The 135,913-nt window shown below is 47.8% G+C and overlaps 12 protein-coding genes and 2 non-coding genes across 15 annotated transcripts in view; 3 read left to right on the plus strand and 11 right to left on the minus strand.

The window, feature by feature from the left end:
- The window catches only part of LOC144103727 (uncharacterized), a 10,541-nt gene extending 2,868 nt beyond the window's left edge, over positions 1-7,673 (plus strand). Inside the window, exons 3-7 of the mRNA XM_077636383.1 lie at positions 1,926-2,113; positions 3,213-3,332; positions 5,082-5,210; positions 6,180-6,305; positions 7,317-7,673. Of these exons, the coding sequence (XP_077492509.1) occupies positions 1,926-2,113; positions 3,213-3,332; positions 5,082-5,210; positions 6,180-6,305; positions 7,317-7,332 (579 nt within the window). The 3' untranslated portion in view covers positions 7,333-7,673. The remainder of the gene's footprint in view (positions 1-1,925; positions 2,114-3,212; positions 3,333-5,081; positions 5,211-6,179; positions 6,306-7,316) is intronic.
- A 4,843-nt stretch (positions 7,674-12,516) lies between these two features.
- LOC144105626 (globin-like) lies at positions 12,517-16,043 on the minus strand. The gene is made up of 3 exons (XM_077638743.1): positions 15,713-16,043; positions 13,595-13,826; positions 12,517-13,101 (listed from the first exon to the last, which is right to left on the minus strand). Exons 1-3 carry the CDS (start codon positions 15,934-15,936, stop codon positions 12,835-12,837), a joined length of 723 nt encoding a protein of 240 aa, XP_077494869.1. The 5' UTR covers positions 15,937-16,043; the 3' UTR covers positions 12,517-12,834.
- Positions 16,044-19,147: 3,104 nt separating this feature from the next.
- LOC144104578 (TNF receptor-associated factor 6-like) lies at positions 19,148-30,088 on the plus strand. Its single transcript, XM_077637677.1, has 5 exons — positions 19,148-19,377; positions 21,872-22,154; positions 25,599-26,053; positions 27,789-28,083; positions 29,269-30,088. The coding sequence occupies exons 1-5, from the start codon at positions 19,325-19,327 to the stop codon at positions 29,539-29,541; spliced, it is 1,359 nt and encodes a 452-aa protein (XP_077493803.1). The 5' UTR covers positions 19,148-19,324; the 3' UTR covers positions 29,542-30,088.
- A 9,005-nt stretch (positions 30,089-39,093) lies between these two features.
- Positions 39,094-87,861, plus strand: LOC144104580 (large ribosomal subunit protein uL1-like). Its single transcript, XM_077637679.1, has 6 exons — positions 39,094-39,211; positions 39,524-39,597; positions 67,892-68,044; positions 69,923-70,071; positions 70,950-71,122; positions 87,371-87,861. The coding sequence occupies exons 2-6, from the start codon at positions 39,563-39,565 to the stop codon at positions 87,686-87,688; spliced, it is 828 nt and encodes a 275-aa protein (XP_077493805.1). The 5' UTR covers positions 39,094-39,211; positions 39,524-39,562; the 3' UTR covers positions 87,689-87,861.
- On the minus strand, positions 40,117-52,754 carry LOC144104579 (uncharacterized). Its single transcript, XM_077637678.1, has 6 exons — positions 52,570-52,754; positions 47,866-48,077; positions 46,474-46,648; positions 45,520-45,639; positions 44,359-44,468; positions 40,117-43,262 (listed from the first exon to the last, which is right to left on the minus strand). Exons 1-6 carry the CDS (start codon positions 52,679-52,681, stop codon positions 43,005-43,007), a joined length of 987 nt encoding a protein of 328 aa, XP_077493804.1. The 5' UTR covers positions 52,682-52,754; the 3' UTR covers positions 40,117-43,004.
- LOC144105627 (large ribosomal subunit protein uL1-like) lies at positions 54,906-64,632 on the minus strand. The gene is made up of 5 exons (XM_077638744.1): positions 64,560-64,632; positions 61,467-61,652; positions 60,206-60,354; positions 57,166-57,338; positions 54,906-55,118 (listed from the first exon to the last, which is right to left on the minus strand). Exons 1-5 carry the CDS (start codon positions 64,628-64,630, stop codon positions 54,936-54,938), a joined length of 762 nt encoding a protein of 253 aa, XP_077494870.1. The 5' UTR covers positions 64,631-64,632; the 3' UTR covers positions 54,906-54,935.
- Positions 78,043-80,904, minus strand: LOC144105125 (neprilysin-2-like). The gene is made up of 3 exons (XM_077638302.1): positions 80,858-80,904; positions 80,305-80,659; positions 78,043-79,289 (listed from the first exon to the last, which is right to left on the minus strand). The coding sequence occupies exons 1-3, from the start codon at positions 80,902-80,904 to the stop codon at positions 78,258-78,260; spliced, it is 1,434 nt and encodes a 477-aa protein (XP_077494428.1). The 3' UTR covers positions 78,043-78,257.
- Positions 82,651-85,630, minus strand: LOC144104125 (uncharacterized). Its single transcript, XM_077636951.1, has 2 exons — positions 85,356-85,630; positions 82,651-82,848 (listed from the first exon to the last, which is right to left on the minus strand). The coding sequence occupies exons 1-2, from the start codon at positions 85,626-85,628 to the stop codon at positions 82,747-82,749; spliced, it is 375 nt and encodes a 124-aa protein (XP_077493077.1). The 5' UTR covers positions 85,629-85,630; the 3' UTR covers positions 82,651-82,746.
- On the minus strand, positions 84,371-84,443 carry TRNAA-AGC (transfer RNA alanine (anticodon AGC)). Its single transcript has one exon. It is a non-coding gene; the product is annotated as a tRNA-Ala (tRNA).
- Positions 87,862-93,748: 5,887 nt separating the features above from the next.
- On the minus strand, positions 93,749-93,821 carry TRNAA-AGC (transfer RNA alanine (anticodon AGC)). Its single transcript has one exon. It is a non-coding gene; the product is annotated as a tRNA-Ala (tRNA).
- Positions 93,822-95,089: 1,268 nt separating this feature from the next.
- LOC144105628 (uncharacterized) lies at positions 95,090-102,757 on the minus strand. Its single transcript, XM_077638745.1, has 3 exons — positions 102,538-102,757; positions 100,823-101,071; positions 95,090-95,525 (listed from the first exon to the last, which is right to left on the minus strand). Exons 1-3 carry the CDS (start codon positions 102,690-102,692, stop codon positions 95,150-95,152), a joined length of 780 nt encoding a protein of 259 aa, XP_077494871.1. The 5' UTR covers positions 102,693-102,757; the 3' UTR covers positions 95,090-95,149.
- A 4,499-nt stretch (positions 102,758-107,256) lies between these two features.
- On the minus strand, positions 107,257-110,827 carry LOC144104582 (large ribosomal subunit protein uL1-like). The gene is made up of 5 exons (XM_077637680.1): positions 110,784-110,827; positions 110,365-110,520; positions 108,762-108,910; positions 108,020-108,192; positions 107,257-107,510 (listed from the first exon to the last, which is right to left on the minus strand). The coding sequence occupies exons 1-5, from the start codon at positions 110,786-110,788 to the stop codon at positions 107,340-107,342; spliced, it is 654 nt and encodes a 217-aa protein (XP_077493806.1). The 5' UTR covers positions 110,789-110,827; the 3' UTR covers positions 107,257-107,339.
- Positions 110,828-112,615: 1,788 nt separating this feature from the next.
- Positions 112,616-116,262, minus strand: LOC144103728 (uncharacterized). The gene is made up of 3 exons (XM_077636384.1): positions 116,108-116,262; positions 114,490-114,738; positions 112,616-112,652 (listed from the first exon to the last, which is right to left on the minus strand). Exons 1-3 carry the CDS (start codon positions 116,260-116,262, stop codon positions 112,616-112,618), a joined length of 441 nt encoding a protein of 146 aa, XP_077492510.1.
- A 7,122-nt stretch (positions 116,263-123,384) lies between these two features.
- LOC144104583 (large ribosomal subunit protein uL1-like) lies at positions 123,385-127,036 on the minus strand. Of its 2 annotated transcripts, XM_077637681.1 has the most exons (5): positions 126,904-127,036; positions 126,479-126,640; positions 124,877-125,025; positions 124,137-124,309; positions 123,385-123,638 (listed from the first exon to the last, which is right to left on the minus strand). In XM_077637681.1, exons 1-5 carry the CDS (start codon positions 126,906-126,908, stop codon positions 123,468-123,470), a joined length of 660 nt encoding a protein of 219 aa, XP_077493807.1. In that variant the 5' UTR covers positions 126,909-127,036; the 3' UTR covers positions 123,385-123,467. The 2 variants fall into 2 exon arrangements, with proteins under 2 accessions (XP_077493807.1, XP_077493808.1); XM_077637682.1 differs by lacking the exons at positions 126,479-126,640; positions 126,904-127,036 and adding an exon at positions 126,124-126,212.
- Between the last annotated feature and the right edge of the window lie 8,877 nt (positions 127,037-135,913).

The following is a 135,913-nucleotide window of genomic DNA, read 5'->3' on the forward strand; positions in this document are numbered from 1 at the left end:
ATAGACGTCTGTCTATAAATTCTACAGACTCTCTATGGACGAACCCTAGACAACAGTCATTAGGCAATACAAATCTTATAGACAGCTCCTATAGACAATTTGTAGATTTATGGCCATACACTTTTAGTAGCCTTTTGTCTATAGACTATGAGTAGATAAAAATAAATATCCATAGGAAGCCAATAGAGTCTATAGGAAGTCTAAAGACAATTTTTATAAGAGTTAATATACGTAACGTTTTCTCGCAAGAGAACAGGCTAAAATAACTGGATACTATGCCAGGTGAATGTTTTGCATGTAACGAAAGATGTTTAACTGATAGATTTTAGAGCATCACTTACCTTTAATGTCAAACCTATATAATTTCACTGTTCCGCAATGCCTGATGATATGCCACAGTCCACTAAGAGCAATGAGCGATGGATCGGTTGCTGCACATGTCTTCACCTTACTGCTGTTATGCAGTGTCACTGTTAAGGCCTTTATGGAACCTAAAACCTCCTATTAAATCTTGGAAGGAAGTATGCACACTGGCTTTGAAACACAGAGCATATGACCGCGCCATTTTTCGAGTCTGAAGCGCTGCGCACAGGCCAATCATAACACTGAAGGTGATCGGTCAACTGCCGAGATTTAATACTGGTGAGAGAGACCACTTTTTAAAGGTTGAATCCATAGGCACTGTACTCTATTTGCACACGCTGTGCAGTGCGTAAGGTCACAGCGCTGTTTATCTGCGCCCGAAGTCGTTGAGGTGCGATTCTCATTTTGTTGGCTATTAATGTCCATATGAGCGGGTTTTCAGTGACCAACTATCTAGGCCTATGTTTACGATATCTGTCTCGCAGCTGGCCTTCAAGTGAACTTTAGTACTTAAGCTTGGCTTTCTGTCAGCCTTTATTTCCTGCCTCGTTTAGCGCAAACGAAAAACCTTTTTCAATTTTAAGCTCGAAGATTATTCCATGTAATCTAAATAAGCAATTGAATTTGATCAAAGTTTCAGATCAATCAAAATATGCTCCATCCTGTATAGCCAAGGAGCGAAATTTGCGGCCAGTGTCGATTGACTGCGATGAAGAAGAGGCTCTCAAACATTTCCTGCGTTTCTGGTTTCGGTCTTTCGGCTTTAAAGGAGTATACGCATCAAATTTTCAGCTGCATGTTTTTTGCTTTGTAATGAAGCGTAAGACATAACTATACATCGATCACCGCGTGGCACTGACCTACCATTGCTAAATAATGTACAACTTAATTCGCCATTGCCATGACGTCAAAAATTAGCATAGCTCACATGAGGCATGAAGAAAACTAATATAATTGCTGCTTCTTCACTCGCTGGGAACCTAGTTCTTGAAGCAGGCTGGCTTTAACGTTGCAGTCAATTAAAACGGCGAAGCACCTCCCATCCCCCACCCCTGGTAACTACCACATTTGCTTGCTTCGCTAGAATGTCCTCCTGTCCCTGAACCATGATAAATCAATAGGAGAATGAGTGGGCGATATCGACTGTGGGGTATACTCGCTGACAACTTTCTGTGGCGTTGTAGCAGATGCTAGGTAGGAAAGGGAAGGAGACGGGCCTTTGTACCCGTGCAGTGGCGAGTGGGTTCGGGCTAGGGATGCAGAGGAGTGAAGGGGAGAAGTTGGAGAGAGGGTGTGGGGTCTCGGGGCGGGACAAAGGCCCGTCTCCTTTTTCCTGCCTGGCAATTCTGCTGCAGTGCCACAGAAAATTGTCCGCAAGTATATTTGTGTTCAGGTGGTCCTTGGAGCGGATGCAGCCTAGAAGACAAAGTAGGTCCAGTACTGTTTATAAGCTGTCTTCTCTCCACTATCTTTCTTCCATCTGCTGTCTATCTTTCATTTCTTTCACGGCGAAGAGCGTATGAGAATTTTCTTCTCTTTCACATCTCGCGGATGGTTCGCAGTTGATGAATGAGAAGAACGTGTCCGTCTTCACTGCGGAACAGGCGAGCACAAATGCATCGGACTCGTACAAGCTGCAGTGCATGTCTACAACGGCTGTAATGGCCCGGGGCAACGCTTCGCCCAAGGCCACCGACCACCAGCGGCGTTATTCGCAAGGGCCGCCGAGGACCAGCGAGAAATCTTCAAGGTCTGTCCCCCTGGAAGAGGGTTGTAGTAACCGTATCTTCAACCCCACAATGGAAGCGTAGGGCTATACTTCATAACGCCTCATTTAATTTGAATTTCATTTGGATGTGACGTCAGTCATGACGGAAGCAGGTGAAGGTGGGGAAGGCAGAGCAGGTCTGGTCTCTGGGCCATCGCTATAGTCACTGCTGTGGCCGCATCCAGCCCGGCATGGCCACAGGGGCCATGCTTCTCCAATTCTTCGCACAACCGCCCCGCAGTCGAGTCGGGATTAGTGCCGATTAAGCTCGCCAGGCGTCTCAAACGCGTCGTCGCGTGCTACCGGGACGCGTTTATGCAAGTGGCATTATGGCGTGCTTCTGCCGTGGCGTTATGTACCACAACCTACGTCACCGGGCACAGCGACCAATCGCAGATGACCAAATGAAACGTTACAGAATACGGCACCCGATTCTTATTTCACTCGTAGTAAAACCTCGTTGATAGGACATTTGCTTTCTAATCGAATGTCGGCAAAGATACAAATTTGCAGTCGCCACAAACATTTACAAAGCCGATGTTTTTGTTCATTAGAAAGGCTGTAGCTCTTACCAGCAAAGTGCCGCCACAAGATGGCAATCTTTTCTTTTTCACCGCACCGTGTAACTTTATAGACCCAGTCAATAAGTACAGAGTACTAGGTTCGACATTGGTTTACTTTACCAGGGCATTTCTCTTGCCTTCTGCTCTCAATTAGGTGTCGTCAGGTGTTCGTTTAACGGTCCGCTATAGGCGCATTGTGTGACGTCGCCTCACGTGACAGGGTCACCTAATATCCTGAAGAATTGGCCACTGTTACGTGATGCTCGTAGCCGGTATTTTATTTGACCCGGTTTGTGGGTTTGTGAGCAGTACGGCTATGCAAAAATCCTGGTGTAAAGGCCGTGAGGTAAGGCTCACGGTACTCTGCGGTCCGTTATGCCGAGGGTCGTGCTGTGCAGCAATGTGTTATTAACTTTTACTTTTTTATCTGCAGGCCTTTGCCCTGCAGTGGGCGTAATCAGGCTGATGATGATGATGCTGATGACGACTACTCCTGACTTGAACGTCTTCTGTCACAGGCCGGTCAAGTCGCCTGAATCGGACGTCCCGGTTGACCGCGGCAGGGAGGCGAGGTCGCCTGTGGAAGGCGAGCTTCACAGGGACAAGGGGCAACACCGAAAGTCTGTGGCGTCGGAGAGGTCCGAAGATTACACTTGGTGTAACCGCTACCGTTAACCGCCCCATCAACAGTAGCGTCGTGGCTGCTTGAGCTTATCCAGGGACGCGTTCACAGCCTTTGGCGGCTGCCCAACCCGCAGGGATTACTCTCGAGCCGTCTATAGTCGGATACAGCTTAATAAAAAAAAAACGCAGCGGATTTTACCCTTTAAAGAACCCCCTTCCAGCCAATGGCGTCGGTCGATTCTCATGACCCCTGCTAGTATGCCAATGCAGGGAGTGGCAGATGAAAGGGGATAGTCCTCTCCCTGCATTGTCACTCTAGCAGGTTCATGAGAATCGGCCGACGCCATTGGCTGGAAGGGGATCCTCTGAAGGGTAAAAACCGCTTAGTTCTTGAATTGTATCTGACTGTAGCGTATTTTAGTAACCACTGAGGCACAAATCGATGTTCGCATTTCTTTTCTTAAAGTGCCCACATAGGCTTGTCGGCAAGTAGCGATAAGTACCTAATGGTGCCTCCGCCATTTTCTTCCCTTCTCGCTCTGTCGCAGAGCCCCAGTTGCATGCAGTCACGCAAACAACTCCATTCCGTCGGCAGCGTTTTCTACATCATACGTTCCAAAGCGCATACAAGCAGTGGTTAACAGGTTTAAAAAGATCATGACAGACATCAACCTTTGTCGGTGACAGATAGATTGTCTCTACTTCGCCTTTTTTCTTCAAAATCTCTATGCACTCTAAGCACGAATACACCCATATGGGAGTAAAAAAAGGAGTGAGCTGCCCCCTAGCGCAGTCCCTTTCTGGAGCAGTGTATGCTGTCCAAGTTCCGGAGTAGATTTCACTCACTTAACCTACGAAATGCTTACTATTAGCAACGGAGGTACACCACTTGTCAAAAATTGGCAGTGGCTTAGCTCGGCTATGCCGGATATACGTAGCGAAAGCTATAAGGCGTAGCTTGGTTAGCTTTGGTTAATCTTGATTGCAAGTCCAGGTCAGTCTGGTTGTCTTACTAGTTATTGTCACGTGTTTGGCCACGTGGTGTGGTGCGACGGTGGGAATGCGAGCACATTCGGAATGCGAGCACGGTGAACCTGCGAGTTCGTGGCGAATGTGGCTTTCGCTACAGAATTATACAGTCCAAGGGGTTTGCTTGTGAGGCCTGCGGCATGCCTCGTTATGCATCCTCAGCGGCCGTTATTTCTGGAAAGAGGAATGGCCTTACGTCCTCAATGCTGGTTTGGACTGCTTGATATGCTAGGGAGCCATGCTAGAGAGCTTGGAAGCAAACCCCTTGGGTTGTATACTTTTGACGGCGGGTGTACATTCCCAATCCAACGCGCTGTACCTTGATGCAGTTAGCAATGGCAGGATGCCTTTAAACGCGATACCGCAAGTCTTGAGGTTAGCAAATGGGGAAGCCTTGTATTTTCATCTCTATCCCGTCTCTTTTTTGCGGGGTTCGTTCTTTATAAACAGGCTGAAACCTCGGTTAAAGTCTTAGTAATTGCTAGAACTTCGCACGTATTTAAGACTGAATTTTTTTCCGCTGGCAACCGTAAGTATTCTGTATTTTAGTGATGGAAATCTACCCCAAGGCTTGGACAGCATACGGCAGCATATCCTACTCCTTACATGGAGTGCTCTGGAGAACAGCTTAATCGCTTTATTAAACTCCCTTGGTGTTTAGGCTGTATGGACTTCAGGCGGAAAACTGCCGTCGCACGCGCTTCTGTAAGCGTTGTTACGTATTTGCTTTGCAGGACGGCACCGAAGCCTGCGGCAGTCCCCAACGGGGTTGGTCCGAGCACAGCCGCCACCGCGCAAGGACAACCTCACGTTATGTCCCCGACGGACAAAGAACAGCGCAGAAAGTCCGCCGCCCCCGGGAAGTGAGAGTCGCTTCACCACTCTCTTGTTCTTTAAAAAATCGCAATCTTGAGCCTTAACCGTTGGCTTCTGAAATTCGCCTAGCTGCCGTTCCGTTGGCAACAACGAAACGCACGTTTCTTGGTGCTCTGTCCAAGAAGTGCTCAGACTGGATTCACCCGCGGGCGCACAGCTATATACAGCGGTCATCACTATTAACGTGAACGCGTGTGTGCGCGTCTTTAGCGCGCACGAAGTGGCTGAGATGCCCACGCTTCGTCTGCTGTAGTATCTGCTACGCGTCTTTTCCTTTTTTGAATATCTCGATAAACGTGCTCGAGTGTTAACGGTAACGGTGATCACTCCTGCACGCCTTGTCACGACGTTAAAGCGGAGCTGTGGGTAAAGCGAAGACCGTCACGATGCTTTACCACGGAGACGAGAAGAACTCAGAGCAGAACTCAGAGCAGAGCTCGGAGCAGAACTAGAATTTATTTTCTCATGGGCGTTCTTTAAGAGTTGTGAGGGTGTACGCAGTGGGGCTAATAATAATAACTGGTTTTGGGGAAAAGGAAATGGCGCAGTATCTGTCTCATATATCGTGGGACACCTGAACCGCGCCGTAAAGGAAGGGATAAAGGAGGGAGTGAAAGAAGAAAGGAAGAGATAGGTGCCGTAGTGGAGGGCTCCGGAATAATTTCGACCACCTGGGGATCTTTAACGTGCACTGACATCGCACAGCACACGGGCGCCTTGGCGTTTTTCCTCCATAAAAACGCAGCCGCCGCGGTCGGGTTCGAACCCGGGAACTCCGGATCAGTAGTCGAGTGCCCTAACCACTGAGCCACCGCGGCGGGTACAGTGGGGCTAAAAAATTGGATTTGAATTCGTACAAGCAGCTGAGGCTCCTAGATAGGGCGGGTGTTTTTTGCAATTTCTTTCTCAAAACCAGGCAGCGGTGACACGTGCGCGCCACTGCTTTTGTCCGCCAGGACGCATCCACGAGCCACGAAGGCAGAAGATAACGCCGTCGCTGAAGGTGCCGAGCACATACATTCGCCTGAGCAGCCGCAGGCAAAAGGCAAAGAAGCGGTACAAAAGCCCAAGGCATCGGACAAGTAAGCACTGAGTCATTGCATGCACTTACTACCGTACACGTGTTCATTACTTAGCCACACGTGAGCATGTCTACCCCATTTGCCCAAAGTAACCGAGCTGCAAGTTCTTCTCAACCGTATAACGGAGCCTCTACGGCACCCCTAAAGACGGAAATGAGTCAAAACGAGAGAAAAAGCGTTCACCTTACGTTACAAAGATTCAGAGCTTAAGGGCTGTCATAACTGCTTCGCTACGCAGCTAAGAAACAAATCACCGCTGCCCTGTTACTTTTGGTAAAGACTGTTCACTGTTTCAAAAGCAGCATTAGTTGAACTGAGAAACAAATCACCGCTGCCCTGTTACTTTGGGCAAAGACTACGCTGTTTCAAAAGGAGCGTTAGTTCATGCTTCCACACGCTCTGGCGCATGTTTGGGAGCCGCAGTTCGAGACAGGGGCAAATTTGTGGTCTACTTTTGGAGAGGACGATGGGGGAGCCAAGTGAAATGCGAAAGCACATCTTCCAAGCATTGGTGCGTCTCTCTAAGACGGGTTAACTACCGCAGCGCCACTTTGACCTTTCGGTAATTTTGAGAAACTCGTGCACACAGCGTATAGAAGGTGCTGAATTGTTTTTTTTCTGCTTCTATTGGTCACCCGTGGGCACGACAAGCTTTAAAGGGATGTGCATAGTCACTGTCTTAGAAAGCAAAGAAGGCGAGCGTTTTATGTCTGACAGTCCTTGAATTTCAGACTTTGCCATAACTCTGGTAGCTGAGAGGTGCGAAAAAAAAAAGGAAAATATACAGGCCATCGGACTCGCTTTATCATTCGTTTTGCATTCCAAGGAACCCAGGTGTCATGGACGTGAAAGGGCCTACTGTCCACCTAGCACTATTGTGCCAGTCTGCGACAAGCCCGATTGCCTAATTTTTTTTCTGAGAAAGGTGTACGTATGAATTATAGGGACATTGTTCTGCGGTGTATATCGGCTACGACAATGTCTCATTTCTGCGTTACCTATTATTCCCAGGTCATCACACCACTAGCAAGACAAGCAATATGGCACGGATAAGCCATCGATTTCTGCCTCACCGGAGCCACACTAATGTGCCATGGTCTGCAAGCAATCTTAGTTTAACCAAGAGGCAGCAACCGGCGACTGGGCCAGCTTATAGGACGTATGGGCGTATAGAAACAGTGCTTGACCAAGGCCTTTTTGGGGCATTTTACTGACCTGAAAATCTTAGGCTTATTAAATTTGTTAGGAGCGTAGTCGTACCAGTTTAAAATCAAGCAATAACGTATACCTACCGATACTGTTTGCAGCTGCTTACAAGTTGAATAAAGGATTTGAGATGGCGCATCAATATCTATCTGGTGGCTTGGTGGCAACGTCGATTTTGTGTGAAACCAAATGTCCATCGTAAAATGTTAGTGCAGCTATTTTGGTTACCAGGAACAGATCTAAGGGTTGGAGATTGGAGACTGCTCTTGTACAATATATAGGTAATCATCACTGACCACGCAACTATTAACTTTCGTATACTTTGAAAGCGCGTCACTTACGGACTGTAGCCTACATTCAGCAGAATAATAATAGAGACTGAACTCCTGCACTTTACTGTCGAGTGATTTTCGGCTGCTGGCTTATCGTTTTTCATTAACTACATACTCATTTGCTTCACTCAAGGCAGCTTTTCTTTTGTGCCAGTTATTTACGGCTGTTAATCGCTTATCATTTGCACATTCATTCCCTTCACTGAAGCTGTAGACAACGTGCGCAACAGATTACTACTGCTTGATAGTGCGTCCGGTCCGCTCAGCTCCCACTGAGCACAAGATAGCAAGATAATTACGTTGGCTTGAAGGAACATACTGAGATGGGCAGAAAGCTTTTGTACTCGAGTACCTGGTAGCGTCGGACCAACTGGACGACCTGCGTGCTCTGTTTCTCCATTCCCAAGATACTTGGGCGCTTACTATGTCGCTCTTTAATAAAATGCAATTCTTTCTATATCTCTGTTTTAATAAGTATGTAATTGCTCACGATTGCGATGCCCCCGCATGCGTATTAACCTCCGGATCCTGGCAAGGATCCTTCAACCTTACTTTTTCTACGTTGCTTTTAGAATATATTACAGCTGAGAGAAAATTGACGCCAACCAATATTTTAACTTTGCCCAACGTTTCGGGAATAACCCGGTTCCTTCTTCAGGGGTGACTAAAGTGTGCTAGCAGCAGCACCGGGTTGCTGCTTTCGCTCGCTCTTTGTTAGCACGTGGCGCAGTCCACTAACGTACGCGGAGGGGAGCGTTCCTGGAACCCAACCAGACGGACATCTGTCGAAGACGTTTTCGTTCAGAATATATTATACGTTTCTTTTTCGCAATAACTGCTTGTCAACAACTGCGCGATTTGTCGCGAAATATTGAGTCCCAGGAAGTAGAAATTGATCTGCACTCTCTGCTACGCCGCCTCATTACCGAGTGCAGTTCCGGGACGTTGAAACGTCATAGCGTACCATACCACACCATGAAATGCCATTCCATGCCACACCATGCCGCCCAACCGCATGCCTAAACGTACCATACCATGAAATGCTGTCCATGCCATGCCACACAACACCATACCTAAACATACCATACCATACCATGAAATGCCATTCCACGCCATGCCACGCAACACCATACCTAAACATACCATACTATACCATACCATGAAATGACATTCCATTCCATGCCATGCCACTCCACACCATACCTAAACATACCATACCATGCCATGACATGAGATTCCATGCCATGCCACGCCACGTACGCAACGTAACACCATACCTAAACATACCCATACCATACCTCTTGGTGCAATAATTAAACAATAAAACTAGGTTGTACTAAATGGAATACGTAAGTCAGAGTGGGCACCAAAAAAGCAAATAAAGACAATAACGTCCAGCCGCACCATCTAGGACAAAACGGGTTTAAATGGAATACAGGTCTTCGAGTGTCCAGTCTAAAACTTCAACGAAGAACAATGAAGAGCAGTGAGAATTTCACGCAGGGTTGCTAACCATGCATTTTTGGGATTATGTGCCAAATAACATTGAGAGAAAATAGAATGTAAATATTTGCCGCGTTGACGTTTCCATTGCGAGCCAAACAGCGCACTGTTTAGTCGTGTCTGAATTCTCATATCTGTTCGCAATGATAGAATGTAGCTTCAGCAACAGAGTTCAATACTAAAACGCCCTCCCGCAACTGAGGAAAGATTTCTTTTTTGTCATCTCGTCAAAAGATGGTTAGTTTAAAGCTGCAGAAAAGAAAAATAGCCCTCTTAGGGTATCGGCTTTAAATGACTTTTAGTGAGCGTTGCCTCTCCATCGACTGGTAGAAATTCCGAGACCGTCTTCCGCCGTCAAAGCGTCGCTACATTCAAAGAATTATGCCACCTATATATCCACGAGCCTCACAGCTCACCTATTTATTTCTCTATGTTCTCTCTCAGACCGTAACGATGAGTTATAACCCAATATAGTTTGTTTTTCTGTAAAGGAAATGGAGCAATATCTGTCTCATATATCGTTGGACTCCTTGACAACGCCGTAAGGGAAGGGATAAAGGAGGGAGTGAAAGAAGAAAGAGGTGCCGTAGTGGAGGGCTCCGGAATAATTTCCGGAGCCGTCCACTACGGTACCTAAAGTTTTCACGCTGGAACTGCGGAGATCTGTATTTGTGCAGTTTTTTGTACAACAGAGTACTGCGATCACGGTCCCGGCACGGGAATTTAGAGAACGTAACGCGCGTAGCCTAATGGCTGCATGACTCGAGATTGCGCGCAATTTTGACTTCGGGAGCTGGCGTGAAGCATCGCGCATGTCGTGGAATTAACACCTGTCACCTCATAACATTGTCAGAAACTAACAGCCCAAAGTCATACGACGGCATTGCGTGCATATTGCACACACGCAAAAAAAATTACAGGGATGCCTATTTCTATTGCGTGTTGGCAACTGATGCCTTAAACAGAAGTGACGTTACCTCCAGTCTGGCGACGTTACTTACATCTAGAGTCACTAAATAAAGACTTAGAGTACCGTCACTGCAGCACGGCGGTAAGCAGGGGCGGCCATTTTGTTGTTTATCATTGTTGCCAGATTGCCGCTTCGGCGACCTCGCCGCTAACTTTGGCCCGGCCATTTTGTAAACAACGCTGTTAGCCACCCTGCGCTGCGGCGGGGATCGTAGCCGTACGGCATGGAGCCGCTCAGATGCAAACGGTACAGCTGTTGCCTTCAGTTTATGCTTTCGTCGTGCGGAGCTGAAATGCTGCGAGGCGCGGAATCCCTGGTCACTGAGTCGGTCACCGGCAGCACTCGTAACGTCGCAGCACTAGGTCTACCACAGTTGCCCGACTGAAAACGCATAAGCCACAAAATGGCAGCCCCCATGAACCGTCGCAGTGTAAACAAATATCACGTGATGCAAACTGACCAATGATCGTGGCGGCGGCACAGAACAATAGGAGAAAAGAGTGCCGGTACTCTAAGTCTTTATTTAGTGACTCTACTTACATCCAGCCAAGCAGCGAATTCAGGCTTGTGGTGACGATGGTATGCATTGTGCTAACAGAGATGAATAGTGGACCCCTGTCAAGGTGGGTCACGAACGCGGTGATGGCCACGACTTAGGTTAACTTGTGCGCGGCGTTTTCGACACCATAGAGGGCGATGGCTGAAAGATGAGAGGAAGAGGACGATAGACCTTTCTTGTAGACATTTCACAAACCAGCTTTACCTCATTTTTCTGGCAGACTTATGCCCACGACCTCAGGCCACCGAAGCAGTCGATATGACTAGAGACAAAATCGGGGGAGCCCGACTCGGAACTCATTACTGGCGCTTCGTGTCTCTACACAAGAATGATGTGGACAAAACAAAAGAATACGGAAAATTTATCTACAAACAGGTGAAATAGGTACACGAGAGATAATGTATAAACTGAAGACCTTAAGGACCTCTGGCCGTCTGACGGCGTCTGCAGCATCTGCATCCTCTGAGCGAGGCATGTCTGTTTCCTTTTTTCGCTGCATTCTACAGGGTTTGTCTGTCAGAAACTCCGCAACTCTAACGTCTCCTCTCTACACTTTAAAACTTGCGGCGTAGCGGAGGTTGTTTTAATTTGATAGGATTAAATACATCATCAGACAAAAAAAAATGTGCCGTTGGTTATAAAATCCGCTCGTTGACTGGAGGGAAGTGGTATCACCAGAGTGGATAATTTTCATTGGCTGGAGTGATGTGAGATCACTCCCGGTAAAGGCTTGAGCAGCTTCTATTGCTATCAGCAGTAATGCAATTAGGTGTACCTCTCAATTTGTTTTTAGTATAGTCATTAAATTAATCTCCCTTGATTTCGGTGCTTAATTCCGCTCGTCCAATTCTTCATTCAGAGTCTCCCTGAAAGGCTTGTTTGCCTTCTGTGCAGGCACTATAACTCAGTTTTACCATCATAACTCTCCCACACTATGGCCCGGTAAATGCGACAGCGCCACCAGTGCATACACTACAACCGTCTTAGTATCAAGCTCTACCACACTCAAGGCCCGGTAAATGGGAGAGCGCCATCAGTGCTGATGATGACGGTTATGGATTTTTATGGCGCAATGGTGTCTATGGCCAAAGAGCGCCATGGCACAAGGTATTTTTCGATTACTCAAGGTGGAGTCAAAGACCCATTTTCCAAGCATTTCACCCCTCTCTAGCCGAACACCAGGTCAGGGGAAAGCTTGTACCCATTGTATCACCGGTGAGTACCCGGCGGCACTGGGGATCGAACCCCGCACCTCCGGCATTCGAGGCGGATGCTCAACCACTCGGCCACCGCTGCAGTTACGCCATCAGTGCGTACTCTCTGTTACTATCATACTCTAGCACACTATGGCCCGGTAAATGGGACAGCACCATCCATCAGTGCGTACACAACTTTCTCTTAGTATAATAGCTCTTTCATATTATGGCCCGGTAAATGGGACAGCGCCATCAGTGCGTGCTCTCTCTTACTATCATAACTCTACGACACTAAGGCCCGCTAAATGGGACAGCGCCATCAGCACGTACACTACAACTCTCTTTTACTATCATAACTCTACGACACTAAGCCCGGTGAATGGGACAGCGCTCTCTTAGTATCATGACTCTTTCACATTATGGCTCGGTAAATGGGACAGCGCCATCAGTGCGTACTCTCTTTTACTATCATAACTGTCCCACACTATGTCCCGGTAAATGGGGCAGCTGGAACACTGGAAGTCAGTAATATGTGTTTGCTGATGACCAAGACTGTCCGCGACGCTCTTCCTGGGTGATTAGTTGTGGTAATAACAGCTTTGTGACGCCAGACACACGGCGTGTTTATGAAAATTTACGTGATCTCACCCCCGCTCGTCAGTGACCTTCGCCGACGTTTACTCTCCCATCGGTTCACACGTATCCCTAAAGTCATGTTTAGGACACAGCTTGGGGCACAGCGAGTCCGGTGCAGCCTCCTCCTTCAAGAACCCTTCGGCGCTCCCGTGACAGTGGACGAGCTGGCCTTGGCGCCATAGTCCTTCTTTCCCTGCTCCTTGTTAACCCCCACCGAGGAGGGTTTGCGCTGGTCCCGCTTGGACTTGCTTCGCGATGGTCCCGCACGAAGAGAGTGAGCTGCCGTAGTCGACTTCGACTTGGAGGCCAGCCTCGAGGGCTCTGAGCTCTTATGTCCTTCGGCCTTGGACTCGGCCTCGGTTTCGAAGACCGCCAAGATTTGCTCGTTGAACAACTGCGCAATGCAAGCGGAGTATGTGCTTCTTTGAGGGCACGGCTTGGCGGAAAGGGGCGGTGCATGCAAGTTCCCCGAAGAGTTTTAACTTGCCCATGGATATCCTGCTTTAGAGAACAACACGCGCACCACCGATCCACCTTTAAGTGTAAACGAATGCATTCTCCGGATACGAAACCTCACCAACTGCCTCCCCCCCCCCCCCCCCCCGTCTTGACTAAATGCTAAATTCGACTGCAATTTTCCTACTGGTGCGATTAGTCGTAAATTTGAGATAATTTGTGATCGTTATTCTGTCATAGAGTCAGTTGTCGTGTGCTAGATAGGTGCTGTAGAGTTCTGGCTTGGCTTCCAAATTCACCTTAGTCAGCTGTCGAATGCCCAGTGGTGGCGAATGCTGACTCAACTCTCGAATGAACTTGAGTCAGCTGTCCAGCATGTAGCACGAGTATGAAGCGAGCAAAGCATGTGGTACCGTACACTTTAGACTTACCTCGAAGAGCTTGCGCCAGGCTACCAAGGCTTGTGGGGTCATGTGCTTGGGTTGGTTGTCCGTCAGAACGCCGATAATTACAATCCCGAACTCCTCGAAGTGCTTGGGCGTAACGTTTTTGATCTTGGCGTGGAACTCGGCGTTCTTCACCGCCAGCTTGAGCAAGTTTTCGGGATGCTGAAGCGACTCTATCATGTTGTTCAGCTGCATGCCTACGGTAAAGGAATGCGACCTGCGATAAGAGGGTAGTATGGCGATTATACAGAGATCCAGACAGGGCCGAGCTGTCAGAACACGGGTAGTAAGTAAAGTAGTGTTAGCTTCTTAGTAATAATTTATCACACAAAGAAATTAGGAGTACACAACGAGATTCAGACTTGTCAAAGCAACAATGAACTGGAATGGTCATGCCTGGCTGCATTATTAGCGTATCAAACACAGACAATGACTGCAGCGCCGCCACCAGTAGCTAGAGTCGGATACAACTCAGGAACGCAGTGGCTTTTGCCCGTCAAAAGACCCCCTTCCAACAAATGGCGTCGGCCGGTTCTCGTGACCCTGCTAGCGTGACAATGCAGGGAGCGACCTGAGAATGCAGAGAGGCGTGGCAGGGTCACGAAAACCGGCCGACGCCATTGGTTGGAAGGGGGTCTTTTGACGGGCAAAAGCCACTTCGTTCCTGAGTTGTATCCGACTCTAGCTACTGGTGGCGGCGCTGCAGTCATTGTCTGTGTTTGATACGCTAATAATGCAGCCAGGCATGACCATGGCTATCCCGGATCATGGAGAGAAATTACTGTCCCCTTTCATCTGCCACTCCCTGCATTGTTACACTAGCAGGGTCATGAGAATCGGCCGACGCCATTGGCTGGAAGGTGGTCCTTTCTCGGGAAAAAGCCGCTTCGTTCTTGAGTTGTATCAGGTTCAGCATGACCAAGCTTTTCGGACTCATCGCAAGCAACTGAACTGTCCCATGCTGTTGCATGGTGGAGCGGTTTCAGCTTCCTGAATCTTTTCCTCCGGTTCTGTTCCCAAGCTGTTCTGGATGAAGTGCTTTTAACTCCCGTTCTCGACAAACTGAGGAATACACGGAGGCGAACCGGAGATAATGCCGGACGCCGATCCTGAAGCGGACTTTTCGAACTTTTCTAAACAATGTACTGAATTTAAAATTCTTTGATTGCTGGTCAATATCCCATAGTTAAAGGTTGTCACTTTAAAAAATAAAAGTTGCCTAAAATTTATTTCGTCTATACAAATGTACTCTAAGAAAAATTAGCATATTCCTAGGCTGGTGAGAGTAATACAATCAAACAATCGATCTCCTAAAATATGGGAAGCTGGTACCGCGATGGAATGTTAAAGACAGTGCGACTTCGTGTACGGTACGAGCAGGATCGAGCCACCACAGGCGCTTGTGTTCTAACTTCCGTTCGTGCTGGTTGGCGTATGGAATTTACAGCGTGAGCTTCTAACCCCCCCCCCCCCCCCCCGCGATATTTGGGGCGTCAATAGTATGAAGTGACGTTACCACATAGCAAGTTCACATGACCAATTGATCACTTAGTCCATTGCCTTGTAACCCATTAATTCTCAATTAATCATGCGGCCCATTAAGTGGTCACTGAACTATTATCGTTACAGTTAAATGAGCTTGCAACTGTACAAATTAACATTCCCTTCCCACACTCATTCTTTCACATGACCCTTAAATATAGAGCTCACGCTGAAACGAGTCGCGTTATGTGAAAACTTCTTCAACATTTAATAAAGGGAGTGGCTATATACTGTACCGGCAGTCGGCAGAATACCTGTCGTGTTAGCTTGTAAGCAGTGGTGGTTGATTGGCTCGCTGTAGTCACGTAACCTGCACAGCCCCAGCCCCCTCAAGAAGGAATTTCTGTTTTTATAAATGGAAAAAGTAAACAGGAGAAATAAATGTTTGTTTCCCCTGGGAGCGTGTCGCCTTTAGGTAGCATACTGAGAGCCTGGCAATGCCGTTTCGTTGGCTATGTGCAGTGATGTGACTGACAAGTTCCCTGCGGACTATTTTGCCGGCTGACGGCACAGTAGTCTCGCCCTTCAATAAACCGCACCTTTGTCTTGCCCAGCGCCTACCTGAACTTAGGATCCTCGGGAAGAGCGGAGATGGCCTTCTCCTTGAACTTGGGGAAAAGGCTGATGTAGTCTGGGTGCTTGTCGAAGAGCGCTCGGAACACTACTGCGCCGTAGTCCTGGTGCTGCTTAGTGAACGCGTGCCACGAGTCGAGCACCATCTTCTTTTCCCTCTCGCTCATGCCTGTGGCCTTGTCCACCTTGTCCTTGCTCTGGCCTTGGCCCATGACCGCGGCGGCCCGACCCGAAACGGGGCGGTCTTCACGCCGAACCCTTCAGGACATGGTCGTGATGACGGTCATGATGCCACTGAGCCTACTGCTCCGAGCTCTCCACGATTTTGTTCTCCTCTTCATCCAACTGGGCGGGATGATAATCAGCTGAACTACAGCTATTTGTTGTTGTTGTTCCCTCTAAAAGAATGGCACATACACACGGTCAGAGCTCTTAAGAGATAAAAGGAGCAAGAAAGAAAAAACATTCCCGAAGAAAATGACGCCACATGGCAACAGCTTCTATTTCCGCTTCCAGATGGCGCAACCATTCGTAAGCACACGGAAAGTGACTACTGAAACTAGCCACTTTTTTGAAGCGGAGCTCCACAACTGGTATCTAATTACCGTCTCTTGGCGGCAGATACAGACGAACACATTTCCAAACCTCCATAGACTACATCTCATAAACCCAACATTATACATCGACACATGCCCCTGGTGCCAGGCCCGCTTTACACTCTTCCACATTTCTTGAGGATGTCGGTCCAAACCAAACACTCTGCAGGCGGAAAACTCGTCTTTTGAGCGGTGGGAGGCGCTGCCGACCAGCAATAACCTGGAGGACCAACGGGACCTCATACAAAAGGTCCGCAGGGCAGCTGAACCCAGTGGAGCCCTGGAATGAAGACCCCGGCCATGAGATAGCACAACTCCCCTTCTTTTTAATAAAGATTTTCCTCCTCCTCCTCCTCCTCCGTAGCTGATATGATCTAAGAACTCTGCCCACGGTGGAGATTGTTCAGGAAGAGAGAGATAAGTAATGAAGAGGAGGGCAAAGATATCTGGCCTGCTACTCTGCACTGGGAAAGGGGCAGCAGAGAAGAAAGAGGGTCGTGATGGGTGACGATGTGGTGAGAAGAGATGAGAATATGTGCAACCACATTGGATGGCATCACAAGCGCGAGTTGAGGCCCGTGTCGCTCAAAAAACGAAAAACGCCCGCATTGCTTGGACTGCTTTCCAATTCTGCTGCCAAGCGCCTAGCAGGAAGTCCTCCGAGAGTGGCCTGCTGTCTAAACGCTTCAAGGAAGCGGCTAACGTCAGTCTTTCGCGTGCATATACTGGACACACTAGTGCATGCTCCACAGTCTCGGTACGGTGCAGTTTGGTACAGACCCATGCAGGAGAAAAATTCACCCAGACTTAACTCAAACGGCATTCAAGCGGGAATGTGAATATCTAATTTTGAACGATTGAATTGTTAAATGTATTTACCGATGTTAACATTTCTTTAGATAGATTTTTTCCTCCTGCCACTTCTATGCGCTTTGAAAGTGCGTTGAACCACGAACAGCAGCATTAATATTGAGATCACTATTCTATTCCAACTATGTAGTCAACACTGATTCTTCTCGCCTTTCATTACCAGTTCAGCGAAGCTAGGGCGACGAGGGAATTGCGGCTGCTTATGTTGTTGACTTTAGCCGCTCCCTATCATCACTGCTTTATTCAGTTTTAAGATTATTGCAGTTTCTATAAGATATGACACAATGAAAGTTTGGAAACTTGATATGGAGGCTGAAGGTGCGGTGGATTTTTGTACAGGACACTAGCTCGCCAATGCCAAAGACTAAAAAAATTGGAGGGGACACTTACGCTCCGCCTTAAAGGTATGACGCATTAGCGCAATGGGTTAATTCTTAGATACGCAGAAATTCATTCTCTACTTTACATTCATTGATCCCTAGGAGTCCTCATACCCCTCCTGGAGCAGTGGTGCAGCGGTTAAGCGTTGCGCCAGTGTACCCTGCGGTGGCAGGTGCTCCCAGCGGGGAGAGCCTTGTGCGGCTCAGGTTCCTCTTCCCGAGCGGCCATTCATTAATCTGACACCTACCACGGTGGGCAGTTTGCTCACTATCCGGTGGGCAGGTTGTGATGACGCCGCAAGATCACATGACGCAGGCTGCCCACTTAAGTTGCTTCTCCGGAGTTGGCTGCCTGGACCACCCTACGCCACCCTATTAATCTCTCACAACGTCGACAATGCCGACGCCGGACTTTGTGGATAACGAGGCCTTTAATGCTATCGCGTTAAAACGTACTAGCAGCATGGAATAGGCTGGTGTAAAAATCATCATCGAATAGAAAAGGAAATAGTGGTCCTTGCATTGTGCATTAGCTGGGGTTTAGTGAATGAAGGAGAAGTCGGGTGTTCAGCGGGTGGCTTGACTCGAGGTCGCTCTTCTGGATATCTTACTTTTGCCAGGACGTCATCCCCATTGCAGAATCGAATAAGGGACTTCCACGAGCTGTTCACATCGCGTTTAGTTCTGGTTTTGCAAAATAGCCAGGCTGTATAAAACTTGGTATAAAGTTCTTAGGAGAGGTGGTGAGTGTCCTGCGGCATTGGTTGATGATGTAAGATATAGTGCAAATGAAACACGAAAGACAGGACGACGCAGCCAAGCGCTTGTCTGCGTCATCCTGTCTGTCTTTCGATGTTTCCTTTACGCTATATCCTACACCATGAGCGTTCCCAAACTCCCCCAACTTTCGGCTTTACTTGACATGGTTTGAGCAGTTCCACATCGGATGTTCATTCGTGGCGTGTACCTGGCGCGTTGTACGCAGTCCGTCGTGAGGGTAGTCCCTTACAAAAATTTCTTTACTCAGTCTATCGACTGTCCGCAGACTTCTGTCTATAAAGTCTATAGAATCACTATAGACAAACCCTAGACAACAGTCTATAGGCAATACAAATCCTATAGACAGTCTATAGACTATGAATAGCCAAAAAGAAATCTTTCGGCAGGCAATAGACTATAAGAAGTCTATAAGACAGTCTATAGACTATGAATAGACAAAAAGAAATATCTTTCGGCAGGCAATAGACTCTATAAGAAGTCTATAGACTGTCTATAGACCATTTTTGTATGGGGTCTCCAACAAGGCTTAGCGTGGAGTCAACACAACAAGAATTAAATGTTTATGTCATCCAGGCTCAGGAATAAGGTACGCGTGGAATGCAGCCCGTCGACGTCAGCTTCGGTTAAGTTTAAAGGCGCTTGGTTCGGAAGGTCACCATCTATCAGCCGATTCAAGGCAACAATGCAAACAACACTTTGCAAGCGACGGCGTTCCGAGAGCACAAGGCGCACACGTACTCGATCTTGCGACAGAGGCTTCGGAACGTGATCTGCACGGGCACAAACACGAACGACGCATTGTCTCGTCGACGGTTCAAGACGCTGCACATCAATCTAGTGCCAGGTCTGGTTTGCAGCGCAGCTGTTCTTGCTACTGCGCTGCTCTGTGCTTCCAGTGCCCTCGTGTCTTTTTCCTGCATTTATTCTTGTGCCTGTAGCGACGACAGTTCAGCTCCTCTTGGGAAAGCGCCGAAATGCCCGCCGAAGAAGATGACAACGGAAGTGTTTCCACGGTGCAGTCCTGTCGGTAAGAACATGAAGAGATCGCAGCAGATGTGTTTATAAGAGATACGTTGTGCATGCAGAGCGGCGACTGCGATATCGTACGACAATACTTCAGGCCTTGTGTCGCCTGTGCCCTTGCTATCTTCCGACGTTTTCTCAGTAGCAGTTTGCTCACCGAGCTTGACGTTGTCCAACGATGGAAGTGGTAATGTGTAAAATATGCGCTGACCTTCTACGCCGAGGCAGTGAAGAAGTAAGTAGTGCTTTGCGACGATCCGGCGTGCAGTCAGAGGCCCCCGAAGCAAGCACGTAGTTCTCGAAGATGCGGAACCATTGCGGCCACGCAACAGCAGGTCGACCAGGCACAGGCAGGAACGGGGGCGGCGGCTCGAGTCCAGAAATGCTCATGGCGCCTGAAAGCAAGCGGCGAAAGTCACGCCCCCCGAAATTATCCCATCCCCGTCGCCAATGTTGTAGCGGCGGGTGCCGCTCAAGTACATGAACTGCTAGCAACCAAAACCATCCCCGTTTATTTCCACATACAGTCATATATATACACATAGCGACACTGGTGCCTCTGGCGGCAGGTGATCCCCAAACCGAAACCGAAACCACATATACAACAGTGCCATTAGACGTTTTTAGCATAACGGATATGTACTAGCAGAGACGTATACTGGTTTACCGGACCCCTCCTGCGCACGCGTAGTGGCTGCCCCCCCCCCCCCCCCCCCCACGACACCAACAGTGCCACTGCGCATGCCCAGACTGGATCCAGTAAACCGGCCACTATTACGTCTCCGGTATGCTAAAAACGTCTCTTATCTCTCAAGACAATCGTACGTAGAAAATCCGTCGTCGGCGTTGCGAAAGATAAATAGGGTGGCTTAGGGTGGCCCAGGCAGCCACCCCAGAGAAGCAACCTTGGTAAGGTGACCATGTGGGGTCATCACAACATCCAATGGATTGTGAGAAAACTAACCACGCTGGCAGGTGGCAGTTAAGTTAATGGCTGTTCTCGAGAGGTTGCTCGGGAACAGCAACTTGAGTCGCACAAGACCAACCGGTGGCAGTACCTGCCATCGCAGCTCAGTGGCGCATCCCTTAACCGCTGCACCATTGAGCAAGGAGTAGTAGGAGGACTCCCAGGGACATATGAATGTAAAGTTGAGAATGACTAACTCCGCATATGTGGGCACTAACTCATTAACGCTATCGCGTTGTGTCCTTAAGGCGGAGCTATAGTGTGTTCTCAAATTTTTTGCCTTGCCAGTATACTCACCTTTGATGTGGAAGGTGGGAGACTGACGAAGAGGCTTCAAAATGGATTGAAGACAGCGCAGCGCGCTACTGCACGAGAAGATTATAGGTATAAATTTAAGAGACCGGAAGAGAGCAAAGATGGTCATGCAGGGAACAAAGGCGAGTTAATGCTATCGTACCTGAAATCAGTTACAATAAATGAACATGGGCAGGACATGTAATGTGCACGACATATAACTGACGGTCGTCAAGGATAAAGGAGTGGATTCCAAGGGAAATTCAACGCAGTAGGGGGTGACAGAAGATCAGGTGGTTGGATGAGACAAAAGCTTGCGGGGATAATGTAACCCCAGTTGGCACAAGTCAGGGACGGATATCGGAGTTGCCTACATCCTGTAATAGACTTAACTGGGATTACCATGAGGATGATGCTGATTAGAACGTTACTGCTGGGAGCAAACTGTAAAGCAACGTTCTTTCTATCCCATCCAGTCTCTCTGATTAGTCTCTTACTGTATACTTGAGTAAAGTGAGTGAGTGTAACGAAAATTTGGACTGATCGGTCGGTACATATTGATCTCAGCAGATCGCAAGAGAGAGCGAGAGAAAAAAGATACACATAAAGAAACAAGCTACACGATACTCCCTATACAAGCCTGTGTGTATGTGTGGCTGCAGGAGTCTCATGTAGCCTCTTTCTTGGAGATTTTGCGATTGAATTATTTAGTCAAGCCGCGGCCTTCCGATTCCTTTCTTCCCGTTATTTTATCTGTTCCACCGCAAATCGTATTCGTACTGCCAATGCTGTATTTGTTCTGAACTTCAAGACCGCACTGCTAAAGACGGCGGCAAAAACCTCTCTCCGAGCTCTAGAGTTCCGGGGTTTTGACCGCGTTTGGAAACCTTTGCATTTGGTTATGACGTAAATGCTTTTGTGTTCTCTCCGCCGGTATAATAAGGTGAATAAAGAGGCTGCTTAAGACAGCTTGCCGAAGACCCCAACAGCCGGTTTACTATCGGTACGCTGTCTTATCGGCTTGGCATTGTCTCTGCAGCTCCGTCGACAATCTCTCCGTCCGCTCTGAAAGAGAGAAAAAAGGCGTCGCCTTATCGGGCGCATAGCAGCCAGGCATGAAAATGCACCCGATAATGCGCACTCCCAACAGCTCGCGCTAGTCGAACGCTGCTCCGAAAGCAGTGTTCAGCCCTGGCAAACGTAGCAACGTTAAAGGCGGCGTCCCGCGGGCTTGCAGAGACATGGCCCCTCGAGACACCTACACCCTGCTCGGCTACTCCAGGGACCTGGACTGGCGGCCCACGCGGTTCGTGGACCCCGTGCCTTCGGTCCGGGTGTGCAGCCTCTGCGGGCTGATCCCGGAGGCCACGGTGCAGCTGCCTTGCGCCCACATCCTGTGCCGGCCCTGCTACGACGGCTGCCTCCGACAGGGGGGCGTGTGCGCCCTCGACGAACAGGGCTTCACGAAGGAGGACGCCGAGTGGATATCACTGTCGCTCGACAACTTCATGCGAAGGAAGGTGAGGAGGAAATGGTGGATGAGTAGGGGCGCCGGTAGCTATGTGCTGATGCAATCATTAGCGGCTTTATCAGTAGCATATGCGATAGACAAGGGCATCGCGGGTTCAATCGCAGCTACGGCAGCCTCATTTTTGATGGAAACAAACTGCTAGAACAGCCCGTGTACTGAGCATGTTAGCATGAGCGTGTTTGTTGCAAGTTAGTGAATCGCAGCTGGTCAAAATTAATTTGTATACCGCCGTTACTACGTGTCTCATAGTCCACCGTGATACCCTGAAAGTAAAGATACGTTATTCCGGAGACCCCCACTACGTCACCTCTTTCTTCCTTTCTTCGTTAACTCCCTCCTTTATTCCTTCCATCACGGCGCGGTTCGGGTGTCCACCGAGATATGTGAGACAGTTACTGCGTCATTTCCTTTCCTCAAAACCAATTTTCATTTTTAAAATTAACCATTAGGGGACTCCCGGATTCGAACCTGACCACGGCGGCTGCGTTTCGATGGAGGCGGAACGCTAAGGCGCCCGTGTGCTGTGCGATGTCAGTGCACGTTAAAGATCCCCAGGTGGTCGAAATTATTCCGGGCCACTCCACTACGGCACCTCTTTCTTCATTTCTTCTTTCACGCCCTCCTTTTTCCCTTCCCTTACGGCGCGCTTCAGGTGCCCGCCGATACATGAGACAGATACTGCGCCATTTCCTTTCCCCAAAAATAATAATAATAATAATAATTGGTTTTTTGGGGAAAGGAAATGGCGCAGTATCTGTCTCATATATCGTTGGACACCTGAACCGCGCCGTAAGGGAAGGGATAAAGGAGGGAGTGAAAGAAGAAAGGAAGAAGAGGTGCCGTAGTGGAGGACTCCGGAATAATTTCGACCACCTGGGGACCTTAAACGTGCACTGACATCGCGCAGCACACGGGCGCCTTAGCGTTTTGCCTTCATAAAAACACAGCCGCCGCGTTCGGGTTGGAACCCGGGAACTCCTAACCACTGAGCCACCGCGGCGGATCATTAAATCGATACAGAAAGTGACTTTGAGTCATATATCAGGCGGATTTGCTAGCTTTTGTTTATGAAGAGTGGCATCACTTAAGCCTAACTTAATCATTACCCGGAAATCCTACTATAAGTTATAAACGGCCTATACCACAGTCGTAGGCACTCGTTGTCAGAGAGCAATCACTATTTACTTCTGTGTTTCACCGATCAGAGTAGTTATTTCGTATGTTTTGTACGTGCTAGAAACTGCATGTTTTCATTCTTTTAATTGTGTGCAGAAAGCATGTATTTCACTCCTGCTTGGATCAAGCATTGGCCTGCAGTATTTTAAAATATTTATTGATGTGTCATTGATCATTAGTTCATTCAAGATACTGCTATAAAACGCGCCATCTCTTCTAAGATATACTTTCGTCCATTGCTTAATAGTTGAAAGCGATTGCCTTCTACTTGCTGCGAGCCTTTCTTTGAGGGAGCTAGCATTGCGGCGTTTGGACGCATGAGCAAGTAGTAAACAGCAAACAGGGCAGTGGCTGCACTGTTTTATTGAGTCATGCTGAACGTGCTTAGAAGTGCGTCAACAAGTGCCGAAATAGTCAGCGTTCTCTGACTATTGTTGCAAGACTCAGATGTGGCAGCACACACTGCTCTAAGAGCGATTGATACAATGACAACGAGAGTGCAGAGGACGTAATAAACAGATATTTTTTTTATTCGCATGATCCACCTGAAAGCTGAGTGGTTACAAGTTTCTATCTACGTATCAGTCACGTATCAGTTGAGTGCTTATATAGAATGACTGCTCCGGGCGTTGTTTAAATGACGTATATCTTTAGAAGGCAGATGTCACGGTCGTTGTTTCGTCAGGATTGACGAAGCCTGCCATTTTTTCTGATTGTTTGTGTATGCTGTTAGTTATGTAGGCGGATGAGATTAAGAAGTTTGCGGGCATACGATGGGCGCAGCTGGCAAAGGAGAGGGTTAATTGGAGAGACATGGGAGAGGCCTTTGCCCTGCAGTGGTCGTAGTCAGGCTGATGATGATGATGATTACTGGGCGCACCTTTATGCTTATAGGTTACTGATTTGACACATGCGTGAAAATAGTGCTCATGTGCATTATAGCTTCCCATAAAGAGGGTAAGCAGTAAATTCTAGGTGCCCAGACAGCAGTTCTGGCTATGAGGAATGCCATAGTGGAGAGCTGCGGATGAAGCCACCTGGGTTTCATTTATACCCACAAAAATCTCAGCACAAGGGCATTCCTGCACTTCGCTTCCATCGAAATACTGCCGCCTAGACCTGGATCGAAGCCGTGAATGCGCGGTTACCACTGGAACACTGTATGGCCATTGACACAGCACCGCTTGTTCTCCTGATAAGGTGTAGTGCACTTATGAAGAAATAGCTGATTGCTTTGTTTGCGTTGAGAAAAGCCGCTATTAATGCGACAGAATTATAGGCTCTGTTTTCGAGGAAAGCCGGCGTCCGTCATTGTCACGAAAGAGCGCTATTGGTTGAGAGGGCGATTAATGCAAAGAGCTCAGCATAAATTGAAGTCGCTGCGGTGGCTAAGGGGTTATCCTTATGAAAATTTTCTATAGATATATTGTATACACTTCCTATAGACTCTCTTGCCTTCCTATAGATTTTTTGCTTTGTCTATGCATAGTCTATAGACTGTCTACAGACAAAGTCTATTAAATGTGCAGGGCCATAAATCCATAGATTGTCTATAGACTGTCTATAGGATTTGTATTGCCTATAGACTATTCGCTAGCATTTGTCTTCAGAGAGTCATAGACTTTATATACAGATGTCTATAGACTGTCTAAAGATATCTTTGTAAGGTTATGGTGCTCGGCTGCTGCCCGACAGACGTGGGTTCGATCCCGGCCGCGGCGGTCACATGTCGATGAAGGCGAAATGCTAGAGACCTGTGTACTGCGCGATGTCACTGCTTGTTAAAGTTCTCCGGGCGGTGAAATTATCCGGAGCCCTCCACTACGGCGTCCCTCATAACCGTAGTCGCTTTGGGACGTGTAACCCCGTAAAACCTTGAACCTAATCTCCATAAATTGAACATGCCCCGCAAAGAAAAGCGATACAACACTGACGCCGCAAACAAAGAGCTAACTGCCCTTATAGAAATGGCCTATAGACAGTCTATAGACTTCTTATAGACTCTACTGCCTTCCTGTAGATAATTATTTTAGTCTATTCGTAGTCTATAGATTGTCTGTAGACAAAAGTCTACTGAAAGTGTATGGCTACGAATCTATATATTGCCTATAGACTGTATATAACATTTGTATTTCCTATAGACCGTTCTCTAGGATTTGTCTATAGAGAGTCTATAGACTTTAAAGAGAGAAACATATGGAGAATCTACAGACTGTCTAAAAATTTTTTTTTGTAAGGACGTACTCTATGCGCGCAGGTCCACTGCTGGAACGACGTGAACGGATGCGACGTGGTCGTCGAGGTCTCCAAAATTGCCGACCACTTCAGCAACGAGTGCGATTTCCACGCTACGTCGTGCTCCAAGTGTGCCTCCACGGTCTTGCACAGGGACGTCGTCGAACACCTTAAGTCCGGATGTCTCACTGCCTTCGTTCCGGGACCGCCTGTACCGCCAGGTGACGAGTCCCCCAGGGAACGCATGAAGCAGAACGCAGAGACTCGGAAAGCGTTGATCGAAGCCGTGGCGGCTCTGGAAGACACGAAAGCACAGAAGACATCACTGGAGGCCAGCCTCAAGGAGCTCAAGGAACTCCTTTCGCAGAGCTTCGCTGCTCTGGCGACCATGGAGAGGAGCTCGTCAGACAGTGGATCCGAAGCTGGAGACACCAGTCGCAAACGGCACAACTCGAAACAGCGCGACCCTAATGGCAGGTATCTCAAAACCTTTCTTATGATTGGGATAATTAAGCGAAAGATTCTTGGGTATCATAACCCGAACGTTCACGGGCTTCTAAAAAGGTCTCAGCCTGAGTTGTCATTGAACAAGGCAGATTTGTATTTGGTGCGACAGACAGTACGGACTGACCAACCTTGAGTATCTGGCGCAATGCGGGTTGGGCGAAAAGGTAGTGAAGTCACACGTGGAGCGGCGGATTTCAAAAGTGATTAAGACATCACATGAATTGTGCATATGAGCTCGCAACAGGACTCAGACGTCGTCATGACATGCAAGAATGTAAATTAATTGCACGGAAAAGAAAATTAGGATGAGATGGAAATCGAGTATGTGCCCCTTTTATTCCGTGTCAGGCACGCGAACACCAGGCCACCGAGGCATGTTCATTCGACTTGGTTAAAAGGATGCTTTGCGTGTGTTGTCCGACACTTTGTCTGCGAAATGATATGCAAAATTTGGTTTGGTTTGGTTTGTGCGGTTTTGCGCCTCAAAGTGGCTTACGCTATGAGGGACGCTGTAGAGGAGTCCTCCTGAATAATTTCGACCAACCAGGGTTTTATAACGTGCACTGGCATCAAACAGTACACGGGCGTCTAGCATTTTGCCTCCACCGAGATGCGGCCGACGGAGGCGAAATGCTAGAGGCCCGTTTACTGTGAAAAATACCCCAGGTCGCTGAAGGAAGCCATTAATGCTATCCAGTCATACCCGTAAGGCGGAGCTTAAGCGTCCTCTGGATATGCGAATCCGTGCCGACTAAGCATCCTGAGATGCACTGTCTTCAGCAGCGCGTGAAAGAGATGGAGAGAGAGAGAGGGTTTAGTGACAGGAAAGGCAGAGAGGTTGGCCTGAAAAATAAATATCTGGCCTGCTACTCTGCACTGGGGGACGGGAAGAGGAGAAGAAAGAAGGTCACGATGGCGGATGATGATGATGATGGGAGGAGGCAGATGAAAAAAAAAGACATAAAAAATATCACTGAGGTGGCTCAGTGCTTAGGGCGCTCGGCCATTGAGCCGGAGGGCCGACGTTCGATCCAGGCCGCAGCGGCTACGTTTCGCTGGAGGCGAAACGCAAAAGGCTCCCGAGTGCTGTGCGATGTCATTACTGTTAAAGAACCCCAGCTGGTCTAATTTAATCCGGTGCCGTCCACTACGGCGTCCCTTCTAGCTCTTGTGCCGCTTTGGAATGTTAAACTCCACAGTTTATAGCCTTTTTGATTGCGTAAACGCGAGAGTAAACATACCCAACAATTCTGGACAAAAGCATTTTTGAACGGGAACAATTTTTTAAGCGCATTTTTTAAAATATATATTGTAAGATTTCACTATAACAATCTATATATCCACAGGTATTGCTTTAGGAGGCTTGAATTTTTTTTCTATTAATGTTTGTGCTATCGTCAAAAGCGCTCCCCATTTGTTTTCTATGGTAGCCTTAATTGCTCGATGCGAGCGATAGAAAACTTGAAAAAGAAAGACTGTAAAAAGAAAGAAAGAAATAAAGCAAGAAGGAAAGAAAGAAGGAAAGAAAGAAAGAAAGAACGAAAGAAAGAACGAAAGAAAGAAAGAATGAAAGAAAGAAAGACTTTGCCACACATTGGTAGAATGGACGATTAGCTTCAATGTTTCCATGCAGTACCTTACAATTTTCTAATATTCAAAATTTTTGTCCGAGAACGTTGGACATGTGTGTGCTTGTATTTCGCAGTTGCGAGGCCAAGCACCTTCGCGAAGGCATCGCTGAGGTCCTCAGGGCGTGGAAGGACTACCAGATCCGGTACATGACCCAGCGTGCCAACGAGGCATCCGAGAAGTCCCAGTCCCCCTCGAAGAACAGGCACGAGTGGTTCGCCATGAGCTACGCGTCGCTCAAGGAAGTCGCTCTCAGAGACGGCAAGGCCGATGCCCCGAGTAGCCCGGGCTACTTCTTCGGCTACCGCATCGAGCCCATTATTCGGTTCAAGACGCATGGAAAAAACGTCAGGATGCACTTCGGACTCCAGGTGAGGGGGGCCAGAATTAAGGAAGCAAACCTAAGAAATATATTTTCTAGCAAGATAATAGGCACTAGAACTCAATTAGATGTCCTGCGGACGTCCTGAACGTCCGCAGGACGTTCATAAGAGTTTTATTGTCCTTTGGAAAGGAACCTATATTCGTTGCAACCTGTGTAGAAAGACATGTTTAATTTTATGTCTTTATTTCTGCCATGTTGCCACTGATTGAGCAGCGGCACATTCTGCTTTGTACTAGTGGGATCATCATCAGTAGCAGCCCACGTATACGTACACTACAGGACAATGGCCTTCCCCACTGACCTCCATTTAACCCTTTCCTTCGGCAGCCGCTGCCACCGAAGCCCCTCAAACTTGCTGATTTCATCTGCACACCAGATTCTCGGCGGTTCCTACCACGTTTACCAGCTATTGGAACACGCTACAGTGTTACCCTAATGGACCATGCTTTGTCTGTTTCTAAGAGTACGTCTATACCGTGCCGATTTCTTTTTTCTGATTTTATTCACGATATCATTAACCTTTGGTATTGCTCTTATCCAAGTTGCTCTCTTTTTAAACGCACCCCATTTTTCTGGGCCGCGCAAGGCCCATCGCGGTCAGTGGGGCTTCGCTTAACCGCTGCACCACTGCGCCAGGAGGGTATGAGGACTCCCAGGGATCTATTAATGCAAAGTAGAGAATCAGCTTCTTCATATATGGGAATTAACCCATTGCGCGGAGCTTAAGTGTCATCTCCAATTTTTATAGTTTCTCTTTGTGAGAGTGCATTGAGTGAGTAAATGAATGTGTTAGTGATGGGTGATGGGGTGAGCGAGTGAATCAACGAATGAGCCGGCCAGTCAGTCAATGAATTAGTAAACTTATAAATAAACCCTCCGGAAACTTGTAAGCAAAATAGGTTGACGAATTCAAAGAACACGACACTGTCAAGCACTAACTTTCATCTTTGTGCCACTGGGATAGAATGTGAGGTATGAAATTTGAAGAGCGCACAAGATTAAAGATGACACAGGAGCAGACGAGACAAGCGCCATCTTTCCCTGCCCGTGCTAAGTCTTTTGCGCTGTTCACTGCAATGCTGAAAAGCTAGCCTTTCAGCTTATGAGTGAATGAAGGAATTAATTTATTCAAACTGCCTGAGAATTACGAGCACTCTGCAATTCATGGCAGGTGCTGCGTGGCGAGCATGACGAGCAGCTCTTGTGGCCCTTCCACCACAACGTGCGGCTGTGGATGATGGTGCCCTCTGGCCAAGCGAGCGGCGGCTGCCCTCTGGAGATTAACGCCGAGGCCGTGGGCGAGCGGTTTTACGCCAGACCCGCAGATGGCGCGCGTGGCAACGGGCCGTGCTTCAGCTCGTCATCCGTGGATCTCAAGGCACTCGAGTCTGGCGGCTTCGTGGAAAACGACCGGCTGCGGCTGCGTTTCGAAGTGCTGCCATAACGCGACACCGTGCGAACAAAAAGAAGCAAAAAATGTTGCTCGAGAGTAGTGCATATTCTTCGTCGACGTAGGGACAAGACAGAGTGTCAGGCATAGAGTGGCAGAGCAGCAGACACAGAGTGGCAGAGTGCCAGGCACAGAGTGGCAACTCAAAGTAACAGAGTGGCACAGTGACAGAGTGCCAGGCATAGAGTGGCAGAGCAGCAGACACAGAGTGGCAGAGTACCAGGCACAGAGTGGAAGACACAGAGTGACAGAGTGCCAGGCATAGAGTGGCAGACACAGTGACAGAGTGGTAGATTGCTAGGCGCGCAGTGCCAGGCACAGAGTGGCAGACACAGAGTGGCAGAGTGCCTGGCACAGATTGACAGAGTGCCAGATACAGAGTTGCAGACACAGAGTGGCAGATTGCCAGGCACAGAGTGGCAGAGTGCCTGGCACAGAGTGGCAGACACATAGTGGCAGAGTGGTAGTTACCTGCAGTGCACCGTCTCCAATTTGTGTTTTCGTATGGAATGAATGTGAGCCAACGGCCTTGTCCAATTTGGACCCGAGATGTACTGGCGATCTTCTAGAGAGTTTGTGATTAACATGTACCAGTGAAATTACTCCCAGGACGTCAGCCGAAGTTCAGTGTGTGTACGAAACTTCTATTAAGAGAGTATCGTAATATCCGGTATACAGTCTCTACCAGGTACGTAGACCCCGGAAGCAATAATTGCCACCAGCGTGTAAAAATGTATGTACGCATAAAGCGCAAATATCAGAAAACCCCATAATAGAAGAAGTGTTGGGAATTTCATGTATTCGGCGATATTGAAAAAAAGGATACTGTATAGTTGGCACTTATAGATAGTCCGCATTCTATGTACAGAGTAATTAGTTATTAGCATCCACATGAGCGCTGCCGTACTGCTACAAAAAAAAAAACTGCGCAGCTTTCCCAGCCTCCGGATCTTCTCTTCGTACTTTACTTTGTATCCGTATAGCTCTTCTCAAAAGTAGTGCTAATGAGTAATTATCACCTTCGTATCCGACTTCAAGAACGTATAATGGCCAATATATGAAAACGGTAATTTTTCAGCTGAGAATATCTTACACTCTAAGCACTTATTTGCGGAAAAACCGCTCGGAATGATAAAAAGTTCCCCATCGGAATGCATGGTGTAGTTGTGTGCGTAACTGTAGGAAGGTGCATAACTTAACAGCTAATAATGCTCTATCAAAAGCGTGTACATTTGCGCGCTTTTCCGCGTGTGAGGGAGAGATAGAATAAAGCGTAGCGCCAAGGTAAAAAAAAAAGAGGGAAATGGAAGCGGGGGAAGGGGGAGCTGCAAGCAGCCGCCTCGACCAGACGCACGTTCGCATCACTCCGAGTGTTTTAAGCTTTTTGGACCGGACCTTTTTGGGCTAGGCTCCCAAAAATGGTTGGGCCACCACCATCTTGTTCCTCGCCTTCTGTGGACAAGTTGCAAAGCTTCCGCGTAGAAGGCTACCCCAGGAAACCATCCCGATACATCGGATACGCCTATGGCCGAATCCGCCAACATGGCTCCCGGGCAGCCTCGACAAGACGCCGCGGTAACATCGCTCTGCAGCGGCACAGATAACGCGGCGCAATCTATCGTGCTTGACGCCGACGCAAGCATGACGGATGAGGATTCCAGCCAAGCGATTGCGGCGATATACCCGTCTACAATCCCTTCTGTTCTTTCCACGGAAAACTTGCCTGGAACTAGCCCTTCTCAGGTAGGACCTTGCACTTTTTCATTTTCGGAATTTGCCAAGCCTAGGATGGGGTTAGGCACTTCTCAGATAGCGCTAGAAAACGCCAGCTTTGCGAACAAACGACACGGCGTAAAACTTGGCCGCTCGAAGGCAGCTATAGATGCTCACTACGCGGATGCGCATTTTCGATCGCGGGGCTCTACCTCGGCGCCTATGGTCACCACACTGGGCAGAATCGATCACTTTGCCGATAATGATAATGAAGAGGATGATTGGCAGCCTGTTACGCGAAAGAGAAAAGCTACAGCTACCGATCCAGTTAGTGTTAAGCACGCTGTGACAAGCTGTCCTCACCTCGACAACAACTATAGGCACACTCCCCGCAGACTGGCTGCGTGGACCCATTATCGATGAGCTTCAAAAAATTCATTTTCACTCAGGGTTTCAAGTACGGCCTGTTGAAAGAAGCAATAAGTTTGGAGTCGAAATATCGCATACGCATGCCAGGGGTCATCCGCTCGGACTACAGTCTCTCAATTTCTGGAAAGGCGACATCTATACAGGCTTTTGAAACCATTTGTCCCGGCCAGATCCGCGGTGTCATGTACCGTGCCAACGGGTTAACCTCGCGGGCTACTCGCGCAAGATAATTAACGCCAGGCCCATGGGCAAGAATGGTGCAGCTCTCATAACGTTTGAGGGCTCCTGCAGAGTTCCCCGCAAAATCCGTCTGTACAGCATACTCCTACTGGGAACACCTTATCACCCGAAGTCTGTCATTTGTGAGACCTGTCACAAAATCGGGCACAGGACAAATCCGTGCCCATTAGTCGACCAACGTCGACGCTCGTTCTGCGGTCGCCCCGCACATGGCAACCTCGAGGTCTGTCCGAGAGAACCACTACGCCGAAATTTCAAAGGCCACCACGTAGCCGCAGACCCGAAGTGTCCTGCTCGGCGACATTCTACCAATATCCTGAGGAAGGACATTGTCCGCCGTGTCCGAATATCGCGACGAAAGGAGCGCAAGTAACAAGCCGAGCTTTTACGTGGGAACCAAACGTTGTCGATGACTCGGCGCAAGAGCCCTACCAGTACACAGCAACCACTCTCGGAGCCATTTGGGATAGTTAATGAGGACTTCCCTCCAATACAAATTCAGCCGTTACCGAAGCGCAGCCATACGGCTACAAAGGAAAGGTATATAGCTTTCTCAGAAACTTCGCAGTTGAAGAAAAATTCGTGCTGGTCCGGGGTTCGAACCCGGGAACACTGCTTCACCGGAGCAGTCGCTCTACCAACTGAGCTAACCGGTGCTAACCCCAAAAGCACATAAAGTTACATGCAACAACATTGCCTCCTGCGTTGCGCCACACTCCCTTGGCTTCTCCAAGTACAGCGCATCCATAGGCTGCGTGCTCCCGGCCCCAGTTGTATTATGGCCAACACCTTCGTTGAGGAACTTTTAGAGGGTACGGGGCCTGCCTAACGCGTCACGCACATCTGCAGCAAATACTGCTTGCAGGCAGACTTAAGATGCGCCAAAGATATTTCGGCTGCCATCTTCACCGACCGACGACGGGCATTTTAAGAGCACCCAAAAAATTACCGGACCGCTAGCATGTCTCGGCCCCACGATTTCCTCGAATAATGGCTGCAAATGTTATCGTCCCGTAAACAGCAACTTGTATGTGCCTATTTGACCCTAATTAAAAATCCCATGCTTGTTTGAGGAGCCGGAACAGCGGTTCTAATCAATCGCATCGGATCGGATTTGTCCTGGCTTGTACCGTAGGTAACACGTAGCGACCATATTATTTTCACAGAGCGCCATGACTTAGCGTGATACAATTGCCGGCAGGTAAATGCGATATTCGTTAACATCAAACACTGCGTGTCGCACACAGTTGACTGTTTATTCAGCCTCGGCGGTATGTGATTCACATATGGAGGGTGGATGAAAAGGAACAAAACGCAGGTTTATTTATTTATTTATTTATTTATTTATCCAAATACCCTAAAGGCCCCAACAGGCATTACATGGGGGGGGGGGGGACAACAGTAAAAACAACGCAACACAAATTAGCAATAAGTACAAAATATTTGGCCGGGAACATGTTGAATAGCATCAAACACTCAAAATATCAAGGCACATCGCAACAAACATTCAAGTTTTCTTAGAAAGCAGTGCTTCAACAGAAATGCAAAAAAAGAGGAAAGGAAGGATGAAGGTTGCAGCTCGAAGTGGCGTTTTAGTGCGGTTACAAACGCTTCGTAATCATTGGCAGCTGCAGTAGTGCCAGGGAGTAGATTCTGTTGACGGATGGCGAGGTGGAGAGGCGAATGAAAGAAGAGATTAGTTCTTGCAAATAATGGTTCGACTTTGAGTTGGTGATCAATGCGTGGGAATATCCGATGAGCTGGCTTGATATGGTACAAAGCAAAGGATGAATGACTGTGATATAATTTGTAGAAAAATGACAGCATGCAAAGCATTCTCCGTTTTTCGAGAAGAGGTAAATTCAGAGCTTTTTTTATTTCAGTTACACTAGATTATCGCCAGTAATTCTTAGATATGAACCGGGCGGCTTTATTTTTCAGAGCCTCCAATTTTGTTACCACGTATGCTTGATGGGGGTTCCAGATCAAAGAGGTGTAATCCAATTTCGAGCGTACTAATGTAGTGTATGATAATAGCTTTGTGTCTGGATTAGCTAAACGTAAGTTACGTCTGAGGATTCCGAGTGTTTTGGAAACTTTATTAACAACCGTATCGATGTGACGGTTCCATGAGAGGTCTGCTGCTAAATGCAACCCTAGATATTTTATTATTGGTGTCGATTCTACGAGCACATTGCTCAAAGTGTATTGAAAAGGTTCGGCGCTAGATGATGTGGTAAATCTAACAACTTTTGTTTTTGAGGTGTTAATTTCCATTTGCCACTGCGTGCACCAATCATTAATCTTGTTAAGGTGTGATTGTCGACGAGTAGAGTCGGAAGGATCAGTAATCTGTCTGTATATCACGCAATCATCTGCAAAAAATCTGACCGTAGAATTTAGAATAGTACTTATGTCATTAATATAAACTAAGAACAAGATAGGCCCGAGTACAGACCCTTGCGGTACTCCAGATTTAACAGGGGAGATGGACGATGAGTGCCCATTAACAAAGACTGTTTGATACCGACTGGCCAAAAAAACTCCTAATCCAAGAAATAACCTTAGAATCTAAGTTCAGATTCTCAAGTTTTTTTATTAGACGTAATGCAAAAAATGTAATGTAAAATGTAATGCAAAATAGAAACAGTATAGTAAACATATATGGGAACTTTTGAATCATTTAACTAACAGGCTAAGTTGAAATACCAAGTCTCTTTCATTAACTTCATTATGGCAAAACAACGATTGGTCAACCAGCCGTGGGCCATTTCGCCGAGGCCATATGTGTAGGACCTTCATTCATCTTTCGCTCTGTTACTCATTAAAAACGATACGCAGTGAGCGAAAGAGCGCTGACTGACAATAGGAAAGCCTATATGAATCGCTCTTTGCCCGTTCATATTGAACATTTGCTTCACACCACGTTAAGAGACCAAAACGAATTCCGTAAAGGATAGGTGGCACTAACGTCAGGCACCATAACTACACCATGCCTGTAAAAGAGTGCCTTTACGAGATCATCAACGCGCGCTAGCGCCATCCACGCATCCCTTGAGAAGCGTTTTGCTTCTAGATAGCGCAAATTAACTAACAACGCCCCTGATGTGATCTGTTAGCACGATGTGTTTTTCCTGGACAGCTCCAGCGAACAGGGCGTAAGGTCCTCAGCGAAATGCAATATATGTTTTCTGAAAGGAAGTCTTAGTCTAGCAGTCGCAACGTATACTCTGCAGCAATGGCGCGAGACTTGTCAGGGGCATCGGAGCGTCTTAATAAAACAGTTCCTCAGTCGCGGCGGAAAACGGCGCCATCTTGGGGCGAAGCGACAACAGTTCGCGGACCCTGTCATTCTCGAGCGCTTCGTACCAGAAACTGTGGTGCCACAGTGCCCTGCGTAGTGTCGTCGCGTCAAAAGTGCCTCGCAGGCGGAAGAATATCTGATAGCCATCCACGAACCAGTAAGCCTCCGAGTCCCACCAGGCCACGCGGTTACCAAGATCCACATGCCGCAGTCCGGACGCTACAGCCAGCTCTCCCGTAACGTAGGATGTCCTCAAACCTAGAGACGAAGGCAAGGCCTTAGATGCCAGCACGATGCTGTGCAAGTTGGGCAGGGTCATGATGATGGCACGTCCAGCACAAGACTTCTGCAGCATTGGTCCTTCTGAGTCTCTTGAACCTTCTTCCCTCGGGACGGCTTCTAGAACATCACCCCGGGTCAGTGACGTCGTACTTCCAGTTCCGGAGGCTTTGACCTTGAGGGTACAATGCAGCGAGCGTCCATGTGGCTCGACGTTGTTCGTCAGGTACTGGAAGAGGACGAACGGCTGGACCATGATGTCGTCGTCAGTCTTGATGACGTAGAGGGCGCCGGAGCAATGTCGTTGAATCCACTGCATCCCCAGGAGCAACTTGTCGGGCGAAGCATCCTGGTTGCCGTTTGGGAGAAGCAACACGTCGCCCAACGCGTCGGCTTCTAGCCTTGTCCAGAAGGCGTGAACTGAGTCCTCCGGCGACTGCTTGACGAGGAACACTCCGGTCCAGTTGAAGAAGGCCTTGTCCCGCTCATCAAACAGAGAGTCCCGGATGGCCGCGCGCCGCTTCCATTCGTGGGGGCTGGAGTAGACGAGGAATATAGCGTACAGCGGGTACGCGCATTCTCGGCGCACGGCCCAGCCGTTCGTTGTCTGGGCAGTGTCGAAGGGAGAACTTTCCTGGAAAGCGGAGTCGCCGCTGACTTTACTTACGAGTGTTTGCATATTTGCTGCTGCGTCTCTGCTGCTCCAGTAAGAGGTGATAGTGGCAAGCAGAAAGAGACACGAGAGATAGCGCATTCGAGTTTGCTTGGACGCCATATTCTTCTTCGTTTTCTTTTCCTATTTGGATTAATTTTCTGTTCCGCTCGTGCACGTTGTCAGGCATGCTGATGATTCTGATCGCGATGCGGCTTTCCCCCTCTGTGTACCTTGCCGTAGGGGGCGGTGACTGTGTCCTACTATAAATACGAAACTCGCAAGCGCCCCTGATACCCGATACCTGATTTAATATCTGCTGCGGATCTTTGGACCCAAGATATTAAACTTATCTTTGGAATATTGCGGAGTGCTCGGCTTGAAGCACTCTGGCATGGGTCGGCCCGGTATTGCACTGCCTCCGGGATCGCCCCGGGGCATATTAGCACGCGCCTTTTCTTTCTCTTTGCTCTCCTATCCTTTAACCCTCCTACCTTTAGCACGCGGCAGCGAGCGTGGTTCGGTTCGAGCCAGTAGGCAGGCCCGTGCACTTTCCTTTTATTTCTTCCTATCAACAACAGCAGTAGCAGCCCCTACTGTTCTCCACTAGAAGGAGATCACCACACGACTCTCTACTGGAGATCAGTGAGTGACACCCGAAGACGACGAAGCCAGGAACTGTGCTCATGGCAGCAGAAAACAGAGGAACTTTGGCGCCATTTGCGATCTGTATTATCACTATTGTCAACTTCAACTTTAGGGCATGGTCTGAAACCAGTGTGCAAGCTTCACTATAGTTATATCATTGCAGCCGAGTTTTCTGTGTTAACTGCCATATTTCTTCAGAATGGTCTTTTTCTTTATGCTCATTCATAACGCTTTATTGCATCTAATAATATTATTTAAACCCTTCCCAGCTTCCTTAACCATCTATTCAATGCCGTTAGCCCTAAATGAGTACCGCCATTCCGTCTCTTTTATGGGTCTGCTCCGAATTCATGGCCAATTCCTTGCTATGGGTAGGTGCCATTTCAGCAGGGGCCTAAAACAACAACAACAACTTTGTGGAAGTTCATATTGAGACCCCAGGTTGACGACAGCAACCACCTTGATACTCTTCCGCCGTGCACAAGAGTTTACGACCAACTTTGGGTTTCGCAACTAAGAGGGCGTCGTAGGCAAATCTATTTTAATAAACTCTCCTCTCGCTGTTTGAGTTTGAGCGATGTGGCAACGTACTGACATTCAGTAGTGCAACAAAGACTCTAGATATACTGCTGTTACGAGCGTGTGACTCACTTTTCAACGTGACACAGACAGCAACATTGCGCTTTCGGGGCTGGGGTATTGCCATTAAGGATACCATGACCTCCTTGCCGAGATTTTAGGTCCAGATGTGGGCAGGTATTTTGACTTTCAGCAAGCAAGGATATATTTACCAGGAAAAGTTTCTCGTCAGTGCTAATGGCATAAAAGAGCGGCCTATAAATGTACAGTCGTGAAGCAAATTTTTGCGACGTGTGTCGATAGCTTTTTGCGCACTGCTGACATTTCGTAAAATGTCTCTTTTGGAATGCCATTTGCGTCATTCCACATAGCTTTCACACTTCGCTTCCATTAACATTCATTCTGTTGGTTACTTAGCGCCTGCTGTTTTATTTTATCTTCAATTTTGTTTTCATGCTTATGCTCAAAGTGCGCTGTGTTCTCGCTGACCACTGCGGGAATGGCACATACCGCGAAGGAAGATTGGTCGCGGTTTGGTGCACTCCCAAACTATGCACCAGGGTGATTAAGGAGAGTGTGAAGGGGCTTAGGATGTTTAATTTTTTCCCTTCTTTCGCCTTATTTTTGATACTTGCCAAAAACAAAAACTCAGTGCAGCGCTCTTTTGTGTTCCTTTGAGCACAAGTGTGGCTTGCTTGGAGGGAACAGTTTTCAACCCCCGGGGCACAATAATTTCATTTCAAATATATAAGTCAGGGCCCTAAACCTTTCCTTGTGGTTGGTGGCGGTGTTCATGTACAGGCGAGATTATACTTGCAGTGGCCTGTCGGCAATTACTCCGCCTCTGTAGCTGTTTTAAATGATAGCATCTCTACAGCTGTTTCACAAGTACAGCGTCCTCTAAAATTTCTAGCGCAAAAAGACGAGGACACAAGAAACTGAGTGGACAGGACACAGCGCTACTAACAACTAAGGCGGGTAAGATTATCAAGACGATTCATAAGCTTCTTGGTGCTTTCTTTCTTTTTGGTTGTTAGGAATGATTACTGCATAAAAGCAATGTTTTTTTTTTCAATGAAAATGGAGTTGTTAGTAGTGCTGGGTCCTGTCCACTTTGTTTTTGGGTCCTCGTCCTTTTTTGCGCTAGAAATTTCGGAAAACCTTTACCAACTAGCCTGCACGAATGTCCTCTAAAAAATGCAACAGCGATTGTCACACTAACCGGCGCTCAGTTCGCCAGCCCTGAGGGTGCACGATGTGAGAGACGTCTTCGCAGGAAAAGCTCAGTCCCCTCAGGCTTTCCCGGACGGAAAGCTGATATTTTAATAATTGAGAACACAAGCTCGCTCAGGCGATGGATGCTGAATGAAACTGACACTCGTCAAGCAGACTCGAGCATGCTGTTCCATCTCCACGGCTGCAATCTAAACTGAGCTCGTATTCCCGACACTGCAACAACGCGACGCCGTGCAAACGGTGTTCTTATCATCGCGACGCGACGCCAGTGACGCAATGAGTGCGGAAGAGTGAAATAAACTGCGGTTTTTCTCATCTCTTGTGCCACTACAGTGCATCATTAAGGCGCAGACAGACAGCTGAAGAGAGATAGAAGCTCGGGACCTCCGTCGTGGTGCTCGAGTTTTCCAGCCGCTGCTGCTGGACACCGTTAGTGTCTCCAACAAGAATCGGCAGAGACGTGAGTTGGCCCTTTGACCTTAGTTGCCCTTGCGCCATACAATTTGCGCGTCGTCATCGTCATCAACAACAACCTGAATCGGACGACCGCACCGCCTGGACTAACAGAAAATGGACGACGAAAGGTACTGAAGGGACATTGAAAGGCGCAGGCCAGAATGCTTGCCTTACTCGAAAAGGTGACACCAACGCAAATTAAAGAGTAACAGTGGAATGAAGACGTTTTATTCTGTTATTTACCCTCTGCAACTCCGTACTAGGTATGCGCATGTGTAAAGTCACGTGATTCTACTTACGTTTCTGCTTTGTGGGATGAGCTGTCGGCCCACTATTCTCGTATTCTTGCTGGATCCGCTTTTACTTTTACTAAGACTAAGCTAAGACTTACTTTGAGCTACGGTTTTACTGAGATGAGCATTTACTTTTACCTTCCACAGCATGCCAATGGATGGAATCAACTCGGTCTCATCACTTGTATGCCGTACACCGAGAAGCAGCATACGATATTCAGGTACGAACAGTATATCAGCGTTTGGTCAAATGTTTTAGGGGAATCCCCCAAGGTGGAGTAGATTTGTAATAATAGAGGTCAGCTAAGCTGGTCGAGCGACTGCTCCGGTGAAGCGGTGGTCCCGGGTTCGAACCCCGGACTAGGATGAATGTTTCTTTAACTACAAAGTTTATGTGGAAGCTGTATATACCTTTCCTTTGTAGCCATATGGCTGCGCTTGGGTAGACGCAATGATTAATTACTATCTTGTTATATATCAGCGCTTCCTCAGCACGAAATCCTAGACTTCCTTTTTCGAACTCAACTGCTTGGTATTTTGCTACGTCATTCGATATTACAAGAGTGCCAAACAAATCTTCGAGTATTTGCAAAGTTTTTTATGCGGGTTTCGACTCATTTCGCTTATGGCATTACTGCCTAAGTTAAAAACGCAGTAATGTTCTCTGCTGTCGTGTTTTGGGGGCCTTCTCTGCTTAATTTCCCAGTTGTCATGTTGTGGGTGCCCTCTCTCCTTAATTGTTAGCGTAATTGTCGTGATTTATTCGCTACCAGCGTGGTTATCAGGGGGTGGAATATTTAATATAATAACAGGAAAGGGAACATCCGAAATCTGTGTAAACAGCAGGCCAGACGTGTATTTTGACCTAAGTATCAAATCTGCAGCATATTGTACTGAAGTTGTGAAAAAGCTTAGCTTGTGTTGTTCTGAGGGTAATTTTCAAAACTACAGCAATTTACCTTTCTTTCGCGCGCTCTAGTCTGCATGCGAAAAACACCTTAAAGCCGACGTGCTGACTTATATGACAGTCCAATTTCTTTTTCCTGCTCGCTGACTTGAGCGCTTGCTTCCCAAGCCACTGGCCTGGATCTTGTGGCCAGCAAGATTCAGTTGTTAATTCATGAAATCCCTTATATGTATACATTTTCACTTATCTGTGACCGGTTACATGTGCCAGATCTATTTTGACCCTCCATCTGTACAGCTGTACACATGCACTGTTCAAAGCACAATCTACGCTTGCTCTGCCCCTGTAATTATGCCGTGTACGGCTGCACCTGCAGAAAGCCCACCTCGCAAATACGCGTCTAAGCCACCCGGATTACAGAGGAGCAACAATGTGTTCAAACACCTACATGTTAGTCTCGTAGAATACATGGGCCTCTTCGGGAGATCCGTTAAGAGAACCAAAACGAAAAAGTGCACAGCTACTGCACTTAATAGGCAGTAGGTTAATCCAGACGTAGCATGGATAACCTTGGAAGCTTTTTCCGTCCTTCTGTACGGATTCCAGCAATCTCCCTCACACTTTTTTTTTTACTCATAAACACCGATATACTTGCGCTGACCTTCAACAAGAGCGCGGGTACAATTCTTCTCTGCCACTTAGTCTGGAACACGGCACGCCATTTGGCCGGCCTTGTTACAACGATGAAAACACTTTTGTTCGGTGCGTGAGTGCCTTTCCTGCTCCCATCAGAACCGTGCATGACAACCACCGACCTTCGTCACGTCGCCAACGTGGCACTTAGGTCTTGTAGTGGACACGTCACGCAATGCGGCCCGTACAACCCTGCCTGCGGCCCTATAGCTCTGGCGTGTCCAACACATTGCATGGGTGAAGTGGAGGTGGCTGTTCATTTATTGAACAAGCAGGAAAACTGAGGGACAAGGAGGTGAACACATGGGGCACAAGAGATCGTGCACCTGTGAGTCCATGCCGTCAGCTGCCCTCGCGCTTAGGAGAACATCTCTCTTTGCCCGTGGCGCAGCCATTTTGTAAGCTCTCAAAGCACAGTTGACTCAGCATACTTCGCGAAACTCACGTCCAACATTCCCGGAGGGAAAATTTTGAAAATTGGAAAATTGTAAAATACTGTTCTGGAAATACTGAAAGTAATGGTCCATTCTTCGGACATGTAGAAAAATCTTCTTTTAAAGTGTTTCTATCGATCGCATCGAAAAGTTAAGACCGCCTTAGAAAATCAAAAAGGGGAATGCTTTTCAGGGTAGCAAAAACGTTAATAGAAAAAAAGCAAGACTACCGTCGGGTGATCCGTGAGTACATAGATTGTTATAGTGAAATCTTACATTATATGAAAAAATTGAGTTCATCAAAGGTTTCCCTCTGAAACTTGCTTTTGTCCAGAATTGTTGGGTATGATATTACATTGGAACGCTATTGGACTTCGAGCGACGGCTTATGCAGCGAATAAGAGAATAGACCCATTGCATTAATATGATGTCTAACATGTAAACTTCCATTAAATTTCATCAAAAACCCTCTTGACATGCTGAACAAGGAGCGGCCGGATGGTAAGTTGATAGCAAAATGTCCAATCCTTATGCAAGTGCCTCTGCCCCCTGGTATGAAAGTATGAATCTATGGCATATCTAGTGGTTACGGTTTATAGGGTGCATATTACGGTCTCTATTAAATTAGGCACAGTTCTGGCAGAAATGCTTCCGAGCAAAATGCAGTCGTTTAATATCGTGCAGCGATGGCGGCGACAGTTCTGTTGAATCGGTGCGTAGGGATGTTAATGAGTGCCACGCTGTCATAGAATTCTCTCTGCCTTTTTTTTTTCACGTTACTCTCAAGTGCGCGTCGCAGGTACATTTTATTACTTCGTGTATGGTATATTCCGCGAACGTTGGTTGCTTTTCTCCTACTCTTCTTTACTTTTCGTCTCTGTCCGGCTCCAGTCAAGATCTACAAGATCTGTCATGTTTGCTACTCGCATTAGTTCATACAAAAATGAACTATAGCAAAAACACTTCGTGGCAGTGGGACAATTTCATTCGAGACCAAGAGATAGCTATTCTGTTTCTCCTGCTCTGAGTTTCTGCTTTTTACGCCAGAATCAGTGGCATGCTTTTTCGCTTTATCAAGCCCTACCATCACTGGTGTACAAGTCAGATTTGCCTCGCTGCATAAAAGAATCAGTTTCGGGCCTTATGTGCAGAGACCAAACGATCGGGACCGAAGAATACTGTTAAGGTCTACAACAAAGAAATATACGTCTGCATTACCAATGTCCACTCCGACAAAGCAGCAACTACAGTCCGTCCATTGTGCGCTTTCCTGAACTCCCTAACATCATGATAGCTAAAACCGCACAAACGCATAATCTGAGCTCGTCCCGGCATTCGGATGCCTATTTCCTGGGCCTGCAATCTTCAGTCAGACGCGTAAGTGTTCACTCAGATTTTCGAGGCAGTCCGCTAAAAAGAAATCAAAATGCTTCTATAAAGCTAACACAAACGTGATACAATTGTCGCTAAACCAAGACACGTTATTCAATGTCGGCAGTCCTGTGCTGCTTCGGCGCCTTGTGAAAGGTTGTAACTATATGCCGTCTCAACAGCACTCTGGTAGCTTGGAGACACAACATGAGTTCCTCGCATTTCACATTGGATCCGACACGGAGCGGTCATAACGTATGCACGGCCTGAGCCGCTTCTCGCCGCCCTGGTCGTCTTGAGGGACGTTATCCTCGGATGTCGTCCTGCTGGGAAACTCGCCGAGCTGCACCATGGGCCTCTCCAAGAGCGGCTCGAGGAACAGGTGCTTTCCCGTCAGGGGCCTGTAGGTGGTGTCGATGGCGGCGGACATTCCAGAACCCACACTGTGCATCGACTGGGTGCTCGTGGTACGGGACAAGTCCTGCGGAAAGTAAGCGGTGAGGAGTCATCCCATTAGCAAGGGTGAACAGTGTTACGGGATGGTAAAATATATACCACCAAGAGCGATGTCAGTGCACGTTAAAGATCCCCAGGTGGTCGAAATTATTCGGGAGCCCTCCACTACGGCACCTCTCTCTTCCTTTCTTCTTTCACTCCCTCCTTTATCCCTTCCCTTACGGCGCGGTTCAGGTGTCCAACGATATATGAGACAGATACTGCGCCATTTCCTTTCCCCAAAAAACCAATAAAAAAAAGAGTAGAAAGCTGGACTAGTTGGTGATTTGTAACAGTACGAGGCATGTTTACAAAGAAAAAAAAACGCAGCCATAGGGAGAGTAAAGACCCGTTGTGTTTGCTGTCCCTCTGACCGATGTTTTTTTGTCGGAAACATGACTCACATGAAATTTGTACTGCACCCAGTCTTGGAGTCTAGCCTGTGGCATGTACTGGACAGACATGAAAAATACTAAAAAAAATGCCAAGTACTAATACGTATCGAACAAAAATAGAGCGAACTCTGGAGTTCGAATTGTGTGAGTTAGATTCAAATAAAGTACTAACTACAGGGAAAGCAAGCCAGAAGGTGTTCTATAGCCCGCTACGTCAACTTTCCTTAAGCTGCACATTTGAACGCTTTACGACAAATCGTTGCGTCACAATTTTGGTACGAATATCGTCGAGAAAATTCGCGTCACATTAAGGTAAGCCAGTGCCGAGAATATGTAGAAAAAACGACAAGTATAGGATTATCTGAAGTGGCGGTTCTCGGCTTTTGTGTGCGTCATACGGCCACTTGATGACGTCAACCTGTTTTTCTTGGCATCGCTGGGATTTTTTGTACCATCCGCGAGTATACACACACATAATCACACACACACACTCCGCAGGCTTTCCTCGTAAGTAGTAATGCCTTCGCATTAATATGCTAACACGGGACACCATGTCAGTGTCACGTACGCTCTTTTCCATTGCTGTATCCTTTGCACAGTGTTGCCTAAGCAGCCTTTTCGCAAGGGAATTTCCTGATTCTAGCTACCTCTAATGAGTGAAAAACGCACTTGGATCTGCGAACTTACTTCAGGTCCGAGCTCAGCACGTTTCCTGATGTATGACACCAGGGCAAATATCAGCACCACCACTGTGACACCGGCTGCGATGGTGACGACAATGGCCAGGGTCTTCGACACTGCGTTCAACGTCGGCAGGCAAACATGTGATGAGAAAGGCCAATAAGATGTAAAACGTGCGAACTCCGTTTACCCCTCTCACAACTTCTGGAAAATTCAAAATGCCTTCATATAGTTCTATCTTGCGCCTTCCGACAGTCACATGTTTTGATGCAATTATGAGACATCAAGAACACAGTAGGAAATAGCACTTTGAGAACGACCGATCACAAGCACTTTATATATGCACCCTGTGGTCAGAGAAGGCTGTAATTAGCGTTAACCTTTTAACAAAAGCATAAAAAGCACTTCGCATGCCTCTTCATGAATGAACGGCGTTTATGAGACACTCCTGCTGTCCCGGTGCTGGACACTGGGACGAACGCCACATATTACACACATCGTGCCTATACAACTCCGTTGACTGTAGGAAAAAGGCGTGTGCAAGCTTTTTACTTTGACAGATGGTCATCAGTCCAATCCATTGCACTCTAATCTAATCCAGTGCAATCTTATTTTCATTATTTATTTTCAGAACATCAACATCTATGGACAGCGATGTTGCGGGCAGTAGATAAAAGGCCTCAAAACAGGGCTTGATAGCGTCCACTGACCGACTACCCGACAGCGACGCAGCAGAGCAAATAAATATGCAAACAAAATACCAAAATGAAGAAAAGAAGTGACATAAAATTGATGAGTAAAGCGTTACACGGGAGAAATCGTAACAGGGAAGCATCGATATTATCACACTGGAAGGCGAATCTATACAAATAGCCAGTAAATAGTGCAAAGCAGTTTATGTAAAGGGGCAAAAGTATAATAAAATGCGGAAAACAAATATATACGTATAATCAATGATTAAGTAAGTTTGGAAGTTGGTAGCGCAGCATCTGACCACCATAACTCGTGCGACTGCGCGGAACCTCACAAATTTCATTAAAGTGAGTGTCACGAACGTTTCTGTTTGGTTTAAGATACTCTTCTTCAACTTGACTTATCGACGCTCAAGCAACTCATCGCCTTAATTTGTCTCACCAAAAACGAATAGATCTATGTAATGTTACTTACTACAGTTCTCGTCGCTAAGGTCTCCGCAGTTGTTCTCGTTGTTGCAGGTCAGCTCGCGCCAGATGCAGAACTTGTTACCGCACTGGTACTCGCCCTGGTAGCAGCCGTCGAAGTGAAGGCCTGCGCACGTTAGAAAGCAAACAGGCCATATATCTATTGCTCATATTGATACCAGGTGTTTCAGAGAAGGTGAACCAGAATTTTAAAAATAGGCTTCTTGAGGTATGAATGTGGTTTCTCCATCACAATAATTGCATGTTGGCGAACTTCAGAAAAGAGGTGAATAATGTTAGCCACTTAACCAATTTTCAGTAATTAGCTTTTAACTATTAGAGGTGGGCGCCTGGTTGCAATTAGGAGTTTGAAGCCGGGCGTTAGTAATAGCTATATCAGTTTTTAGAATTTCGAAAACGCGATTACCCTAGCTGCTGTGGATCGACAAAATTCGCCTATTTTTGCTAGTTACGTGCTCTGGAGGTGTTGCTTTGCCTGCATGCTCCGACGACTTTTGCTTCGAATTAATTACTCTATGTGAATCAAACTTTTTGTTTGATCAATTATCACTCATCAAACACATTTCAATCCATTTCAAACTTTTTTTCCACTCCTTTGTCTATTTTCCCACTATTTTGTCGTCCACGGTTGTTTTCCCGTCCACTCACTATATCGACGTTTACGCTATTTCGACGGTGTTTCGACATTTTTGGCTCTAATTAATTAACTACTTATCCTATCGAAACCAAATTTTGTCGCGCATCACCCTCACATGATCCTCTATCGATTATAATCATTCGTTTGATCCTGACTCTTCTGAGAACGACACAACGGTTGCGGACACGTTTTGCGGACACGCAGTCGCCGACATAGCCAAGTAATGCTTTCGCATTAAAAAACAAAACAAAAACAAAGCTTAAGCAAGCAGGTGATGCGGTGTGGAGAACGGGACGGACTCACTCTGCCTGTACGAGGTGATCACCATCTCGAAGGCCTTGCGCTCGTAGTTCCAGTCGTGACGCGAGGTGACCAGCTGCACCTGCATCTGTGGGCTGCTCACCCAGTGGGCCTCCTTGCCGCGGGGGTCGTCCACGTTTCGACAGAAACGCCGCGCGTCCCGCCGGTCGGCCCACACCTGCGCTGGACGACGCCACCTGGTGTCTTATATAGTGCGCAACCGTACCGTTAGCACGAAGTTAAGATCGACCCAAGAGCTGGCTCTGCCGATAAGAGCACGCTACTGGTGCTTCATCGGCGTGGAGCTTCGTGGTGAAGTCAATAGATGGCGGTGCGACTTAGCGTGCTAATACTGTGCTTCAACCCCAGGGAGGCCACCGGCAGTTGGGAGCATTCTACCATGGCAGTTGATTAAGTAGCGGCGCCATCTGTTGAACGCACCATGAAGCTCCATTCTGACGAAGCACTTCCAGCGCGCTCTTATCGGCGAAGTCGGCTCTGCTATTCTCCACGGCTAAAGCACATAGGCTTAAGGCACATTAGCAAATCAATTGAAAATTGTAGAAAATAAGGGCGCACGTAACCAAGGTGACCAGAATTTTCCTGCTGGCCAATCAAAATGTCGCACAAGCCGGCTTGGGCTATGAAGGACTTGTGGTATGTAGAAAAAGAAAAGTCAAGGGGTCGATGCGAATGTGTGGTGAGCAATGACTATCGCTTTCACTTACCCATATATAAAAAGAACACTTAGCTTCATTTTACTGCGCACTCAAGTGCGTTCTTCAAAATCAATGGCACCTATATAGACGTGCAATGTCATTGGCTGTCGTGACTGCCGCTAAAGCTAGGATCATCTCGGAGCAGTGATACTGTATTTGAGTAGCGCTGATGACACCCTTTGAGCTGCAGTGATTAGGAAGGGAGGCACAAGACGCGTGTGCAAGTCTGTGTCAAAAATGTGCATACCAACGAGTCTGCTTCGGGGCCATCCATCACTGGTCGTTTTGCGTCGCTATAGGGCTTCGAAGCTTTCGATGTTGAGAGGAACTATAGTCCTGACTCCTCCTAGGCCTGGAGCCTAATTTTCAGGAAGAGGAGGGGGGGGGTTGAGGGCTACAAGGGCACAACAGTGTAGTCCAGCAACAAATCTGGTGGCTGATACATTTCCGGCAAAAGTGTGTACGCCACAGGTTTGGCAAAGAGCAGTAACGTGTCATAAAGTATCTCTAAGCTCCCTGCTGCTGTCTGGTATCAGTTTTCTGATAGGTGCAAGCTTTCCCCTGGTTAGTTGCTTTGACCCCCCCACCCCCCTCGTTCGGACCCAGATGCGAGTCAGTCATGGCGTGCTTTCATCAGACCGCCATTGAGAAATTAAAATGATATCGTCACCAGTACCTCCAGGTAGGATAGGCAGGTCATGGGCAGGTCCAGGAAGGAGATGCTGTACAGGAGGTTCCTGTCCACGCGGGTCGTGACGTTCACCGTGCAGTTGAAGTCGTGGTCAATGTTGTGCTTGGTGGCCCTGAGCACTACCGCAGACTCCAGTCCGGCCACGCCCACCGTGATGGCGGCGGTGTGCGAGGACCCGCACAGGTCGTCCATGTAGTCTGCGAGGAAGCGTCATTTCAATAGCTGCATTAATTTTTCAGCCCAGCGAGCCAAAAAGACGTTTTCAGGGATAAGGTGGCCGTAGTTGGCACAGGACAGGGCAAATAGGAAACATATGGGAGAGGCATTTGTCCTCCAGTAGGCGTAGTCAGGCTGATGATGATACGCTGAATTGCATAATCATATGAATGATTTGAATATAAATTTTATCCCTAGCTACTACACCTTGGGCACTGAAAATCTGATATCAGTACTGCCACAAGGGGCGTTATTCGTAACCATAGACGCCTTTTTTGTCTTTTGTATGACCCATGCATAGAGACGCCAGTCGTTAGATTTGCTGGTTCGTGGTGCACCGGAGGCGACAAGGCACAGTTTTTGGTATCCTTTTTCTCTGCTAACTCTATAGGCACGGCAGTAATGTGCATTTATCTTACCAACAGTTGCGGAGATTTGGTGTACTCCAAATAAACTTAACCCTACTTGTAAAAAAAGAAATCATATACACGGTTCCATGACTTAAGAAAACGGTCTTTAATAGCCCTTAGCGAGCTTGGTGAATTAAAAAAAGAACACGATAACATGTTAAGCCAAGAAAATGTGAACACCCCTTTTTTAACATGGTCATGATGGTTTTTAATCTTAATACGGCCACTAAGAAATTGAACCGCTGTATTTTAATATAAAAGGACCTAGGTAGTGACATTTCGTCGCGACACGCAGGCAGTGGGCGTGGAGGCTAGCCCTCCAGTAGACAAGCCCGTGTCTTCCCACTTTCCATTCTTCCTACATCCACAGAAGAAGGAGAAGATTTCGTCGTGGCTAAATCCTAAAGGATCCAAAGAAAACGTGATGATCCAAACAAGTGCAAAAGCATATCCTAAACAGCAGTGTGCCTTGTGCCAGCCCCGTTGCGGAACGCACGTCAGTGGGGCGCATAGTGAGAGATCCCAAGGACACGATGCGGCCTATGTATTGTTGCTTATCACGCTTCGTGTTAAACGTGAATCTTTATAGCGCGCTCCGTCGCCACATATCTGCGCCGGCGCTATCGTTAGTGAGTAACGTGACATAATAAGTCAAGGCGCTGGAAAGGTCGCCTCCTATCAACTGCCCTGTCGAGATGTTCCTTAGCCGTTCTCAGTACTTAGCTTTTATTGGGACCCGGAAGACACACCTACAAGGAAAACTATGGGATGACAATTAACGCACAAACTATGAGCATTCTGAGCAGGCAAGAATGTATATGGGCGCCAATACCGGACCTCTCGTGGGAGCACTTGTATTTGTTGTTGTTGTTGTCCTCAAGAGGATAATGGCGCATACCCACTGCGGGGGATGGGCCAAGACACAGGCGGCGACTGACAGCTGCTCAAAAAAGTATGAATTAAAACATTGATAGCCTAAAATTTAAAATAAAAATGCAGACTTGTTGTTTAAAATTAAAAAAACAAACAAATACTTTGAGATTGGTAACTGAAAAAGAGAACGAGGCTAACCGTGCCGCGTGTTTAGGAAGCTTTGGAGAATTTCGAGATGAATCTTGTACACGAGTGGCCCTCTTATTTTTATTCTTATTCTTCCAGAGCCGCCTATATTACCCCATTGTGGTGTGTCGGAGCGTTACCAGACATTGGGACAGTGCTAAGGGGTAGCCTTATAAATAGGTTGAATTGAAAATAGAAATGCTTCTAACGTTGCCGGACCAGCCGCGATGATGGCGATTCAAGGATGCCTGCAGCTACGGAAGCATGCGAAAACAAAACCATAAAGATGTTTGTAGTTTTTTTCAGCTTTAGGACACACAAAGCGCATGCGTAGAAGTGTCCACCCATTCGCCTTTTCTTTTCTGCTGTTCTGTCCCGTTTAGTAGCCGAGTGGAGTTGAGTTGGGTTGAGTTGAGGTGTTGAATGCTACAGGTGGGATTAGCCTTGCTTATTCTTCCGGCAATTGCTCCACCGTAGCGTCCCTTCTATGTTAATAATGTCGTAAAACCTGTCGCATCTACCCCGCTATGCGCACAGTCTCTTATAATTGCTCACATTCCTCACCCGCAGTCACCATCTATGCACACATTCACTCCACACAGTCCACTCCAGAAGTCGCCATCTATGCACATATTCAGTAACAGTAGAACATAGCCCATTGTAGTGCCACAATCCATACACACATTCACTCACAGTATAAAGTAGCCCACTCCAGAAGACACCATTTATGCACATATTCAGTAACAGTAGAACATTGCCCATTGTAGTGCCACAATCCATACACACATTCACTCACAGTATAAAGTAGCCCACTCCAGAAGACACCATCTATGCACATATTCAGTCACAGTAGAACATAGTCAATTGTAGTGCCACAATCCATACACACATTCACTCACAGTATAAAGTAGTCCACTCCAGAAGACACCATCTACGCACACATTCAATCACAGTAGGCCATAGCCGAGTGGAGTCTGTACCTTCTACTAAAGAGTTGTATACGTGACTCTGTTGACGGAGCTAGCTTCTTGTCAGCCGTCAGCAAATCCACGCGGCTTCCACGCAAGCCTTGACCGCAGTCGAACGAACAGGTATACATACACTCGGCAGTTGAATCAGTTTTAAACCAAACAACCAAGAACTCTTTGATCGTTTTTTTTTCTTGCCAACGCAAGTGTGCGCGCACACCGATTGTACGAGCGTTAAGTTTACCGTAGTATAGCGTAGCGGTGCGGGTCAGCAGCCAGTACCCGCCGGTTTACCCTGCTGATTCGCACATCCTGCTCGTACTATCGGCTGCTTTTTTACGCTGATTCGTCGTCTTGCGCGGGGCACGTCCCCTTGCGCAGCGCCGACTTATCAAAGTTTTTTTCGAGGCATCTAGCGTTGCTTTGGGGAACTTAGTGAAGCCAACTACATTTGAAATACCTGCTGGATATAATAGCAGAGTCATTTAGTTTCTATAATTAAGAATCGCTTTTCCAAACCAAGAGATAGAGATGCACGTCGTCAAGTTTCAAGGCACCACCAGGAATGGCTGTCTGGAGTTCTCACTTCTTTTTTCTCTCACTCGATGGCATATGTATTATTAAAGGACACTGCAGATTATTTTTGGGAAACAGCTTCGCATGACAAAGATATTAATTATGTGGGCATAGATGTGTTTTTCTGTTTTAAATAAGGTTGCAATTCGGCGAGTGTGGAAGTGTGCGGTGTGCGTGAATTCGTAAAGCGTTTGAGCCATTGCTTTTATGTTTGTGAACTATGGGTTTTAAGTATACGCACAAATTTTCAGATTTTTCTCGATAGAATAACCATAATTCGCGTCTGAAGGCGATAAGCATAGTATATTGTTCGGCTCTCGTTTAGCACTAAACTCTTGCTTCACGTTCTTCTTTTTGTTTCTTTTATTTCTTTTGGTAATTCATGCTTCCTTGATTTTCTCGTTTGTTAACAGGAAACAACGGAAGTTTAATATAAGTTTCTCGCCATCAACGTCTTGCCATTACGTATTCTTCTCTTTTTTTATGGCATGTGCAGCTTTTTTTACGAACATGATTAAACGAAAGATCTCGCTGTAAGCCGGCGATGAGCTTATGCACACTCTGTACGCCTTTCTTTTTTCAGTAAAACCATACTATTGATACTATTCTCATTTCTGCTCCCCGAACAACTTTTATAGCAGTCGGGTTAAGCACTAATTCAAACCCCAAGAGTGCCATTACGAAATGGATCTTGCCACTGTAAGCCCTTCGCTTCTTTCAACGTCCAAGTCCCATGTCTACCAATATTTAGGCTCCCCAAATAACACTATATTTCTATTTGCCGAAGTTAAGAATACATGCAATTCCACAACAGAGCAGCCTATTGAAGCTTTACGTGAAGTAGAACGTAAACGCCGACTGACACAGGCACAAATGATATAAAGGCAGATGATACAAAGCGTTTTGTGTATGTTGTGTCGTTTTGTATATTTCTGCGTCTATGTCTCGTAGCGCATGACGTTTTACATGATGCTGAGCCGACGCGCTCCACTGTCGATTCAGTCTGATTATAGTCTTATTGATCTGGAATTTATCGACCCATAGCTCAAAGTAGGCGCGCTCAGAAGAGAAGAGGTAGTTCAATGACGCTAACGGTAAAGGAAAAGAAGCTGGTTAAGCGGACAGCTTTTGGGCTGATCTAATGTTTACTGTATTTAATTTCACTGTCTTTCAGTGACACAGGTGCGCATATAACGAGGTGTGGACCTCGAGAAAGGGTTCACAGCCGCCAGGTTAGATAGACGACACAAAGATGTCACGGCCGCAACACCGTTGAGAAGAAAACACTCATCTGCACCGGAAACCGACCTCACAGAGCTGTCAACCACTCGCGATTACGCCTTCACACTGAAAGCTTGGAAGACGCGACTGTCGAAGAAAAGGAACTGGGTCATCCATTCAGGCAAGGGTTGTACGAAAGTTTAAAAAAAGAGGCGCCTCAAGTCGTCGTGGTTACTCACAGACGGCTGACTTGGTCGGTCGGTCGCCGTTCACTCCGACAAATCCACAGGTAACTACCAAACCCGCCAACAACAAGCAGACGGCCGGGAAACGGGAGAACGGCGTCGCCATGTTTTTCCTATTATCGTGTGCCGTAAGTGGACGTCGTCGCCTCCTGGACAGCGTCAGAGCAACGACGCGCACTATCTCTCCTCGAACTCGGTGAAGGCCCCGGAGCTGCCGCCTACCGATAAGGACGGTACCCCCCCCCCCCCCCACCCACACACACACACACACACACACGTTTGTACACTCCTCCGCTTTTGCGATGCGCTGCTGTTCCTCCTTTGAAGTCGCTTACCTCTTGCCTTGCTGTGACGTAACATTATCGGCAGCGAAGAGGTTGAACGGAGACATGCTGGCGGAGAGGTTCTCTTGCGGTCTTTTATTTTGCCTCTTTTTTTTCGTCTTTTTGTCGACCGCGGTCGTGGCAGAGGACGGCGAGAAAAGGTTACGTGACTGAAACTCTACTTGAAGACCTATTGCCGATTTCCAGTGGCAATAGCGCTGATGGACACAAGACTATTGCTGACGGCAATAGCACCTGGCTTTTTTGCTCCTGAGCTACTAATGTAGTAGTATAAAATAGTATGGGCTTGCTAAGGGAAGCACGGTTATAAGCACTGGCTGTTTCTCGATGGCAGGGCGCCTCAACCGCGCCGTTGAGGGAAAGGGAAGGCTGGATAGAGAAACAGTCTTCAGCGCACAAAGTGGGGGGGGGGGGGGGGGGAAGGTAGTTGTATGGTTTCTTGAAGACGACAGTGATGTCAGTGATGATGAAGGCCGTCAACATTGAAGGCAAGCCCAGTTTTCGCAGCTTCCTAATCGGTAATGTTGTCCGAAAATATCGCATGCAAAAAAATGCGCTTTTGAAAGCTTGCTAAGTTGACTTTTCTGCATTGCGTATATCTAAAACTGCGTCTCGGATTTTTTTATGCGTCAAATGCAGACGCCGTTTGTGTATTTGGCGGTGTAGAAGACATTAACTTGATTTAAGCAATGATACCACTCACAGGGGTGCCATTTTGTTAATATTGCAGTGTGGAAAAGCCAACTCAATGAGCTTTTAAATGCATATTCCTGACGTCCGATATTTCGAACCACATTGCCGATCAAGAAATGAAAAACTGAGCTCACCTAAAAATGTTTAATAATAATAATTGGTATTAGGGGGAAAGTAAATGGCGCAGTATCTGTCTCATATATCGTTGGACACCTGAACCGCGTCGTAAGGAAAGGGTAAAGGAGGGAGTGAAAGAAGAAAGGAAGAGAGAGGTGCCGTAGTGGAGGACTCCGGAATAATTTCGACCATCTGGGGATCTTTAACGTGCACTGACATCGCACAGCGCACGGGCGCCTTAGCGTTTTTCCTCCATAAAAACGCAGCCGCCGCGGTCGGGTTCGAACCCGGGAACTCCGGATCAGTAATCGAGCGCCCTAACCATTGAGCCACCGCGGCGGGTTAAAAATGTTGACGGCCTTCAGTTTCGGTGCGTAATATTACCCTTTGAAATCAAAAATAAAGAAGTTTGTCAGTTTTTAGTCAACTACCTATTTATTAAGCTCTATAACCCGTGTGGTGTTCGCCTGGGTGTAAAAATTCACGTGCACAAACCGCACAGACGTCCCTATCGCAGATCTTAAAGCAAACCTGTAAACGTTAAAAAAAATCACCCTGTATACAGTTCAAGAACAGAAGCAAGCAGATTCAAGGGCTGCAGTAGAGTTCACTCTACTAACGCCATCCGAGGCAGTGAAGTTTGTAATTTTTCTAGACCATGAGAGCGCGCCCACTTTAAGCCACACCACTTCGGATGCGTCTCTTTATTGTGGTCATTTCCTCAAGACAAGCCTAAGAGATTAGCAGGATCAATCGCATGAGACCCAACCACCGCTCCACTCTGATTACTCGCGACCTCTAAGGTGCGAATTAACTGTCTTAGCCAATAGTAACCAGACTTCCCGGTTTGCTTCTCAGTTGTATAGCGGAAAACTTGTCGCACCCATTAAGCTATAAATCACTGTGAGGTAAGGAGAACCCTCACCCTCCAGTACCTTTTGGTTTTAAGGGAAGCCGTAGGGGCTCCATCTATGAGGGAGAAGCAAACAATGCAGCCTGGTTACTTTTAGCAAAGACTGTACGCACCTCATACCAGGGGCGTTCTCAAAGAATACCCCTTGGTACGGGGCACGAGAGTATGGGTCACATATATGACCTATGGGTCACATGCATGACCTATGGGTCACATGGTCATATGACCCTGCAGACGGCGGCCTTCGAGGAGACTGCGAACAGTGGAGGGATAATACGGATGACCAGCGCCATTTAATGGCGAGGTTTGTAAAGCTTCTGAGGGGGCCCCATCGTGGACTTCAGGATAATGAACTGAACGTTGTCCCAGTCATTCTTCAGACAGCGCATCAGGTGGTCGATGGCTGCGATCGCGTTGTCGACCACCTGGTCGGGCTCCATCTTCACGTGGCCGATGCACATCCCGAAAGTCAGTACCTGCAGGTGGTGTTTGCAACAACAGATTGGAAAGTGCAAAGGTGTGCCGTTGCTTGCAACAACACAACTACAGTTCTCCCTCTGCGTACCTCCTCAGTGATAGTGCAGGCTTCTTCGAAGAACTTATTTCCCTCTGAAAAGTGCCGAAAAATAGCTTCCAGGTGCAAATGCTTGCGCTGTTGATTTTCTTTATATGCATCGCGCCTGAAACCCTTGGCCAAGTGCCATAAAACACAACTAAATGCATTGCGAAATTTCTCAAAATGTCGTCGAACCCTCTTGCTTTCAATTTCGTATTCAACGGATACACTATACGAATCTATGAGCCGCTACACGGTCCTAAAAGGCACGCATCACCCATGCATGAACTGTAACGCAAAGTAAGACCGGTTTTCTTCCTTGCGGCATTTATATCGCGTGAACATGACTAGGTATACCATATGATGTTGGGGAGGGGACCAAGAATAATTTTAACTAAGTGGGACGGACAATGCCTATGTGGCCACGGGATCTACGACCATGTGGCCCCCATGACCACATCGTCTTTAGACCTGCGCGACCCGGTGGTACTGCTTATCGCCGATTCGACCGTTACATGTCTGCCTGCACCAATTCGATGCAGGCGGGTTATCTCAATTCGACACGCTAGCGCAGAGAATGATCCCCAAGGGCAAACTGCATTCAGGACAAACAGACTCGATGCGCCTTTCTCTGGTTACTTTAAACGACCTGTGTGGCCGGCTCCTTATCAACTACGTTCGCGAATCAGTGTCCTGCGTTGGTTTACCCCAAAGTCCTCATTTTAGTCAAATTTCTTAAATAGCTCAAAAATGAAGAACCACGCATCAATGCAAGCCGCTTAATTTTAAACGCCATCAATTGTTTCTCCGCGAGGCTCTCGCCAAACTGGATGATTTTAAGAGCCTCTGCGTGTTAACAGAACGCAGTAACGCATACTGGGACTACCGGTACTTCCATCCAGCATCGCCAAAACTCCCTGGCTCAGCCTAAGTCACTTGTCGTTGCTTTAATAGTCATTAGACGTTTTTAGCACGCCGTAGACGTACTAGCGAAAACGCACGTGCACGTGCAGTGAAATAAGTGAGGCCAGGCTGGGCCACTGCGTGTGTGTAGGAGGCGTCCAATAAACCAGTATACGTCTCCGCAAGTACGTTTACGGTATGCTAAAAACGTCTATTACCGTTGTTATGGGGGCAGGCAACGCGCATACTGCAATTTGGCATTCATTGTCTCCAAAAAGTGCACAGGCGGTGTGTGTATATATTTGCACAACATCCCATCAGAGTCTTTGCACAACAGCACTGCGGTATTGTGCACACTTAAACCTTTACTTCGTGACAGAACTTGAATGAAGAACGAGTTTGGGGATGCGGGTCGATAATGGGGACCCGTTCACCGCATCCAATGTCACCAAACTGTAATGTATCCAACGAAAAGAAACAAGATTTATCTTCAAAAAATATGACGGTGGTTCTGTCAGTGAGTTACTTCGATAATGTGGCTTCGCGTCAGTAATCGAAAGAAATCGCACATGTAGATTGAAATTTTTTTTCCAGTTTTTGCTTTATAACAGGGTACTACAATACTAACAAATCTGGCACTTTCGCTTTCTCGCCTGACTACAAAACAAGACAACCATATGGCGCAACAGTAATGCCGCTAACTTCAATATATAATTGTTTTAAGTACTCATATTTCCCGGAGGACAGGGTTAATTGGAGAGACATGGGAGAGGCATTTGCCCTGCAGTGGGTGTAGTCAGGCTAATGATGATGATAGTTGACTAAAATACCCTCGCTAACGACGCTCATTAGCATCATTTGATGAGCACCTAAAATAATTTGCTCGTAATGTTTATGCAATAGGAGCAAATGCAGTTTGTTATACGCAGTAATGTACATACATGTAACCACCCTGCCAGAGATCTTAAGCAAGACCACAGAATAAATAAATAAATAAATAAATAAATAAATAAATAAATAAATAAATAAATAAATAAAAAAGATAAATAAATAAATACGCCTACCCTCTTCATGCGGAACCGTGTGGTGCTCTTGATCTCCTGAAGCTTGTCAGCTAAGGATTCGGTCTCAGTTAAAACCTCGAGGGGCTTGTTGAGGCTCTTGAAGATGAGACCCACGGCCTTGTACACGTCCTTCTTCGCGAACTCGGGTACGAAGAAAGCGTTGTACTTGCGCGCTGTTGAAAAAAATGCATCCGCAGGCAGCGCCGTAAGTGCAGGGGTCGGCGGGGGAGGGACAGTAACCTAACTGCGGTACAGGTGATGCCCGCTTTTTGAAATACTTTTATAACGCGATAGCGTTAAAGGCCCAGTTCGGCGGAAAAACAGACATCGCCGTTGTTGTGACTGCAAAATCCCGATTGATCGAGGAGGAAGTGCCGTAGTAAAGCAGCTTAGCTGAAAAGAGATTAAGCTAATTCGAAGCGCTGTCCTTTGGATCATGGTTTATGGGGGTTTAAAGTCCCAAAGCGACTAAGGCTGTGAGGGACGCCGTAGTGAAGGGCTCCGGGAATTTCGACCACCAGAGGTTCTTTAACGTGCGCTGACATCGCGCAGTACACGGGCCCCTAGAATTTCGCCTTGATGGAAATTCGACCGCCGCAGCCGGGATCGAACCCGCGTCCTTCGGGTCAGCAGCCAAGCGCCATAAGCACTGAGCCACTGCGGCGGCCTGCGCTGTCCTTGGGGGTCGGATGCCAGGCACGATACCTCTACACCACTGAGGAACCCTTTACGAAAATTTCTTTATACAGTCTATAGGCTGTCCATAGACTTCTGTCTACAAAGTCTATTTAACTCTATATAAACAAACCCTAGAGAACAGTCTATAGGCAATACAAATCTTGTAGACAGTCTACAGACAAACTATAGATTCATGGCCATACACTTGTAGAAGACTTTTGTCTATAGACTGTCTACAAACTATGAATTGACATAAATATCTATAGGAAGGCAACAAAGTTTATAAGAAGTCTATAGACTGTCTATAGACCATTTTTGTAAGAGACGTTCGTTCAGCGGGATTAATGGATGCCTTGAACGAGACCTCACATAGCCCAGTAGGAGAATTAACAACTTAATCAGATGCACTAATTAGCGTGACCAAATAATGTAAAAGATAATGTGTAATAAAGTAGTATGTGATGGAAACAAGCGTTTGGGTGTCTGCGCATGGGTGCCCAAGAGGACCCCAACGGACCTTCACGCTATCACGTCATGCTCTTAAGGCGAACTTAAGAGTCGCGCAAGTTTTCCCTATTCAAAAGTAACGTCATTCTTCCACGTAGCGTTCGGGTAACGGGCAAACAATACAAAAGCATCAGGGAAGACAACACCACCTTGGGTTAAGCCGCATCCGTCACTCAACACGAAGCAAGCGCACATCAGCCGTGTTATAACATCAAGTTATAACTGACACTCTCCTCACTGCAATAACATTGGCAACTTTGGGTGGCACGAAACAGCTCACTGCACCAAATGCCTTGGAAAGGAGCGAGAGAAAAATTGGACGACGCTAACCCTACCATTAAGAGAAAAATACGATAGCATTTGAGACCCCTCCCGCGCAAGTATACTCCTTGCCTTTCATAAATAACCACGAGGAGTCCTCATACCACTACTGGCGCAATGGTGCGCCTGTTAAGCGATGCGCCACTGTCGCGGCAGGCAGCTGTTGCCAGCAGAGCCACCGATCGGGCTTCTGTGATCCGGGTTGCTCTTCTTGAGCTCCCGTAAGGCTAATTTTGAAGCGAAAGCTACACTACGCTAGGTAAAGCCGATTTCGCCGCTCGTTGCCGGTTTGTTCTTCAAGTGAGCCATAGATCAAGTGTAGCTTTAGGCATTACAATATGTGGTCCACCATGGTGTCGCACCACTTGACCTTTCTATTCGCCGGTAGAGGGCGGTAGAATAGGCCGCAGCGTTCATTAGGTGACCAACCTCTCGCGATCAACCATTAACTGCCACCTGCCAGAGTAGCAGGGTTGGCGCGCTGCCTATTCAGTGTGCGGAACGCACTCAACGTCACAGACGCCAAGCCGCGTGTACTTGTCCGATACACCACAGCTTTAGCTCTCTAACCAGGTTCAGCAGTACTTAAACCGCGGCTAATTTTATTTGCACTGATATTTCTTCGGAAGGCCGTCCATCTCTAGACCAATGAGCTGATACGCAGTGCTATTTAGAGTAGGTGGCAAATGCATTGAATTTATATGAAATAATTTTATTGCCGCCTGTCATGGTGGGCAGGTTTCCACCTGCTTTTTCGTGGCATGGTCGGACAAACGGACACCGGTTTCTTGTCGCCATAGTGGGACCTGTAATGCTAGATTCACATTAAAGCACTAGCCACATATGCCCGTAACACTTCCACTGCTTCCTATTATTTCCCATAGCCTTCTCCTTCCTCCTGGAGTGCTTGGCTTCACATGGTCCCTCAGCAGATGACGAATGTATTCATTTTATTTATTTTTATTTACGAGGTGTGAGTATCGGTCTCTAATAAAGTCGTTTCCTTCCTGTTCTACATCCGTGCTGATTGAATTGGAGTAGTTTCTACCTAGGTTGGGCTGGGGTGTGCTATAGGCTATGTGAGCACCTACAGGGTCGTGCATTTTTAGAGGGAACACACGAGCGCGTGGCCAAACTCTTCAGAGCGCCAGTGCGTCGGTTGCGGCCGCGCACCGTAGGAAAGTGGCGCAGGCGAAGAGAGACTGAATGGTGGTGCTTCGCATCGTCTACCATTCGGCTTCGATGCGCGGTACGATCACACGCACAAGCGCCTTGAAGACTGTGGACACGCACTCTTGTGTTCCCCGTAAAAATGAACGACCCGGTATACTGTCGGGTGCAAAAGTGGTATGAAACGCAGGTGCATGGCTCGCTGCTAGGCTGGAGTGCCACTCATCGAAAAAAGCAGTGATACCCCTCTCAACTACCACTTAAAGAAGAAAATGCGGTAGCATTTAAGCTGCCTGCTTTTAGTATCTACAGTTTGTGCATGATGTTGTTGCGATCAATAAGATAAATGTGAATGTATACGAACCCAGAAACCTAATTTTGTTTGGGCGGCCCTTCAGCTTCTTGATCTCCTCCCAGTTGATGAAGGCCATGCCACATTCCTTGGCCTCATCGCGGCGTGCCTTGTGGCCGAGAACGCAGGCCCTGAGATGCGGCCTCGGAACATGCTTCAGCCTGGGGGCGGGGGGGGGGGGGGGGGGAGCAAGAGTGATCTCACGTCATTGGGATACATCAATTGTTGTAGGTGCTAGTAGACACCCCGCGACAAGATACACTCCGGACTTTGTGTGGACAGCCCGAGTCAAATGACTTAAGGCAGCACGATTTGTTTTTTAGGCCTATATAAAGTCGGGTGGGTTAGCGGACAAACTTGAGTTAATGATAGCTGAAGGCAAGAAGAAATGTGGATGGGCAGGGCGCGTAATACGAACTAATGAAAACCGTTGTGCCCTTAGGGCAGTTAAGATTGGTAAGCTTATGGGGATAGGGTAGGCGCAGCTGGCCAAGGACAAGGTTATTATTTGGAGAGACATACAAGATTTCGAGACAGTACAATATAGAGATACAGAGATATAGAGATAGTACAATGCTTCATAGATCAGTGTCCAATCAATCCAAACCTTTCTCGAGGAATTCATCACAAAAGACGATAGAGTTTTGCACAAGCAGCAGCTAAGCGGCAATAGACGGTGGTGTATTGGCCCGATATCTACAACTACTACGTACAGTGTTTACCAAAAGCGTCTGTTGCCCCCAATTCACTGCTTTATACTGCGAATAGAAAAATGCATGTTTTTCCCTTTTAACTGAGGGTCTTTCCAATCGCTGTTCTAACCATTGCTATCCTTCGCTAAGAAAACTGTGCTCCCTTTAGCCAATTTTTTCTCTCGTAAGAGTAAGTACAATCTGGTTAAATTAGTGATATACTTCTTTTTTGCGGGACATTAGAAAGCTACTGCCCGCACGGCGGTTTTGCCAAGAAACACGTTTACGCTTCTCGCACTTTCCATGTGAACCTGTCATTATCTCCTAGTATAATGACATAATGTTTTGTCGTAACAAGATTTTGCTGTTCTGTAGTATTTTTCTGTAGAAATGTAGTTTTTCTGTAGTACTTTTTTCTTCACCGTAGTTATGTAGTACCTTTTTGTAGTAACTATACAAAGTTCTGCTGCCACTAAAAAACTCCTTTTGTTACTATACGAGTTCGGGGCCGAAAAACATTACACAATGTCTGTTGCGACGACAGAAAGTTTTCTGTTGTGTTTTTCGACTGGGAAGCTCACTTGACGGTTCCCGCGAGTTTCTTCTTCCTCTTGCGGTCGTAGTCGTTTAGCGCGAGCTGAAGGTCGACGGCTTCCGTGAAGTTGCGCCTCTTCTTGGCCGCATTCTCGAGCACCGCGACCGCACACTCGCGCACCTTCTCTCGGCTCACCTTGGCGTCGTCCCGGGGGAGGACAAAGACGGCGTCGCTGGGGTCGAGAAGTTGGGCAGAGGCTCAAGCAACAACACCAGCAACAACAACAGTCATAGCAACAACACTTATTTGCGCCTAAGGACGCGAATTTCACGAGTTATATGGTAGACGAATTCAAGAAGACTCTTGCTTGGTTGTCGACCGGGTGTAACGTCCCAAAGCGACTCAGGCTATCAGGAACACCTTAGTGATGGTCTTCGAAAATTTCGACCACCTGGGCTTCTTTAACATGCACTGACATCGCACAGTACACGGGCCTCTAGAATTTCGCCTCCATAGAAATTAGACCGCCGCGGCCGGGATCGAGCCCGAGTCTTTCGGGTCAGCAGCCGAGCACCATAACCACTGAGCCATCACAGCAATCAAGGCGAATCTTATGAACATGGTCTGTCTATAGACAACTTATAGAATCTGTTGCCTTCCTATAGATATTTCGTTTTGTGTATTCATAGTCTATAGACTGTACATATGGAAAAGTCTATTAAATCTGTATATCCATGAATCTGTACATTGTCTACAGACTATCTATAAGATTTGTATTGACTATGGATAGAAAGTCTATATACCATATAAACAAAGATCTATGGAGACTGCGTAGACTATGTAAAGAAATTTTGTACTGGGAGAAACAGACACCAGCGAAAAAAGTTAGGCAAGTTGGTACAGATTCATGGTAGACGAAAGGGCGGTGGAAAGCACAGACTTGAAGGGCAGAAACGTTCCATACAGTTTCTTCTCTTCAGGTCTATGTTGCCCAACGCGCTGTTGTGTGCCATGAAGGGACACCAGCTTGCCTACATGGCAGGGACTGTACCAGAGCATGTACCATACTAACTGGGACTGTGCGCACAACTAAGAACACCCCACCATGTCCAAGCCGACAGAGGCGGCCCTGTGCTCCGTACGAGAGAGCCTCGACTGGGAAACCCTTTACAAATATAACTGTTTCTCCTTTTCTCTGCCGAATCACGTTGTCGTCAGACGCCCTAATTTTGTCCTGATTAGCCAGACGCCGAGTCGCATGATCGTATACGAGTAGTGCAAATTCGGTTCAGAGTGTAGTCATAAGCTGTGGACAGTTTTCGAAGGCTGGAAAAGAGGATGACGCTACCCTCACGGCAGCAGTAACGTGTTTACCGCCACCAAAACCACCCACTCGATAGTTTGCACCAGCTACGGCGCCGCACAAACTCTCGGCAATACTGAGCGGTTCATTTGGCTCCTAAAAACGATAAGGCTGCTTGAAGATGATTGAAAATGTAAGGTTAGTCACTACGCAGAATTTTGAAGAGTGGGGTTCCCACGGGGATTTGTTTTCTGTGCCATTCCGGAGAAAGGCTGCAGAAAATCCTGGCAGAGAAGAGGATCCTTGCACGAAGCCTAACTGCACTGCCCCCGCAAGTATGCTGACCGAGCAGCATGAGCAGCTTAGTCTTGTAAATAGGACAGAACTTAGAGGTTATTTGATATTTTTCTAGAGCGAGATTCTTAGGAGCCCGTTCCTGCGTTTCACGTCCACAAGCAACACAGGTAACCGGCCCAATATTGGGAATACATTGGCATAGGCTGGTTCTATAGAGTACAAGTGTGAAACCATTCAATTCCGATATTGGGCCAATATTGGGCCAATATGCTTGGGTCGTAGTCGTCATCGCCGTCGGCGGGAGCGCCTGTGTAGTCGGCGTAAGCATTTGTCCATTCCTCATGGAAGGTGGAGTTTCGCTGTGGTACCACCTGCCGCGGCGAAAGCGAAGGATTGTAAAACCGGAACCATGGCTGCCGCGGGAATATCGCGGAGGGTGGCTAGTTTCGTAAGCGGTGGCAGGTAGCGCGTGAGGAGCTGGGCACAAATTTCGCATTACCGACCACCGTAATCGTCTGTAAATTTTTTCTTCAACAGCGCTGCCCTTGTAATTACTCGACGATCTACGCGTGCCCTTTACGCGAAACAACAGAAACAACGCTCGACAAACGGTAGTAACTAACACAACTGGAAAAACATCAATGAGAAGAACAGAGAACAGCAAGAAAGACAGAACGACGCGCACATTCGTTACGTCGGCACTGCCAAGATCAACAAGGGCCGTCGGAGTAAAGGCCAGCGCTTATGAATAGGCTAGAGTTTTGGGTGATTTGGATAAGGTTGCAGTCAGGCTTGAAAAGAGCACCTAGCTTCAATGCGAGATTTACTGCAGCGTTTCAATGCAGCTCTATAAGCGCTTGATGCACATGCGACATCGTTGATTAGGCATTGAGTTGTGACCTCTGCCGTAGTACATACGTCAGCGATGACGTTATCATTATGTGCTATCGACGCTATCACATTCCGGTACTGCCGATCAATGTCCGCAGCCCCGAAGGCTGCGAGCGTTTATTGATACGCGAAGAGCGACAATCACCAAACTATGCACGCGATATCTATAACACGCACACGCGAAGTACCAGTAGAATGAAAGAAAACAGCTGATGGATGGATCCGCTGGCAGATCATCGTTGCCAGATTAAGTAGATTTAGGTCTTCATAGAGAGCGTTGCCAGTGGCGAAATCGCATGTAAGAGATAGTGACCGCTGTCGTAACAGGTAACCTAAATTAAGAGTAAGAGAATGGCCCTCCGAAAAAAGAACTGCTCACAGAAATCACAGCTCGCAACGTTCTTATTATACCCACTAAACCACGCGAGGGTCGCTCATGCTCCACGTAGGTTTCAGCGACTGGGAGCTTAACAACCAGAGAACCTAAACCAAGTTAGGGCTACGCTAACCTTCCATCGGAAGCATGAAATTTGTGCCCAAAATTAGAAGAAAGGCGGTTCTGGTCTTCAAGCAAGGCCGGGAATCAAGATGCGGGTGAGCACCAGTCCTGAAAGCAGGAGCGGAGTGAGAATAAGGGGGTGTACGAACCTCACGCCAGGCCCGCCGGCCATAGCGGCAACGCCGATCTCCTCCATCCCGCACAGCGCACGACCACGCATAAGAGAAGGCAGCGAACAACAGCGGCGATGATGATGTTGTTGACCTCTGTAGACATGGCACATGCCCTCCCGGTTGGATTGGCCAGGGTTTGGTGGGGAATGCCAAGGAAAATCACATAGGCGATTGCGAGGGAAACAGCGACATGGGGCGCAGAATGTAGAATGGTGAAATGAGAGAAAACTACGAAAATAGTGATTAGAGGAAACAGAAAAATTGCATGTCAGGTGATGATGACGAAGAAGAAGTGGCTGATGATGACGAAGAGGATGATTTATGGTGGTTTAATGCAACCATAAACCGTGGCCTACATACATACACATACATACTATTACTACTCCTTTTCCCGTCAAAACGTTCCTGTATCCAGCAATTAATCGCCTGTGTCTTGGCCACTCCCCCGCAGTGGGTATGTGCCAGCATTGTTCGAGGCCAACCAACCAACTAATGAAATTACACTTGGGTTCAGCCAGATGTCTGTTTGTATCGCTGTTGAAAATTTCTTGCTGGAATCTCATCGATTGCCTTGCTAAATGTTAGAATATTTTCTTTTCTAAACATTATTACATTTTGACTTAATTAATTATTCTTTTTTTTCTCTCTTCTTTATCCAAACACTTATCCCTTTTCAGTCCATGCTCTACTTGAGATAGAATCCACCAGGGATGCTCAGCCTCGCGCTTTTCTTTTGCCTTTACTAGGTACAAGTGAATAGCAACCTACACCTCCCGATTCTTGGCCGATCCCCCAGTGTGGGTATATGTGCCATCTTTTCCTGAAGTCAATAGCGCAGAACGTAGCAGACACACAAGAAGAGAAGCACACACAACGAGCTCTGACTTTCAACAACGTTTAATTGGAAAGGACACAGATTCTTATATTCCCACAGACAGCACACGTGTCACACACACGTAATTTTACACCACGATACACACGTCGTCCTGCACACTCAGCGCAAGATCACTGCACGCCGAACAGCTGAAGTTCCTTTTTTGTTAACAATATGGACGGCTGGCTTACGCATTGGTCCCTTCGCCGCTATCTCGGCGGCCTCGATAATCTCACGGACCAACTGCTCACTGTGTTTATTGAACACTGAACATCGTTTGAATTCCGCGGCACATGTTTTGGAAGGGCATTCCCTTACGTGAATACCTAAATGCCTGCAGGATTGGTCAACGTGTCACAAAGTTTCATACACACCTCATTGACGTGTATGTGACACATGTGCTGTCCGTGCGAATATAAGAATATGTGTCCTTTCCAATTAAACGTTGTTGAAAGTCAGCACTCGTTGTGTGTGCCTCTCTTCTTGAGTGTCGTCTGCGCTGTTAACTTTAGGATGAAAAACCAACAAGCCCAAGCTGCTGTTCTTGATATCTTTTGCAAGGCTAACACAACAACGTCCCAAAGCGACTCAGGCTATGAGGGACGCCGTAGTGAAGGGCTCCAGATAATTTCGACCACCTGGGGGGTTCTTTAACGTGCACTGACATCGCACAGTACACAGGCCGCGAGAATTTCGCCTCCATCGGAATTCGACCGTTGTGGCCGGGATCGAACCTGCGTCTTTCGGGTCGGCAGCCGAGTGCCATAAGCATTGAGCCACCGCGGTGGCTCCTCCCGTGTGAATTAGCAGGCCGCGGTCTCGTTACCTCCAACCGATCTCTCCGCCTTTCTCCTCTTTAAACTTTACCCTCACTCTCTTTTTTCTTGGCTTTCAGGATGGAAATTAGCAGCATCATACTGTCGTTCCCCCCTGGAAGTGTCTGGTCACATTTGGGTCACATCCTTAAACGCTTGCTAAGGTTGGTTGGTTGACCTGAAATAAAGATGGTACATACCCACTACGTTGGAGTGGTCAAGACACGGGCGGTTAATTGCTGGAAACGGGAGCGTTTTGAAGGGAAAAGAGTAGTAATAGTACTTAATCAATTAACAAGCAGTGAGACGAGATAGCTGGTTATACTGACCGTAGGTGGTAAAAAATGCCGCCAGGTGGCCGGTGAGTGCCGTCCGCGCGGCCATGTGCCACAGATCGTTCGCAGAAGACGAGGACGAAGCAACGGCGGCGGTCGTCCCTTGCTGCATCAAGCTCTGGAGCTGACTGGGGGACCGGGTCCAGCATGAGGTTAGTCGCTGCTTTCTGGTCAGTGCAACGTGACGATTACCGTATAGGATTAGGTGGCACTGGCCTACAGCTTGCGTAGCTGTCATTTGACATTATCTCTTGTTTCACCGTTCCTCGCATCCCCCTCGACTGAATCGAGCAGAGCGTTTGGTGAGCGATCAGTATACATACAGATAGTGGCCTCGGGGTTATCATTTTCCTTTCTGATTTTGTTCTTTAGGGGAGACGGATTTCACAGTCCCGAGGCATTTTTTGCTCGCTGAGCGAGTCAGGCATAGCAAGGACTTAAGCTTGCAGTCTGTCCTTGTGCGTGGGTTCTCGTAATCAAGCAACCATCTGCAATGAAGAACAACGAGCCTAAGGTTTATGGGTTTGGGTTTATTGGTGCTTAACGTCCCAAAGCGGCTCAGGCTATGAGGGACGCCGTAGTGCAGGGCTCCGGAAATTTCCACCACCTGGGGTTCTTTAACGTGCACTGACATCGCACAGTACACGATCCTCTAGAATGTCGCCTCCATCGAAGTTCGACCTCCGCGGCCGGGATCGCACCCGCGCCTTTCGGGCCAGTAGCTGAGCGCCATAACCACTCAGCCACCGCGGCGGCGTAGAGCCTAAGGTGATTGTTCGTCGTCTCTCTCTGATTCTGTTATTCTGATTGGAGGTATTCCACTGACCCAAGTAATGTATTCCAATTTTTTTTAAATAGTACCTCCTAAATGCTGTTGGATTGAAATTTCTCCTTGCCCATCCACTCAGCCCACGGGAGCGTGGAAAACAGTAAGCTTGACTGCCTTATTTTAACCCATCATGTGTTAACCGCGTCTCAAATGGAGCGCACTTTGTAACGATTTGGTCGAGCCATTCTCTCGTGGCCTCTTTTGCTGCAGCACCAGAGTCAATCTCGTGGCCTCCTTTGCTGCAGCACCAGAGTCAATCTCGTGGCCTCTTTTGCTGCAGCACCAGAGTCAATCTCGTGGCCTCCTTTGCTGCAGCACCAGAGTCAATCTCGTGGCCTCTTTTGCTGCAGCACCAGAGTCAATCTCGTGGCCTCCTTTGCTGCAGCACCAGAGTCAATCTCGTGGCCTCTTTTGCTGCAGCACCAGAGTCAATCTCGTGGCCTCTTTTGCTGCAGCACCAGAGTCAACCTCGAGGTGCTCAATGAGGGCGTGAGGGCCGTCTTCGACGAGGCGTCCCATCGCCGACGCAAGTTCGTCGAGACAGTGGAACTGCAGATCGCCTTCAAGAAGGCGTACGGAAAGAAGACGCTGGCCCCGGTCCCCTTCAGGTAGAGATACGACTGTGGCTAAGTATCGTCGCATTCATTTCCTGCTTAATGAAGTTGGTTTCGTTACGAGAATGCCTTGCAGATCGGCCTGTGGGTCGCAGTATGCACGGTTTTGACGTCTGTAAACAAGCATGGGTGCTGATGATGGTACTAGCTGCAAAGCGCTTCCGGTATCAATGGCGTAGTGTTTGAAATGGTTTGCGTCGGCGCAGACTGTCTGTATGTGTCATTCTTGTTTCTGTAAACCATGAGTAGCGCAATAACAACGTCGAAGATTAAGAACCAACTAGGAATATTTGAAGCTCTTCTTAGACTATATGTGTCGCACAGCGATTGAAACAAATTGGCAGCGGCTAATTTCTGTTAAACAGTTAGTAGAGCGTTAGCTCTGTGGTTATGATTGCTTTTGGCTTTATTTGCAATTAAAGCTAAGTCGGGCCGCTAACTAGCGCAGTGCATTTACACTTCATGCGCCTAAGCTTTCCGACGGTTTATTACCGATGCTGTAGCGCGAAGTTTGGCTTTAGTTGCAGTTCACTATTTAACGCTAATTAGTTCCACCCAGTAATTAGTCGCCATAACTGCATAATTAACAAATGGTCCAAACTCATGGTTGATCACCAGACACATACTATGCTCAGACACACAGCTAGACAGTAGCGAAATTGACTATGTCCCGCTTTGGCCTTAGCTGACCTTGAAGGTCAATGTGCTGTCAGGAGGCGTTCTCCGAAGTTGTACCTCAGTGAGTACAGCTAACCCCGTAAAAGCGCTGATGAAGACGTGTGTCACGCTGATTTTGATAACGCAAGCGAAGGAATCCGCGCAGTGCTCGATAAGCTGCCGGTGCAGATTACGCGCCGGCTTTCGTTCAAACATGAAGTGTCCTGGTGATAGATCTCAGTGTTGCCAGAACAAAAAAGAAACGCGTATAGTGTTTTCAATGGCGTTAGCCGTCAGGGCGCTAGCAGAAAAAAACAGGAAAAAACACGTCCCAGTTCCCACCATTCTTCTGCGTGTGATTACACAAGAGTTCCACGCATTCATCGCGAAGGCTGGGCCAACGTAAAAACTTAGGAATTAAGTAAGACAAATTACATCGTTTATGCTGTTGCTTAACACGAACAATTCACCGAAAAGTTGTCCCCGCGGTGGTGTTCCCGCTGCTGTTCGACGCCTTCATAACGGCCGCGGCTTCCAAGAGCCGGTCGGGGCCGGCAGCTTTCTTTGCACGGAAGGAATTCGAAGAGGAGTGACGAATGGCAGTAACCCGTACTAAAACCGCTGCTTTAGGTTTAAGTGGCGGTCAAGAGTCTTTATTACATCGACGAAGAGCAGCTCCAACGCTAGAACACTATCGCTATAGTCCGTTTCGTACATCAGGTGCAACGCTGTGAAAGGTACGGTAGTAGTCCGGACGGGAAAACAAAGTGAGGCGTGTTACTCCGCGCTTGTTCTGTGCCCCGAGTGGTCTATGACACCAGAAAGGGACAGCGTGTTATCAGCAATAACAGTGCATTTAATCAAGCTCATGACAAATGTGTCATGTGGTAAGCCTACAGGCAAAGCATCTACTATGTTTCACTCGCCACAAAACACTCACTACTTTTTGTCGCGGATGTAGGCGGCGCAAAGAAGTGCGCTAGCTTTGACAGCGTTGCACATGATGTCTGAAACGGAGTATAGACCTAGAAGACAGTTGACATGCTAATATATGGAGACACACCGGCCTATAGCCGCAGCGCTACTACGGCTAATTTGTGACGAAAGCGTCTGTCCGGCTCCCGGTTTTAAGCGACGTCCGCGCCCCCTCTCTTTCGCACCTGGTAGCATATATGAGGACTGTTCCCGATCGAGCGCGCATTTCACTCTCGCCAGACTTCAGCATCCCACGAAGCACAACTTCAAGGTATGTGTGCTGGGAGATGAGCAGCGCTGCCTGGAAGCCAGGGCCAACAAGGTGGACTGCCTGGACCTGGAGGGCATTCTGCAGAAGAAGAAAAAACCGTCCGGCGTCAAGCACCTCGGTGAGCCTCGCTACTATGACCCGGTCTCCTTTATAGGGACCGCAATAAAGAGCACTGCACTGGACACTGTAAGCACTGCAGGGGCGAAAACCTCGCCAGGTTTCTCAGCCATCCGTGCTGCAGAAAGCGTCTCAACTGATCATGGAGATGAATTTTTATGGCGTGGCAAGGGCATCTGGTTGCCAAAGAGCGCCATGGCACAAGGTTGTTTCCTGAACTCAAGGTGGGGTCAAAGACCCATATCCGAAACATTTCGCCCTTAAGAAGCCGAGCTTCTACCCCGCACCTCCATAATGTGAGGCGAGTGCTCAAACGACTAGGCCACCGCGGTGCTAGATTACCACGAGGTAATCTTCGAGGTAATCGACGATGTAATTACGAGGTAAGCGCACATGCGAGTAAAAACATAAAAGTAGTCGTCGAGGGTAAAAGCAAATGCTATCGCAGCTTTCTCGCATCCTAGTTTCGTGGTGTTCGTTTTATTATTTTTTTTTCACTTTATGAAAAAAAAAACTACCAATAGTCCTTCTCTCGGTGTTCTGTCGCATTCGGGAGGTGCGGGGTTAGATTCCCAGCGCCACCGGGTTCCCACCAGTGATACAATAGATACAATAGGGGGACGGGCCTCGTCAGGCTTAATATGCCTTTTGCCCTCCCCTCAATTATGTGCACATGCTTGGAATAAAGAACTTACAAGCTTTCCCCTGGTCTGAGGCTCGGCATATTTAGGGTGAAATGCTTGGGAAACGGGCCTTTGACCCCCGTTCAGAATACGAAAAAACATCTTGTGCTGCGGCGCTTTTTGGCCCCAGGTGCCCTTGCGCCATAAAAATCAACAACCATCGTCATCTTTGTTTTGTTGTTGTTGTTTATTGCAGTCAAGAAGTACGACGCCTTCCTCGTGCCCACGTCCATGATGAAGGACGTCCAGGACCAAATCGGCTTCAGCCTGAAGAAGGCACACAAGGTGCCACTGCCGCTGGAAAGCGAAGATTCCGTGGTGGAAAAGGCCAAGGAAGCCAAGACCACATTAAGATTCAACATGAAAAAGGTTTGGGACAGTTGGCAAAAAGATTATTTCCTTCTAACGTTTGCCGGATGGCAGGGCGCTTTCCTCTGGCAACAGTGTATCCCGGCAGGCGCCGTGTCGTTTGGGAGGGCGGGAATTAAAGCTCCTATACTGCCGAGCAGGCCCTCCAGCAGGAGCAGGTGTTCAGCTGTCGCCTATAGTTTTTTTATTTGTTTATTTTACCCTGAAGGCCTGGGGCATTACAGAGGGGTTGCACCGCGAGATGCATGCGGCCGACACCACATGGTTCACCCTTTCCTTCATCCTTCCTCTCCAAATGTCCGTGTTTGTCCTTGCATTAGAGTCCCCTCAGGGACGTCATAGCTGGTCAGCGCATGTAAAAAGCTTAGAAGACACCTAATTACCATTGGCTGTGAGAATGCGATAGCATAAGAACCTCGTTGTTAACTGCCTGCACGACTTTGCACCTGCCACTGTTGGCAGGTTGCAGGCCGCAATTAGCTCGAGTGGGCTTTCCTAGTATTTATACTCTAAACATTTTTTTCCATGTATTGGTTGCTCTTGCTGTTATAATCTTTATAACAGTCTTTTTTTCGTTTTTTGTTGCTTTTATTGTTATTGCTTCAATCCGTATTTATTTTCTACACATACTGGTGATTGTGTATTTGTTCAAAGTGCCGTCGCATGCCACTGCCCATTTGCTGTACAGGGAGTGGGGACCTTGTCAAGCGATAACCGCTTTTTGTAGTGATAGCTACATTACGGTAGCATTTCGAGCCTTCAGCGTGGCGGCGCCGCCACCATGTGGCTGCGCTGCAACGCTGTCACATGGTTGGTCACGTGGTTCTCGTGGCGCCGTGGCTGGTCATGTGATGCGGAGCAGCTGCTGAGCAAGTTCCACTCGGCCAGCTGTAGCTATCGCGTCACTCCTGGTTTAACTAGAGCTAAACCACCGCCAATTTTATTCCCATCCACCTACAACACTGTGTGGTGATGGAAATAAATCATTATTATTATTTTTACTTTTAAAGAAAACACGAATCTGTTACTTGTGTTGCGTCTTCATCAACAGTTTTTTGGTACAAAGTTGTCTCTGCTCATAGAGTAATCATTCTTGCAATGAACTCATGCATTGGGCCTCAGCTTTGACCCTTTTCCGGATCAAAATAGATGGCGTTAGTATCAGTGTTGCCCCTGGACGGAGCAGCCGCTTCTGCTGAGGGGTTCAGGCAGTGTGAATGGGTGGCCTGATCCATTCTTTCAGTCATCGTGGGACAGGCCGTACAGAGAAGCCACGAGGAAAAGACCGCACTTATTCACTATCAACGCTATACACGCGCCATGCAGGACCACGTGAATCCGTTGAGATATTCGCTACGGTTTCACGTGTCCAGCATTCCAACTAGTTTTTTTTTTACTCCCCTGGTGCTACACGTTGATCCCGGTACCGTGTGTGCTTTATTTTTAATGCGATGGCATTAGTTGTCGTCACACCAAAGTCCAGCCGATGTACGAGATGAAATGCGCTGGTTGCTCGAGAGAGGGCACGTGACCTTGTGACGTCATTAGAACCCGCCCACCGGGTTTTGAACAACCTATAGTTTCTCAGACAAAAAAATGTGATATATGCAAACTTCGGTGACGTCACAGCATAGAGGTTACTTGCCACCGCAGCTAGCTGTCCTTACGTGGCGGTTGATGGACCGAAAATTGCAAAGAAACTGAAGCAAACGCACACAGAGGTTGCAATTAAAGCTGCGACGTAAGTGAAATTTAATACTGTCGCATTCCACTCTTACGATGACTTTAGCGTCTGCGTAGTTCTTTTTTCTGTTCTAGTTTTGTTCCTTACAGCCATAGGCGGATGTTCTGCTTAATCGTTGAGAAGCTTACCAAAGTCATCATCAAAAAATTCGTGTTTCTCATCTTAAGTCCCACTTAAGCTTTTTAACTCGAACAAGCTTCTCAGCTTCGTGTCGCTGTCCCATGCGTTGTGCTGCCGTACGATATAACTGATGCAGCTATTTTTTCACTTCATCACGAGGTAGACAGTGAGGTACCTCTACGCCCATAGAAGAACGAAACTGAATTTTCGTGAAAGCCAACATAGTCAGCAACTCTTTAAGCTCAGACGTGCATCGTGCAGGCGCTGTGGGTGGCTGTTTCTGTCGGCAACCTGACGATGTCCCCCAGTGCAGTGGCCGAGAACATCGACCAAGCCGTAGGGTCGTTGCTCAGTCTTCTGAAGGATGACTGGATAAAAATCAAGTCCATGCACATCAAGGCCAGCATGGGACCAGCGCAGCGCATCTACTGAGCAGCCTTGCCGCTGTCCAGCTTCGATGCTGGATTTTCGCGGCGAATAAAGTACGGTCTCGAAGGCCATGTTCAATGATCGAGTATCGCACGCTGACCTATATTAAATGCACTGCTTCATACGGTAATGATGTAGAGAGCATGAAGTTTCGTTTACAACACTTCAAGCTCCCTGAACAAGTCACCTATCATCGACGCCGTGCATGTTAAGAGTTAGAAAAGTAGTGGGTGTGCTTAGGTGTCAAGTGAAGCGAGCGATTTCCCGTGATGCTCTAATGTAACGGATGTGTCATCATCAGCTTGACTACGCCCACTGCAGGGCAAAGGCCTCTCACATGTCTCTCCAATTAACCATGTCCTTTGCCAGCTGCGCCCACCCTATGCCCGCGAACTTCATAATCTCGTCCGCCGACCTAACTTACTGCCACCCCCTGCTACGCTTGCCTTCTCTTGGAATCCACTCCGTTACCCTTAAGGACCAGCGGTTATCTTGCCTTCGTATTACATTACCTGCCCAAGCCCATTTCTTCCATTTGATTTCGACCAGGATTTCATTATCCCGCGTTTGTTTCCTCACCCGCTCTGCCCGTTTCCGGTCTCTTAACGTTTCTTTCCATAGCTTGCTGCGTTAACCTTAAGCTGAACTCTTTGTTAGCCTCTACGTTTATGCCCCATAGGTGAATGCCGGCAAGATAGAGCTGTTGTATACTTTTCTCTTAAGGGATATTGGTAAAATGTCATTTATGATCTGAGGGAACCTGCCATATGCGCTACACCCTTATAAAAATGGTCTATAGACTTTTATAGACTCTATAGCCGTCCTTTAGACATTTTTTTCTATATACAGTCTATATAATATCTATAGACTAAAGTCTATAACCGGATTAGTTTCCTTTCGTCTACAGACTGTCTATGAACTATAGACTAAAGTCTATAACCGTCTTAATTTCCTTTTGTCTATGGACGATCTATAGGCTATCTAGAGGCTAAATTCTATAGCAACCTTAATTTCCTTTTGTATATAGAGAGTCTATAGACTGTCTGTAAACTAAAGTCTACAACAGCCTTAATTTCCTTTCGCTCATACACTATCCGTAGACTAAAGCCTATAACGGCCTTAATCTTATCTATAGACTTTCCGTAGACCAAAGTCTATAAAAATCCCAAATACTTTTTCTCTGTAGACAATCTATACAGTCTTTCGACTAAGTCTATAACAATTCCTTTTTGCACTTCAAGCCGAGGGGAACCGTACTGCGGGTGACCGCAACTATGGCTAGTCAACCTCCTTCGCTGTTTCATGAATATAAATAAAATTGGGTGAGGATAATGCAACGCCCTCCCGTATATTGTTTTTAGAAGCCTTGAAAAGCTCCTTCGACGTGTATGGTAAACATAAAGAGTAAGTAATGCTAACAGGTAAAGCGATGAAAGACAGCTATTACAGAAGTAAGAGTGCCCGAAAACTGTACTACATCAAAATAGCACGCTCTTCTTTAAAACAATCGTTCGAGACACACTGCATTTTTCAATCGTTGCTGCCCACCGCGCTTAACTCAGGAACGCTTCATCAGAGATTCTACATTTCTCTTTAAAACTTCTTGAAAATAAGCGGGGAAAGACGGGTGTGAGAATTCAAGGATGTGCCCATCTCTTAGAAACACTGTTAGAAGTGTCTCGAAGACCATGGTACTCTGCACGATTAGCATCTGCCATTTATACCTTTGCCGTTTGCATTCACGTGGACAAGTGCTGTGATGCAACAATCCCAAAGGCAGTATTTTTTCGTTCCTGTCCATATACCTGCTGCTTCGGAGCCAATGACACGCTGATGTCGCCCATACCAGTTTTCTGAACACAAGCACACAAAAAAAGACTTAAGTTTTGCAACTTTTTCATCATTATTCGAAAAGTGTGGCACATACTATTCGGTGGGAGACGCGACGCGTGTGGACAAAGGAGTAAGGTTTCGGTTCTGTTTTCGCGAAAGCAATGCGTTTTTTAGAGCTCAAGTGCAGAATTTAAGCTTATAAACCAATTGCCCTCTGCGGTCTAGGATGCCAGATCAAGCTATAGACGGCAAGAGCGCGGATGGTAAAGATGCGACTGTGAAATGGGCTTCTATTTCACGCTTTACTCAGTTACTGCGAGACGGCGGAAAATCATTTGGGCTGCAAGCAACTTTGTGTGCAGATGTGTCGGTGTCGTCGGCATGTACTCTCGTGGGTTACGTCGATTGCGTTTCGAACAAAATCCGACTTATTCGTCCACTCACGGTAAGATTACACGGTTAAATTTAATTTATTTGGTCTGTGTGTGCAGAACAAATTATCTGCGCAGCGACAAACTTTCTATCCTCGTTTGTAAGCTGCGTGACAAGCAGCGGAATGGTGCTTAACGCGCGAAAAGGCAGTACTCGGCGCGAAACCCATGACGGTAAGCTGCTCCCCGCGAGCTGTCTACTGGCTTTTTTGTGTTGCAAGTTAGATGCACGGCCAGAAATATCAGCTAGCCCCTGAATGACGGCCGAAATGGAACTATGCGTAAGCGCCCTGTGAGCCCGATTTACTTGACACCACCGGAAGCGCACACTGACGTTCTGAGGTATTTAACCTTTGTGTTATCGCCTATCAGGACCATGACGTGCTGTTCATGGAGAGGTGTGCATTCCTTGTTACGTGTAGACGCTCGACCGGCGCGCGTCGTGGACCGCGACGTTTCACCAAAGTTGCTTTTTAACGCTGTAGACTGGGGAACATGACGTTTGTCTCAAAGCTGCAGTCAAGCGGCGCTGGAGGAATGCTAATAGTGTGATGTTCTGTGAAATTCGTTGCCGGCGCGAATCTAAGAGCTGCATCCCGTTTCCTCTTACGTTGCACACGCATGGAATCGGCCATACTTGTTATCCGAGCCTCCGGCCTGCGCTTTCGTTTTGAAAGCTCAGTAAAGGTCACCTCGGCAAGAGATGGCTTGCATTTCGTTCTGAGAGGCTAGTTCATGAACCCCTCTCACGCGTACACAAATTTCTCTAACAGCTTTTGGGGGAGAGGCACAGTATGCGTTTCTGTTCTCAGACGGCCACATTACGAAAGCGCCAATGTAACTCGGCGCTTATTTTCGCATATGAATGCAATTCAGCTCGCGCTGTGTTATAATGGCTGCGCCTGTGGTTGAAAGCGTGTTCGTTGTTTCCGTTGATATTTCTAGCAGCCCTAGGGTAGGGCACCCGCATGCAAGAACCATCACTTTACTGCGCTGTTCGGGCCGCACTCGAAGGAAAAACTGAGTGAATTTGAGACGGCATTGGCAGTAATGCGCATGTTGCCTCGAGCTCACGCCTGCTTTGGAAACGGCGCAGCTGCAGCCACTGTGTGCTGCTCGAGTTTCGCTGATAATGCGTTCGGCATGGAAGCGCATCAACCTGCTTGTTTCTATAAGAGCCCACGCTGATGCATGACAGTGCTGTTCCCTATCTGTGTTTCAAGTTATGGGCGCAAACCGCCTGGTAGGTTTTGCATGGCTTCGGCACGTTTGTGCATCGGCGTACGTACCAGGCTTCACGCAGGGTATTTTGAAGCGCTTGTTTAATAGCGGGTATAAGAATAAATGGTTAAACATTCTGCTTTTGGGTCTCTGTGTAAGGAGCATTGAATGTGCATTTTATGAGGATGATATTCACATTAGATCGTAGTGAGTCAACGCTAATATGTGGCTCAATTCTTCGAAGTCTTCTGTTCCAACGCAAAAGGAATGCCATACAGAGTCAGTATCGACAGCAGGTAGTGCAGATGGAGATTGCTCCAGGGATAATGGGTCTTTGTCACAATGTTTTATGAAAACCACTTAGAACTTGTCATGCGTGTTTACTGGAATGATGACGCCGGCGCGATGGCTCAGTGGTTACCGTGTTCGTCTGCATGGTGACCTGAAAGACGCAGGCTCGATCCCGGCCTCTGCGGTCGCATTTTGATGGAGGGGAAATGCTAGAAGTCCGTGCCGCTAGCAATCAATGCACGGTAAAGCAGCCCGGGTGGTCGAAATTACTCGTATGCCTCACTACAGCGTCCCTCATACCCCGAGTCACCTTGGGTCTTTGAACCCAATTAAACCAAACGAAAGCGATCAAGATTACTTTTCTAGAATGGGATATGCAAGGTGTTCCTTTTCTTTTATAAAGCACGTGTGTAGGTATGGGTTAGAATTTTTTTCAATTACCCTTATATTTTTTCGTTTCGCTGTACAGGTCAACATGCCTGGCTGATTGACTGTAGACAACAGGCTGCAAGAATGATTCTGAGGAAACATTTGTATAATGTGGTGCTTCTTATGGTGCATGTATTGCATATTGTCAGCCTGCATGGCTTGGAAATAAAATTGTAAGTACACTGATCATGTCATTTTTGAAGACGGTGTTTGGCGTTGGCGTATGAAGTAGTTGGTGTCCAAAGTCCCTCGCCTTTCGAGTCACTGCGTTTTGCTTGCGACCTTTAGCTGTTGACTACCCGCAGAGCACACTTCTGAAACGACAAAGTCGTTCAATCCGTTAATGCACTTACGCAGGTGTTCGAGCAACAAAAAACATACAGGGGTAGGTGACAAGCATATCAGTTTTATCTTCACGGCAGCACAAACAATTACAAAGACGAACAGTTGCGTAAAACAGGTGAGCAACAGTGTCTGCCGCAGCCACGCGCACCGCGGAGGCTTGCCAGTGACGCACTGAAGCAGGAACGTCGCCTCCGTTTTACGCGCCGTCTGAGACTAGAAGGCGCCTTGGCAGTCCATTCACGCAGCCAGCCAGTGCGGTTGAGAACCGGCTAAAGGCGCCCGGTACCGGTGCCTACCCAGTTACGTTGTAGGTGCGGGGCGGGTCCATGGGTTGCTCCACAATGGCCATGCATTTGGGACCAGCCGTCATCTTGACCATCTTGCTTTCCGGCTTGCAGCCGAACGCCTCGGCGAAGCCGCTACCTGCGTCCAGCATGGCCACCGGCACGTTACACCGGAGCCTCGGTGTCGTGTAGCCCAGCGACGTCTTGGACAAAGTGTCGGGAGTCGCCGAGCACCACTTCAGACAGGACGCGAGGAAGAAGAGCCGGTCGGGATTGAGACCCCTAATGTCGGTCGCATTTCCCTCGCCGCCGCTGCTTCCAGAAGCGGGGGCGGAGGCGTTACCCTCGCGGTAGACAGAGTAGGCGAGTTCGAGGCCCACAACGTCGGCGACGTTCTCGGAGGAGCCCTTTTCGGCGTCCCTCTTGTTGGCTCCCGCTTTCTTGTAGACGTTGGCCACACATTCGTGCCTCTTCAGTGTCTCCTCACCGAGAGTAAGATCAGACTGAGGCGAGACGCCCAGAGGCATCTCACCTAGCGCCGCGTGCCACAGCTCGTGGGCCGCTAGGTGTCCGAAAGCGCCCAGGCTCGCCGAATCGCTGCCGTTGACGAACAACGGTTCCAGGATGGCGCTTGGCGAAACCAAGATGCTGCCGTACCAGGGACTGTAGCGCACGGTGGGCCGTAGTCCTGGAAAGGGACCGTCCTCTTCTCTGGCGATCTTGTTTTCGACGGAGCCGTTGGTCCGGTCCAGCAGCTGGGCTTTTTCGTGGTTCCGGATGGCGGCCACGGCGTCGAAGTATATCTCGACGTAGTAGCCCCGGAAGTCTGGCAGGTGCGCCAGGAACTGGTCCACGGCAGTTGCGCTCGAGCCGTTGAGTCGCGCGGGCCAAGCGACCATGCTCTTGATGGCGTTGAGTCGCTGCAAGGCCCAGGGTTGGTCTGGCTGGGCAAGCCATGCGCTGGCCAAGCCGGCCGTGCGGTTCTTGAGCGCGTCCAGTTGGTCGTAGGCTGCCTGGACCTGTTGCTGTTGCACCAAATTCTGAAAGGAACGAGGATAGCTATATGTAATTGTAAAGACGTATGTTTAATTCAATTTCTATACCAGGTAAGCAACGCATCTTCATCTTCTAAAAAGTTCAAACGAGGCCAAGTGCGTAGACGTAATGAATGAGGCATAGTTTCGCATCCACCTGCAAGTAATTTCCCCATAAATGCACACAAAGCGTTCTTTATTTTACATTTCTGTAGCAAAAACAATATAGTAGCGGTAGTAATATTAATAAAACAATAAAAATTGATTTCGTGAAATGGTCATTTCAAATGTTTGTCGCTTGTGCACGATGCGTCTTTGTTGGGAAAAATTTCGGTGAAATTATGGCATCGTAATGCAGCCTTACTAACCCTTCCAGCTAATTATGGGACTCTAGTTTGAAAAATCTACCCGACCCGGGGGCTTATTGGCTATGGCTTTCGGCTACTGAAACGGACGAGCATCGAATCTTGCTCACAGCTGCTTCATATCGATGGAGGCGAAATCCAACAACACCCGTATGCTTTGTGACGTCAATGCCCGTGGAGATTCCAGGTGGTGGAAATTAATACGGAGCAATCTACCGCGTCCTATCTTAATGCGAGGTTTTGGGACGTTAAACTCCAGAAGTGTTAAACAGCCCGACCACTTGCAGTAATCTCGGATGAAAGTTGGCCATGTGCGAGCTCGACGTTTATCCAGGAGCACGTAAACTGATGCAATGGCGGCAGTTGGAAGAGCTGATAAATATGCATAGCAATACTAAGACCCTGGTCCAAACTTCTGGTTCCAAGATCAGCATAACGATGCTCAGGTCTTGGTTGGAACTTCTGGTTCCAAAATCAGCATAACGATGCTCAGGTCTTGTTTGGAACTTCTGGTTCCAAAATCAGCAAACGATGCCAATACCGTGGTTGGAACTTCTGGCTCCAAAATCAGCATAACGATGCTCAGGTCCTGGTTTCACAAAACCTTGACTAGTGTATACGCTTCGAACTTCTGCTTCCACAAGCCTGCGGCCCACCTGAAAAACGTAGCTGGCCAGGGCAAAGGAAGTCAGCCGACTGGCGGCCGCCGCACATGCGTCCGCGTAGTACACCATGGCTGCCGTCTGGTTCTCGGGCGCAAACATGGCGTCGACCAGCCGGTACGAAGTGTAGGGCGCCAGTTGGCGCACCACGTGGAAGGCGGCGTAGTAGCGGACGTGGCGGGTGGGGTACCGCTCCAGCACCTCGCGCGTGAGCGCGAAAAGGCGCGGGTCGGCCACGAACAGCGGCTCGTCGGCGCTCAGGTTGCCCTTGTCTCCGAGCGCCGCATTGAAGGCGGCGAGCCATGAATTGACCTCGCCCGAGCCGCTCACATTTGTCGCTGGGCCGTCACTGCAGTCAAAGGTCAGAGTTCAACTCGTGGTGACCAGAGGTGGGTCGGGAGGAGGAGCAGCGCCTCCCTACACTCTAAACACGAATACACCTATATGGGAGTAAAAAGGGGGTCAACTGTCCTCTACCGAACACCCTTTTATAAAAGGGTGCGTGCGCTCGTGGCCGTTTGTGACCGCAGCTTTTATCCAGGAGTACATAAGCTGATGTGATGGCGACAATTGGACGAGTTGGTAAATCTGCATAACGATGCTCAGGCCCTGATTCGAACTTATGGTTCCAAAATCTTTATGACTACGCTCAGGTACTGGTTTCACGAAACCGTGACTAGGATATGGGTTGAACTTATGGTTTAACTCCTTTCCGTTTAGAGTACATGAGGAGGGCGAAGACCTGGACCTTTCATCTTTGACATTCACTCTAGGCCAAAACTAGGTAAAATCGGATTATTAGCCACTTCTACCAGTTATCTCGCCACGGACTAACAGTCCGTTGTGGAGAATAAGCGATTAGTCCCATTTTATCAATTTTCAAATTTGTGTATGGCAAGTGGTTTTCTATTCGTCTAAGAATAGGCTTAAAGGTGAGATGTCATGTCCAACATTACTGGACAAAAATTTTTAATTCTGGAATATTGTAAGGTACTGTTATGGAAATTTTTTACGTAATTATCCATTCTTTCGGTGCGTAGCAAAACATTTTGCAGTTTTTCTCTCGCTCGCATTGAGCAGTTAAGCCTCCCACAAAGAAAAAAATGGGGAACGTTTTTATGGATATCAAGAACGTTAATAGAAAAAAATGCAACTTTGCCGAGGGGAGATCTGCGGATTATTAATAGTGAAACCTTACAATACATGAAAAAATTGCGTTCATAAACTCTTTCCCGGTAAACAATGCGTTTGTCCAGAAATGCTTTTGTCCAGCGCACAGAGAAATTTCTCCTGAGAAAACCACGTTGGCCTTGATTTTTATTTTAAAAGAAGAAAGTTCCAGTGCCATTGCGTAAATATTGTCCCCGTGAATTTTTTCCTTCGTGATCCAAGGAGAAATGAATCCATTCAAAGTCGACCCACCGCGCCCGGAAGAAAAAAAGCTGGCTGGCATTAAATCTGTTCCTCTGTAGACTGGTTACAGGTTAAGCCACCCGATGAGCGACTAAGTTGAACCTCTTGTTGCTCTGAAGAAACCAAGGCTGGAACAGCTTTCGTGACACTGTGTTTCTTTATTGCCCGCAGTGTGTTCTGCTGAAGTGTCCTGTAGCCGACCATATTTTGTTGTGTCGTTCGTGTCTTTCACTGAACCTCTCTTGCTCGCCATCGGGTGGCCTTAGCAATGTTTTTTCAGATCCAGTGGCTTAAAATGCATCCCTACTTCCATAGTGACTGTTCAGCTAATAACAACGAACGTATCAGTTTTGCAATCCTCAGGGTGTGTTCATATATGGTTTAATACGGCTCCTAATGTGTGCTTCCCTGCGGGCCAGGGCACTGCCTAGAAATCAGGAAAATAAAACAACCTTGGCTTTTGCGGAGCTTTGGGTTCACATATCGTCCGAGCATTTTTTTTTTGTTTTTCAACGTGGTACTCTTTGCTAACTATCTGGACTGGGCCTTTGATTGGTTTTGAGCCTGATTTGTTTGTTTTGATTGGTTTAAGCATTTCTTTACATTTATATTTGCTATTCATACCACTTGTGGCTAATGAGAGACACATTAAAACGAGGAAATGTCAACTCTTCACGACAGTCAAAGGCAGGTTGAAATTCGAATGTCCGGCAATCTAAGCCAAAAATGTGTAAAACAGAACTGACTACAGTACCTATACTCGTTGCGGGAAACTATTTATTCTCATTGAGACTAATCATGGCTGATGTTTTTTGCAGTTAGTCCCTTCTGAACTAACGATTGGTTTTTGGGGAACGAAGAAATTTATTTTGGTTTGTTTTCTTTTTGAACAAACGTCTTTACATTGTTTCCGAAGGCGGATTGTGTCGCTGTCTCAGTAAGTTATAGCACTATTATTTTGCCACTATTTCGGACTATAGCACTGGTTTGCCTTGTCAGTCGTCGATGGCGGCGACTGCGGACTTACGTTGAAGCAGTGCTGTTCTGTGCGGCGTCTTCAATGTTAGTACGTTGCCCCACGGTGGCGACAGGGGGCGACACCGTGGGCGCCTCCATGGAAGGCACCTGCGTCGCAGAGGTGCAATAATGGCAGAGCTTAAGAGAATTGCGTTTTCCGTCTGCGCAAGCCTCCCTGCTTGAGACTGTAGCAAGAATTATCGCACTATTCACGGTAGCCACCAGCTAAACCCGTTGGCAGACGACCGGGCGAGTAGCATATTCACGTCCAGCTTTCCTGGACAATACCAACTAGCGCCATCTCCCGACTGCCAGCGGCGGACGCAGCGTAACTTAATGGGAAAATTTTGATGTATAAATGAGAGAAACGTCAAGAGAGCAGTAAGGTGGTGCGCGAAGATATTGGTAATGATGTCCTACTCCTCCCATCCTTTACAGAATCCTACTCATACTGTTTGGCTCCAGAGGAAATTAATGGAGTATTTCAAAGATTCAAAATTCCCGCGGCAGTTTTTTGATTGGCAGCGCCATGCAACACATGATGACAGCCGCGAATACTGGAACGGTCTGTCCAGGCTCCTTGGGCTTGTGCCTGTCCGGTAATGTGAGTCGACTGAGGTCAAATTATTTTATCGTGGACCATCAGGGCTGCTGACTACAAGAAACAGAAGCTTAACATATAACAACTTTTAATACAACTGAAGCTTTTTAAACGCAATAAAAGATCTGGACAACTTTGTTCGTAATGTACTGTGTTTACCATGGCAGATCGCACGCGCTTTTTTTTTTCCCATGACCGCCGTGTCTATACTCACGTGAAAAAAGTGAAATTCGTTATCTTTGGGTGTAAAATACCCAACCTCGAGTTTCTTGTTCTAAAGATTGCAAAGTTCACCCGATGCGATTGCATATATCTATTTCGAATTGTTTAATTTTTGTGTGTAATTCTATCAGTTATTACGGCTCCCGCTGTTTGTAATCTACAGCTCATGTGTACTGGGTATTTCTTGTTCTGGTATGATTTTTGCGCCTTTTGTTTTGCGCATCATTTTACAACTGGGTACCAGCTGCCACCTACTTCGAAATCCACGTGACTCGCAAAATTGCTTTCATTTCCGAACTCGCAATATTCGTCGCACTTTTCTGTGTGATAATATACGACGTCGCACCTCGTATTTCTACTCTATATGTATTCTTGTGGCCCCTATTATTTATATGTTCCTCTTGCAAAGTTCATTAGAAAAAAAATTCTAGGCAACCACACCCGTGAACATCAGGGCTTCAGTCCAGCAGGCCACCGTTTGAAAGCGATCATGGCGCCACGGTCGTTTAAAAAAGGGACAGGGAATCACGGCTTGCTTTCGCGAACCATGCAACGTTTGTTGAAGGTCACCGCAGGTGTTCTTGCGGGCTATAGTTGGTTACGACGTCGCTACATCACTACTCCTACAGCGCTGCGCTTCCACACACAATGCCATCCTCCTTCCACACAGACGAAAAATTTCAGCGACAGGGCGAAAAAAATTCTAAAGTTAACATTGAAACTTCAGAACTGAATGATGCTTGAAAATAGCGCGACAACCACTGCCAGAAAGCGAACTTGTTTGTACAGAACGTAAAAAATAAAAAGTGGAGGTGCTGGGTATCGATCCCAGTACCTCTCGCATGCTAAGCGAGCGCTCTACCATCTGAGCTACACCCCCGGACGGAATGGTGCAGTAAAGAGAGGCATACAAAGAATTGCCCTCAAAAACTAGGCCAAATACAAGCGAAGCAATAGGTTGGAAAGAACCGGCTGCACCTCAGTCACCGTCTTGCATTCTAATCAGCTTCACTCCGGCATACATTTGCCGGGTCAGTAGCCGGTTTCTGTATGAGGATGTGGACCGCTCGCTTTGCCATCAGGTATCTATAGAGCAACGAACGAGAACAGGGAAGGAAAATGACAAGCACGATGTCCTCAGCCTGGTCTCGTGCTTGTCTTCTGTTCCAATGGGCAGATCTGAGTGCAGGGCAAGGGAAGGAAAAGTTGACGCCTTTCCTTCGAAAGCCACATCCGCTCCCATTCTAAAAGTTGAGGAAGCGTATTGTTCACTTTAGAACGCCCCTTTCAGAGAACTGCCGAAAATGCGCCCATGTCTGTATCGATGTAGGCACGGGTTTAAAAATTATGAAGTACACTGCAGTAAGGCTAGTCCTGTCACTTCTTCAATCAAGGTGTCAGAGAAAAGACTAGGGAGGTTTCTTTGTAGAAGAATGGTGAGTTGGGCGAGTTGGATGTAGTTCATTTTGGCCTCTTGATGTACCGCCTTTTTTGATCTGTGACGCAGTGCATTTGGGTTCTTGAACTTTGGAGGTGACTGTGCCCTCTTCGCTATCTGTGTACTACGTATCTATCGCACCTATGTCGTTTTTTTGTAAATGAATATATGTTTGCGTTCCTTCCTAATAAATCTTAGTTGCGAGACAGCGCTTGTTTTGTCCCCTTTTCTGTGTCCTTCGTCCCTTCGCGCTGAATTTTACCGCCAAAATGAGGTTTCTTTGTGATCGTAGGCTTATAGTTATACAACCTCCTCTACACCGATTCACCTCTCGCTCCCCCCGCCCCGGCTGACCTGGGCGAAGGTGATATAGACGCCGGCCCCGAGGGAGAGCGCCGCGGCGCCGGCCATCTTGGTGGTCACCTCGACGTCCATCTTGACGAGCGCGGCGGCCAAGTCTGCGCGCAGCGCGTGCTCTGTGGAGAGCACGTTGATGAACTGGCGGATGCAGGTGGCCGTTGCCTGCGGAGTGATGAGCTGCTCGCGGTGGCGCATCCACTTGAGAAGAGACTCGCTGTGCGCCACGCTCACGATGCGGCGACTGTCGCTTCGAGGGTCGGGAGCCATGAAAATCTGCACCGAGGAGGAAAATGAGAAAAAATATAAAAAGGATGGCGCCACCGTCTGGAAGACATTGAAGTAACGAGCGTTAGCTGTTTGCTTTACTAGAACTGATATGAATGAGATTAAAGTGAGACACACCAATGGAAATAGGAATCTGACATCTTTGATTTATAAGTGACGTCACCAATCAATAACCAGTTGCATATATCAATGACGTCATCAATCAATCACCAATTCCATGTACTAATGAAGTCACCAATCAATCACCAATAGGGTTGCTATATCGATTTACTATGCGGGCCGCCATCTTGAATTCCTCGACTTCGAAAATTTCACGCCGAAGAGGGGTGGTAGCAGACCCCAAGAAATCGAGAAACGTGATGAGTAAGAACTAACGCGCTTAAAACTTCGAGCGGCGTGCACGTAATGCGATGCAAGTTCTAATTTCAGCTGGAAAGGGATGCCAAAGGCTTAACTGTAACACTATAGAATGGGCTCGGGGTATTCAGTTGCGAGTTTAACTGTAACTGTGACGGGCAAATGGATCATGTCACCCGTTAATGTGACCCACTGACAACGAATGGGTCATGTCAGGATCTGAGCACAAAAAGGCAGACTGAATACTGCAGGCGACATCTTAAAAAAGAAGAGTGCAACATTGTGCATCACTTTCAGGTTTCATCGAGAACAGATTGCGTATACAAAATACCAACTCAGGAGACGAGGCATTCGAGTCGTGTGCAAACTTGTAGTAGCAGTTTCGATGATTTTAATAGAGCTAGGTTTCAATTTCCTCTGTTTGCTAACTTCATTACCTCCGGTGCCTGATTTAAAGTCATCCTCCCATGGCTAACTGCATCAGGTTACACACTTTGCAGTGGGAATGCGCCTCTATTGCTACGAGTAAGCATTCAGTATATTTAGTGCTCGAAATCCACCTCGGAACTTGGGCAGCATAACCTGCCCCTAAAAGGGAGTGCTCTAAAGGGCAACTTACTCTTTTTTTTACTCCCGTATAAGCTAATTTGGTTTTAGAGCGTAGAATCTGAATCAATTGACGCTGCAGTTAATTCGGCCACCGTTTAGCCCAGGAGTAGGCTGAAACGTCCGACGGTTTGCCATGATTGCGCAAGGACAGACCGTACCTTACAAAAATTTCTTTAGACAGTCTATAGACTGTCCATAGACTTCTATCTATAAAGTGCATAGACTCTCTATAGACGAACTCTAGAAATATTCTATAGGCAATACAAATCATATAGGCAGTCTATAGACAATCTATAGATTTATGGCCATGCACTTTTAGTAGACGTTTGTCTAGACACAGTCTATAGACTAGGAATAAACAAAAAATGGCGGTGGTTTAGCTCTGGTTAAACCTAGAGTGACGCGATAGCTACAGCTGGCCGAATGGAACTTCCTCAGTTGAATTCCAAAGTCAGTCTTTCGCCGCTCCGTTTCTCTGGGCGTTCCTTCTCCATCTTCGTCCCACTTGACACGGCGCATGCGCACAGCTGTGGCAGCTCGCGCCGCGCCGCCGGCAGCAGCAGCTGCTCCGCACCACGTGACTGCGTGGCGGCGCAGCCACAGGGTGGCGGCGCCGCCACGCTGAAGGTTCGAAATGCTACTGTAATGTAGCTATCGCTACAAAATAAATATCTGTAAGAAGGCACTAGAGTCTATAAGAAGTCTGTAGACTGTCTACAGACCATTTTAATAAGGGGTGCGTCTCTCACCTTGAACAGGACGTCGATGTCCAGGTCCAGAGCCAGCGACACCAGGAGTTGCAGAGCTGCTTCGGGCGTGGCCAGCTTGCCGGTGGAGGGCTCCAGCAGCGAGCCGCCTCCGGTTCCGTCCACGCCCTTGCCCTGGCGGAAGAGCAGCTCGTTGATCTTCCAGGGCACGTCGATGTGGCGCGTCTGCACCTCGACGCAGGAGAGGTAGCTCAGCGCCGCCTTGTCCGTCGACGAGAGCGGCTTGTCCGGAGGCGGCAGGTTTTCCATGCGCTCGCGGAGCTTCTCGTTGGCCGTCGCGTACACCCTGTCCTGAAAAGAACATTTTAAGGCGAAAGCCTGTAATGGCTCATTCTCCCGTTCGTCCGGCGTCCGTTACACCCAGCAACTCGATAAGAAAAAAAAAACGTTGTGCACGATGGGATTCGAACCACCATCCTTCCGTTGTGCCGCCGAGCATGCTAACAACTACGCTACTTCTTGCCAACGCCTATGTAGTCCTCCTTGTCTAGGACGCTGGAGAGTGTTTGCGGAAAGGCGTCGGATCAGACGGATGACTCCCAAACGCCCTCCAGTGTCTCCAGCATTTAAGATTCACAAACAATTGTGTACTTAACATCTTAACCACACATCAGTGACACAAGCAGCAACAGCGCGCTAAAGGCTTTCGCCTCACCGAACTTTAGGTCAACAAAGTGTCCATCGGAATTTGTCTCGTTGGCCGTCGCGTACACCTTGTCCTGAAAAGGAAAGTTTCTCGTTGGCCGTCACATACACCCTATCCTGTAAAGGAAAGCCGCCACGTTACCAGGAACGCGATGGGTCTGCAAAGCCGGAAAGTTGCGCATGTTGGGAAATAGTGTATTCCGAGTTTTCATTTGAATGCGACATCTTTTAATTCCATGCTCTAATAGAAATTTGCAGACCAAGACGAGAATATTATAGCGCTCAGCTTCATATTGTATTACTAAACAAAAAACGGTCGTGGCTGCCTGAAGACGTGCTGGTCCTGAAGGCAGGAAAACGAGTTCCAGCCGAACTACCCTGAGATACGAGTAACTTAATTGCTTACCATACTGCGTTAGCACTTTAGTCGATCCACTTTTGGCGAAAAAGCAGTGGTCTGTGTTCACCTCTCCCTCCCAGTGCCCCTAGAGGGTATAGAAGCGGACAGCGGCACGTCCCAGACACGCTTCAGGCAAGGAAGGTGCCTCATCAATAGCATTCCCCGGTGAGCGAACCTCCTGGAAACGCACCTAGGCCGCCCATGAGCCTCCCGTCGCCATCCACCCATACATGCTCTTCACCCACCTCCACCCTTCACAAGCCCATGCAGCACCAGAACAAAAATACGACGGCAAATTCAAATACGTAATCGGAAGGTGATTAATATAGAAGCGGCATGTACTACCTAGTACCGCTATAATCGGATACAGCTTAAGAACGCAGCTGCCTTTCCCTGTCAAAGGACCCCCTCCAGCCAATAGCGTCGGCCGATTCTCATGGCCATGCTAGTGTCACAAAGCAGGGAGTAGTAGATAATAGTAGATAAGGGAATAGTAGATAGTAGTAGATAAGGGGATAACACCTTCCCTCTATGGTCGGGGGCAGAACACATTCTCTAGAAGGTGTTGGGACAGACCCCTCTCTCTATTGTGGCGCCGCTCCCGGCATGGTCAACCCAGCTGGGTCATGAGAATCGGCCAAAGGCATTGGCTGGAAGTGGGTCCTTTGACGAGGATAATCCGCTGCGGCCTTGAGTTGAATCCAACTATAACACATATTTGTCACATCACATCGTATGACCACCTGTGCATATCTTTATTCTTGCCGTTTGTTCGTAAACGACCATAAACGCGGGACGAAATGCTAGGAAACGTCGATATTTGATCGCATCCGGTGCCGACCAAACACCGAGTTCCTAATGCGGCATTTGAATCTAACCGTATTCCTACTCGAAGCCTCTCCCCATGCGTGCATGCATGACGTACCTCGAGGTATCGGAACTGGTCCTCGTGGTTGGGATGGTGCTGCGCCCAGCGGCCGCACGTGAACTGGTAGAAGTCGTCGCAGGGGTCCGAGCGCAGGTCCATGGCTGTGTACAGCTCCCTGCCCAGGTTGTAGCAGTGCAGGCCGACGCAGGTGACGTTCCACGGGCCTCGCTCGGGCGGCGGCGTCAGGAACACGTACAGGGCCACGCCCGCGATGACGAAGAACTCGATGGCCGCGAACGCCTCTATGCGGACCGACATCATCAGGTTGCGTGTGGCCGGGGGCAAGTCGCCGTCGGTGCCCTGTGGGAATGCGTAAAGGGTGTGTGGTACAGCGGGGAACGTATGCGAGACTTTTACACAGCCACATGTTTGAGGTTTGCTATTCTAAAATGGCGTCATTCTTGAGCAAATGATTTCACCATCAAGCCGCCGCGGTGGCTGAGTGGTTACGGCGCTCGGCTGCCGGCCCGAAAGACGCGGGTTCGATCCCGGCCGCGGCGGTCGAATTTCGATGGAGGCGAAATTCTAGAGGCCCGTGTACTGTGCGATGTCAGGGCACGTTAAAGAATCCCAGGTGGTTGAAATTTCCGGAGCCCTTCACTACGGCGTCTCTCATAGCCTGAGTCGCTTTGGGACTTTAAACCCCCATAAACCAAACCAAGCATCACTATCACGTGAACAGCAGCGCAGCTTCGCCGGAACCCTTGCACATATTGCCCTTCCCGGGATCTGGTGGAGGCTAGAACCGTTACATTCGGAAGTTGCGACTAACATTCGATCGGTGAACGTAAAAAAAAAACCTGGAGTGACGCGATAGCTACAGATGGCCGAGTGGAACTCGCTCAGTCGAACTCCAGTCAGTCTTTCGCCGCTCCGTTTCGCTGGGCGGTCCTTCTTCATCTTCGTCCCCGGACGCGGATTCACTATCGGCGGCTAGGCGCGCTGCGCCACCGGCACCTGCTCCGCACCACGTGACCAACCATGGGACCAGCCACGCCGCTGCCACGGAGCTCAAAGGGTGCCACGCAGTTCAAGGGGTGCCACGCTGAAGGCTCGAAATGCTAGCGTAATGTAGCCATATCGCTACAAAAAAAAACTACTAATAGCTATCCTAAAGGTGCAAGCGAATTACAGCGTAAGCACGGCTCTGTCTCCCACTTTTGTCCGTTCGTGATCACGTGATCACGGACGGACAAAACGAACACTCAAGATGGAGCGTTACGTGACAAATTTCAAGCCACTCATAAAAAGGTAAAGGCAGTAAGTGGGGCCTGGGCTTAGTACCGATCGTCATGAGGGGCCAACTTTGGCATGCTACCTGGGAGAGGGAGAGAGGGGGGAAAGAGAAGGGCATTAAAGTGAGAATGGTCAGTGAAGGCGTGGCCACATGACGTCATGCTCCGTCCTTTTTTTTTTTGCTCCGGGGGCCGCATGTTCTACCTAAAATGAAGAAAGTGACCCCTAACAGCTAGAGCTTTAAAACCCCAAGAAATAAGTGCGTAACATGGTGAACACCGACCGTACATAGCACGGTACATAGCATGGTTGGTCTTACGGCTGACCGGTACTGGCACTGTTGCTGAAAGACATGCTCACCAGCCAGGCCTAACCACAATGGTCAGTGAGATGTCACTGCAGGTTAAAAATCCTCAAGTTGTCGAAATTATCCCGGAGTCTTCTTCTACGGAACCTCTTTCTCTCCCCCCCCCTTTTTTTTTCACTCCCGCCTTCATCCCTTCCCTCACGGCGCGATTGTGTCTAGGTTGTTACGGAACCGACGGCGTCCTGGGTTTCACTAGAAATTGTCCCTTGCAGACGGCTCGCAAGTATAGTCGCGGGTGCAATGATGGAACGCCGGGCATAGCTTCCACAGGGCAGTTCGGAGCAGGTGGCAATAAGCAGGCTAGAAAAAGCGGCGTGTTTCATGGCTCCAAAGATGGCGGCCACGATGACATCGGTACAGGTCATGCGTACACCCCTAAGTATACCCCCATGCGTACCCCGTAAGTGTTGGGCTCACCTCGGCATGTTCGCTCATCTTGTAGTTTCCTGGCGGGAGGCAGTGGCAGGAAGATTAGACGGGCAAGTTCGAAGAACGCCTTCGTGGAGGGGTAGCGACGTCTGCATGCGGGACGGCACGGTTTCTTCTTTCACGCGCTAGCTCCGCGCGCTCAGGAGCCCGTGCCCGCGCGAGGATTGGATTGGACTGGATTGGATTTGGGGCGCTGAGGAAGGAGAAGGAATAAACTTGTTGCTGTTGCCTATTAAGCCATGGTCCATACCCACGGTGAAAGATTGGCCAGGGTTTGGTGCAGCTTCAAACAGGAGAAAGATCATCCAGATTTATCTCAAGTGCCTCATAAATATAAGTAGAGGAATGTGTGAAAACAAATAATTTTGAGAGATCTTGAGGAAATCGGAATGAAAATCGTGGAAACAAAGCGGTGATGTTGAAATAAATAAAATTTAAAGGAATAATCATAAATAAATTAATTTTGAGAGAAAACCAAAGGCAGCGAAGAGTGAACACAAACATCTCCCGGTTTCAAATAACATACCTGGTGATGAGGATAGCTGGTCACTGGCCAAAGTCAAAAGATGAAAAAGACGTTTCGGGAGCACTACGGCTACCTTGTTCACTAGGATTGTTGGTCACTGGCCAAAGTCAAAATATAAAGAGACGTTTCGGGAGCACTACGGCTCCCTTGTTCACTGGACAGTAAACAAGGGAGCCGTAGTGCTCCCGAAACGTCTTTTCATCTTTTGACTTCGGCCGGTGACCAGCAATCCTCATCACCATGATTCCTGACCAGACGGCATGCCGTCAAACCCTCGACTAAATAATATACTTGTGTAGAAGCTGACACACCTGCCAAATGGCATGCCCTTTCACGGTTGCACCGAAGGAGAGGAGGACGGGAAGAGTAAACGGCAGCCCTAATTGAGCGAGAGTATTTTGCAAAAACTGAATTCTCTGCCGTGCAAACCGCCGACACAAGAGGATGAAATGATCTAACGATTCAACTTTATTTGAAGAAGCAGACGACGATGCGGATCCAGCCTGTCTGCAACCAGGTTAGAACCCTGGTGTCGTACGTTCCTCTCTTCCCGAGTTCACCGCTTTCTCTGAATGAATTCGCCAGCTTCCTTTTCATCAATCATTCCTTTCTGCATCCTTAACTCGCAGTGAGAATGCCATTGTTTTTGTTTGAGAATTGATGCTCCATTATGTTTTCTCCATTTTGTTTTCTGTGCGCGCCGCTTCCAGCATCACGTGAACTGATATCGGCGGCGGATAAACATCCTCTGCCTATAAAACACATTGGACGAAATAACGCTCTACTCCCTGATTCGCACATGATGCTGTTGGTTCTTGTCGTGCGGATGATGTGATGACGCATGCTACTGCGCTTACTATCTAGTCAATGGTACAATGGTAAATCTGGTCAATGCAGTGGTATACTGGTCAATGGTGCAACGGCAAAGTGGCGTATAAAGTTGCTGAAGGCAAGAAGCTAGCTCCGTTTTTGACCGCTGCAGGACCTCGTGTCAAGGAAGTATTGAAGAATATATTGACACTCCGATCCTTAGCAAGCGAAACATAAGATGAGTGGAAGATTCTGCTAAAAAAACCACTATAGCCCTCGGGAATAAAAAAAATGGTTTTAGAAAGGAAATGGCGCAGTAACTGTCTCACATATCTCGGTGGACACCCGAACCGCGCCGTAAGGGAAGGGATAAAGCACTGAGTGAAGGAAGAAAGGAACCAAGTGGTGTAGTCATTGGTGTAAAACAGCAGCGGCTTAATAAGAAAGCAATTACTCATTAGCATCCATCCCAGCGCAGATATATACTGGTACACACTTACTCCACATTGGGGAATTCGCCTAAAAGTCATTGAGCTATACTAGTGGCATAGTCATGCAGTCACAAACACACACAAATGATGCCATGCTCAATGTAGCTGTCGTGCATGACTTTCGACACAGGCACGGCGTGTGTGTGAGTACGCCACGACTGTCTTCGACTGTAATACGAGCGTATGTGCCTAGTTTTTGTGAAATAAACGACAGTTGAAGACTAACTTGATCCCATGTGTGTATGCCTTCTGTCATTTGCCTTTCTGAAGCGCTAGGCGCTGCGAATTCAAACGACCATTTCCAACTAGCCCAAGTTTCCGCCTTAACCATGTGGTTATCCATAACGTTTCACTGCTTCTACAGCGTTCCACCTCCTCTCACAATTCCACCTCCCTTCACTTATCGAAAATTTGAGGCGAAACAACTGCTTTTTCATTGAAACTTTCGTACTGAGTGGAATGTGAAATCCGCGTGACGACCGGTGGAAGGGGCTGGTTTATGCAGATAACAAATAAAAAAGGAAGCAAAAAAAAACGTGGAGGTGCTGGGTATCGATCCCAGTACCTCTCGCATGCTAAGCGAGCGCTCTACCATCTGAGCTACACCCCCGACGACGGAATGCGGTAGATAGACTCCTTCAGGCACACAGAGAGTTTCCCTCACGAACCAGGTCGAAAGAATGTGACGCAATGCCCTGGAGAGAACCGGCTGGTCCTCGGTCACCGCCTTGCATTCTAATCATCTTCACTCCGGTTGCGCTGCTTTTCCGGAAAGCCATAAGCTCGCCGGTTCCGTCGCCACTTTCGGTATGAAGATGTGAACCGCTCGCTTTGCCTCTTATTGAGCTTAACGATCTTAATAAGCAGATGTCGACAGCCCAACAGACGAAACGACAAGCAAACGATGTCCTAAGCCTATTCTCGTCCTCGTCTGTTTCAATGAGCGGAGTGGAGAGTGGGGAGAAACAAGCTCTCGCTGTTTCCTGGAAAAGCTACGTTAGCTCTAATTGTTTTTTTTTGGGGGGGGGGGGGCAAAGAAAGTTCAAGAAATGCATGCTGCAGATGGGACCACCCCCATCAAAAGTTGTCCGTAAATCCGCCCCCGATTGCAGCGCCGTAAATACGGTTTGAGAATGATAAGCCAACGCGCAGCGAACCCATTCCTGTCATCATGCCCAGCTTTCTGGGACATCTACTAACTTGCGCCATCTACCGGCAGTGGCGGCGACAGGGAGCATAACTGAATGGGAAGGGGTACAAAAAAAATCGTAAAACGTGAAAAAAAGAGCAGCTACAAAAAATGCATCGGGGATTTGTGTAATATACACTTAGCTGAGGAATGTGCCGAAGTTTCAGTCCTGTGCTATTAATACATGAGCTTCCCAGCGCGTTTGAATATTATACGATGCTGCCTACGGGAGGGGGCCCATAGTTTTGGCATTTTTTCCAGACTTTGAAACTGTATAGCACCGTAGGTTATTCATCGATGAGGTGAATCAAAACGGAAATGTTTTCTTCATGGCGGTAGACCTTTCCAAAGCGGACACCGCGCCGCATTGGGCGCTGGACTTGCTCTGCGCAGCTGATTCCATCGCCGTGCACCTCCCTTCACGCACCTCCTGCCGTGCTTCAATATACGGCCCCTAGCATATATGACATACAGGATGTGGCAATAGTAACATATTCTGGATAAGCTCTTACTCATGCGTACCACTGGAATTGTGGGAACTTTATTACATCGCGCTAACGAGTATGCGGGTTACTTTCACGCCATTGTCCACTATACTTTCCAAGCAGGCATTCGGACCCTACTTCATTGTCCACGGGAAGGATGCCAGTGTGGTCATGTCGCAAGGTGGTAGAGTGTTCACGCTCCGCCTCGACGGCATCTCAGTTACCGCTGACGTCATGGGTAACGGACACCACGGGTGTAAAATATTAATTTTTTCTCGTGCCTTTCCTAGTGCCCACAGTCGAATGCTTAGCCGACAGATGGGTCTGTCTTCGGAACCACTCGGACACTGCGTTCGTATGAGTGGTGGTCTTAATGCGAAGTCTTATCTTCTTCTTAGGTGTGGGGCTTTTAGAACTTTTCACGGTCCTGAACGAAAAATGCGGTATTTTTTTAGGGTGCATGCTGGAGGCTGTCGTCTTCCGAGACGCCGATGAAGTGGAAGACGACCGTGACGCTTTGTCCCGCTCAATCCTCACGCGACCCGTCGTAGTCTTCTCGGTCTTAGCCTGGGATGTCGTGATAAGTCGCCTCGAAAACCTTGCTTTGCGACGCCTCTCCTCCGGCGTGTCCTCCAGCAAGCTATTGGTAGAATATGAAAGGAAAAAGAAAAGCATTGCACATGCACACGTGAAACTTTGGGCTCAACTGTTGCATAAATGCATTCCACCGGTTGTCTATGGAAGCTCTCGTATTCTAGGAAGGCTACCTCTTACTTTATTCCTTCTTGCTGATATCTTTTTATTATTCCAAGCTAACCTGCATAAAAATTCCATAAGCCCAGCTATCCGGGATATGGCCTTTTAGTTCGGCAAACTGCCACCACGGGCCGCTTCACCCTGAACTCCTCCTTTCTGTTTTCCTCATTCCTACCTCGCATACAGTGATAAAAACAATCGAAGTGTTTCGAGAACACTGGCGGTGATAGAAACACACTCTTGTATTTAACGGGCTCAGATGGAGCAACTGCCGACAGACCACAGTAAGAGTAATCTCCCCTCTACATAGAAACCACCACCACTGCTTCCCAACAAACTGCACAGAGCACGAGTAGGATTGTTTCTTGGTTATTTTACGTAGTTGTCAAACAAGCTTCCATGTACCTTTGTTTGCACTTCTTTGTTTAATAGAGAGTTATAGCATATCGTTACCGTTATTGCGTTACCGTTTACCGGGCCCGGCTAGCGACATCTGCGCATGCGCCGCCACTTACCTGTCCAATAGCACTTTACGGAACCTCTTTTAGCGTTCGCTCGTAAACAAACATGGCGGCGCCCTGCACGGCCGCTTCGGACCAAATACAGCACCACCGCCGCGTTCTTCGGCGCCATTTCTCGCTATACATGAAGGCATTCACTTTTAATTTGCAAACTCGCCTTCATGCGTTGAGGTTTGAGTAACAACTAGGCCATGTTTTTCAGATTATTTGCCAATTTTTGAGTAGTTAAGCCTAGCTATATGTCGTGTACATAGCCAAATAGCAACGACTACACTGCAGCTCTTCAATTTTGTGCCCTATTTAACATTTTTTTCGTCGAACAAAAAGACTGGTAATTCTCTTACTACATTCATCAGTAATTACAGAAAATAGAAAGTTTCTTCGGCACGGATTTGGTGCGCTTTAACGTACTGCCACTAGATGGCGCCACTATGTTTACATCCAAACACATGTGCACAAAGAAGCAACGATGCGGCACGGCAAACAGGTGTCGTAGTTGTGCTTTTTTACAGCGCTCGAAACACAACGTGCGCTGTGTATGCAAGCTTACTGTGGCTTACGTAGTGAAATTGTCAACTGGCCAGGGCAGGCAAAGGTGTCTAGCTTCACGGGCATATTTGAAAAGCCGCTGAGTCGGCTGTTAGCTGAAGTGTAGTCGGTACGTCTTTATATGCAGAGAAAAAGATTATTAAAGTGTAGCATCAGACGTCATAGAAATGATTGCAATGCATCAGTTTTTTTTTCTTTAAAAGCTGGGCATCTGCCATCATCATCACTCGTTTTAGCCTTACGGTAACTTGTTACGGGAGAGACGGTATGCTAAAACGTCCTCTGGCGTGCGCCGCGGTAACCGTAAAGTCCGGCGTCCGGTAACGTGGTAAACGGTAACGTAAAAACGGTAACGATATGTTATAACTCTCTAATTATACTAGCCCGAAGTAAAAACCGTAAAAATGCATAATAAGGATGTAAACTCCATTCAATATTCCCGCACGACATTTTCTAATTACTGTGTTGTGCTTAAACAAAATACGTCGTTTGTTTAAGTGTAGGCCACACTTTTGTCGACGTGAGTGGTGTGTGTTCTTAAGTTTACTAAAATGTTCCTGTGAAGTTAACCGCAATCTTCTAGAAAGGACAAAAAGCAATTAGCAAACTATTTACCACATTTACTTGCGTAATGAACCCGCTTAATTCTTTTCCCAAAGACCAAAATATCAGCCCAGTTTCACACTTTTGCAAACCACTTATCAGCTTTCTCAAAACACACGCACTGAGCGAAATTCCGAGAAATACTTGTCAAACCTGCCTCACTGTACTTTTTCTCTGCCCTGCTGTACTTCAAGAAACGAAAATGTAGATAAGTAAATGCACGACAGCACGTCGCCAGGCTCCTTCAAGAGCCTCTTCCCCCCCCCCCCCCGTAACCTGTAACCCCCGCACCGCGCAACAATTGCGCCGTACAATACCCAACACTCTTTCCTAAATTTCTTAGATGCCTCGAGAGCCGCCTCTGTGTGCTGGGAAACGTTAATTCCTGTCTGCATACCTCACCGGCGCACGTGTCTCTGGTCTGGCTCGCAAAGTGTGTGCCTTGTGACCACGATGGGCAGCAGGTGCTCGTCACGTGCAAAACCAGTTTAGAAGAAAAAATTTACGAGACACTTTGACAAGTAAAGTGTTGAGAGGCGAAAGCCGCTTCCAGGAAGTTCCACTGCTGACACAGTGCGGCGAGGGGGCATCTTAATTGACACACCGTCTGCCCAAGGGCGACTGGTCACGTTTTTTGCATAGCACGACGCCGCGTGGCCATAGACGGTCTTTGCCTTTTTTTTGTTCTCGGACACTAAGTCGCACACACCGCAGCACCTGTCAATCAATGCCAGATTTCCAGAAAGTTCCACTGCTTTTCACACCTCACAATTATACATCTTTAGGCGATCTTTAATGTGCTCTGACATGGCACAGCACACGGGCGCCTTAGCGTTTTGCCTTCATAAAAACGGAACCCGACCGCGGCGGCTGCGTTTTTATGGAGGAAAAACGCTAAGGCGCCCGCGTGCTGTGCGATGTCAGTGCACGTTAAAGATCCCCAGGTGGTCGAAATTATTCCGGAGCCCTCCACTACGGCACCTCTTTCTTCTTTCACACCTTCCATTATCCCTTCCCTTACGGCGCGGTTCAGGTGTCCGCCGATATATGAGACAGATACTGCGCCATTTCCTTTCCCCAAGAACCAATTATTAATATTATTATTATTGCGGGATCTTAAGTGTTAATTACGCCTAATTACACATTTTTCCATCTAGTTTGACACAAATCCGACGTTTTTCCGAACATTCTGTGACAATTTTCACTATGCTGTGACGACCATGCATACATTGTGCGCTACACGTAGCTATGCATACAGTTTGCCAGTGTGCGATTCTGAAGGCATGGAGCCACCGCGGTCGCTCTGCGGTTATGGTGCTCGACTGCTGACCCTGAGGACCCGGGTTCGATCCCGGCCGCAGCGGTCGAATTTCGATGGAGGCGAAATTCTAGAGTCCCGTGCACTGTCCGATGTCACTGCACGTTAAAGGACTCCAGGTGGTCCAGATTTCTAGAGCCCTCCACTACGGCGTCTTTCATAGCCTGAGTCGCTAAGGGACGTTAAAACTCGCAAACCAGACTAATCTAAAGACATGGGCGTTTTTTATCGTTGTCTGTCAGCTCTTCAGTGAGGATGCAAGAGTGGCTGAAGATCTGCATGTAAGTCACAGCATGCATTTCGGCTTGTAAAAATTCAGAAAACGCGCGAGAAAATGACCTGCGAGTCATATGTTTTTTTCGGTCGCTATGTGTTGCAGCGGCTGTGGCTCACTGGACCACTATAAACGGAGTGAAAATAAGGAAAAGCGCATATTACAAAGAGCAGCGCATATAAAATCAGACGCGTGCCAGTAAACACTGAACGCAAAGAGGCGTTCACTGTCGACTGGAACGTTTCAGAAGCGATGAAATTGATCAGTAGAATTATCGCATTTTGTTTGGCTTATCAGCGCACAATAGAGTCCAGTGAAGCTGGAAAGGCTTTAATTTACTCTTAGATTTGACCTAGTTGGTGATGTTCGAAACATTCATTATAAGCCTCGATATGCTCGGCTAGTCTCACTTGTGACTGCAAGCCGCCGCGGTGGCTGAGTGCTTATGGCACTCGGCTGCTGGCCCGAAAGACTCGGGTTCGAACCCGGCCGCGGCGGTCGAATTTCGATAAAAGCGAAATTCTAGAGGCCCGTGTACTGTGCGATGTCAGTGCACGTTAAAGAACCACAGGTGGTCGAAATTACAGGAACCCTTCACTACGGCGTCTCTCATAGCCTGAGTCGCTTTGGGACGTTAAACCCCCCATAAACCAAACCATCACTTTTGACTGCTTGGACTTCTGGTGGCCACAAGACAATGAAGGCCCATTAATTCCACGTGTCAATCTCATCGCTTTTATAGAGGGCATATATGTCAGTCCGGAGTCACTGCTGGTCTTCAATTTTATCTTGTATGGCTCATCCTTCGCACTATTTTCCGAAATATTCGTCATATACCACCATCTAGCCTATACCCAACTTATGATCGTAAAAGCGCACAAAAAGGGAAATTTTGTAGTGATAGCTACATTACGGTAGCATTTCGAGCCTTCAGCGTGGCGGCGCCGCCATGTGGTCAAGTGGTTGGTCACGTGGTGCGGAGCAGCTGCCAGCGGCGCGGCGCAGTGGCTGATCACGTGGTTTGTCACGTGACCAAGTTCCACTCTGACAGCTGTAGCTATCGCGTCACTCCAGATTTAACCAGAGCTAAACCACCGCCAATTTTTTTTAAATGGAATATACATAGAGAGCACCAAAAGAAAATTAACGCATGACAGCACTCCGCTGTATTGTTAGCTCGCCAGTGCCCTGTCGCTTGGCAGTGTAGGATTCTCATAACGCTCTATTGTGTACCAGGCAGACAGCCTGGTAATTGTAGACAGCCTAGTAGTGGTCGTTCACAAGAAATTACATAATCCCAAAGCAACGGCACGTGACCAACATGTCATATAACACATTATTACATTGCTGAGTCATCGAACGTAGCAATTGGCAATGGCTCACAAGACACGTTGAATAGTCGTTGTAGCCGCCGCGGTGGCTCAGTGGTTCTTATGCTCAGCTGATGGCCCGAAACACCCTTGTTCGATCCCGGTCAGGGCAGTCGCACTCCGACGGAGGCGAAATTCTAGAGGTCCATCTGCTGAGTGACGTCATTGCACGTTAGAGAACCCAAGGTGGTCAAAATTATTCGGTGCCTTCCACTACGACGTCCCTCATAAACTGAGTCGCTACGTGACGCTATAAAACCAAAACCAAACAGCAACTGTTACAGCTAAATGAACTCGCGAATGAACCCCAACGCATTATCTTGTTACATTCTAACACATGCAGCTGACGCTAACTCGTCGCGTTCCGTCAGCGCTGCATCAACTTCTTGTGCGGGAAGTCTGTCTCAAAACAGGAGATGAAGGGAAAATGGGTTTGCTGTATTGTGGCGTATGTTCCCCTTGGAAACGTGGCCGCCCAACACCGTGACCACATTAGTTAGCTTACGCTGCGAATAGACTTTGCTGCGTTGCAATGGGCACACCCACCCTTTGTGGTCTGGAACCAGCCGGTCATCGTCGCCCTCGTCGAGCAGTTTGTCAATGCCCGTATCCCAGCGGAACGGACGGACCGTCGTTTCCGCGGTCGAGCTCGAGACGGTGGCGTACGCGGTCCGGTTGGGGGCGTCCGTGGCGAGCTCGTGGATGCGGCGTCTCATCTCGATGGCCGAGTACACCATGACCACCACGAAGAGGCACATGAACGACAGCGAGCAGATGTAGAACAGCAGGTTCTGACTGAAAAGTCCACGGGGAGAAAGAGGGTGGAGACGTTCGGCCTTTGCCTACTAAGGCCTACTAAGAGAAATAACTGAAGCTGCACCACACCTTTCCATGTTTTCCCCATCCTAACTCTAGTTCACTGTGGCCTTATCTAGGGCCTTCGGGACTACGTGACCTTATACGGCAATTTTGTAGAGAGCTCCCACTTCCAAGTTCATCTGAAAGGAATTGCTTTCGGATATATCACAGAAAGCAGCGTTTTTATGCCATGGCCTCATCAGGAAAAATGCGTCGTCGGTCATAAAACTCGCCCATTTGCTGGAGGGCGTCACATTACCGGATGATTCCCACTGGGGCGAGAGAAGTGACTTAATAGGGTGGAGCTTTGGGCTTGTTGGTGCATCACTTTTGAAAAAGACATAGCGCATGAAGACAGGACAGTGCAGAGACAACACAGGACGAGCGCTAATGTTAGCGCTCGTCCTGCGTTGTCTCTGCACTCTCCTGCCTTCATGCGCTATGTCTTTTTCAAGAGAGAAGTGGCGTTACTGTAGCGAAGAATTTCCATTCGCTGAAAGAAAATGATGTTGACTGACCGGTGGTGATGTCACATCCGGTCAATGTATCAAAAGCTTCAATTCCATCTCACTGCCAACACATAAGATGATTAGGTGCCCGTGTGAATTTTTTGGCTATGGTGTATTTTGACTTTATGTAAACGCCGTTCGCCTTGTCTTCATCGTATACATCACCACACGCGTGACCTGCCGGTGATGATGGCGGGGATATTAGATGTAGATGATCTTCCACTCCAGCCAGAATACCGCTCACTGTCGGGCCACCCGATCCCACTGGTGTCGACAAGCAGGTTATGATAGTGCGTTATATTTTTCAGCACAAAAGAAACTTAAGAGCTCTGGCCGCAGGGTTAAGTAACCTCATTGCTATGGGGACGCAGGGGTAAAAGTGCACGGAACGAAAGATGAAATGGGGAGAGTGAGAGAGGGGGGGGGGCGTTTATTGATAGGAAAATGAAATGGGGAAGTTTTGTTTGTTGTTGCGAAATGGGGAACTTGCGCTGAAGTTTGAGGTTCCGATTGCAGCGCCATAACACACTGCCTAGCGAGAAGAGCAAGCAGTTTTGGGTAGTACTCTTTGTACTTTTCCGCGCAACCTTCAGGCTCTTATTGGCGTGAGCCTCCGCGCTCTGTCAAAGGCGCACGTGCCGTGCGTCAGCTATCTACGCCGAGAAACGCTAGGCAGTGAATGCTGCCAGCCAAACGCGGGTATCTAATCGCGCAGAATGTGTTCTCGCGTTTGCAGCGGCCCAAGCGGCTGACAAAAGCAGTTTTGAGTCACCGAATGGAACAATTGCAGTGCCGCCTTGGCAGCGCAGGTTCCCCATAGCATGGCGACAGAGAAAAATGCAAACAGGCTAAACTGCTCATTCAGTGGCTTGGAGATGTGTGGTCTCGGCTCACGTGTGGTTGTCGGAGTGCTGCGGGCCGTCCAAGTAGGGCATGGTCGGCCCGTATATCCCCATCGTCCTAGGGTCCATCATCATGGGGTGCTGGTAGCGCGGTTGCAGTACCGTGGCGTAGTCGCCGCTATACGGGTAGGCTCCGGGGTAGCTCATCCTGGCGTATAGGTCCCGGCGGGGCCCTTGATCCAGCCTAAAGTGCAACCGATAGCACACACAGCTTAGCGCTAGGTCTTCTTCGTCTTCTATAGTTTCGCTGCAGCTGTGGAACGTGCGTACCGAATCGACCTGACTAGAGTCGCATCCAACTCAAGAACGAAGTGGCTTTTGCCCGTCAAAGGACCCCATTCCAGCCAATGGCGTCGGCCGATTCCTTCCCTCTATGGTCGGGGATACACTTCTCTCTCCATTTTGGCGCCGCTACCTGCCTTGTAACGCTATCAGGGTCATGAGAATCGGCCGACGCCATTGCTGGGAGGGAGTCATTTCATGGGAAAAGCCGCTGCGTTCTTGAGTTGTATCCGACTATAGGAGCATTTAAGGTAGAATTCGGACAAAAAAAAATTGAAGCGAAACGAAAGTGTAATGCGGCAGAGAAAGATGAGTATATAAATATACACTCAATTCTGCCTGAGCTTGGTTCCTCAGTAGCATTCATCCCTTATTCAGCATCATTGTTCTTTCCCCCAACGTCTATTGACTACTCTGGTTACTGTGGAAGGAGGGTACGATGAGAGCATATATGAATGCGTAGCCGCAGGGTGGTTACCTCGGGAAACATCTTTATCCTGTCCGTTACCCTTCAGGATAACCTCTGGTCCTTAAGGGTAACGGAGTGGATTCCAAGAGAAGGCAAGCGTAGCAGGGGGCGGCAGAAGGTTAGGTGGGCGGATGAGATTAAGCAGTTTGCAGGGGTACGGTGGCCGGAGCTGGCAAAGGACGGAGTTAATTGTGGACAGATGGGAGACGCCTTTGTCCTGCAGTGGGCGCAGTCAGGCTGGTGGTGACGATGAACCGGACAACAAAGTGTATTACTCAAAACTGATGCAATTAATCCATAAAAAAATCTTTACACTAGATTTACAGATATATCGCCACACTATAGCTTTCGAACCCGTACACATAAAACAAGAAAAGTGAGAAGAAATTATGGGAGACAGGATGTTGATTATCAAGCAACAAAGTTATTTAACCATCATGAGTCCTACATTGATATTACGCTACCATTAAAGCCCTTCAAATTACAGTACAAAGCATTCCTAATGATCACTGATGATATCTTGTGTATATAGCTGCACTCATATGCCCATGCAAATCACCACTCTTGCGAAAAAGTTTTTTTTCTTCATGTTTCTGTCAAAATGTTATGCAGCGGTTTCTTTTTCTCGCCAGTGTGTTGTCGCGGATCCTCTGACGTGCTTTCGAACGTTGCGTTAATCGACAGCCAGCATTTTATGCTCATATATTTTGTCTGTGTGTACACCGTTTCATCAGGAGAAATCCCTGCAAATGTATTGAAGTTTTGCCTGCTCCGAACTAAAGATGGGAGTCGAGGCCTTGTCAGGCTCCATGCCTTTTGCCTCGTCTTCCACTTTCAACTGAAAGGAATAAAATGGTCTGAATATAAATCTGAAAACCATGGAAGGAAGAGGTTATGAAGATAGTGGAGCAATGCAAAACTGAATGGTGGTGCCACGCATTATCTCGAGAGGAGGAGGAGCTTCAGTGAAATGCGCCGCCTAAGGTAAAAGGGTGTGAGCAACAGAAGTAGTGATCATGCTCAAGCGTACGTAATGCGGTTTTGAAAGCCCTGAAAGCTGTAGGGCACTAACGACGAAGCCAGTGGTGCCTTTGCATACGCCCGTGCTTCCATGCTTGAGGTGGTGCCAGCCACGCCAGCGTCTCCAGACCCAGCGGCGTGTGCAGGATGAATGGCGCTACCGAAAGCCAGATTCCTTCTTCTGGCTGCCGCGACGAGTTCGTCCCACCATGTAACATACTGCACTCTACTGACACATGGGGAGAAAAGGCCAAGGACACATACACGTCTCCTAGCTAGCGACGCGTAGTGAGAGTAACCCAATCACCAAAAACATATCGTTAATCGTCAATCAGGGAAAGTTAGTAGCAGTAATCGTCCCAGTATCACAAAGGCAGCATGCATGTACTACATGCACGCATGACCTACTATCTATACAAGACAACTTTGATATCTCTCTCAATGTTTCATTGCCTCCGCATAAAATTTTATGACTGAGACACGAATATATCGTCATATATATAGTAACAGCGCATGCAGCAGAAGGAGCAATGAGGCCGCTGTAGCGAGATGTTTGGACACGAACGCTTTTTTTTTTCATAGCCTCGTCAGACCCCGCGTATATGATAATGTACGTTTGTCTTTTGCGGAATTCTTTAACAAACGCATCACTCACGCACCCATGTACCGTTGGAGGTAGCCAACTTACGCGTAGCCAGCTTTTCAACAAGTGTGAAATTATAGGCGTGGTTCGAGGGGCCTCGCAAGTTGGTGAGTGTTGTAACCAGATTTCAGTTACCAGCGCATTCAGTCATGCATGTATTTAACTAAATTACGCCATCAAACAATGTTGTATGTTTATGTACACCCAGAGGCCCGTAGCAGAGAGTATAGAGAAAACTTGTAAGGGAAGAATTATTGGACCTAGGATTGCTAAATTTTTGTGTGTTTTCATTGAACCGCCGAGGTATGATATACCACCAGGGCTTGTGTCGCCCCTGTGTTGTTGTCCCAAGTCATTTCAAAAGCGAAATTATGTGTGACATAATAAACTTCACATCTCCAACCAAAAACTTTAATTTTAACCCAACGTTTTGAAGCCAACTCGGCTCCTTCATCAGGGGTGACAGGGCAGTAGCAGGGGGGTTCAAGTTCAAAGGAACGAAAGCTGTGATGCGAAAGGCGTGGGGGAGGAGTGGGGCGGTTAAGGCTGTGAGTCATGTTGTCACACTGTGGGGAGGCGGTCAATGGCGACATTTTTTCGTTGAGTTGCAGAGCGAAGTCCCTGGGCATACACTGGGGGCAGGTTTCCTTTTGTGAGGTTCATGTTGTTCGGGCTGGTTTGGATGTGCCAGGATTCCAGAAGAAGCCTTTTGTGGTGATTTGTTTCGGTCCCGAGGATGCTGGTTTCTTTGTAGTTTATTCTGTGGTCTGAGTCCTCTGAATGTTCGGCTACAGGATTGCGCTCTCTTGCAAAGTTGCGGACGTCGTTTTTTTTTGTTTCCGAATTCTTTGAGATTTTTGCTTTCGCCGGTGTAGCTTGCGTCGCAGACGACGCAAGGAATTTTGTAGACAATGCCTTGGGCTCTCTCTCCGCGGCCGGTCTTTGGGAACAGGTGGGCTAAGAGCAACAGTGTTTGTGGGCTTGTGCGCAAACTGGATTTTTCCAGGATTCGGGCGAAAAAAGGTATTCCGACCACGAGCGAAGTGGGAACACCGGGAAGTCCACAATCGGGCGCAAAGGGATCCCAGGTTTGTTGACTTTGGGCAGGCCGTAGAATGGTGGGGCCAAAGACCAACGCCACCACCAAAATACGTCACTCTACCTAATGTCGAAGGTGTCAGCGAAACCATCGCCTGAATACTGAAAAAAGGGGGTCTCCAGGTGGCGCACAAAGCGACAAACACTTTTGCGCTTTGCCGACCTGTTCTCAAAGACGGGTCGCGGAGAGAAAGAGCCGAAGGCATTTGTCTACGAAATTCCTTACGCCGACTGCGACGCGAGCTACATCGGCGAAACCAAAATTCTCAAAGAATTCGGCAACAAAAAGAAAAAAAAACGTCGGCAACTTCGCCGGAGCGCGCAATCCTGTAGCCGAACATTCCGAGAACTCAGATCACAGAATAAACTTCGAAGAAACCAGCATCCTGGGAACCGAAACAAATTGCCACAAAAGATTCCTTCTCGAATCCTGGCACATCCAAACCCCCCCCCCCCCCCCCGAACATCAACGGCACAAAGGAAAACCAGCCCCCGATTGCGCTCAACGGAACAGAAAAAAAAAAGTCGCCATTGACCGCCTCTCCACAGTGCGTGTCTCACAGCATTACCCCAACCCCCCCTTCGTTCCTAAAGATCACAGCTACTGCCCGCCCTGTTACCCATGATGGAGCAGTCGGCTTTGTAGCGTTGGGTTAAATCAGAACAGACATGTGCGACGCGATCATCACTAACCAGAAGGAGCCCGACTGAAATTGTCTTTCAGTATTAAACTCATCCCGTTCCAAAGTTGATCTAAGAGCGGAGAAGCCTGCTTCGAAGTTACGTTTCAGATTTTAGGGACGTTCGCCGATTCTGACATCTTTTCAACGCCTAATAATGCCGATTGCCAGACCTAAGAATTTCGCGCACGTTCGGTTTTGGTTGGAGATGTGTTTATCTTGCCAACTTACCTGGTGCAGCAGTCACTATATCACTAAATGGCTAAGCAAGATGGCGCGAGTATTACCTATACCATCTAAATTTTTGTTGAACCTACTACAGTATGATCAGCAAATGAGACTGGCCACTGCACCTCGGTTATGGTTCACAAAACATTGCCACAAGCAACCCAAGTTGACATTAATACAAGGGCACTACACACTCAAAGCCTTACAAATTCAGTTCTGACAATTGCCAAGCCTGCTTCTCTGAGCAATTCTGACAGATTAATACAACATGGAAAGGACACAGCAGAGTAATAAATATGACAAGAGCCTTTTTATTCACAACCACCCAGCCGCAAAACAAGCTGGCTGGAGGTGCAGAAAAAAAAAGCCAAAACTTAATAAAGACGCTGTGGGGGCCCCATCGTAGACTTGATGTGCAGAGACCTGATGTTCTGCCAGTTCTTTTTCAACATGGACACCAAGTAGTTGATGGCCAGGTTGATGTTCTGGGCCAGCTCATCAGGGCTCATCTTGACATTGCCCACAGCAACCGCGAGACACAGGACCTGAACAGAAAAAAAAAAGTATTCCACAGTGAACACCACAAACCACACCAAGAAGTGCAATAGGATGTCCAGTTCACTCAGAGGGTGCACAAGTAATCAATGAAACTATTCATTGCCCAGTGCTAAACTCATCATAGGCAATACAACTGTTAGGACTGCTAGTCCAACACAATGCCACAAACCTACAAGCTAATCAATGTGCAAAAAATATCATAGTTGTGATACTATGGTTTTAACGTTTAGATACTGTTTTGAGACTGTCAGATATATGTAAAAAATTTTCCTTGAATCCACACAAGGGAGGGCATTAACCTAGCTTGCAGCCAAGCTCTAAACCTCATATAATGCCTGGTAGCAAAGCGATCGCCAGGAGGGAAGTGTGGTATGCATATATTTGCGTCATCTTGTAAACCTTGCTGCTTCTTCATGCATGTGCATGCTTGGCGCTAAACAAGGCATGTGGGTCCACCAACTCACTACAAGACTAAATCAATAGAAAGGCAACATACCTTCTTCATCTGGAACTTGATGGTGGCTTTGACCTCGTCAAGCTTGGCCATCATAGATTCGTTGTGTGTCAGCAGCGTGGGGAACTTGCCCGCCTTGTTCAGACCAGGACCCAGGAGACGGGGAATCTGCTTGATGAGCGACTTGGACGCCATGAAAGCATCGTACTTCTTGGCTGCAATTGGGAAGGGAAAGGCACAAGTCAGCCAAGACCGAGGCAGACTTGCATAGATACTAGCAGCACAGAAAGAAGACAGCCGACTAAACAGAAGCCAATGTGGGGTCGTTGCAGCCCTTGCACATCCCTTACAGTGAGTAAAATAGAATCCATTGATTACGCCCCTGGCTTCTGTAAAGGCTTACCAGATCAGACCAAGTGTGTCATATCACCAGCATTTCAGGTAATACATGCATTTCAAGTCATCACTCTGGTAGCATGGCTGCCGAAAACACCGAACAAGGCCTATGCCTCATTTAGGACAGCGACAAAACGAAGTAGAGAATCAGATGTTGGTCCTAGACAGCTGCCTACATCAGAAAACCAGACAAAAAAAAAGCTTTCCCAAGACACACCACCTCCATATCCCAGCACCACATCGTAATTATAAAAGCAAAAAAAAAGTTACTGCTACTAACATGTGGCTGGAAGCGCTTTCCTGATAATGCGGCAGCGGCAATCTCCTAGCTCAAGATACACACAGACAGGCCCCCCGGACACTAGAAAAGCAAGCGGGGAAAACGCACCAAGCTTTTTGACTAGTTTCTTGCTCTTGTTCAGCTTCTTCAGAGCCTCTGTGTCCATGCAGGCCAGGTTGTTGGCCTTGGCTTCGTCACAGTGCTGCTGGTCACCAAGAATGCACACCTGGAACTTGGGCCTGGGGATGTGCTTCAGCCTGTCGACAGGAAAAAACTTTCATGAGCAACACATGAACAGTTAACCAGCAGCAGCATATAAGCATTCAACGGGGCACTACCAGTATTGCCAAGCCAATAATAGATAACAAGTACAACCTACACCTCTTTCCGCCTTAAAAAGGGATGTGGGTCCTAAGAGACCACGAAGAACTGGGAACAAGTCCTTCTCCAAACAGTTTGTTTGCATAAAGACCGTCTCTGCAGAATATCCATGCTCAAAACAATCCCAAAGTACAGAACAAATAGATGATGTTCCACTTCATGTGATTGCTGTGCCAAAACTGCTCCCCAACCACCACCGTTAGAAGTTTTGTTCGATACCTTCCTAGAAGGACATGGAGCAGTGCAGCTAACGCTACAGGAGTTTTCTCATGACTCTAAGGGCACACAGGCTATGTCTATCTCCGATTTTGCTTTGGGCAATCGAAATTAGCTTAGTATCAATTTGGGAGTAGGGCAGTGATGCTATATGTTTACTGGCTTTCACATTATACACTAAACGAATTTGTTGCTTTAGTAAATTACCAGTCAAACCATTTTGTATGTTCTATTCAAATTTTTTTAAATATATTTTTACTGCGCCAAGACAGCATCACCACACAAACTGAGACTCTGATGATGCAGTTCTGTAAATGTCTCAAATAATGCAAGCATTTTTTGTCTAACAGCCTGTAACAAAGAACCAAATGTGAACCACAAAACCACTAATAATTCAAACTAACTGAGCCATTGAAAAACATTTGCACTACATAAAAAAAGCAATTTCTTAGAAATTTTGACAAAGACTCATCCCTCCCTTAATGAAAAAAAAAATGCTACCAACTCGTTGGAAAGCAACCCAAAGCGCCAAATTGGCTCTTTGGTTACAAGTCAATGGATCTCGAGCAATGCCCGAACGCGTTAAGATAAGAACACCCCTTTCGTGCATGCACCATGCTCGGAGATGGCACAGGCTTAATCAGCGATACAGTTCATTGCCCAGTGCTAAAGTCGTCACTGCAATGATGCACGCCTGAACGGGAGGGGATATAAAAGCCGCCGCCTTCGTAACGCAACATGCGCACCAGCCATACATACGACTGTCGGCAGTCTCCTTGCGTCGCCAGCAGTCGACAAGTTATTGGTGCCGCCGAAGCGGAACACCTCCCCATTGCTTTAAGACCCTGGGTTTTTGTCCGCCCGGCTTCATTCAGAGAACCGAGCTCCCTGTACCGCTACAGGCTGTGGCGTCAGACATACGAGAACGGTCGCTAAGCCCAACGTCTCGAAAATCTGCCCTAAAATTTCAACCAAGCACAATGGCAATATTGCGAAGCCGGTTCGAATGGCATTCTAGGCTTAACGTTAAGCGGGCTCTAGCCCGATGGGGACGCCAAAGGCTGCGCGTTTCAGGTCAATTTTTCGTGCGATGCTGTTCGAAGAGCAGGCATACTCGACGGTGCCCGAGAAACGCTTGTCCTTCTGAGGGTCATAGTTCTTGAGGGCGATCTGGAGTTCCACGGTCTCGAGGAACTTGCGGTGCTTGCGCGCCGACTCCTGCAGGACCGCGTTGACGCAGTCGTACAGCGTGTCCCTGCTCACTTTCGAGCTGCACAAGAAAAGCAGAAAAATTATTAGACCGCTTCAATTCAATCACTTCGCAACAGCATGCGTGGAAGTGAAGATCACGCGCTAGCAAGAGGCGGCCACCATTTCAAGAGCTTAGTATAAAAACCTTCGCAAATAAGAAATAAAGTTGGTAAATCGAAAAAATAAAGTTAGCTGCATGAACAGCAAGAACTACACTATCAATAAGAGCACAAATGCAACTTGGTAGCTAATTTTCCGACAAGGATTGAAAGGATTACATACCTCATGCTGAGACCGTCGACGCGCACTCTGCCACGACAAACGTGAGAAATGAAGAATATCTGTGTAGCCCGAGTAGATGATGCTGATGATGCGCTGACGATGTGCCTGAGTTGACCACGTGATTTAAAACACCCTAGGCACCCTGGTGGAAGAAAATTACGTGACGTAATTTTTCTTTCTCTCCCCCCTTTTTTCTCACTCCCGCCTTCATCCCTTCCCTCACGGCGCGATTGTGTCTAGGTTGTTGCGGAACCGACGGCGACCTGGGTTTCTCTAGAAATTGTCCCTTGCAGACGGCTCGCAAGTATAGTCGCGGGTGCAATGATGGAACGCCGGGCATTGCTTCCACAGGGCAGTTCGGAGCAGGTGGCAATAAGCAGGCTAGAAAAAGCGGCGTGTTTCATGGCTCCAAAGATGGCGGCCACGATGACACCGGTACAGGTCATGCGTACACCCCTAAGTATACCCCCATGCGTGCCCCGTAAGTGTTGGGCTCACCTCGGCGTGTTCGCTCATCTTGTAGTTTCCTGGCGGGAGGCAGCGGCAGGAAGATTAGACGGGCAAGTTCGAAGAACGCCTTCGTGGCGGGGAAGCGACGTCTGCATGCGGGACGGCACGGTTTCTTCTTTCACGCGCTAGCTCCGCGTTTCACACTTTTGCAATCCACTTATCAACTTTCTCAAAACACACGCACTGAGCGAAATTCCAAGAAATGTCAAACGTGCCTCAAGTTCTTTTTCGCTGCCCTATACTTCAAGAAACGAAAATGTAGATAACTAAATGCAGGACAGCACGTCGCCAGGCTCCTTCAAGAGCCTCTCCCCCCCCCCCCCCCCCCTCCGCAACCGGTCACCCCCGCACCGCTCAACAATTGCGCAGTACAATACCCAACATTCTTTCCTAAATTTCTTAGATGCCTCCAGAGCCGCCTCTGTGTACTGGGAAACGTAACCCCTGTCTGCATACCTCACCGGCGCACGTGTCTCTGGTCTGGCTCGCAAAGTGTGTGCCTTGTGACCACGATGGGCAGCAGGTGCTCGTCACGTGCAAAACCAGTTTAGAAGAAAAAATTTACGAGACACTTTGACAACTAAAGTGTTGAGAGGCGAAAGCCGCTTCCAGGAAGTTCCACTGCTGACACAGCCCGGCGAGGGGGCATCTTAATTGACACACCGTCTGCCCAAGGGCGACTGCTCACGTTTTTTGCATAGCACGACGCGTGGCCATAGACGGTCTTTCCCGCAGCACCTGTCAATCAGTGCCAGATTTCCAGAAAGTTGCACTGCTTGTCACACGTCACACCGTTCCCGTGACTATGTCGATACCCAAATTATACATCTTTAGGAGATCTTAAGTGTTAATTACGCCTAATTACACATTTTTCCATCTAATTTGACACAAATCCGGCGTTTTTCCCGACCATTTTGTGACAATTTTCACTATGCCGTGACGACCATGCATACGCTGTATGCTATACGTATAGCCTCAGTCTAACTACGCGACCATGCATACACTGTGCGCTACACGTAGCTATGCATACAGTGTGTGATTCTAAAGTCATGGAGCCTCCGCGGTGGTTCAGTGGTTATGGTGCTCGACTGCTGACCCCGAGGACGCGGTTTCGACCCCGGTCGCGGCGGTCCCATTTCGATGGAGGCGAAATGCTAGAGGCCCGTGCACTGTACGATGCCAGTGCACGTTAAAGATCCCCAGTTGGTCCAGATCACTGGAGCCCTCCACTACGGCGTCCCTCATAGCCTGAGTCGCCCAGGGGCAATAAACCTCATAAACCAAACTAATCTAAAGACATGGGCGCTCTTTATCGGTGTCTGTCAGCTCTTCAGTGAGGATGCAAGAGTGGCTGAAGATCTGCTTGCAAGTCACAGCATGCATTTCGGCTTGTAAAAATTCAGAAATCGCGCGAGATGACCTGCGATCGAGTCATGTTTTTTTTCGGTCGCTATGTGTTGCAGCGGCTGTGGCTCGCTGGACCACTTTAAACGGAGTGGAAATAAGGAAAAGCGCATATTACAAAGAGCAGCGCATATCAAATAAGACGCGTGCCAGTAAACACTGAACGCAAAGTGGCGTTCACTGTCGACAGGCACGTTTCAGAAGCGATGAAATTGACCAGTAAAATTTCCGCATTTTGTTTGGCTTATCAGCGCACAATAGTGTCCAGTGAAGCTGGAAAGGCTTTAATTAACTCTTAGATTTGACCTAGTTGGTGATGTTCGAAACATTCATTGTAAGCCTCGATCGATATGCTCGGCTAGTCTCACTTGTGACTGCAAGCCGCCGCGGTGGCTGAGTGGTTATGGCGCTCGGCTGCTGGCCCGAAAGAATCGGGTTCGAACCCGGCCGCGGCGGTCGAATTTCGATGGAGGCGATATTCTAGCGGACCGTGTACTGTGCGATGTCAGTGCACGTTAAAGAACCACAGGTGGTTCAGGAGCCCTTCACTACGGCGTCTCTCATAGCCTGAGTCGCTTTGGAACGTTAAACCCCCATAAATCAAACCATCACTTTTGACTGCTTGTACTTCTGGTGGCCATAAGACAATGAAGGCCCATTAATAGCACGTGTCAATCGCATCGCTTTTATAACGGCCATGTCAGTCCGGAGTCAGTGCTGGTCTTCAATTTTATCTTGTATGGCTCATCCCTCGCACTATTTTCCGAAATATTCGTCATATACCAGCATCTAGCCTATACCCAACTTAGGATCGTAAAAGCGCGGCGTGGCGGCGCCGCCACGTGGTCACGTGGTGCGGAGCAGCTGCCAGCGGCGCAGTGGCTGATCACGTGGTTGGTCACGTGACCAAGTTCCACTCTGCCAGCTGTAGCTATCGCGTCACTCCAGATTTAACCAGAGCTAAACCACCGCCAATTTTTTAAATGTAATATACATAGAGAGCACCAAAAGAAAATTAGCAACGCATGACAGCACTCCGCTGTATTGTTAGCTCGCCAGTGCCCTATCGCTTGGCAGTGTAGGATTCTCATAACACTCTATTGTGTACCAGGCAGACATCCTGGTAACTATAGACAGCCTGGCAGTGGTCGTTCACAAGAAATTACATAATCCCAAAGCAACGGCACGTGACCAATAGGTCATATAACACATTATTACATTGCTGAGTCATCGAACGTAGCAATTGGCAATGGCTCACAAGACACGTTGAATAGTCGTTGTAGCCGCCGCGGTGGCTCAGTGGTTCTGGTGCTCAGCTGATGGCCCGAAAGACGGGGGTTCGATCCCGGTCACGGCAGTCGCACTCCGACGGAGGCGAAATTCTAGAGGTCCGTCTGCTGAGTGACGTCATTGCACGTTAAAGAGCCCAAGGTAGTCAAAAATAATCCGGCGCCTTCCACTACGAAGTCCCTCATAAACTGAGTCCCTACGTGACGCCATAAAACCAAAACCAAACAGCAACTGTTACAGCTAAATGAACTCGCGAATAAACCCCAACGCATTATCTTGTTACATTCTAACACATGCAGCTGACGCTAACTCGTCGCGTTCCGTCAGCGCCGCATCAACTTCTTGTGCGGGAAGTCTGTCTCAAAACAGAAGATGAAGGGAAAATGGGTTTGCTGTATTGTGGCGTATGTTCCTCTTGGAAACGTGGCCGCCCAACACCGTGACCACATTAGTTAGCTTACGCTGCGGATAGACTTTGCTGCGTTGCAATGGGCACACCCACCCTTTCTGGTCTGGAACCAGCCGGTCATCGTCGCTATCGTCGAGCAGTTTGTCAATGCCCGTATCCCAGCGGAACGGACGGACCGTCGTTTCTGTGGTCGAGCTCAAGACGGTGGCGTACGCGGTCCGGTTGGGGGCGTCCGTGGCGAGCTCGTGGATGCGGCGTCTCATCTCGATGGCCGAGTACACCATGACCACCACGAAGAGGCACATGAACGACAGCGAGCAGATGTAGAACAGCAGGTTCTGACTGAAAAGTCCACGGGGAGAAAGAGAATGGAGACGTTCGGGCTTTGCCTACTAAGGCCTACTAAGAGAAATAACTGGAGCTGCACCACACCTTTCCATGTTTTCCCCATCCTAACTCTAGTTCACTGTGGCCTTATCTAGGGCCTTCGGGACTACGTGACCTTATACGGCAATTTTGTAGAGAGCTCCCACTTCCAGGTTCATCTGAAAGGAATTATTTTCGGATATATCACAGAAAGCAGCGTTTTAATGCCATGGCCTCATCAGGAAAGGTGCGTCGTCGGTCATAAAACTCGCCCATTTGCTGAAGGGCGTCACATTACCAGATGATTCCCACTGGGACGAGAGAAGTGACTTAATAGGGTGGAACTTTGGGCTTGTTGGTGCATCACTTTTGAAAAAGACATAGCGCATGAAGACAGGACAGTGCAGAGACAACACAGGACGAGCGCTAATGTTAGCGCTCGTCCTGTGTTGTCTCTGCACTGTCCTGTCTTCATGCGCTATGTCTTTTTCAAGAGAGAAGTGACGTCAGTGTAGCGAAGAATTTCCATTCGCTGAAAGAAAATGATGTTGTCCATCTCACTGTCAACACATAAGATGATTAGGTGCCCGTGTGAATTTTTTGGCTATGATGTATTTTGACTTTATGTAAACGCCGTTCGCCTTGTCTTCATCGTACATCACCACAGGCGTGACCTGACGGTGATGATGGCGGGGATATTAGATGTAGATGATCTTCCACTCCAGCCAGAATACCGCTTACTGTCGGGCCACCCTATCGCACTGGTGTTGACAAGCAGTTTATCATAGTGCGTTATATTTTTCAGCACAAAAGCAACTTAAGAGCTCTGGCCGCAGGGTTAAGTAACCTCGTTGCTATGGGGACGCAGGGGTAAAAGTGCACGGAACGAAAGATGAAATGGGGAAGTTTTGTTTGTTGTTGCGGAATGGGGAACTTGCGCTGAAGTTTGAGGTTCCGATTGCAGCGCCATAACACACTGCCTAGCGAGAAGAGCAAGCAGTTTTGGGTAGTACTCATAGTACTTTTCCGCGCAACCTTCAGGGGCTTATCGGCGTGAGCCTCCGCGCTCTGTCGAAGGCGCATGTGCCGTGCGTCAGCTATCTGCGCCGAGAAACGCTAGGCAGTGAATGCTGTCAGCCAAACGCGGGTATCTAATCGCGCTGAATGTGTTCTCGCGTTTGCAGCGGCCCAAGCGGCTGACAAAAGCAGTTTTGAGTCACCGAATGGAACAGTTGCAGTGCCACCTTGGCAGCGCAGGTTCCCCATAGCATGGCGACAGAGAAAAATGCAAACAACAGGCTAAACTGCACATTCAGTGGCTTGGAGATGTGTGGTCTCGGCTCACGTGTGGTTGTCGGAGTGCTGCGGACCGTCCAAGTAGGGCATGGTTGGCCCGTACATCCCCATCATCCTAGGGTCCATCATCATAGGGTGCTGGTAGCGCGGTTGCAGTACCGCGGCGTAGTCGCCGCTATACGGGTAGGCTCCGGGGTAGCTCATCCTGGCGTATAGGTCCCGGCGGGGCCCTTGATACAGCCGACAGTGCAACCGATAGCACACACAGCTTCTTCTTCTGTTGTTGTTGTTGTTAGCCTATCAAAAGATGGCACATACCCACACTGAGGGATCGGCCAATAATCGGGTGGCTATTCACCTGAACGCAGTTAACAAAAAGGAAAAGCACTTGGGAGCATAACACCGGTGAATTTTTCGTCATGAACAGAAAAGGGATGAGTGTTTTGATTTTAATATTTCAAGAATAATAATAAAGAGAGTGATTAAATATATTAATGATTTAGTCAAAATGTAATAATTGATAGAAAAGAAAACGTTGAAACACTTAGCAAGGCAGTCGGTGAGATTCTATCAGGACATTTTGAACAGCGGTGCAAACAGATCTGTGGCTGAACCCAAATGTGGTGGCGCCAAATGATAGCAATAGCGGGCTGCTCTTCGTCTCCTTAGCGCTAGGTCTTCTTCGTCTTCTATAGTTTCGCTGCAGCTGTGGAACGTGCGTAGCGAATCGACCTGACTAGAGTCGCATCCAACTCAAGAACGAAGTGGCTTTTGCCCGTCAAAGGACCCCATTCCAGCCAATGGCGTCGGCCGATTCCTTCTCTCTATGGTCGGGGATACACTCTTCTCTCCATTTTGGCGCCGCTACCTGCCTTGTAACGCTATCAGGGTCATGAGAATCGGCCGACGCCATTGCTGGGAGGCAGTCCTTTGATGGGGAAAAGCCGCTGCGTTCTGGAGTTGTATCTGTCTATAGGAGCATTTAAGGTAGCATTCGGTCAAAAAACAGTGAACCGAAACGAAGGTGTAATGCGGCAGAGAAAGATGAGTATATAAATATACACTCAATTCTGCCTGAGCTTGGTTCCTCAGTAGCATTCATCCCTTATTCAGCATCATTGTTCTTTCCCCCAACGTCTATTGATTACTCTGGTTACTCTGGAAGGAGGGTACGGTGAGAGCATATATGAATGCGTAGCCGCAGGGTGGTTACCTCGGGAAACATCTTTATCCTCTCCGTTACCCTTCAGGATAACCGCTGGTCCTTGAGGGTAATGGAGTGGATTCCAAGAGAAGGCAAGCGTAGCAGGGGGCGACAGAAGGTTAGGTGGGCGGATGAGATTAAGCAGTTTGCTGGGGTACGGTGGCCGGAGCTGGCAAAGGACGGAGTTAATTGTGGACACATGGGAGACGCCTTTGCCCTGCAGTGGGCGCAGTCAGGCTGGTGGTGACGATGAACCGGACAACAAAGTGTATTACTCTAAACTGATGCAATTAATCCATAAAAAAAACTTTACACTAGATTTACAGATATATCGCCACACTATAGCTTTCGAACCCGTACACATAAAACAAGAAAAGTGAGAACAAATTATGGGAGACAGGATGTTGATTATCAAGCAACAAAGTTATTTAACCATCATGAGTCCTTCATTGATATTACGCTACCATTAAAGCCCTTCAAATTACAGTACAAAGCATTCATAATGATCACTGATGATATCTTATGTATATAGCTGCACTCATATGCCCATGCAAATCACCACTCTTGCGAAAAAGTTTTTTTTTTTTCATGTTTCTGTCAACATGTTATCCAGCGGTTTCTTTTTCTCGCCAGTGTGTTGTCGCGGATCCTCTGACGTGCTTTCGAACGTTGCGTTAATCGACAGCCAGCATTTTATGCTCATATATTTTATGTCTGTGTGTACACCGTTTCATCAGGAGAAATTCCTGCAAATGTATTGAAGTTTTGCCTGCTCCGAACTAAAGATGGGAGTCGAGGCCTTGTCAGGCTCCATGCCTGTTGCCTCGTCTTCCACTTTCAACTGAAAGGAATAAAATGGTCTGAATCTGAATCTGAAAACCATGGAAGGAAGAGGTTATGAAGATAGTGGAGCAATGCAAAACTGAAGGGTGGTGCCACGAATTATCTCGAAAGGAGGAAGAGCTGCAGTGAAATGCGCCGCCCACGGTAAAAGGGTGTGAGCAACAGAAGTAGGGATCATGCTCAGGCGTACGTAATGCGGTTTTGAAAGCCCTGAAAGCTGTAGGGCACTAACGACGAAGCCAGTGGTGCCTTTGCATGCGCCCGTGCTTCAATGCTTGAGGTGGTGCCAGCCACGCCAGCGTCTCCAGACCCAGCGGCGTGTGCAGGATGAATGGCGCTACCGAAAGCCAGATTCCTTCTTCTGGCTGCCGCGACGAGTTCGTCCCACCATGTAACATACTGCACTCTACTGACACATGGAAAGAAAAGGCCAAGGACACATACGCGTCTTCTAGCTAGCGACGCGTAGTGAGAGTAACCCAATCACCAAAAACATGTCTTTAATCGTCAATCAGGGAAAATTAGTAGCAATAATCGTCCCAGTATCACAAAGGCAGCATGCATGTACTATGTACTACATGCACGCATGACCTACTGTCTATACCAGACAACTCTGATATCTCTCTCAACGTTTCATTAAAATTTTATGACTGAGACACGAATATATCGTCATATATATATATATAGTGAAAAGGTCACAACTGGTCCGATTGACTTAACCCTGATGAAGGACTGTCCACCGTCTGAAACCGTTGGTGAATAAACCTTGATAATCGAACCAGTTGTGACCTTTTCACTGTGCAAGTTTTCACTGGCCCGTTGAGCAACCCCGACTGCTTCCACTATATATATATATATATATATATATATATATATATATATATATATATATATATATATATATATATATATATATATATATATATATATATATATATATATATATATATATATATATATATATATATATATATATATATATATATATGTGTGTGCAGCAACAGCGCATGCAGCAGAAGGAGCCATGCGGCCGCTGTAGCGAGATGTTTGGACACGAATGCTTTTTTTTCATAGCCTCGTCAGACCCCGCGTATATTATAATGCACGTTTGTCTTTTGAGGAATTCTTTAACAAACGCATGACTCACGCACCCATGTACCGTTGGAGGTAGCCAGCTTACACGTAGCCAGCTTTTCAACAAGTGTGAAATTATAGCAGTGGTTCGAGGGACCTCGCTAGTTGGTGAGTTTGTCGTAACCAGATTTCTCTTACAAGCGCATTCAGTCATGCATGTATTTAACTAAATTACGCCATCAAACAATGTTGTATGTTTATGTACACCCAGAGGCCCGTAGCAGAGAGTATAGAGAAAACTTGTAAGGGAAGAATTATTGGACCTAGGATTGCTAAATTTTTGTGTTTTCATTGAACCGCCGAGATATGATATACCACCAGGGCTTGTGTCGCACCTGTGTTGTTGTCCCAAGTCATTTCAAAAGCGAAATTATGTGTGACATAATAAACTTCACATCTCTAACCAAAAATTTTAACCCAACATTTTGAAGCCAACTCAGCTCCTTCATCAGGGGTGACTAGGGCAGTAGCTAGCGAGGTCAAGGGGGTCAAAGGGACGAAAGCTGGGATGCGAAAGGCGTAGGGGGGGGGGGAGAAAGTGGGGGTGGTTAAGTCTGTGAGTCACGTTTTCGCACTGTGGGGAGGCGGTCAATGGCGACTTTTTTTCGTTGAGTTGAAGAGCGAAGTTCCTGGGCATATACTGAGGGCTGGTTTCGTTTTGTGCGGTTGATGTTGTTCCGGGTGGTTTGGATGTGGCCGGATTCCAGAAGGAGCCTTTTGTGGTAATTTGCTTCGGTTCCGAGGATGCGGGGGAGAAGGCGTCCGATGGTGGTAGTCGGTTTGTGCATTGTTAGCACACCTTCTTTACCGAGAATGCGAACCACCGTCTCGCTCACGCCTTTTATGTATGGAATGCACACGCGTTTCTGCTTCTGGCTTGTGCTTGGGGAAGGAATAGAGCTGTTTTTCTTTTTTTTTTGTTTTTGGCTGTGTCTTGTGACCGCCATGGGTAGCAGGTGCTCGTCACGTGCAAAGCCAGTTTAGAAGAAAAAATTGGCGATTTTGCACATCGGGCCTCCCCACAAGGCATCTGTCATTACATCTTTATTGAAGAGAGCCGACGCCATATATGTTCTTCGCATGAAGAAAAAAGAAACGAAAAGAACCGAGTAGTCCCCAATCTCCCCCCCCCCCCCCCCCAAAAAAAAAAATGGGTACCCCAGTTCGTTCATCCGACCCATCATAAGTCTTCAAACCCAACCAGACAGGCAAATCTGTCAAAATGTTTAGTTTCCGATTATGTATGACCATGTTAACTACCAACTAGCCCTATTTGAAACCCTCTTAATGTTTATATATCCGTCTGAATTAAAGCGGACAGGCAGAACTTTTGCTCGGGTCTGCAGAGGATATAGAACGGGCGTGCTAAGTGGCTTGAATTTCCCGCCGAAGCAAGAGCGCGGATATTAGCGCCACGTGACAGGGCTGTCTTGCCCCGCGGATTGCTCGAGTTCTGCGACATTTTGTCGCGCGTCGCAAGAAATCGGTGAGCGAGCGACTGCCTTGCCAAAAGGGCCGTTGGAGACTTGTTGGGGGCTCCCCTTCTGTGCCGAATGTGCGTACGTCGCGCGCCTTTCACGAGTGGCCAGTGTGAACGTGCCTCATGGAATAATAATAATAATTGTTTTTTGGGGAAAGGAAATGGCACAGTATCTGTCTCATATATCGGCGGGCACCTGAACCGCGCCATGAGGGAAGGGATAAAGGAGGTGGTGAAAGAATAAAAGAAGAAAGTGGTGCCCGTAGTGGAGGCCTCCGGAATCATTTCGATAACCTGGGGATCTTTACCGTGCACTGGCATCGCACAGCACACGGGCGCCTTATTAGCGTTCTGCCTCCATGAAAACGCAGCCGCCGCGATTCGGTGCTTCTCATGGAGGAATGATACATGATACATTTTCCTTCCTCCCTCCCTATCCGAGGTGAACGCCGGAAAGTGTGCCGGAAGTTAGACGCTTTCGAAGCGGCGTCGTCTGCTGCGCATGCGCGCCTAGGGTATCAGAGTAGGAAGAACGCTGGAGTAAACGGCATCAAATATTGTGACGTAACTGCCTCTCCAGTTTTCCTTGCTGCACGACTCGCCTCATCGCGAATTACCGGTTGTAGCACGCTGCCGAAACCCAGGGTGGCACGAGAAGCAGACACTATAGCGACATGAAACGGAAGCTTCCCACACTATAGCGGCGCGCCTGTGAACCACAAACGAATTCAAGCTTCACGCCTCATCATGCACGTAGTATTTTTTCTTTAGAATAAACTGCACATCTCCAATCAAGAACTTTAATTTTAACCCAACGATTCGAAGCCGGCTCGGCTCCTTCATCAGGGGTGACAGGGCAGTAGCAGGGGGTTCAAAGGAACAAAAGCTGTGATCCGAAAAGCGTGGGGGAGGAGGGGGCGGTTAAGGCTGTGAGTCATGTTGTCGCACTGTGGGGAGGCGGTCAATGGCGACATTTTTTCTTGAGTTGCAGAGCGAAGTTCCTGGGCATACACTGGGGGCAGGTTTTTTTTTGTGCGGTTCATGTTGTTCGGGCTGGTTTGGATGTGCCAGGATTCCAGAAGGAGCCTTTTGTGGTAATTTGTTTCGGTCCCGAGGATGCTGGTTTCTTTGTAGTTTATTCTGTGGTCTGAGTCCTCGGAATGTTCGGCTACAGGATTGCGCTCTCTTGCAAAGTTGCGGACGTCGTTTTTTTTTTTGTTTCCGGATTCTTTGAGATTTTTGCTTTCGCCCGTGTAGCTTGCGTCGGAGACGACGCAAGGAATTTTGTAGACAATGCCTTGGGCTCTTTCTCACCGCGGCCGGTCTTTGGGAACAGGTGGGCTAAGAGCAACAGTGTTTGTGGGCTTGTGCGCAAACTGGATTTTTCCAGGATTCGGGCGAAAAAAGGTATTCCGACAACGAGCGAAGTGGGAACACCGGAAAGTCCACAATCGGGCGCAATGGGATCCCAGGTTTGTGGACTTTGGGCAGGCCGTAGAATGGTGGGGCCAAAGACCAAAGCCACCACCAAAATACCTCACTCTACTTTATGTCGGAGGTGTCAGCGAAACCATCGCCTGAATCCTGAAAAAAGGGGGTCTCCAGGTGGCGCACAAAGCGACAAACACTTTTGCGCTTTGCCCACCTGTTCTCAAAGACGGGTCGCGGAGAGAAAGAGCCGAAGGCATTTGTCTACGAAATTCCTTACGCCGACTGCGATGCGAGGTACATCGGCGAAACCAAAAATCTCAAAGAATTCGGCAACAAAAAGAAAAAAAACGTCGGCAACTTCGCCGGAGCGCGCAATCCTGTAGCCGAACATTCCGAGAACTCAGATCACAGAATCAACTTCGAAGAAACCAGCATCCTGGGAACCGAAACAAATTGCCACAAAAGATACATTCTCGAATCCTGGCACATCCAAACCACCCCCCCGAACATCAACGGCACAAACGGAAACCAGCCCCCGACTGCGCTCAACGGAACAGAAAAAAAAAGTCGCCATTGACCGCCTCTCCACAGTGCAACGTGTCTCACAGCATTACCCCAACCCCCCCTTCGTTCCTAAAGATCACAGCTACTGCCCGCCCTGTTACCCATGATGGAGCAGTCGGCTTTGTAGCGTTGTGTTAAATCAGAACAGACACATGTGCGACGCGCTCATCACTAACCAGAAGGAGCCCGACTGAAATTGTCTTTCAGTATTAAACTCATCCCGTACCAAAGTTGATCTAAGAGCGGAGAAGCCTGCTTCGAAGTTACGTTTCAGATTTTAGAGACGTTCGCCGATTCTGACATCTTTTCAACGCCTAATAATGCCGATTCCCAGACCTAAGAATTTCGCGCACGTTCGGTTTTGGTTGGAGATGTGCAGTTTATCTTGCCAACTTACCTGGTGCAGCAGTCACTGGATCACTAAATGGCTAAGCAAGATGGCGCGAGTATTATCTATACCGTGTAAATTTTTGTTGAACCTACTACAGTATGAACAGCAAATGAGACTGGCCACTGCACCTCGGTTATGCCACAAGCAACCCAAGCCGACATTAATACAAGGGCACTACACACTCAAAGCATTACCAATTCAGCTCTGACAATTGCCAAGCCTGCTTCTCTGAGCAATTCTGACAGATTAATACAACATGGAAAGGACACAGCAGAGTAATAAATATGACAAGAGCCTTTTTATTCACAACCACCCAGCCGCAAAACTAGCTGGCTGGAGGTGCCGAAAAAAAAAGCCAAAACTTAATAAAGACGCTGTGGGGGCCCCATCGTAGACTTGATGTGCAGAGACCTGATGTTCTGCCAGTTCTTTTTCAACAGGAACACCAAGTGGTTGATGGCCAGGTTGATGTTCTGGGCCAGCTCATCAGGGCTCATCTTAACATTGCCCACAGCAACTGCGAGACACAGGACCTGAACAGAAAAAAAAAGTATTCCACAGCGTACACCACAAACCACACCAAGAAGTGCAATAGGATGTCCAGTTCACTCAGAGGGTGCACAAGTAATCAATGAAACTATTCATTGCCCAGTACTAAACTCATCATAGGCAATACAACTGTTAGGACTGCTAGTCCAACACAATGCCACAAACCTACAAGCTAATCAATGTGCAAAAACATCCTAGTTGTGATACTATGGTTTTAACTTTTAGATACTGTTTTGAGACTGTCAGATATATGTAAAAAATTTTCCTTCAATCCACACAAGGGAGGGCATTAACCTAGCTTGCAGCCAAGCTCTAAACCTAATACAATGCCTGGTAGCAAAGCGATCGCCCTAGTGTGGTATGCATATATTTGCGTCATCTTGTAAACCTTGCTACTTCATGCATGTGCATGCTTGGTGCTAAACAAGGCATGTGGGTCCACCAACTCACTACAAGACTGAATCAATCGAAAGGCAACATACCTTCTTCATCTGGAACTTGATGGTGGCTTTGACCTCGTCAAGCTTGGCCATCATAGATTCGTTGTGTGTCAGCAGCGTGGGGAACTTGCCCGCCTTGTTCAGACCAGGACCCAGGAGACGGGGAATCTGCTTGATGAGCGACTTTGACGCCATGAAAGCATCGTACTTCTTGGCTGCAGTTGGGAAGGGAAAGGCACAAGTCAGCTAGACCGAGGCAGGCTTGCATAGATATTAGCAGCACAGAAAGAAGACAGCCGACTAAACAGAAGCCAATGTGGGGTCTTTGCAGCTCTTGCACATCCCTTACAGTGAGTAAAATAGAATCCATTGATTACGCCCCTGGCTTCTGTAAAGGCTTACCAGATCAGACCAAGTGTGTCTTATCACCAGCATTTCAGGTAATACATGCATTTCAAGTCAACACTCTGGTAGCATGGCTGCCGAAAACACCGAACAAGGCCTATGCCTCATTTAGGACAGCGACAAAACGAAGTAGAGAATCAGATGTTGGTCCTAGACAGCTGCCTACATCAGAAAGCCAGACAGAAAAAAAAGCTTTCCCAAGACACCACCTCCATATCCCAGCACCACATCGTAATTATAAAAGCAAAAAAAAAGTTACTGCTACTAACATGTGGCTGGAAGCGCTTTCCTGATAATGCTGTAGCGGCAATCTCCTAGCTCAAGATACACACAGACAGGCCCCCCTGACACTAGAAAAGCAAGCGGGGAAAACGCACCAAGCCTTTTGACTAGTTTCTTGCTCTTGTTCAGCTTCTTGAGAGCCTCTGTGTCCATGCAGGCCAGGTTGTTGGCCTTGGCTTCGTCACAGTGCTGCTGGTCACCAAGAATGCACACCTGGAACTTGGGCCTGGGGATGTGCTTCAGCCTGTCGATAAGGAAAAAACTTTCATGAGCAACACATGAACAGTTAACCAGCAGCAGCATATATGCATTCAACGGGGCACTACCAGTATTGCCAAGCCAATAATAGATAACAAGTACAACCTACACCTCTTTCCGCCATAAAAAGGGATGTGGGTCTTAAGAGACCACGAAGAACTGGGGACAAGTCCTTCTCCAAACAGTTTGTTTGCATAAAGACCGTCTCTGCAGAATATCCATGCTCAAAACAATCCCAAAGTACAGAACAAATAGATGATGTTCCACTTCATGTGATTGCTGTGCCAAAACTGCTCCCCAACCACCACCGTTAGAAGTTTTGTTCGATACCTTCCTAGAAGGACATGGAGCAGTGCAGCTAACGCTACAGGAGTTTTCTCATGACTCTAAGGGCACACAGGCTATGTCTATCTCCGATTTTGCTTTGGGCAATCGAAATTAGCTTAGTATCAATTTGGGAGTAGGGCAGTGATGCTATATGTTTACTGGCTTTCACATTATACACTAAATGAATTTGTTGCTTTAGTAAATTACCAGTCAAACCATTTTGTATGTTCTATTCAAATTTTTTTAAATATATTTTTACTGAGCCAAGACAGCATCACCACACAAACTGAGACTCTGATGATGCAGTTCTGTAAATGTCTCAAATAATGCAAGCATTTTTTGTCTAACAGCCTGTAACAAAGAACCAAACGTGAACCACAAATCCACTAATAATTCAAACTAACTGAGCTATTGAAGAACATTTGCACTACATAAAAAAGCAATTTCTTAGAAATTTTGACAAAGACTCATCCCTCCCTTAATGAAAAAAAAATGCTACCAACTCGTTGGAAAGCAACCCAAAGCGCCAAATTGGCACTTTGGCTACAAGTCAATGGATCTCGAGCAATGCCCGAACGCGTTAAGATAAGAACACCCCTTTCGTGCATGCACCATGCTCGGAGATGGCACAGGCTTAATCAGCGATACAGTTCATTGCCCAGTGCTAAAGTCGTCACTGCAATGATGCACGCCTGAACGGGAGGGGATATAAAAGCCGCCGCCTTCGTAACGCAACATGCGCACCAGCCATACATACGACTGTCGGCAGTCTCCTTGCGTCGCCAGCAGTCGACAAGTTATTGGTGCCGCCGAAGCGGAACACCTCCCCATTGCTTTAAGACCCTGGGTTTTTGTCCGCCCGGTTTCATTCAGAGAACCGAGCTCCCTGTACCGCTACAGGCTGTGGCGTCAGACATACGAGAACGGTCGCTAAGCCCAACGTCTCGAAAATCTGCCCTAAAATTTCAACCAAGCACAATGGCAATATTGCGAAGCCGGTTCGAATGGCATTCTAGGCTTAACGTTAAGCGGGCTCTAGCCCGATGGGGACGCCAAAGGCTGCGCGTTTCAGGTCAATTTTTCGTGCGATGCTGGTCGAAGAGCAGGCATACTCGACGGTGCCCGAGAAACGCTTGTCCTTCTGAGGGTCCTTCTGAGAGTTCTTGAGGGCGATCTGGAGTTCCACGGTCTCGAGGAACTTGCGGTGCTTGCGCGCCGACTCCTGCAGGACCGCGTTGACGCAGTCGTACAGCGTGTCCCTGCTCACTTTCGAGCTGCACAAGAAAAGCAGAAAAATTATTAGACCGCTTCAATTCAATCACTTCGCAACAGCATGCGTGGAAGTGAAGATCACGCGCTAGCAAGAGGCGGCCACCATTTCAAGAGCTTAGATTAAAAACCTTCGCAAATAAGAAATAAATTTGGTAAATCGAAAAAATAAAGTTAGCTGCATGAACAGCAAGAACTACACTATCAATAAGAGCACAAATGCAACTTGGTAGCTAATTTTCCGACAAGGATTGAAATGATTACATACCTCATGCTGAGACCGTCGACGCGCACTCTGCCACGACAAACGTGAGAAATGAAGAATATCTGTGTAGCCCGAGTAGATGATGCTGATGATGCGCTGACGATGTGCCTGAGTTGACCACGTGATTTAAAACACCCTAGGCACCCTGGTGGAAGAAAATTACGTGACGTAATTTTTCTTTCTCTCCCCCTTTTTTTCTCACTCCCGCCTTCATCCCTTCCCTCACGGCGCGATTGTGTCTGGGTTGTTACGGAACCGACGGCGTCCTGGGTTTCACTAGAAATTGTCCCTTGCAGACGGCTCGCAAGTATTGTCGCGGGTGCAATGATGGAACACCGGGCATAGCTTCCACAGGGCAGTTCGGAGCAGGTGGCGATAAGCAGGCTAGAAAAAGCGGCGTCTTTCATGGCTCCAAAGATGGCGGCCACGATGACATCGGTACAGGTCATGCGTACACCCCTAAGTATACCCCCATGCGTACCCCGTAAGTGTTGGGCTCACCTCGGCATGTTCGCTCATCTTGTAGTTTCCTGGCGGGAGGCAGTGGCAGGAAGATTAGACGGGCAAGTTCGAAGAACGCCTTCGTGGAGGGGAAGCGACATCTGCATGCGGGACGGCACGGTTTCTTCTTTCACGCGCTAGCTCCGCGTTTCACACTTTTGCAATCCACTTATCAACTTTCTCAAAACACACGCACTGAGCGAAATTCCGAGAAATGTCAAACGTGCCTCACTGTTCTTTTTCGCTGCCCTATACTTCAAAGAAACGAAAATATAAATAAGTAAAAGCACGACAGCGCGTCACCAGGCTCCTTCAAGAGCCTCTTCCCCCCCCCCCCCCCCCCTCCGCAACCGGTCACCCCCGCACCGCTCAACAATTGCGCAGTACAATACCCAACATTCTTTCCTAAATTTCTTAGATGCCTCCAGAGCCGCCTCTGTGTACTGGGAAACGTAACCCCTGTCTGCATACCTCACCGGCGCACGTGTCTCTGGTCTGGCTCGCAAAGTGTGTGCCTTGTGACCACGATGGGCAGCAGGTGCTCGTCACGTGAAAAACCAGTTTAGAAGAAAAAATTTACGAGACACTTTGACGACTAAAGTGTTGAGAGGCGAAAGCCGCTTCCAGGAAGTTCCACTGCTGACACAGTGCGGCGAGGGGGCATCTTAATTGACACACCGTCTGCCCAAGGGCGACTGCTCACGTTTTTTGCATAGCACGACGCGTGGCCATAGACGGTCTTTGCCGCAGCACCTGTCAATCAGTGCCAGATTTCCAGAAAGTTGCACTGCTTGTCACACGTCACACCGTTCCCGTGACTATGTCGATACCCAAATTATACATCTTTAGGAGATCTTAAGTGTTAATTACGCCTAATTAAACATTTTTCCATCTAATTTGGCACAAATCCGGCGTTTTTCCCGACCATTTTGTGACAATTTTCACTATGCCGTGACGACCATGCATACGCTGTATGCTATACGTATAGCCTCAGTCTACGCGACCATGCATACACTGTGCGCTACACGTAGCTATGCATACAGTGTGTGATTCTAAAGTCATGGAGCCTCCGCTGTGGTTCAGTGGTTACGGTGCTCGACTGCTGACCCTGAGGACGCGGTTTCGACCCCGGCCGCGGCGGTCGCATTTCGATGGAGGCGAAATGCTAGAGGCCCGTGCACTGTACGATGCCAGTGCACGTTAAAGATCCCCAGTTGGTCCAGATCACTGGAGCCCTCCACTACGGCGTCCCTCATAGCCTGAGTCGCCCAGGGGTAATAAACCTCATAAACCAAACTAATCTAAAGACATGCGCGTTCTTTATCGGTGTCTGTCAGCTCTTCAGTGAGGATGCAAGAGTGGCTGAAGATTCATGCAAGTCACAGCATGCATTTCGGCTTGTAAAAATTCAGAAAGCGCGCGAGAAGATGACCTGCGAGTCATGTTTTTTTCCCCGTCGCTATGTGTTGCAGAGGCTGTGGCTCACTGGACCACTTTAAACGGAGTGAAAATAAGGAAAAGCGCATATATTACAAAAAGCAGCGCGTATAGAATAAGACGCGTGCCAGTAAACACTGAACGCAAAGAGGCGTTCACTGTCGACTGGCACGTTTCAGAAGCGAGGAAATTGACCAGTAGAATTATCGCATTTTGCTTGGGTTATCAGCGCACAATAGTGTCGAAGTAACACAGTGGTTTGGGCTAGTTGGTTGCAGTTCATAATGGAGACAAGTTTCGCAGCATGAATAAAACGCACACAGAAGACAAGGAACAAACAAGACAGGACTGTGCTGCACTTCCAACTGATTTTATTTGAAAAAGCTCGACGTTTAAATACATTCAGTTATCATGAGGTGAAACCTAATCACAATCATGCAAAAAAGCCATTTCATTCTCCAGCAATGACAGTGAAGGCGTGCTGACGCAATTGTCACCGGCTTTCCTAATAAAAAAGGCTTCGATAATTTCACGCTGAAGCTTTTCCTTGGCGTGACCCAGAAACTGCGCCTTCTGAAACATAGGTTTGCATTTGCACGACCGGCAGTGTACGGCAAGATGGCCGTTGATACCATCTTTTACAAGATTGAAGTGTTCTAGCGCTCTTTCATTAAAACAACGCCCTGTTTGGCCACTGTACACTTTTTTAGACGTTTTTTTATTAGGAAAGCCGGTGACAATTGCGTCAGCACGCCTTCACTGTCATTGCTGGAGAATGAAATGGCTTTTTTGGATGATTGTGATTAGGTTTCACCTCATGATAACTGATTTAAACGTCGAGCTATTTCAAATAAAATCAGCTGGAAGTGCAGCACAGTCCTGTCTTGTTTGTTCCTTGTCTTCTGTGTGCGTTTTATTCATGCTGCGAAACTTGTCTCCATTATGAACAATAGTGTCCAGTGAAGCTGGAAAGGGTTTAATTAACTCTTAGATTGGTTGATGTTCTAAACATTCATTATGCTCGGCTAGTCTCACTTTTGACTGGTTGGGCTTCTGGTTGCCGCCAGACAATGAAGGCCCATTAATTCCACGTGTCAATCCCATCGCCTTTATAACGGGCATGCCAGTCCAGAGTCAGTGCTGGTCTTCAATTTTCTCTTGTATGGCTCGTCCTTTGTTGTGCGAAAGTCTATGCTCCCACACGCAGCCAATGGTCGCGCGCGACGTTCGGCTTGGCGCAGGGCAACCCATCTGTGCCGGCATGGAAAACATCGCGTGTGCCGCGACCGGCCGTTCCCCCCCCCCCCCCCCCCCACCAAGCAATTGCACGCCCCAGCACCGATTACTCCAATCATGCTCGCCGCAGCATCCCGCATTTTTTACATATTCTGCATTTGTACATAGTGTATATTACCCCCTACCCCTATACATTCTTACTGTCGCTCCCCCTTTTCTCTTCCTCCCCCTGTCATTTTATTCCCGCTAGTCGCAGCTCAGGCGCTTCAGGTTCCGACGGCAGATGCCGCGGCTAGCAACATCTTTTCCTTCCATTGTTATTTTATTAATAAATAGCCACTAGCAACAACAGCGTCCTTTGCACAATTTTCCGAAATATTCGTCATATACCACCAACTAGCCCATACCCAACTTATGATCGTAAAAGCGTGCAAAAAGAGGGAAATTTTTAATGCTGCAATATACAGAGAGTACCAAAAGAAAATTAACAACTGATGGCAGCACTCCGTTGTATTGTTAGCACGCCAATGCCCTGCCGCTCGGCAGTGTGAGGTTCTCATAACGCTCTATTTTGTACCAGGTAGACAGCCTACCTGTAACTGTAGACAGCCTGGCAGTGGTCGTTCACAAGAAATTACATAATCCCAAAGCAACGGCACGTGACCAATAGGTCATATAACTCGTTATTACATTGCTGAGTCATCGAACATAGCAATTGGCAATGGCTCACAAGACACGTTGAATAGTCGTTGTAGCCGCCGCGGTGGCTCAGTGGTTCTGGTGCTCAGCTGATGGCCCGAAACACGCGGGTTCGATCCCGGTCACGGCAGTCGCACTCCGACGGAGGCGAAATTCTAGAGGTCCGTCTGCTGAGTGACGTCATTGCACGTTAAAGAACCCAAGGTGGTCAAAATTATCCGGCGCCTTCCACTACGAAGTCCCTCATAAACTGAGTCCCTACGTGACGCCATAAAACCAAAACCAAACAGCAACTGTTACAGCTAAATGAACTCGCGAGTGAACCCCAGCACATTACCTTGTTACATTCTAACACATGCAGCTGACGCTAACTCGTCGCGGTCCGTCAGCGCCGCATCAACTTCTTGTGCGGGAAGTCTGTCTCAAAACAGAAGGTGAAGGAAAAATGGGTTTGCTGTATTGTGGCGTATGTTCCCCTTGGAAACGTGGCCGCCCAACACCGTGACCACATTAATTAGCTTACGCTGCGGATAGACTTTGCTGCGTTGCAATGGGCACACCCACCCTTTGTGGTCTGGTACCAGCCGGTCATCGTCGCCCTCATCGAGCAGTTTGTCAATGCCCGTATCCCAGCGGAACGGACGGACCGTCGTTTCTGTGGTCGAGCTCAAGACGGTGGCGTACGCGGTCCGGTTGGGGGCGTCCGTGGCGAGCTCGTGGATGCGGCGTCTCATCTCGATGGCCGAGTACACCATGACCACCACGAAGAGACACATGAACGACAGCGAGCAGATGTAGAACAGCAGGTTCTGACTGAAAAGTTCACGGGGAGAAAGAGAGTGGCGACGTTCGGGCCTTGCCTACTAAGGCCTACTAAGAGAAATAACTGAAGCTGCACCACACCTTTCCATGTTTTCCCCATCCTAACTCTAGTTCACTGTGGCCTTATCTAGGGCCTTCGGGACTACGTGACCTTATACGGCAATTTTGTAGAGAGCTCCCACTTCCAGGTTCATCTGGAAGAAATTATTTTCGAATATCACAGAAAGCAGAGCTGTAATACCATGGCCTCATCGGGGAAAAAGTGCGTCGTCGGTCATAAAACTCGCTCATTTGCTGGAGGGCGTCACGTTACCGGATGATTCCCACTGGGGCGAGAGAAGTGACTTAATAGGGTGGAACTTTGGGCTTGTTGGTGCATCACTTTTGAAAAAGACATAGCGCATGAAGACAGGACAGTGCAGAGACAACACAGGACGAGAGCTAACATTAGCGCTCGTCCTGCGTTGTCTCTGCACTGTCCTGTCTTCATGCGCTATGTCTTTTTCATGAGAGAAGTGACGTCACTGTAGCGAAGAATTTCCATTCGCTGAAAGAAAATGATGTCCATCTCACTGTCAACACATAAGATGATTAGGTGCCCGTGTGAATTTTTTGGCTATGATGTATTTTGACTTTATGTAAACGCCGTTCGCCTTGTCTTCATCGTACATCACCACAGGCGTGACCTAGCTGACAGTGATGATGGCGGGGATATTAGATGTAGATGATCTTCCACTCCAGCCAGAATACCGCTTACTGTCGGGCTACCCTATCCCACTGGTGTCGACAAGCAGGTTATGATAGTGCGTTATATTTTTCAGCACAAAAGCAACTTAAGAGCTCTGGCCGCAGGGTTAAGTAACCTCGTTGCTATGGGGACGCAGGGGTAAAAGTGCACGGAACGAAAGATGAAATGGGGAAGTTTTGTTTGTTGTTGCGGAATGGGGAACTTGCGCTGAAGTTTGAGGTTCCGATTGCAGCGCCATAACACACTGCCTAGCGAGAAGAGCAAGCAGTTTTGGGTAGTACTCATAGTACTTTTCCGCGCAACCTTCAGGGGCTTATTGGCGTGAGCCTCCGCGCTCTGTCGAAGGCGCATGTGCCGTGCGTCAGCTATCTGCGCCGAGAAACGCTAGGCAGTGAATGCTGTCAGCCAAACGCGGGTATCTAATCGCGCTGAATGTGTTCTCGCGTTTGCAGCGGCCCAAGCGGCTGACAAAAGCAGTTTTGAGTCACCGAATGGAACAGTTGCAGTGCCACCTTGGCAGCGCAGGTTCCCCATAGCATGGCGACAGAGAAAAATGCAAACAACAGGCTAAACTGCACATTCAGTGGCTTGGAGATGTGTGGTCTCGGCTCACGTGTGGTTGTCGGAGTGCTGCGGACCGTCCAAGTAGGGCATGGTTGGCCCGTACATCCCCATCATCCTAGGGTCCATCATCATAGGGTGCTGGTAGCGCGGTTGCAGTACCGCGGCGTAGTCGCCGCTATACGGGTAGGCTCCGGGGTAGCTCATCCTGGCGTATAGGTCCCGGCGGGGCCCTTGATACAGCCGACAGTGCAACCGATAGCACACACAGCTTCTTCTTCTGTTGTTGTTGTTGTTAGCCTATCAAAAGATGGCACATACCCACACTGAGGGATCGGCCAATAATCGGGTGGCTATTCACCTGAACGCAGTTAACAAAAAGGAAAAGCACTTGGGAGCATAACACCGGTGAATTTTTCGTCATGAACAGAAAAGGGATGAGTGTTTTGATTTTAATATTTTAAGAATAATAATAAAGAGAGTGATTAAATATATTAATGATTTAGTCAAAATGTAATAATTGATAGAAAAGAAAACGTTGAAACACTTAGCAAGGCAGTCGGTGAGATTCTATCAGGAAATTTTGAACAGCGGTGCAAACAGATCTGTGGCTGAACCCAAATGTGGTGGCGCCAAATGATAGCAAGAGCGGGCTGCTCTTCGTCTCCTTAGCGCTAGGTCTTCTTCGTCTTCTATAGTTTCGCTGCAGCTGTGGAACGTGCGTAGCGAATCGACCTGACTAGAGTCGCATCCAACTCAAGAACGAAGTGGCTTTTGCCCGTCAAAGGACCCCATTCCAGCCAATGGCGTCGGCCGATTCCTTCTCTCTATGGTCGGGGATACACTCTTCTCTCCATTTTGGCGCCGCTACCTGCCTTGTAACGCTATCAGGGTCATGAGAATCGGCCGACGCCATTGCTGGGAGGCAGTCCTTTGATGGGGAAAAGCCGCTGCGTTCTGGAGTTGTATCTGTCTATAGGAGCATTTAAGGTAGCATTCGGTCAAAAAACAGTGAACCGAAACGAAGGTGTAATGCGGCAGAGAAAGATGAGTATATAAATATACACTCAATTCTGCCTGAGCTTGGTTCCTCAGTAGCATTCATCCCTTATTCAGCATCATTGTTCTTTCCCCCAACGTCTATTGATTACTCTGGTTACTCTGGAAGGAGGGTACGGTGAGAGCATATATGAATGCGTAGCCGCAGGGTGGTTACCTCGGGAAACATCCTTATCCTCTCCGTTACCCTTCAGGATAACCGCTGGTCCTTAAGGGTAACGGAGTGGATTACAAGAGAAGGCAAGCGTAGCAGGGGGCGGCAGAAGGCTAGGTGGGCGGATGAGATTATGCAGTTTGCTGGGGTACGGTGGCCGGAGCTGGCAAAGGACGGAGTTAATTGTGGACACATGGGAGACGCCTTTGCCCTGCAGTGGGCGCAGTCAGGCTGGTGGTGACGATGAACCGGACAACAAAGTGTATTACTCTAAACTGATGCAATTAATCCATAAAAAAAACTTTACACTAGATTTACAGATATATCGCCACACTATAGCTTTCGAACCCGTACACATAAAACAAGAAAAGTGAGAACAAATTATGGGAGACAGGATGTTGATTATCAAGCAACAAAGTTATTTAACCATCATGAGTCCTTCATTGATATTACGCTACCATTAAAGCCCTTCAAATTACAGTACAAAGCATTCATAATGATCACTGATGATATCTTATGTATATAGCTGCACTCATATGCCCATGCAAATCACCACTCTTGCGAAAAAGTTTTTTTTTTCCATGTTTCTGTCAACATGTTATCCAGCGGTTTCTTTTTCTCGCCAGTGTGTTGTCGCGGATCCTCTGACGTGCTTTCGAACGTTGCGTTAATCGACAGCCAGCATTTTATGCTCATATATTTTATGTCTGTGTGTACACCGTTTCATCAGGGGAAATTCCTGCAAATGTATTGAAGTTTTGCCTGCTCCGAACTAAAGATGGGAGTCGAGGCCTTGTCAGGCTCCATGCCTGTTGCCTCGTCTTCCACTTTCAACTGAAAGGAATAAAATGGTCTGAATCTGAATCTGAAAACCATGGAAGGAAGAGGTTATGAAGATAGTGGAGCAATGCAAAACTGAAGGGTGGTGCCACGAATTATCTCGAAAGGAGGAAGAGCTGCAGTGAAATGCGCCGCCCACGGTAAAAGGGTGTGAGCAACAGAAGTAGGGATCATGCTCAGGCGTACGTAATGCGGTTTTGAAAGCCCTGAAAGCTGTAGGGCACTAACGACGAAGCCAGTGGTGCCTTTGCATGCGCCCGTGCTTCAATGCTTGAGGTGGTGCCAGCCACGCCAGCGTCTCCAGACCCAGCGGCGTGTGCAGGATGAATGGCGCTACCGAAAGACAGATTCCTTCTTCTGGCTGCCGCGACGAGTTCGTCCCACCATGTAACATACTGCACTCTACTGACACATGGAAAGAAAAGGCCAAGGACACATACGCGTCTCCTAGCTAGCGACGCGTAGTGAGAGTAACCCAATCACCAAAAACATGTGTTTAATCGTCAATCAGGGAAAATTAGTAGCAATAATCGTCCCAGTATCACAAAGGCAGCATGCATGTACTACATGCACGCATGACCTACTGTCTATACCAGACAACTCTGATATCTCTCTCAACGTTTCATTAAAATTTTATGACAGACACGAATATATATATATATATATATATATATATATATATATATATATATATATATATATATATATATATATATATATATATATATATATATTGACTTAACCCTGATGAAGGACTGTCCACCGTCTGAAACCGTTTTCACTGGCCCGTTGAGCAACCCCGACTGCTTCCACTATATATATATATATATATATATATATATATATATATATATATATATATATATATATATATATATATATATATATATATATATATATATATATATATATATATATATATATATATATATATATATATATATATATGCAGCAAC

Source organism: Amblyomma americanum, chromosome 9 (genome assembly GCF_052857255.1).
Source record: "Amblyomma americanum isolate KBUSLIRL-KWMA chromosome 9, ASM5285725v1, whole genome shotgun sequence".
NCBI lineage: Eukaryota > Metazoa > Arthropoda > Arachnida > Ixodida > Ixodidae > Amblyomma > Amblyomma americanum.

Excerpts from the sequence above, each read along its gene's own strand:
- LOC144104578 (XM_077637677.1), top strand. The coding sequence starts at position 19,325 with ATGCCCGCCGAAGAAGATGACAACGGAAGTGTTTCCACGGTGCAGTCC. Across the intron at positions 19,378-21,871 it reads TCCACGGTGCAGTCCTGTCG|AGACATGGCCCCTCGAGACA; the intron begins GTAAGAACATGA and ends GCGGGCTTGCAG. Across the intron at positions 26,054-27,788 it reads CAGCGCGACCCTAATGGCAG|TTGCGAGGCCAAGCACCTTC; the intron begins GTATCTCAAAAC and ends TGTATTTCGCAG.
- LOC144104582 (XM_077637680.1), bottom strand. Across the intron at positions 108,193-108,761 it reads GAAACTAGTCAAAAAGCTTG|CCAAGAAGTACGATGCTTTC; the intron begins GTGCGTTTTCCC and ends TCCCAATTGCAG. Across the intron at positions 107,511-108,019 it reads TCAAGTTCCAGATGAAGAAG|GTCCTGTGTCTCGCGGTTGC; the intron begins GTATGTTGCCTT and ends TTTTCTGTTCAG.
- LOC144105628 (XM_077638745.1), bottom strand. The coding sequence starts at position 102,692 with ATGAGCTACCCCGGAGCCTACCCGTATAGCGGCGACTACGCCACGGTA. Across the intron at positions 101,072-102,537 it reads CAGCACTCCGACAACCACAC|TCAGAACCTGCTGTTCTACA; the intron begins GTGAGCCGAGAC and ends TGGACTTTTCAG. Across the intron at positions 95,526-100,822 it reads CTGGTTCCAGACCACAAAGG|CTTGCTGGAGGACACGCCGG; the intron begins GTGGGTGTGCCC and ends TTCTACCAATAG.
- LOC144105627 (XM_077638744.1), bottom strand. The coding sequence starts at position 64,630 with ATGCGTGGTCGTGCGCTGTGCGGGATGGAGGAGATCGGCGTTGCCGCT. Across the intron at positions 57,339-60,205 it reads AAACAAAATTAGGTTTCTGG|CGCGCAAGTACAACGCTTTC; the intron begins GTTCGTATACAT and ends TTTTTTCAACAG. Across the intron at positions 55,119-57,165 it reads CACGGTTCCGCATGAAGAGG|GTACTGACTTTCGGGATGTG; the intron begins GTAGGCGTATTT and ends CACCACCTGCAG.
- LOC144104580 (XM_077637679.1), top strand. The coding sequence starts at position 39,563 with ATGCCGTACACCGAGAAGCAGCATACGATATTCAG. Across the intron at positions 39,598-67,891 it reads AAGCAGCATACGATATTCAG|CACCAGAGTCAACCTCGAGG; the intron begins GTACGAACAGTA and ends CTTTTGCTGCAG. Across the intron at positions 71,123-87,370 it reads TAAGATTCAACATGAAAAAG|GACGTCGATGTCCAGGTCCA; the intron begins GTTTGGGACAGT and ends CACCTTGAACAG.
- LOC144105125 (XM_077638302.1), bottom strand. The coding sequence starts at position 80,904 with ATGCAGATTTACCAACTCGTCCAATTGTCGCCATCACATCAGCTTAT. Across the intron at positions 80,660-80,857 it reads TCGCCATCACATCAGCTTAT|TGACGGCCCAGCGACAAATG; the intron begins GTACTCCTGGAT and ends CTTTGACTGCAG. Across the intron at positions 79,290-80,304 it reads TGGCCAGCTACGTTTTTCAG|AATTTGGTGCAACAGCAACA; the intron begins GTGGGCCGCAGG and ends CGTTCCTTTCAG.
- LOC144105626 (XM_077638743.1), bottom strand. The coding sequence starts at position 15,936 with ATGGGCCAAGGCCAGAGCAAGGACAAGGTGGACAAGGCCACAGGCATG. Across the intron at positions 13,827-15,712 it reads CCCGAGGATCCTAAGTTCAG|GTCGCATTCCTTTACCGTAG; the intron begins GTAGGCGCTGGG and ends CTCTTATCGCAG. Across the intron at positions 13,102-13,594 it reads CCTGGCGCAAGCTCTTCGAG|TTGTTCAACGAGCAAATCTT; the intron begins GTAAGTCTAAAG and ends TGCATTGCGCAG.
- LOC144104579 (XM_077637678.1), bottom strand. The coding sequence starts at position 52,681 with ATGGCGACGCCGTTCTCCCGTTTCCCGGCCGTCTGCTTGTTGTTGGCG. Across the intron at positions 44,469-45,519 it reads CCTTAGCGACGAGAACTGTA|TGTCGAAGACCCTGGCCATT; the intron begins GTAAGTAACATT and ends CGTTGAACGCAG. Across the intron at positions 43,263-44,358 it reads GTGCTGAGCTCGGACCTGAA|GACTTGTCCCGTACCACGAG; the intron begins GTAAGTTCGCAG and ends TACTTTCCGCAG.
- LOC144103728 (XM_077636384.1), bottom strand. The coding sequence starts at position 116,262 with ATGAGCTACCCCGGAGCCTACCCGTATAGCGGCGACTACGCCGCGGTA. Across the intron at positions 114,739-116,107 it reads CAGCACTCCGACAACCACAC|TCAGAACCTGCTGTTCTACA; the intron begins GTGAGCCGAGAC and ends TGGACTTTTCAG. Across the intron at positions 112,653-114,489 it reads CTGGTTCCAGACCAGAAAGG|ATCTTCAGCCACTCTTGCAT; the intron begins GTGGGTGTGCCC and ends ACTTGCAAGCAG.
- LOC144104583 (XM_077637681.1), bottom strand. Across the intron at positions 124,310-124,876 it reads GAAACTAGTCAAAAGGCTTG|CCAAGAAGTACGATGCTTTC; the intron begins GTGCGTTTTCCC and ends TCCCAACTGCAG. Across the intron at positions 123,639-124,136 it reads TCAAGTTCCAGATGAAGAAG|GTCCTGTGTCTCGCAGTTGC; the intron begins GTATGTTGCCTT and ends TTTTCTGTTCAG.
- LOC144104125 (XM_077636951.1), bottom strand. The coding sequence starts at position 85,628 with ATGGCTCCCGACCCTCGAAGCGACAGTCGCCGCATCGTGAGCGTGGCG. Across the intron at positions 82,849-85,355 it reads TCTATATCACCTTCGCCCAG|GTGCCTTCCATGGAGGCGCC; the intron begins GTCAGCCGGGGC and ends TCTGCGACGCAG.